The sequence below is a fragment of the Crassostrea angulata genome, chromosome 8 (genome assembly GCF_025612915.1).
Source record: "Crassostrea angulata isolate pt1a10 chromosome 8, ASM2561291v2, whole genome shotgun sequence".
In the NCBI taxonomy this organism is placed as follows: Eukaryota; Metazoa; Mollusca; class Bivalvia; order Ostreida; family Ostreidae; genus Magallana; species Magallana angulata.
The window spans coordinates 5,504,590-5,626,485 of record NC_069118.1 but is presented as its reverse complement, the minus strand read 5'-3'; the positions used below and the strand labels follow the sequence as shown (position 1 = coordinate 5,626,485).

The 121,896-nt window shown below is 33.6% G+C and overlaps 10 protein-coding genes and 2 pseudogenes across 12 annotated transcripts; 11 read left to right on the top strand and 1 right to left on the bottom strand.

Moving 5' to 3' along the window:
• The first annotated feature begins 8,211 nt into the window (after positions 1–8,211).
• Positions 8,212–11,282, top strand: LOC128159204 (protein rolling stone-like). Its single transcript, XM_052822263.1, has 4 exons — positions 8,212–8,310; positions 8,755–8,974; positions 9,953–10,063; positions 10,412–11,282. Exons 1-4 carry the CDS (start codon positions 8,212–8,214, stop codon positions 10,828–10,830), a joined length of 849 nt encoding a protein of 282 aa, XP_052678223.1. The 3' UTR covers positions 10,831–11,282.
• A 4,657-nt stretch (positions 11,283–15,939) lies between these two features.
• LOC128160399 (uncharacterized) lies at positions 15,940–20,392 on the top strand. Its single transcript, XM_052823713.1, has 7 exons — positions 15,940–16,106; positions 17,439–17,569; positions 18,303–18,497; positions 18,764–18,886; positions 19,431–19,490; positions 19,737–19,853; positions 20,113–20,392. Exons 1-7 carry the CDS (start codon positions 16,096–16,098, stop codon positions 20,220–20,222), a joined length of 747 nt encoding a protein of 248 aa, XP_052679673.1. The 5' UTR covers positions 15,940–16,095; the 3' UTR covers positions 20,223–20,392.
• Positions 20,393–22,892: 2,500 nt separating this feature from the next.
• Positions 22,893–26,915, top strand: LOC128161704 (uncharacterized). Its single transcript, XM_052825069.1, has 5 exons — positions 22,893–23,172; positions 23,329–23,530; positions 23,829–23,980; positions 24,170–24,420; positions 25,206–26,915. The coding sequence occupies exons 1-5, from the start codon at positions 23,133–23,135 to the stop codon at positions 25,770–25,772; spliced, it is 1,212 nt and encodes a 403-aa protein (XP_052681029.1). The 5' UTR covers positions 22,893–23,132; the 3' UTR covers positions 25,773–26,915.
• Positions 26,916–33,704: 6,789 nt separating this feature from the next.
• LOC128161705 (uncharacterized) lies at positions 33,705–46,395 on the top strand (annotated as a pseudogene).
• Positions 46,396–47,142: 747 nt separating this feature from the next.
• Positions 47,143–54,703, top strand: LOC128160465 (uncharacterized). 3 transcript variants are annotated; one of them, XM_052823792.1, is made up of 6 exons: positions 47,857–48,138; positions 48,467–48,719; positions 48,795–48,922; positions 49,056–49,308; positions 49,567–49,712; positions 53,806–54,703. In XM_052823792.1, exons 3-6 carry the CDS (start codon positions 48,901–48,903, stop codon positions 53,991–53,993), a joined length of 609 nt encoding a protein of 202 aa, XP_052679752.1. In that variant the 5' UTR covers positions 47,857–48,138; positions 48,467–48,719; positions 48,795–48,900; the 3' UTR covers positions 53,994–54,703. The 3 variants fall into 3 exon arrangements, with proteins under 3 accessions (XP_052679751.1, XP_052679752.1, XP_052679749.1); XM_052823791.1 differs by lacking the exons at positions 47,857–48,138; positions 48,795–48,922 and adding an exon at positions 47,143–47,212; XM_052823789.1 differs by lacking the exon at positions 48,795–48,922.
• A 5,044-nt stretch (positions 54,704–59,747) lies between these two features.
• Positions 59,748–65,032, top strand: LOC128161771 (uncharacterized). The gene is made up of 4 exons (XM_052825163.1): positions 59,748–60,458; positions 60,820–61,057; positions 62,271–62,422; positions 63,287–65,032. Exons 1-4 carry the CDS (start codon positions 60,419–60,421, stop codon positions 63,565–63,567), a joined length of 711 nt encoding a protein of 236 aa, XP_052681123.1. The 5' UTR covers positions 59,748–60,418; the 3' UTR covers positions 63,568–65,032.
• A 1,070-nt stretch (positions 65,033–66,102) lies between these two features.
• On the top strand, positions 66,103–68,886 carry LOC128159203 (uncharacterized; annotated as a pseudogene).
• A 12,534-nt stretch (positions 68,887–81,420) lies between these two features.
• Positions 81,421–84,765, top strand: LOC128160591 (uncharacterized). The gene is made up of 3 exons (XM_052823921.1): positions 81,421–81,602; positions 84,114–84,292; positions 84,443–84,765. Coding segments are annotated over exons 1-3 (345 nt in total). The 5' UTR covers positions 81,421–81,600; the 3' UTR covers positions 84,607–84,765.
• Positions 84,766–85,549: 784 nt separating this feature from the next.
• LOC128161221 (uncharacterized) lies at positions 85,550–90,339 on the top strand. The gene is made up of 4 exons (XM_052824448.1): positions 85,550–85,691; positions 85,931–86,138; positions 89,384–89,544; positions 89,918–90,339. The coding sequence occupies exons 1-4, from the start codon at positions 85,574–85,576 to the stop codon at positions 90,160–90,162; spliced, it is 732 nt and encodes a 243-aa protein (XP_052680408.1). The 5' UTR covers positions 85,550–85,573; the 3' UTR covers positions 90,163–90,339.
• Positions 90,340–91,521: 1,182 nt separating this feature from the next.
• LOC128159591 (plasminogen-like) lies at positions 91,522–95,130 on the top strand. Its single transcript, XM_052822721.1, has 5 exons — positions 91,522–91,660; positions 91,782–92,027; positions 93,440–93,673; positions 94,017–94,139; positions 94,225–95,130. Exons 1-5 carry the CDS (start codon positions 91,591–91,593, stop codon positions 94,467–94,469), a joined length of 918 nt encoding a protein of 305 aa, XP_052678681.1. The 5' UTR covers positions 91,522–91,590; the 3' UTR covers positions 94,470–95,130.
• Positions 95,131–97,241: 2,111 nt separating this feature from the next.
• LOC128159202 (uncharacterized) lies at positions 97,242–104,594 on the top strand. Its single transcript, XM_052822262.1, has 3 exons — positions 97,242–97,370; positions 97,724–104,183; positions 104,537–104,594. Exon 2 carries the CDS (start codon positions 97,828–97,830, stop codon positions 103,981–103,983), a length of 6,156 nt encoding a protein of 2,051 aa, XP_052678222.1. The 5' UTR covers positions 97,242–97,370; positions 97,724–97,827; the 3' UTR covers positions 103,984–104,183; positions 104,537–104,594.
• An 11,470-nt stretch (positions 104,595–116,064) lies between these two features.
• Positions 116,065–120,679, bottom strand: LOC128160671 (fibropellin-1-like). The gene is made up of 10 exons (XM_052824037.1): positions 120,524–120,679; positions 120,281–120,411; positions 119,760–119,874; positions 119,220–119,339; positions 119,005–119,118; positions 118,621–118,731; positions 118,362–118,472; positions 116,956–117,066; positions 116,685–116,775; positions 116,065–116,546 (listed from the first exon to the last, which is right to left on the bottom strand). Exons 1-10 carry the CDS (start codon positions 120,573–120,575, stop codon positions 116,375–116,377), a joined length of 1,128 nt encoding a protein of 375 aa, XP_052679997.1. The 5' UTR covers positions 120,576–120,679; the 3' UTR covers positions 116,065–116,374.
• Between the last annotated feature and the right edge of the window lie 1,217 nt (positions 120,680–121,896).

The following is a 121,896-nucleotide window of genomic DNA, read 5'->3' as shown; positions in this document are numbered from 1 at the left end:
CACGCATTTAGAAGATTTATTGTTATTAATTATTTAAATTCAGTTTATGATTACAGAGTATTAATCACTTGATGATATTTACACAGAATGAATATCTTAATATTCACCAATATCATTTTTTTTTATTTGATTGATATAACAAGATATCTGTGAGCCAATGCTCACTAGTGATACCCCCGCTCTGATGTGAATATGCAAAATAAGCAAAGTCGACATTTAACAGAAAGCTGGCATCCGATTGGTACAGAAATAAATCCCACAATATGGCATGCCTGAACAAATAGTGTGTTAAAATTTCAAGCATCTGCGATAAATAGCTGCTGAGAAATCTTTGAGGAAAATTTGTTTGAAAATTTTGGCTAAAATAAACAAAGAACTCATTTAACAGGAAGTTGACGTCCGATTGGTACAAAAATAAATCCCACGATATGGCATGCCTTAAAAACACTGTGTAAAAATTTCAAGCATCTGCGATAAACAGTTGCTGAGAATTCTTTGACAAAAATTTGTTTGAAAATTTTTGCTAAAAATAAACAAAGTCGTCATTTAACAGGAAGTTGACGTCTGATTGGTACAAAAATATATCCCACGATATGGCATGCCTATACAAATATTGTGTAAAAATTTCAAGCATCTGCAATAAATGGTTGCTGAGAAATCTTTGACGAAAATTTGTTTAAAAAATTTTGGTTAAAAAATAAGCAAAGTCGTCATTTAACAGGAAGTTGACGTCCGATTGGTACAAAAATATATCCCACGATATGGCATGCCTTAAAAACACTGTGTAAAAATTTCAAGCATCTTCGATAAATAGTTGCTGAGATAAATGCGACAGAAATTTTTGTTACGGACGGACAGACAGACGGACAGACAGACAGACAGACACACAAGGGTAAAACAGTATACCCCCTCTCCTTCGGAGCGGGGGTATAAATATCAATAGTGGTCGTAATAATTTGTCACATTTTCCATATACCGGTAGTATGCAAGTGGACTGCTGAATAGGTTGTTAACACGTAATGGTCGGTTTACAAGAAGTAACTGCATATATAAACTCGCGAAACTTGAGAAACTAAAAGAAGGATGTTCAACGACAGAAAACCCCTTAGCGATTTTAAAGACGACGACTGCCTCATTACAATATATCGACTTAATGAAGGAATTATACCCAGATTATGTAAATTGCTTTATTGGTGAGGTAAGAGATAGAACAAAAGATAAAAAGAAATCCATTATATAATTACATCAAGTTCTACGCCACAGGCAGTCTTCGAGAACGACTAAAATAGTGAATATTCGTCAAAGCAAACAAGCAACAACAATAGACTGAAAATATTGTCCGAGATCCAATCGCTTTGAGCTTTTAAATTTTTTTTAGGCACATTTGTATATATACTCATGCCATCTTGAATGTTGTGTCTGTACCTTTACATCTACCCCATTTAATATCAAAGATGTCATGCACGTGTATCTATAAAAACCAATACATTCGAATTCGACAAAAGAAATGTAAAATACGTTTTTACTTTTTAACATAAACATGACTTAGCTAAGACATTGCTAAGTTTGCTTTATGTTACGGTATAAGACATACTTAAGTAGGACTTATGTAGCTCCTAAGATTCCGCCTAAGTCCTACTTATGACCCTACTTAAGTCAAAATCTAAGCATGCTTTATGTTACGAGCCCCTGTATTGATAAATAGCACCGAGCCCGACGTAAATACCACATTACCATTACAAATGTATTATTCGAAATTTTCGTGTTAATGGTCACGTAAATCCAATTCCTTTTGAGGATCGACTAGATTTTCCTAAGGCCCCATCTTCACCAGTTGTTGAGGACCAAAATATTGAATAAAGGGTGTTAGCCAGCCCAATTGAGAGATAATCCCATAATATCAGTATTATACAAAATTTCCTATTTTCACCAGGCTAGGTCAGCATTTTAATGGTCGTGAAACCCCAATTCATTTTAAGGAAGGAGTCTTCTCGCTATCAAACATACTTCTTATAATAAGAGATTCATGAAATTTTGACACAGTAAAACAGTTCATATAACCAAATGATTCTATCAATTTAATTAATTTGACCTCCTTCTTTTAGCATAAAGGTCAGGTCAAGGTCATTACCTTTTTTTCTCAAGTTAAAGGATGATAAAAATAAATGTAGTTCTTTGCAGTTATGTAGATATCTGTTAAAGATATGAAGATTCTATTCTTCAATGAAATGATAGAATATCAGAATGTCTATCAGCTTATACTACTAAATCGGAATTGGTAACTAAAATTAATATAGCTTAGCCCGCATTTCCTCAATTTTTTTGTTGAATTTTGAAGATTTTTTTGATTATTTTTTTATGCTTCCAATCTTTAAATATTTCAGATTTTTACGTATCATGAAGACTTTATATAAAGATATAATTTAACAGAGATGTTAATATAATTGACCATCTAAGAAGAGAGAAAAACCCAATTATTGGATACAGGGTGTTAGCCAGCCCTTGAAAATTTTGCCCATCACACCTGTAATGTATAAAATTACGTTTATTTTGACAGGCTAGCTGAGCATATTAATAATCCTGTACACTAAATTCCTTTTGAGGGTCGACTGGACTCAATTTGGCCTCATCCCCACAAAATATAAAGGTCGATATAGGAAATACGGGGTGTTAGCCAGCCCCTGAAAAGATAACGCCATCACAACTTTGTATTATTTTCATTATTTTTTGACAGGCTAACATAACTTGTTAATGGTTGTTTAAACCCAATTCCTTTTGAAGATCAACTGCATTTTCCTGGGGCCCTGCCCCCACCAAATATGAAGGTCCAAATATAGACTACAGGCTTAAAGCCAATTCAACCCCTTGATAAATTTCCCCATAACAACTGCATTATACGAATTTTTTTCTATTTTAACCAGACTCGCCAAGTCTCTTAATGGTCGTGTAAACCAAATCCTTCTGAGGGTCAACTGGAATTTTTGTAAGCCCAATCCCGATCAAATATGACCGCCAAAATATGGCATTTAGTGTGTTAGTTAAAGATATTCCTCTAACAATTGCATAACACGAAATTTTCTTTTTGTGTCAGGCTATCTAAGCCTGTTACTGGACGTATAAACCCAATTTCCTTTGACGGTCGACTAGACGGTCCTGAGGCCACATATCCACCAAATACGTAAGCCAAAATATGGGATACAGAGTGTTAGCCAGTCCCTTGAAAGATATTCTTATTAGTCCCCTACCGGTTTCACCGGAGGGGACTATAGCTTTCCTCTGCGTCCGTCCGTCCGTCCGTCTGTCCGTCCGTCCGTCTGTCTGTCCCACTTCAGTTTTCCACTGTTTTTTTCTTTATGCGTTGGACGAATGATATGAAACTTGCGAGCAGCTTCAAAATATCAAACTACAGATCAAGTTTACACTTTTGTAGCGTCTGGTTGACATATTTTCAAGAAAACTAATTTTTTATATTCCAATTTTTTAATGTTCGGGTTCGTTATCGGGCTCGGTGTGTATCAAATAAACGAGGAAAGTATGTTGTCAGTAATAATATCGTGCATTACTTGGACCATTCCTTTTATTGTTTCTAACAAACAAATAAGTTCTGTAAAATAGTATCAAGCATTGTGTTGTAAATTTAATCGACAGGGTTTTTTGTATTATTAGTCCCCTACCGGTTTCACCGGAGGGGACTATAGCTTTCCTCTGCGTCCGTCAGTCCGTCAGTCCGTCTGTCCCACTTCAGTTTTCCACACTTTTTTTCTTTATGCATTTGATGAATAATATGAAACTTCTTGAACAGCTTCAAAATGTCAAACTACAGATCAAGTTTACACTTTTGTAGCGTCTGATTGACATATTTTCGAGAAAAGTAATTTTTCATATTCCAATTTTTTAATGTTCGGGTTCGTTATCGGGTTCGGTGTGTATTGAATAAACGAGGCTAGTATGTAGTCAGTAATGATATCGTGCGTTACTTGTACCATTCCTTTTATCATTTCTAACAAAAAATAAATTCTGTAAAATAGTGACAAGCATTGTGTTGTAAATTTAATCGGCAGGGTTTTTTTGTATTATTACAATCGGGTTCGTTTTCGGGTTGGGCTGTTTAACTGTTTGGTTTGATTCGGGGTACAGAAGACGGTAAGAAATGATATTGTGCATTACAGTGCATTGTTTTCACAAATTTTTACCAGCGAATACAGAATAGACTTGTCGAAATTACAGGAGATGAAATGAAGAGTATTATTTTACCTATTTTGTATTTAATTTCTATATCAACTATATAGTTTTAATTTCCTCTGTTCTTTTATCTCGGATTAAGGACGTTGTTTACTCAGGGGTTGAGTTCTTAAATCCGGATTGTTAAAAAGTTCAATTTAATGAGTAAAATTTGTTTTAAATATAAAAAGTATTTATGAAAAGAACTATTATTGACATGACAATCGATATTTTTACTAAATTATGGAATTAGGCTCTGACAAAGTTTGACTTTTAGCAAAGCAGAGGAAATTCGGATTAAATTTTTCAGATTTTGTTTTCCACTGAAATATTTTTGATAGTACTATAGTATTTAAAGTTAAGATTTTATTTGTTAGTCAACATAATTTTGCATGTTTTCTGTTGGTTTTATCTTGCTTTTTCGTTTAGATAATCGTATGGCACACACTACAAAAATATTGAAAAATGCTTAAAAATGATAAAAGACACCATATCTCAAAATTTCGATCATTGACCTCATATAAATTTTATGCTAGGAGAGAAAGGTCATTAAACTTAGTTAAATACTATAAATCTTTTAGCATTATCATCATTCAGTTTTTTGTTATATTGAATCAAAATGGGTAGTAATTTGAAAACTGATAGAGGAAATTCGGACTAGAATACCCTAAAAAATTGTGAATGAAAACTTAATTCTTTGTATCTATTTAATGTCACTGCCATTCATAAACTGTATTTCATTTGTCAAAGAATTAAGCAATTTGTATTATTTTCAGAATTAAAAAAATCTCAATCATAGAGTAATTTTTTATGGATTTTTCTTAAATTTTCAAAAAATATTCAATGGCCATTAACTCAAAAAGTAGGTCATTGACCTACTTATTTGAAAGTGAAGAATAACACTACCATGTAAGGTCTACAACACACAGTAGTTGGTTTTTCATTATCATCAGTGGAATTTTTTTTCATTCTGAGTAAACGTCATCCTTAAAGCATGACATCTCGTTTACAATAGCTCTGAAATAGTTGTGTGCTTGGAAGCTTTCATAGAATAATACAAACCGGTAGGGGACGTGTATTGCTTATGCAATACTCTCAGAATGCTTGTTACAACTGTATTATACGAAATTTTCTATTTTCGCTAGGCTATCTAAGCGTGTCAATGGTCAAACCCAATTCCTTTTGAGGGTCGATTAGATTTTCCTACAGTAGGCTAATTCAGCCTTAAGTGGTCGTGTAAACCCACCTCCTTTAGCGGTTGACTTAACATTTCCAGGGCCCACCTATGCAAAATCTAAAGGCCAATATATCGGATACAGGGTACATGTGTATAAGCCAGTCCCTTGAAAGATCTTACCATCACAATAGTATTATAAAAAATGTCCTATTTTTGCCACGCATTCTAAGCCTGAATGGTCGTGTAACCCCAATTCCGTTTGAGATTATATAAAATTTCAAAGTTTCGTCGGGCAAGATAAAACTATTAATCATCGTGTAAACCCAATTCCTTTTGAGGATCATATGGATTTTCCCCCACACCCACCAAATATGAAAGCCCAAGTATTGGATATAGTGTGTTAGCCATCCTTTTGAAAAATATTCCTTTTATCACTGCCTGACATGAACTTTTCTATATTGGCTATCTAAGCCTGTCACTGGACATGTAAACCAGCGATTCCCTTGAAAGATCTTCCCATCAGAACTTATTTAACGATTAAAAAAAATTCCAGTCAAGCTAATGTTAGTGGTCGTGTAAACCTAATTTCTTTCAGCCGCCTAGACGGTCCTGAACCCTATACCCACAAAATACGAATCCGAAATATGGGATACAGGGTGTTAGCCAATCCCTTGAAAGATCTTCGCATCACAATTGTATTATACGAATTTCCCTATTTTCGCCAGGCTAGTTTAACCTATAACGTGTAAGTCTAATTCCTTTTGAGAGTCGACTGGATTTTTCTGGGGCCCTACCCGTAACAGATATGAAGGCCCAAATATGGGAAACAAGGTTTTAGTCAGCCCCATTGGAAGGTATTCCCATTATAACTATGATATACAACATTTCTAATTTTCACCAGAGTAGTTGAGCATGTTAATAGTCATGTAAACCCGATTCTTTTCTAAGGTATATCGGACTATGCTAGAGCCCTATCCTTATTAAATATTAAAGCCTCAAATTTAGGATATAGGTTGTAAGCCGGCCCCTTGAAAGATATTCTCATTATAACTATAATACAAAATTTCCTAATTTCGACAAGCTAGCTAAACCTAGGCCTGTTAATGGTTGTGTAAACCCAATTCCTTTTAAGGGTCGACTGGATTTTTGATGGGATTATTTCCAACCAAACATGAAGGACAAAATATGGGATACAGGGTGTTAGTCAGCCCCTTGAGAGATATTCCTGTTTTAATTGTATTATAAGAAATTCCTATTTTCGCCAGGATAAATAAGCCTTTAAAAGGTCGTGTAAACCCAATTCCTATTTAGGGTCAACTGGACTTTTCAGAAGCCCCATATCCACCAAATTGGAAGGCTTAGATATACGATACTGGGTTTTAGACAGCTCCTTTAAAGTTCCTATTACAACTTGTAACCAGATAGCCATATATATACGAAATATAATTTTATGATTGTATTCTGCTAAACGTTAATTAGTCATTAGCTTGTTGTGCACTCGATACGAGATAAGTGTATAGTGAACAATGTTAAATGTCATTGACCGAAAAGGACAACTGACGTAGTTTGAATATGTGATGTAAGCGGAATGACCAGGAAGAATAAAACTCTCGATGATGATTGGACTTTGGAAAGCGGTCAACGGATGCAAGATTCTTAATTGTAATTAACCTTTAACAATGGACTTCGAAGAGAAGTCAATTAGAACTGTGACCCAAAAGGATGTATTAGCATTGATTTTAGACCACTATACGATTACTGTGCTTAATTAATATATAAATATCATAAAACATGTACTGAATTATGATTTCAAAAGTCTAAAGAATAACAACAGAAGGATCGTTAACTGCATTACACGAAATATCCTATTTTTGCAGTCATGTAAACCCAAATTCCTTTTGAGAGTCGATTGAACGGTCCCCATATATCAAGGCCCATATATGGGATTCAATGTGTTTGCCACACCTTTTAAAAGATATTCCCATTTTGACTGTATTATTTGAAACTTCCAATTTTCGCCAGGCCAGGCTAGCTTTCTTTTGATGGTCAACTGAGCTTTATGGAAGCCCCAATCCGACCAAATATGAAGGCCCAACTATGGGATACAGGGTATTAGCAAGTCCATTTATTTTTACCATTGCAATAGAAAATTAAGATTGTCTTACGAACACCTTCTTGCCAGGCTAGCTGACCATGTCAGGTCACGTCAGCCGGTGATAGTTTTTACCATAGAACTGTTTTTGATTTAAAAAAAAAACAAAGTTTATGTTGATTTTGAATTCACGTTTATTAGCATGTTTAAGATAATTTGAATAGTGAATTGTCCAAAGAATTCTTTTCGCTATTCGAATAGTGAATAGTGAAGAGCGAATAGAACTCCAACCTCTGAATTCCGTTGCGACCGTAAACTAAGACAATAACTGTAAAACTTTTTTCAATCACTGTACATTATGAAAACTAGGTCCTAAGAGTTTACTGAGCATGGAATAAAAAAAAAATGGAACGAAAATCGATATGCTTTTTGTAAAGACAGAAAAATGACAGAAAAACAAAAAGATCTGAACCTATCAAATATCATCTCAATTTTGTTTATGGCATTTAAAGCTGTCAATTGAATTTTTATGTCGTTGTAAACTTAAAGAAATTCTTAACGATTAAAAATTTAATAGAATATTTAACGACTGCTGGTTGGATGAAAAAGTTGGTTATGTTCTAAATGACAATAAAATTTGCAGGGGCGATAAATGTGTTAAAGGCGTGCGATTGCTGCGTTCACGAGTGGGATATTCCGGGGTTGAGAAATTCCAGCAAACATGAACCATGAGAGAGAATGTGAGAATGTCCTAGAGGAATTCCGAGTCCAGAAGTTCGGATTCAGTGACGTCCAGCCTAGGTATTTTGTGACAGCGCAGGTAAGTTTGGTTGTTTGCTTGCAGTGTATTTTGTTGTTGCTTACGTACTTATTACCGGTATACGTCTGCAGCTGACAACATAAGCTACTGGGCAATCACTGCAACAGATAGGATGAGGATGCCATGGCATTTTATTATCGAAAAAATATGGCATAGTGAACTAGTACAATTTATGCTGTACGTTTAAGCGTTAACATATGCACATGTATACTAATAGTGCGAAAAAAGGCAAACTTAACGATAAAATAAAAGGTATTATGTATGTCTCCATTGTTCAAGCTTAAGAAATATTGATACATATACTTATTAAGGTTTTGAATAAACATTTTCCGAAACTTTAAAATCCTTAAAACAGAGCGAACTTTTAATGTATTATATTCTTTAAAATTTGTAAATTAATTGCGAGTCAAAATGACAAAATAATGTTTGTAAGTGCTGATTTAGTGTTTCAGTTCAGCCTTCTACTGTGTGTGGACCGGATTCTGGGCGCTGTTCCACATGACCGTAATTTGCCTGCAGTTTTATTTTATTGATGACCACCCATTTCCAGAATGGCTGTCCTATCTGACAAACTGGGGCTACACCCTTCTGGCTCTGTCGGCCGTGTGGGACTGTGTCTGTACGCTGTACGTAAATACCACCAGGAAAGACTTACTGGCAGACGGTAACATTTACATCATTATACATGTAGCATGCGATTAACGCTCATTGAACTTCTCCGACCTTCCCGACAAAGCACGTTCCGAGCTCTGTCAGAAAGGTCCGAAAAGTTGCGCAAGCATTTAGGGAATATCATTTTCTTGTTGAATTATTTAGTATTGTCAACTCATTAGGTTAAATCGAAGTTTGAAATCTTGACCACGAATATGTCCATGTACAAGCCACGCTGTCTTCGCTTAACTTTTCCTATTAAATATATTTTCTGATAGTTTCTTCAATTTTTTTGTATGGGCCAATCTTCGAAATTATTGGCACATAGTTGTGAGGGGATCGCTCTCATTTAAGATTTCTATTGAATTTTCAGCGAGCCGGGTATCAAATTCTTCCTGCTTTGCCTTTATTTACATAGAGCACAGACCTGCACTTTAACTGCATTAAAATTTTGTCAATGCTCATGATTGCTGCATTATTATCTTCTGTCAAACTGACATACTTATTTGAAGCTTTCATCGTTTGAAAAAAAAACTTACCAAGACTTTGTCTGAATGCATTTGATCGTTCGATTACGTGATATGTTTCATATAAGTCTTGAAGGTATCAGCGACTAGAACATCACGTGACACACCTTTTTGCTTTTAAACAAGGTAAACTATTCTAAATTTAAAAACAACTCAATGAGTTATTTGTAGCTGTCCATTCTTAAAAATAATGGATAGAAAACTATTTTTTTTCTTAAAAATAATGAACAGACAGGTAAATTGTTGACTTATTGGACGGTTAAAGGTAATTTGTAAACAAGAATAAAAACCTCACATTTGCAAATAAAGAAATAAATCGAAATGATTACCGATAATTACAACGATGTTGACTATGACAACACCATGGAGGCTGTCGATCGCAGTTAGAGTGCCGTCAATACCACGAACAAACCACTCGATGAAAAAAAGAAAAATACTGAATTCAGTTTTGTTTCTTGTTTCAGATGCGTCATCGGACCTTCCATGGTATTTGAAAATACAGTGGATTTTGTTTAACGTTTCCACGCTAACCGCTGTCGCCATCACGCTGTTGTATTACTCACTTTTATCTCTAGGTCAGTATGAAACCAACATGCTAGTTCAATGGACAAGTCCTTTAAACATTACTAAGATAAATCCCTAAAATTACTTAAATCAAATCAAAATGACTAAAAATTGCACAGATATAGAACGTAAAACTCATTACACACCGCACGTAATGTTAACATTTAACACACATCGCACGTTATAATGCAAAACTCACCGTACAGACCTACAACTTTAAAGTTACTAAATAGAACTACATTAAAATGAATTCGAAATTAATTTTTTTCGACGATTGAATAACATTCATGCATATTAAATCTTTAAAAAATCTTTAAGTTTAGATTTGAAGAAACTTTTCTTTTTATTACCCTTATCAGATTCTACACCCAACAGGATCCTGAAACACGCTATTACTTCTGTGTACGCAGTACTGAGCCTGGCTGTGAGCGCCAAACCAGTGCGCCTTCTACACGTGTACCAGGCCTTGCTGTTCTCAGTGGTTTACTGCGTCTTCTCATTGGTCTATCAGAAGGCGGGGGGCGGGGCTATCTACACAGTGCTGGACTGGGACAAAATTCCCAACACAGTACTGCTGTCCCTGGGAAGTGTTCTTGTCATGGTACCCATGGTTCATGTAGTCATGTTTACTATTTATAGATCACGGGTGATGGCTTGGAGCTCTTGCTGTCCGAAAAGACAAGTTTGTAATGAGGTCGTGGGTAGAAATGGCGATTTTGACGGTTCAAGGCCAGAGAATAATGACACGGATGAAATTCATCATGACAGTGTTATGTAAAGTCAGACTCCGTGACCGCGGATAGAAAAGAGTTCTCTGCAAAATTTTATCGTTGATTGTACGTTTGTTTCATACCAATGTTGTAGAGCATGCGCAGTTTTCTCCATAGTGGCTTTTCCCCTGGAAAACCAGCTGTATAGTAGCCTAGGCTACTATGGTACTGATTTTATAAGAATTTTATAAAAATATTATTTGAAACCCAGAAAGGATTATAATCAATGTTTTACACCCCCAGGTTGCATATACATGTATTCATATGTACAGGTTGATTATCGTTTTGTCGATTTATTTTTATTTTAGACACTAATTAAAATTAAACATACGTAAAATGAAATATATACATTTTAATTTAGGTAATTATTTGATAAATTACCTAGTTAGACAAGATATACACTCATATGCATAACCATCTGTTAAATTTGTAATTTTTTATTAATAAATCTATCAGTCCGTTTGTCTGTTTGTGAATTTTGTTCCAAGCTTAACCTCTTTGAAAGAACTGAAGGATCTTGCTGCAACATCCAAGTAGAGAGAAAATACATTCATGAAATGGTTTAATCAGATTGGGCAAGACGTTGTTCATATTTAATTTCGTTGTTCTTTGTTGATATTTTATAAGACTTGATAGGAATTACTCGTATTCATTTAATATTTTGAACTTTGTAATTATGCGCATCTGTGCGAAATTCGAAATCAAATGAATCTTCAATTTTGTTTATTCTTCTTTCGTATGAATTCACATTAAATTGAACAAAGTTGTGAAAAGTTGTGAACAATAATCAAAATATTTTTGATTTATATTCAATGCTTCAGTTTTTTTTTCTCTGATCTTTACGGATGGATTTAATACAGCAATTGAAATTTTAATCGTAATTACATCCTGTCGTCACCGGAAACGATTAATTTGTTTCAAGATTTAATATTTTGTAAGGTTTATATTGATTGATATTGAATGCATAGTATGTATTTTGTTTTAACATTGACTGATGCATTTGCTAGATTTTTGTTCTTAAGATTTCCCAGCGGTGGTCCTGGTGACTCGAGTAAAGATTTCTCATTAGTTGACCCGCGTTCAATCTTCTTAATAACTGAACTTTTTTCTACATTAATTTATCTTGAAATTGACGAATTGCAATTGTGTCACGTTTTAATATGATTGAATAATTTTTTTTTATAAAACTTTCTTTAAAATATTATGAAAAAAAGTGATTTAACCCCCCTTTTGTATTTTCCTTCCAATGCATCAGACCTTTTGATCTTTTGTTTATTTTTACATTTTTTAAAACAATTTCACGTATATGGAATAATTTGTAGTAGATGTCTCGTAAGGATTTCAGATATTCCTCCGTCTGAATTTGACTTTTATTTTAAACTTTGGTTTAAATGATAAAAAATTATTTCAGCAGTAGAACGGCCACTCAAAAACTTAAAGCTGCTTGGTTCGATTTTTCCGTAATTACAGTATCAAAATTTTGTTCATACAAATCATTTATCTTAGAAAATTATGGACTTTCTACTATTTACACCAGCAGAATCAATCTCCTTTCAAAGTTAGAAATATTCAAAGTAAATAAAAATAATTTCTCTTTGGGCAAACGAAAAAACAAACCAAAATGCATCACGGGAATGTTTAGAAAAGGAAACCGCATGGTTTTGTCGCCCGAATGATTGGGGTTATTCAACCCGCATGCGATGTATTGTAAAGAAAACAGACTTTAGAAATATTGGTGAACAAAACGAACACATGTTTATTTGAATTTGTCTGATCATTTGTCTGACCATTCGACCTTTATTTAAAGCGATGTCAAATTCGTAATACAACCATACCCGCCTCGTCGTCAGGGGTGAAATTTATCATGAGGCGAAATAACGCGGTACCTTTTAATGTCGTTTGTTTTGTTAGCAAATTTTGTACGTATTTTTCATCATTGAAATATGGCATAATTGACGGGTAAAACTACTGCAATGTCTATTATTATACATACACTAAGCATAGCCATCGTTTAAAAGCGTGCATAAAATTTAATATAAAATCGGACCAAGCAGCTTTAAAATTATACCAGTAATATGTGTTTAAATTCTGTTCCTCAATTTTTTTTTTCATATTATCATATTTAAGATCTTTAATTCTAACGGTATTAATATTTTAAAAATCTGTAGATTTTGGGAACAAAGGGGGAAATACATTTCTACTCCTTAATCCTTCCTCTGCAAAATAAAGTTAAGATTGGTTAATTGCATGCATTTTTTCTGGGAAAATTTTAATACATAGAGAATAATACATGGCAAAATCTGTATCACATCCCAAATCAACCCGATACCCTAATATCAGCCCGAGGGCCGAATGCCATAGTGTTGATAATGGTTGATATGGCATATGATATAGATTTTGACATGTATTGTTGATTTATTATATACATGTATTTGAATTTAGAAAGCTAGTTTTCATTTTCAAGTTAAAACACTTACAAGCTTTAGGCATTATATCACAGTGATTGTCTTCAAACCGCGAAATTTTGACGTTCAAATATATTGTGACGTCATCTTTATTGAAATGTTCAGATCATGACGCCATAGTTTCGACTTAAGGTATCCCACTCCTCAATGTTCTTGTATCAAGAATTTCTTGAGAAGTATTCTATTGAAATCTGTAGACAAAACACACTTAAATAATACAAAGATAATGGGAGGTCAGTGTTCATCCCTCTGAGTTATGGTCAATTAAATTTGACCTTTTTGCACCTAAAATGCGATTTCAGCCTGATTAGGATTTGTTGTCAGAATTTTTGATTAAGCAAACTTTTTTCTTAAAATGTTGTTTTTAATTATGTACAATGATCACACTGAATAGAGGGATTACGAAAAAAAATTTGCATGAAGCTGCATAAATGTTTGTATGACCTTTTTGCACTTAACATAGACAATTTTTAAAATAGTTACAATTTGATTTGAAATAAAAACATTTTGAATATCAAGAATTTTAGAAGATTGATCCAGTCTGCCTACATATGTATTCAGTATCATTTTGACATAATAAAACATGGGGGTCAGTGATTTCAAATTTTAGATACATGGCTTCAAAGGTAAAATTATTGCAAAATTTGGCTTCAAAAAATTCAGACATTTTCTATATATTTGCATGATTTTATGCTAAACATCTATCATTCTCTCAAAATTTAGTTTAGTACAAGTCATAGAGAACCTATAGAACATGTCACAAACCTATCAAATGTTAAAAATGAGAATAATGAATAGAGTAAAATAAAAAGAAAAGTATATTGAAAATTCATAAAATTGCTTGTTTCTGTCATTTTCGACTAAAAAACCTTCCGCACGAGAAAATAGTTCCCCCCAAAACTTGTTCGTTTCTTGAATTCAAATGGATTTTCTTTTCGAATGTTGTGTAATTATGAAATGATGATCTTTTTGTGAGGTTTAAATTGATAAAATCATATTCATTTAAAATATAATGAACATCTGCGCAATGAAATCAAAACATTAGGAGTGATATACCTTAACATATGCACAAAAAGAAAATAAGATCCGATGTACTCTGAATAAAAAGTACAAAGGTGTTCCGGAAAGATGTAATAAAGGATGATGATACGGGGGGGGGGGGGGGGGGGTAATAAAGGCGCGTGCCACTGCTCATATCAGGGGTGCAAAAATCTGTATCTTATACCAGGTATATTATAATTTGTAACATGTTAATATCTGAAATAATAATTAAGGGTAATAAATGCATTTACATGTATTAATATTTTATACATAACATAAAATACATGTTTTATTACCCCTGATACGATAAAGGTAACGTTACGCGCCATCATTACACTTTAGTTCACCTTTTGTTGCACCTTTTTCGCACACCTGTGCACCTAATTATTCGTTTTTCGGAATATTTTGGATTTTTTTTTCTTTTCATCGATGCATATTTGCAGTTTGAACTTTGACGTTTTGACATGGAGATTTTTTTTATATATAAAAAACGCCTCAATACATTTAAGCGTAAAAAATACGCGATTTGGAAATTGGAAAACTAGAATAGAGCTGTATAAGGATTTTCACATGAAAATATAGTCGAGTTATCTATCAAAAATATGATCAACAATACATAGCAAAATCTGTATCACTCAAAATTTGCTCTCAACCGATATCAGCCTTATGGCCTTTTGGATGATATTAGAGTCTCGTGTTGATTGTGGTCTGTGTGCTCGATACAGATTTTGCCATGTATTATTTTCTATTTAGTGCCACGAACGGTCCGCCATAAACATGACCGTAATGTAAAACAGAGGGAAAATCAATTATACAGTTGGTTTTCCGTAGGAGTAATCTGGCTATAAAAGAGAAAAAACCCACTTAATAGTCAGCTTTCCGTGGGGGAAAACACTGCTATATAGCCATTTTCCGGGGGTGAAAATGGCGAGGGGGAAAAGGCACGATATAACATAGGTATATACACGGGGGCCAAAGATTGGGAACGATATGGTGCATGTTGTGATCGGACACACTGGCATGCAGTAAAACCTTTTGACTGAAGGGTGTTTGGCCCAAACACTGAAATCAATGAAGCTGTGATACGGGGATATAGTTGTTTCATATAATTGTTGACTTATTTTATATCATTACGACTTAATATAAACAGATAAAGATTTCCTGAAAAAAAAACCCTTGATAATTTTTGTTGTATAGACCCTTAATGTACGTATATCTGATAACATATTAATTCTTTCTCCTGATTTCTTTTCGCATGGCCAAGTCTTGGTATTGTTCAAGCGTTTTGGCGAAAACAAAATTTAACTACATATATACTGGTATTTCAAATTCCATTTACACTGTTAATAGATCACTGTACGACCGTCAATGACTAATTTAAAAAAAAAAACTAAATGTATATGCAAGGAGCTTGACCTCTGTCAATTAAGAAGACAGATATAACAAAGTCATGCTCTATTGATCACGATCTTAGGGGAGATAATTGCATTCAAGAAAAATCAAAGAATTGCTGCATTGACTGATTCTATTTACAAGTTATTTATTATGCAAATGTCCGACATGCGTCTAAAAGTAAAGCTAAATGACGCTGGTCGGCGAGTATAAGCAAGGTCACGGGATCTGTTGACACTAAATATAGTCACTGCTTTCTCTCTGAGAAAAACAACTACAGATGAAATGTCTAACCCTACATATTATTTCTGGGAACAGAAATTCAGTATGTAATATGGACGTCTTTTGGCACGTTGGAATTTGCAGGAAGCAGTCATGTTCAACTTGTGAGTATTAAAATATATGTTTTATGAAGCTTTAAGTGCATTTATGAATATTTATTCCATAAATTAATCAAAAATATGCGTTACGAATCAAACGCTTTCCGCCAGATGTATAATGAAACAAACATAAACTCTCTGTTTAGAAGGCTGGATGGCTGTGACCAATTTTATACCATATTAATCTCCTTATGTAGAAACGTTTTCTATAATATATAAAAACATCTCGTTTTCAATTAGAATTATTTTGGGGTTTCCCCATACTTTATAGTAGTTTATGGTGAAAAATAGCATATTTAAAGATCTAAGGAAAATCCGATGCGAGTTGTGTTGGTCATCCAGCCTCATTATATCCATGAACAACGTGTAGTGAGCACTTTAAGAACCGAATGCAAGCATTTAATTTCCTGATCCTTTGGTAAATATCGTAGTCTCATCAATTAAGATCGAAAGATTCAATAAATCTTGCTACTGTAATGAATGTTAAAATTCTCGAATCGATCCGAAAATCTTTTATACGGCCTGTATTTTCGCGCCGTGATGAACGTATGGATGTCACGTGATATTGCTTTTATATCAGCTCCACTAATAAGTTTGGTGGATATAATCTTCTTCATCCTGTTCTTCCTGTTACTTTGTGTGATCTTCGTTATATAACACATCTACTTTGAGTGTGGTGGTTATAATCTTCTTGATCTTCCTGTTTCTGTGTGTGATCTTCCCTTTATTTCAGCTCCACTCTGAGTGGGGTGGTTATAATCTTCTTCACCCTGATCGTCTTGTTATTTTGTGTGATCTTCCCTTTATTTCAGCTCCACTCTGAGTGTGGTGGTTAAAATCTTCTTAATCTTTCTGTTTCTGTGTCTGGTCTTTCTTTTATTACAGCTCTACTCTTAGTATGGTGATTAGAATTACAATTCTACTCTTAGTTTGGTAGTTATAATCTTGCTCATCCTGATCTTCCTGTTACTCTGTTTGATTTTTTTTATTACAGCTCCCTTCGGAGTGTGGTGGATATAATCTTCTTCATCCTGATCTTCCTGTTACTTTATGTGATCTTTCTTTTATAACAACTCCACTCCGAGTGTGGTGGCTATAATCTTCTTCATATTTCTGTTTCTTTGTGTGGCCTTCTTTTTATTACAGCTCCAGTCTGAGTGCGGTGGCTATAATCTTCTTGATCTTCCTGTAACTAGTACTTTGTGTGATCTTCCCTTTATTACAGCTCCACTCTAACTGTGATTGTTATAATCTTCTTCATCATGATCTTCCGGTTACTTTGTGTTATCTTTCTTTTATAACAACTCCACTCTAAGTGTGATCTTCCCTTTATTACAGCTCCACGCTGAGTGTAATTGTTATAATCTTCTTCATCCTGATCTTCTTATTCCTGTGTATATTGAGATGTCGGATGAGGAGGACAGAACACAAGGAGCACGATCTCTACAACCTGTTCTTTTCCAGATCAGGTATGTACACATATACAAACTGTACGAGGTATCAAATGATCTTCCTTAATATAGAGTAACGGATGCATCCGGCTGATATGAATTATATAGTCTTTTTTGTTAAACAAGAATAATCATTTTTGCGTTTTCTCCATGTATCCAGAAGATAATTTCGACAGCAATTTTTTTTTTTTTTACATGTTATTATATATCAATATGTTTTTCATTAGCCATTTGCTAGAGTAAACTTAGTAAGTGCAATGATGTGTTGAAATCGTACAAAATTCTTGCAAATCCAGCCTTGCTGAGATCGAGGACCATTTCCTCCTCTCTTAAAAATCAGGGGTTGGGAATCAAAGATATTTTTCTCTAACTGATTTCTAACATGTCTTTTGTCCAGCAGTGTATGGACAACTTAATACACAACTTAATTGATTTAACTGAAAAAAGGAACTTTGTATTCTACGACATTAATCAACGTCCTGAATGTGGTCTCTTTTCAACTCAATCTTAAAATGATGTAAAACTGAAGTTTGATAAAAACAGAGAGATGCAAAGTTAAGGTGCAAGAGGGATTAATTAGAGTACGACAAGGTTCAAATTTAGATAAGTAACGGGATATCGGAAGCCCAAGCTGAGTAGTTATAATTTTGATAAAGCACTGTATTACATGTATTACTGATGATTACATGTATTACTGATGATTACATGTATTACTGATGATTACTGTTTATATATTTTATTTCTGATAAAGCTCATAGAGGATCCATCCTCGTACCTAATCCACCGACTCTGGAGGTTTCTTCCGGGTCCAGGAAGACGAGTGCTAAATCACAGAAAAGACTCAGCTTAAGGAGGTGTTCACAGGGGGACAACAGAAGACACTCCCTGCAGTCTCTCTCCATAGAAACAGAGACTGGTCCCAAAATTCTTAACACTGCTAGAAGAGGTCAGTCCTAGGCACTGATAAGTACACTATATCATAGATTTACCTGTTAGACTGCCAATCAAAATATTTATTATGTTATTGATTTTCCGGTCTATAATCAAAATCTTTCTCGATAAAATAAGTGCTTGATATTCTCACTATCTTCCGGTCAAACAAGTACATGTATATTTTCCCCTAGATTTCCTTAGTATGGCTGTTGATTTTTACTGCGTTTTTTTTTTAAAAAGATACATGTATATTGTATTCGTTAATCGGTTCGCCCACAGGTCGGCGTGGATCCGCCCCCGTGGATCTGTTGGCTGACTCCATCAATATTTACAAAGGGAACGAGCTGACAGACCGGTACCGCCTGTTCCGTTGCACCTCCACACCCCCACACAGGGAGGAAAGTAAGTCGTGACATTTACTGCAAGCATATTTGTGAAGGGTTTAAGAAAGCTCATGACTGCATATTTCAGACCTACATGTGCATGTAGAATAGGACTGGACATGAAGCATTTTGCTTGGCGCCCAGGAACATAAGAAAATACAGATTTCTTTGAGGTTTCAAGACAGATAAGTTACATAGTGATACCGTAGTCTGCACTTTATACATTCATGTCGATCCGTGGATCTATGCCATCCCACCAAAAAGTGTACAAAATAGGATAGAATAGGACGGAATCGAATAGAATAAAACAGAATAGAATTAATTTCCAAATTAGGACCTCATACGGTATGTCATATAACAATTTTGATTCATATAAATACACAGGGAACAGTTTAGAAGATATAAATTATTGGCTTATTGTTTAGTTTGTTTATCAAATTAATTTGAATGTGTGTCAACAAAGTACTATTATAAAATGTACAATTTAAGTAATAATTTGCAGAACAACTATATAGTTAAAACATATTTTGATCCATTACCTAAATAATTATTTCTTTTCAAAGATGAAAACAGTTCAGTGCCGAGTTTTCAGGACAAGAATTTTGTGAGCACACGTAGAGTTGGTAGGTTCTTAAAAGCATCTACTTCATTCTGATTTAAATACCTGCTCGCTCGTGCTCTTGTAATAAGTTACAATAACAGGTAATATGTCTCTAAAATTGATTGAATCTGATTTTAAAGTTCCCTCGCCGAGCAGTGAAGAATTGGTCTTAACATGTTTTAATAATTTACAACCTTCCCTTCTGCTAATTTTCTGGATTTTGTGATAGGAATAAAGTTTAATCTTGGCTTAACTGGTTCGTGTTTAGGACGGCGGGGATCCGCGCCCGTAGGTTTGTTATCGGACTCCATAAATTTGTACAGAGGGAACGAGTTGACCAATCGATACCCTTACTTCCGGTGTAACGCCTTTCACAAAGATTATAGTAAGTCTTGGTATATGTTTATGTTAAACAGTTGATTATACTATAAAAATTACGCGACTCCATGGTTAATACAAATATTTAACTCAAATCTGCCATTTTTTAAAACTGAATTAGAAATTCTAGCCTTACAAAAAAGAATTGAATAAAAGAAACAACTTGCTGTGCTAGTATATGAAGATTTAATTACAATAAAAGATTATAACCAAAACTGTTTTCAAAAAAAGAGAGAAAAAAATTACGGTATATTTTTTATTGACAGGTAAAAGACTTAATACACGCACCTCTACGCTAAGCTTTGCGGCGCATATGAATATACCGGAAGTAAAGGAGTCTTCCGGAAATGCATGTGGTACAACGCCTGATCCATGACAGCTTATCATAGGAGCAAATTAAGATCGAAATGGTTTATCTTGATGCTTTAATGAGATCTGGATTGGAACGTTGAAATATCCAGTGGCAAAGAACTTAATGTGAACATCTAACAAACTCTGTCTGTTTTAACTGGACTTTTTCAATTTTGAGAATGAACATTTGTAAAAAAAAAAATTGTTAATTAAAAAATTAATGAATCGTTACTAGACTTTTTTATATGTCTTTTTTTATAATTAATTTATGAATAACGTTTTCAACGTTAAAAATCTTAAACAGGTTGTAAGCAAAAATAATTTTAAGGAATGTAAAACTATTAACAAAAAATCATAGTTAATAAAATCTTATCCAATTTTGTTACATGCTTTAGTAAAACTAATAAATTAATTCATTTAATATCCCCTTATTACGGCAATTCAAATTAATAAAAATAACTCCCCGCGCTGCCACGTATCGGACTTTAAGCGAAAAAACACGTGCTGCATAGAGAAGAGGTTACGTTAAGTGTATAATTTCTATTAAAAATTTGCTAAAGGGGCAATTTTAAATTATCAATTTGCCTTAGAGAGAGAGAGAGTTGATCTCTGAATTTGGAAACCATGTTGATATCTTCAAAAATCCTCGAATATAAAACAACGTTATATTAAGAAACAAATTGTACAGAAGCTTCCGTTTTTATACGATCAAATATGAACTAAAAGTAACGACAGTACATGAAACAATTTGAGAATGTCGAATTTCCTTGTGTACTTACATACATGTACGTGTACATAATTGCTATCAACGAATGATACGCTTCCTCGTATCATAATTATAAATGCTATCATCAATTCTGCAGAATTCCTCATTGTCTGTACAGACTTAATTTGTTCATTTTAAACATTGCTTGCATTTCAATACTCGTAGTTACTACGGAAAATGAACGAAATCTAAAAGAAAGGTTTGTTGAAAATTTGAATTTTGATAAATAATCTATGTTAATCTAATTTGAGATTGTATGCGATGTAATACTATAGTCTGTCCCAAGTTATTGCTTCCATCGCTTTTTGATGATTTTTAATAAAATTACACATACCTGTGGAAGAAATACAGTTGAAATCGTTAAAAGGGAATATGTCCAATATATTTTCATTGAACAATTATCCCTTTCCTCTCAGAAAAATTCACAGGAACGAAAACAGATTCCTTACGGAGATTTATAATGGGGAATGTTTACATCTTTTCTCCATTCGGAATACACTCGGAATACATCGCGCAATTTTTTAATGTTATCATCCGGGCTTATTAATGGCTGTTGCAATGCAAAATCTCCGGAGACTTTCAATTTCGGGATGTGTATTGAAACCTGAAGCGGTAGAAGGGGCGTTCCAAACAGATAATCTGGACATTTTTTATATTAGTGGATGAACGTAGTTTGAGCATAAAGGTATTTATTATTATTGAAATATCAAGCAAAAAGTGGTGGAAGCAAAAACTCGGGACAGAGTATAACAGGAATAAATATTATAGTTGCGAATACTGATGAAACGGAAGTACAGTATTAGCACAAAGCTCACCTTGTTTGAAACAGAAATATCGAAAAACTACATGTTCAGTCTAGGACGATTGATTTCCTTAGCTGGTCGCCATACATAGTGAATACATTATTTCTTTTTTGAATGGATCTATCTTTATAGTATTAGACCAAACGTGGTCCCTTTGCACGAACAGCGGGAGGGTGTGGCAGTTTATCACCGAGGAGTTAACGTGAAAGGGCATAGGACAATGAAACGCTGCCGTATGCGTTTCTTATTTTTTATTGCGCATTTTGCATAATGCATTAATTTAGTACAGTAAGGAAGCGCCTTTCGGCTTTAAATCAAATGGTAAAAGAACGTGGAGATCTATAGCACTGTGTGGAGTTCTTAGTACTTGAGTCGATATGTGCATCAAAATATTGCAATCAATATGAATATTGAAAACTTCTTGATATTAAAAAAAGCACAATGTATGTGAAACCATTGATGTTCCTAAATTTAAACATTCCTTAGTAACATTTTGGATAATACATGTAAATATTTAGAGCAAGATTTGTTTTAATCAGAAAACGAGAAAGTATAAGAATCTGTATTTAGCAAGTTAATGTTATAGATAGCAATCTATACTTTTACGGATAGGACAGGCGTCGGTTTAGAAAGGTTATTCAATCGCATTGTTTAATGTCGTTTAATATCACAAATAGTTGCATTTATATTGTCTATACCTGCTGATTCCCACCTGTATTTTAACATGAGTGAACCACTCAAAATGAATATCATTATAATTATTTCTATGAGTCTATTATAGAAAAGAAATATTTTTTCTCCAAACTACAAGGAATCGCCCCCATTTTTATTTGTAATTATGTGATCATTTAGTTAAAATAACTGCATAAGAATTACCAAACGACTAATCGAGATTTTCTCAAGCCATGTAATACTGTAATATTTGGGTAAAGTGGCCATAACTCTATGGGGGGGGGGGGAGCTACATGTAAGTTATTTCCTCAATTTATTATAGTTGTCCGAACGGATGAAGAATGTAGAAAAAAAAATACAAATATTTAAGATAAGATATCTAATTAAATACAGCGAAGTTCATGCAGCGAAACTAATTTCGCAATAAGGCCGCCATACAAAGTGCATACAGAAGTTGCATTTGCGCCTGTACAGTTGTAAGGAGCATCATTGGTCCTGAGAGATGAGTAGAATGTCTTTAGGGCAGCTCGACAATTCGAGGACGGTTTATCAACAACGGGTGGTTCGAGGTTAGACGATGCTCAAGGCGGAGGAGTCTTTCTGGTACACTCTAGCCTCTAATTATATTGGGACTTTTAATGGCAGCATAAAGGCTCCCTACATAGCTGTTTAAAACAAACATCCGGTGAAAATAATGGAGCTATTGCATATCATTGCTATTGTAACCTTACAAGGTACGTGTAAATGTATTATTCTCAAAATGAGTCAGATGTATTTGAAAATAATTTTGACTTTAAAAATGTAATTTTAGTAAAAGGTGCATATAATTTAGGACACTATTTACGAGACTGAATATTATCTAACGATTATTAACATTATCTATATTTTAGGTTTTATAGATGCGAAAAGATGCTATTTTCTTACAAAAACGTATAAAGACATTAAATATGACTGGTACAATAGCAAAATCATTTTCCAATACAAGAGCATGATATCTAGCGTGAACTGCGAGGATGGCAATATTTGTTGCAGAACAACTGGAAGAACCTGCTGTTCCGATCCGTCTGTCTCCAAAGATGAAGATATCTTTTTGTACGTAATACTTATATACACCAGTCATTCATATTTACAAATAATTGTCTGATTAAATCCAAATCCCACTTTATTCAGTGTAATATGTATGATTCTAAATCGATATTATTTTCTTTCAAAAATCTAAAACGTTCGGTGTTAAAATCGATTAATCTTCAATCTTGAAATGCTAGTTCTAGATCGACCAATAACTATTTAATTTTATTCTTACTTTAACTTTTTCTAAGTCAATCAAGAATTAGTTTCAAATGTCCATGCATCTTCACCAATAACATAAGGACGTTTTTTTATGCTGTAGTTCCACTGAGTTTACCTTGGGAACGGCTTTTGGTGTATGTATTTTGGTCTCTGTTTGCGTGACATGTTGCATAGTGTACTCTAGAAGAAGAAACAACCAAAGACGAGCCACGGCTGTCAGAGTCGTTCAACCTGCTGTGGCATGTTCCTCACGTAAGTTAATTCCAAGGAATGAATCCACTGTTAACGAATTGATCGTTAGGATTTAATATAAAAACCCCCAGAAAGTAACGTTTATAGAATAAAAGATGTACATTTTAATAAAGAAATCGAAAGTTTTATCAGATAGCTGACGGTTTCTGAAAATGGTTAAATTTATATGTGTTTGTATGTGTTTGACAGAAAATGGAACTGTTATTGTACGAACGCCATTTGAAGATAAATATAGCGACGAAAAGACCTTAAGCCATAAACCTCAATTAAGATCCCAGTTGCATGGTGCGTCAGGAACACAGGGGTCTTTCCAGCACGGTACACCGGAGGATGTTGTTTCGTCTGGTGAAGGTACACGCCTTTCACAAACCGCTGACCTCCCACCATCGTATGATGACGTCATGTCACAGACTTATCTAATTACTAGTGACGGCAAAAATGTATGAAAAAAAACAATTGATGAACCAAATGATTGACTCTGTAGTATGTTGATATGTCAGTTGGCTAGATAGTTTTATAGCATGTATGTTTAGTGTAGAACATTGTTCTCTTAGAATAAAAAAAAAATCAATAGTTTTCACTTCCGAATTTGCATATAGATATGATGACAATAAAAAATTCTACAGGATTTGAAATTTAAGATAAGAATTTCTTAAATGATGCAAAATAACAATAGCTTATAGAACAAAAAGAAATTTCATTTCTATATATATATATATATATATATATATATATATATATATATATATATATATAGAAATGAAGTATATCAACTAAACCACATCTAAACATTGCTTATCGACTAGTAGTGGTTTTCAATTTTACATACTCTGGTTAACCTAAGGAGTTAGAAATCACAGTTTATCGTTATTGTAAATTAACATCATAGAAACGATAATAATAGAAGTATTTTTTGTAAAAAAAAAAAAATCAGTTACCTCTAAAGGGTAATTGGGCAAATATTGAGGTAAAAAAAATCTACTCAGAATATAAGAAGTAAAAGTTTTAAAAATACAGCAAGCCAATTAAATTGCATGACCAACTGAGTTGCTGTGGCCCATGGGTTAAACAATCTTGGCAATATTTATCATAAATCATAATTAATGCATTATATAATTATTACAGTGTAGTACACCTGCTTACATATTTGTCAACAAATGTTGGTAAACTTGCTTATTATAGTGGTGCACAAATTGATTAATGTACTGCTTATTATATTTAATAGCATATGAGGAAAAGAGAATATTCTTGTGTTTGCTGTAAGAAACGAACAAACCAGAGAGATCGACGTACTGTGACAGCTGCACAACGACTAGTTCTCCAGAAGTGGACTGTAGGCGATGTGTCTGAGGATGAGGTGTTGTGTAGCTTGTGTCGGGTGAAGATACATTCTCATCTTAAGCAGAAGAAAAGTGAAAAACAAAACTTGGAGCATGAGTTAAGAGACACTCCCTTCACTCCTCCAGAGAGGAAACAAATTAATGCTAGGAATGCTGCAATTCACAGTCCTCCATCAGTAACACTGACAGTGCCCTCCACAACTTCCAGTCATTCCAGCTGCTTCACCTGCAGAAAACCAGGGCCAAAGTTGGTTGTGGTGTCATCAAATGAACGTCACTCAGTTTATTTACGACTAGGAGTATTGATTCCGTCAGGTTCAAGATGCTGCACACGTCATCTCCCCAATGGAAGATTCACTGAAGAGGCACTTGCAAAAATTTCTGCATTTTCAGAAACATCTACACTTAAGGAGTCTCGGGGGAGAATGTTTCAAACATACGATTTCCTTTAAATTTTTTACAGTGAAATGTCAACTTATGAGTAAACTATGTGCAAAATATAAAGTAAATTGACCGGACAGTTTATCTGTTTGTCGCGCTCAAATTTTGGTCGTATGTCCGATTCATCACCGACATTTTATATAAGATTATACAAGAAAATGAGGGTTTTCATTTTCAATTTCATATTTAAAAAATTACAAACATACGATTTTCTTTAAATTTTCAGCGATGGAAGGTTAACGTATAAGTAAACTTTTTGCCAAATTAAAACGAAATTGACTGGATGGATTTTAGGCTATTCGTCGTCATAGTTTGATCTTACAAACGTGCCGTGCCAGCCATTTTACATTATAGAATTGTATAAAACAAAGGATGTTTACGAATCAAATTTAATTTTATTTGTGTTAAATGAAAAAAATACATTTTCACTCACACAGAACGTAGAAAGGTCGCGTATATGTTTTTATTTTGTAAATTATAGTTTTGATTTTAATTATTGAAGCTGTAATAGAAAATGCACGACGTTAATTTTTGTCAATTATTACGTCAGGACTCAACTGACTTCATCCTAAGACGTTGACTCCGACGACAATAACGTCGATTTTGAAGAAGCGGCGAAAAAATTAAAATACTTCTGACATTATTCTAACGATTCATTTCACTTAAAATAATTTTCTGATAAGTAATTTTTCTGAAATAAAAAGGTTACATGATAACCTGTAGCATTTAACATTTTACTATAAATTTGTGTTTTACAACAGTTATGCGCAATACCCTGCGCAGAGGGCGCAACATTTTAAACCCGCTACCGACCTTAATAGGACACCCATTGTTGATATGCTCATGTATCTAAGGGAGATTGCTCTGCTAAATGGAGGGAAAAGAATAGACTTTGATGATCCAAATGCATTGAGTGACCAAGAGTATGTCAACCTCACTGGAATAAATAAAGTCTCCTTTGATGATCTGCTATCAGCTGTAGATGGAAAGGTAAAGAACACATCCACTCGCAGTGTAAGAACCGGCCTTAGAATAATAATAAATTGGTCAATGCATTATTTACGAACAGAAAATGAACATAAGATAAGAAAAAATGCATAAAATCTAAAGACCACGAAAGGAATACTACATGTCGGCCACGAGGTTCAGGTGTGCAATCGTGTGTAACGATACCGAAGGGTTTATATACCAGGTATCTGTGTGACGGTGCCTATTTACGAGCGGTGTTATAAAAATGATGACAATCTACATGAAGAAAAGTGATCCCTGTAGAATAATAACCCCCTTATAGCTTAAAGTTTTATTGAATAATTTTTAATTATTTGTGAGATAGTCTTTACAATATTGTAACTTTTACTGCAGTTTACAGAAAGTAACAAAAATTATAATTCATATTCAAATAAACTTAAAGTGAAATAAAGGGTATATCTTAGAAAATAAATTTCCTTTTGTTATAACAAGATTTTGACGTATTGTATCGGGGTAGGAGTTTTTTTTTGTTATCAAACATACTTCTTATAATAAGAAATTCCTGAAATTTTGACACAGTCAAACGGATCATATTACCAAATGATTTTATCAGTTTAATCAAATTTGACGTTTTTGTTTTCGCATAAAGGTCAGGTCAAGGACACAATCTTTTTCCTCAACGTAAAGGATGATAAAAATAAGTGTACCTCTTGGTAGTTTTGTAGACATTTGTTTAAGATTTGAAGATTCTATTCTTAAGGAGGCCGATTTGGGTTTTTTTGCGGAAAAACTACAATAGCATAACCCTTTATTTTTTAACCATATGTAATTTAAACCAACTCTAGTTTATTTGCGAAGGTTCATGAAAATCGACCGTCTGGTTCTTTTAAGGGACCATCTCAAAATAGAGGTACATTTACTATAGGAATATATAGGAAACTGCATTTTCCGCACATCAAAGCAGTTTTTAAAAAATACTAAAATAGCTTTTTTTCTCAAATTGTTATATATGATTAGTAATAGCTTTTCCTACCTTATATGTAAAAAACACAAAATTCTACCGTCTGATTTTTAGTTGGGGCCATCTCAAAATATTAAAATGCACCAAATTTTGCTATTTATTTGGATCATAACGAATGATGATTGGTATAATGGATTCATTCCAAAAATGAGGAAAATATCCTCGAGGATAGCATCATTCTGTATAAAAAAATTTCAACAGCATACAATTATTACTTTTTCTTTTATGTTATTTCTTATAACGTACTCCTACAAAGCTTCATTTTACCATAACGTCATAAAAGCGCAATGGCAATGCTCCCCTACCACACAACGTAAAAATCGTGTTAAAAATAAAAATTTCCTTTAACAATCTAAATATTTTTATCTGTATTTTGTTTATTGTGTTCAATTTTATAAATGATATCGAAAAAAATTCATAAGAAGTATAAATCAACTGTATTATATTAGAATGCGCAAAAACATGCGCAATGCAAACTAAAGTCGGCCTCCTTAAATGAAATGATAGAGTATCAGAATGTCAATCAGCTTACACTTAATTGGAATAAATATTTATACTAAAATTGATATTGCTTAGCCCGCATTTCCTTTTTCTTAAAGAAGACGGTACAGTTTCTTTCAACATTTGCCCAAAAATTCAAACGTTGTTTAATTAAATCTCATAAAAATACACATGTACCATCTTGAACATGTGTCCATATAAAGTATTAAGTTATACACTTTTATCTTGTTTCAACAAATAGTTATGATTAAAACATTTTGGCATATTTCTAAGATTTGGTAAAAAATAATGAAAAATGGCACATTTTCTCACAGTTTTTTGAAATAGAAAATGTGTCCGCAACGCCCACAACGAAATTAATTTATTTTATGTGATATCACATGATAAAGTTATGATGTGAGTTTCATCGTGGGCGACAGCTGCGGACATTTTTTTCTATTCAAAAAACCACTAAGGAATTGGTGTCTTCTGCTCAGTTTTATGAAAATTACGGGAAAATGCACTCTTTGTGACGTCACAATTAAACTTGTGGAAGTCTCATCGGGATATATAGATTCTTAATCTATGGATATTCTTGTGTAAATAAACGTTGCATTTCAATTTCTTGTGATATCTTTAAAAATCACTCTAAAACAGGACAAAATATGATCGATACTGTACCAAGTTCTTTTGAAGAAATTTTGGTTATTTTTTTTATGCTTCCAATAATAAAATATTTCTGATTTTTATGTATAATGAAGACTTTATATAAAGAAATAAAATGACAGAAAAGCTAATATATTGACAGTTTAATAAGAGAGATAAACTGATTTTAGTGATTTTTTCACAAAAATCAATGTATAGAATGGGCGCTTTAAAAAGCTTGACAAGTAAAAACGTAATTTGATAGGCAAATCATATTCTAAAACAATATTCTGACACCCAAATATCATATCATTAGTTCACTTTAGTAAAAAAATCCAACATTAATTTTTTTTTTCATTAATCTGCAGCAATTCTGAATTGCGAAACGTGATATTTTCGTACGCCAATAGTATGCCAAAAATATAGTCCTTGTTAAATTCTAAACATTGATTACCTTTTCTATGCCAAGTTGTATGATTTTAAAAAAGAAAGAAAAATATATAATTTTAATTTTCTTTTATCTTGATTTATGAACAATTAATCAAATTTACGTTTGACTAGTCGAAAACCAGAAAAGACTTCTTCCTTAACGGGTTACATTTACATGTCTCATTTTTTAAAAAGTGATGACACATTAAAAATATTTCGACATACAAGACACTATAAAACTTTCTGATTATTGGCGATGAAAGACTAGACTTGATATTGTTCATGAATTATACTTGCATTGACGATTTTCCACTACAACAATTTACTGGATATACAAGTGCATCACCAAGAACTAATGATGAAACCAAAATTAAAATAGTTTACTCCATTGCTAGGCATTATAACCATGCTGAAGTTAGCAGCCACTAACAGCAGCCAGCTAACGAAAAGTAAGGAAAAACGTCAAAGTACTGAGAGTACTCGAACAGAAAATATATATGGACATGATAGCCCTATAGGTCTCCTTCACTGCCCTGAAGTTCGTTTGATATACACTTTAAAGAAAAGGGAAGAGTTATAAAAATGACAGTGTTCTAGTGAGCCAAATGGACACATTTAGATATGATAGAAGCCCTCGTACCCTTGTATTAATATTTAGAAACTTTACCTAACGCGTGTGTTTCTAAGATCGTGTGATGAAAATCAAGGGGGTGTAAACCCCTAAAATTAGCTTGAATCCCTTATCAACACTTTTAGAAATAATTTCTTATTATTATATTTAATTAATATTGATTATCTCTATAAGATTTACTATAGTCAGGTTCTCTTCACACATTTGCTCTAAACAAAATATATTCATGATCACTAATGCAACATTACAAAAAATTGAATGTTCAGAATGTCTATGATCTATAGGGTTTCATATATCCGGACGTCAGAGACCCCCGGACGCTTCTGTTTACAAACGATTTTATTTGGAAACAGATTTTTTATTTTTTATTGGAAACAGGTTTTTACCATAAAACACGGTTTAACTATAATTTTTGCTTCATTTAATCGGACGGTAAACTTTGATGGTACTCCGATTAATACAATAGAAAAATTACGCCTGTCAATTGAGATTCACACTTTTCGACCTCTTAGCCCCCATGGGTAGCTGGTACAAACACTCTCACTTCCCACATCACTTTCTAATATTACCAACATTGCTGGTTAGGCAGGATTAGTCACGTCTCACTGCACGTTGCTTGGGTATCTTTACGCTTTGCACCTGTCAAGTGACACCACTTTGTAAAACATTCCTCTACATCACAGGAAAAATGTGCTTAATAAATCTGGAACGGTTTTCATAGTTTTGTGCTATTTATTTTCAAAAATATTATTTCAAGCAAAGTGTCTCATGAATGACCTGTCAGATTAAGCCAAAACAAGGGGTATAGGAAGAAAACAATAAGGAAGGCATTCAAATTGATCGGAAGTGCATTAGTGGAAAATTGACGTGTCTAGATAAACCTAAAGTAAATAGGCCCATTTCACACGAACACACAATATATTTAGCTACATTTTGCTATTATTATAGTTTCAACTTCGCTGATTATTTCTTGACTAAAAACAATGTAAAGCAGGGTTTCCTTGTATTAAAACTTGTGAATATCCAATGAAAAATTTATTTAAGTTTTTGCTATTTAGTATGAAAGGCAAAGAAAACAGTATTAAAACTCATTAAAATATATAGGTTATCATTTATGACAATAAAGACCCACCTATCCGGATGATTGGACTTGGGAACGAAATAGTACGGATAAATGTGGCTTCACCGTATATGTATTACGTAGAAGAAAACAAATCTAACGTTTAATATTTTTTAAAATTATTTTGCCCCAGAAATGTAAATAACAAGTATTACCTGCCCCCTTAATCTTTTTTACGAAATTATATATCATTCTTCGATTGACAATTCATTTAACCAATGAATATTGCTCATACTATTACAACAATTACTTTTTCATGCTTGTTGTTCGTTAATTATCACAAAATTTCCCTTATTGTGTAAGAATTTGTTTTTCTTTTGTTTTCCGTTTTTAATTACAGGATGGCTTTGCAACAGTAGCAACATCTGCACAGATTTCTGAACACACACGTATAGACCTGGCAATTCGTTGCCGATGCAATTGTAAAACCTCGATAAAATAAAGTTTAGCAAACTGTGCATAAATTTTGTAAATCAAATATCATTTTGAAAGAATAGCGAGCGCAGCGAGCTCTATAGACAACGTGTACGAACGGAGGAAATTCGACTTCATTTTTATTTCATTTCATTTAATTTCATTTTTATGAGGCCACGTGAAAAAGTTCTACTTACCCCAATAATCCTTTGCGGTGCATAGAATCATGGTGAAATAGGAAGCGTTTCTAAGGAAAATTCTTACCTGTAAATCGCATATATATTTTTCTCTTTCAGCAAGAAGATATGTTTCAAAAACACTAAAGTAAACAACGCATATGCTTACGTAAAAAAAAACTGTACCTATCTAAACTTTTGCTGAGATATTACGTCATTTCCTCCCCAAAAGTTATCCGACAAGAACTTGGTACAGTTTCAGTCATTTTTTGTCCTGTTTTGGAGTAATTTTTAAAAATATCACAAAAAATGGAAATGTTACATTTATCTACACAAGAATATTCACTATTTTACTACAGTTATTGCCGAGATCAAAGAGAAGCCGCGGACATTACTCTCCAATATACCACGAACGTCATCAGTAAATTATCAGATCAGAATACCTATTTGTCTTGCACTGACTTCAAACCGTAAAAAGTTTTTAAACTATATCAATTTCACGTGTTAGTTCCAGTCAAAACGGTGTGTATTGCCTCAAATGTTTATTTTTAAGAGATCAATGCGGCTGTTCCTTGCACCTCCCTAGCACATTTTCACTGCGTGTTTTTACATAAAATATATAACGTGTAGTAGTAATAATCGTAAAAATTGCCCTTAAAATATTAGGAACATGATTCAAAGATATTTTATAAATAAGTAAAGAGTATTAAAAATCCAAAGAAAATTATGTCGTCTGCATGTGATTCCTTCGATCGATACATATGTACACATTACTAACAAAACCATTGGGGTTACACGGAACAGCCGTCAAAATGACCTAGATCGTCTCTCTATAAGAGAAACGATCTGTAGAAATACTGGGCTGTTAGTAGAATAGAAATAAAGTTCTTGTTATCGTGAATGTTGCAGGATAACCTCCTCGGTCTCGAATATTTGTTGTTTGAAACATAAAAGCCTCGGCTAACGCCTTGGCTTTTATATTTCAAAACAACATTTCTCGACCTCGGAGGTTATTCTTCAACATTCACGAGAACTCGTACTTTATTTCTCAAATTTACGAGAGCTGTCGGGTGCAAAGAAAAGTTAAGTATGACGTCACAGTGATATCGCGATATAATTTCCCGCGATATACAGAGGTGGATCAAACATCTGTACTGGGTGTAACTTGTAGTAAGTAATCTGTGTTAATGGCGAGTCTTCAACTGATTAGTTTTGTTTTAATTTTGTTTTGTTTAGTAAATACTTATGCAAGTTCCATGCTTATTTTACTGTCATATTGATTCAATCATATAATTATGCATACGTCAGGTAGGTGGCAAGAAATAATTAAGCTTAAAAAAAGATAATTATTATTAGAACTGCGTACAGCCACTTCATTTTGTAATGAATAAATAAAACAAAAAAGTGAAAAAATTAAACTGATAAAATATCTACATGTATTTTTTAGTTGCATATGTGGCCAAACCTTTAACTATTATTTACACACTAAAAAGGGGGGGGGGACATGTCTACAACGCTGATATAGCATACAAAAATTAACAAAATTAAAAACGAAATTGATGTTACAGAGGAAAATGATGTAGATAACAACAAGGAACAAAATGAAAAATAACTCCGACACTAAATGTATTGTTTACTGATTTTGATATGATCATTCTTAAAAAGTAAAGGAATGAAAAAAGATGATTGTATTTACATAGAAAAAAATTCAAACGGCTTTGTTTTTTTTCGAAATATTTTAATAAGTTTGTTTAACATTTAATCATTGTTCAGTGTTAGTTTGTTTAAGTGTAATAGCTTATGATGGGGCAGTTGGAATAATTGTTTGATTACTTCGGGTTCTTTGTGGTAGTAAAAGTTTCCGAGACAAAGCCAAAGGTTTTAGGTAAGTCCATCGTGGCACGGGTTGAATTAGATGTGTGGTTCCTTCTGCGCTTGCCCAAACGGTAACAGCGAAAAACGTATAAGAGCTATATAAAACGTTGTTAAGAATTACTCATCATAAGTTGTCAAGTATTAATAGTTCTTCAGGAGTGCAGCATCATTTCCCGCCATAAGTCGACGAGAGAAGAGACGTAGTTGTTAACAATCAGTTTGTGGCAATGTAAGTTTTTTATTTGTGTTTGCGGTGGATATCAATACTATATTCAGCGATTTCTTTACAAGTTCGGTGTTTATAACTTCGAAATCAGCTGAACAGATTGAAGATATCTTAGATACCGGGTAACCAAATACTATTTTTGTTTACAACAGGGGCAATTTTTCTACGGGGGTCATTTCTCTTCATTTTTAACATGAAGAAAAATAACCCTGGCTCTTTTTTCTTCAGAAATATTCTACAGCAAGAGGGGTCATTATTCTACATCGAAAAATGACCCCCGGTCACTATTTTTTTTTTTACACCGCCATACTTATGGGCTTGCATTATTTGGATCTTTATCGCTTTGCAGCACTGTGCAGGCAACTTGATGCCCATGTGTAGTTGTTAGTAAAACACGATACGAAAGTGAAACTACCAAGGACGTGGATGCAGACGGAACCAATTTGAGGAAAGTCTCGTTCTTAAATTGTATTGGGAATTCCTTTAACCATAAATTTTTTGAATTTCTCAAACGTAAGGAGACCTAATGACGCCGTAAATATACAGATCTATGGAAAACGGAATCGAGTTCTTGCCTATCGCCGTCATTGTGAATTCACTGGGTACGTATTGTACGTGATTCTTTGTAAGGCAATAATTAATCTTCACTTAAACAGATACTTTAAAAACATTTACAGGTGAGGTAGATTACGAGCTATATGAAGAACTGTAGAAACTTACCCACTAGGCCATGATATATTTTGGGAAAAAAAAACCCAATTATAAAGGATTAACATTTGTCCGCAATGTTTATATCTTACAATGCAGGTGAAAGCAAAATTCACATTGAATCTATGCATAGACAGCAATGAAAACTGTTTTTTTAATTTTAGGTATTCTGGATGCAAAATCTTGCTACTTCCTTAAAAAAACATTCACTAGTGACTGGGACTTTAATAGACTTCAGGATGGGTTGAACCAAATCAGTTCCTCCACACCCTACAGAACCACATTAAGCAGTGTATACTGCAGTTATGACGAGGTTTGTTGTGGCCGATCATGTTGTCCCGATCCGTCTGTTACCCCCCAGTATTATTATGACACATACAACTACCAGTATTACTCCAGTGATGATGATTCCGACATGTACGTACATCTTAATTCTTCCTTGTTGTAAAGTTTTAAATTGACAAAATTAAGGTTAAAAATGTTAAATCATTCTTATTGTGTTTGTTTTCCATATCTGTAACTAGCGCAACGATATCGATAAAAATAGGTTTTTTTTTTGTCAATTTGTTTTATCAATCATGAGTTTAGAAATATTAATTTACCCTCAAGATACTCGAAACAGTACTTCTTGTTCAATTTATATACAGTCTTGCGTTAATATTAGTTGCAATATTTAAAGTTTTATTCATCAAATTGAATAAGTGTTTGTGGATTTCAGGTCATTTTCTTGGTTTATTGGATTGGTATTTGTTATCGGTTTAATCGGTACTGGTTTATGCTTTGCTCGTGACAAATGTATTGAAACAAGGAAACCAACAACAAAATATGACCGTCAGAAACGAGCATCCTGTTGTTGCTGACTCATCAGGTGAGTGAAATGCACTGTAGCCATCGTAACAATATGCATTTACATGATCGAAATGATGGCATATAATAATATTATGCTTTAAAATGATAATAATGATTCAAATATAAAAAACAAATAGCCCAATGTTTGGCACATTATGGAACACAATGTTAAGCAGGACATACATAATTTGTAGGAATATTGATCCTGTTTTAAAAAGAGATTTTAATATTGTCTTCAGATATTCTTATATAAAACATTGAACCCCGATAGTAACATGAAGGTCTTATAGCAATATCATATATAAAATTTAGCAGTTTAAAAAAGATCTTAAACAAAATACTTGCATAGAAGTACATAAAATACTTTATATAATCAGATTTGATCTTTTAAGAATAAATTTAAAAAAATGTTTGTTAGGTAAATTTTACTCTCCAACCTGCTCTCGAAGATCATGACTTTTACCAACTTGAACCTACACTTTTTGGGGATGCTTTCACATAAGTTACAGCTTTTTTGACCATTCGTGTTTGAAAAGAAGATTTATAAAGATTTTTTCTATTAATTCTGTTAAATTACCCCCCCTCCGCCCTTTTTTTACTCATCCTACACTCATCCTACACTCATCCTACACCCACACGGATCACACAAGTTACAACTTTTCTGGCAATATGGTGTTTGAGAGGACTTTAGAAAGATTTTTCTCTGTATATTCCAATATAAAAAATATGAACCCCAATTGTGACCCTACACTATCACTTGGGACCATGGTTTGAATAATTTCGAATCCACAATACCCGAATGCTACATATAATATGTAAGTATGATTCCACATAAAGTTTAGCTTTTCTGGCAAACTGGATTTCAAATATTATTAACCGGGTTTTCCAACGGAAAAATCCGGTTATTAAAATGGTGAAAATGGCGGGCGGGCGGGCGGGCGGATGGCGGGCGGGCGGGCGGCTGCCAAAAGGGTACCCTCATTGTACGGATAACTCCTCCTACAGTTTTCAAGATAGGAAGTTGTTCTTTTGCAGATCAATTGTATATATATCAGAGGTGTGCATATTGCTAGGATTTTGATTTCTGATAATTTATCGAAAAAATACCAGCTTTTGAACTTAGTCATTTTTTGGCAAAATATTGCATATAGGGTACCCTCATTGTACGGATAACTCCTCCTACAGTTCTCAAGATAGGAAGTTGTTCTTTTGCAGATCAATTGTACATATATCAGAGGTGTGCATATTGCTAGGATTTTGATTTCTGATAATTTATCGAAAAAATACCAGCTTTTGAACTTAGTCATTTTTTGGCAAAATATTGCATATAGGGTACCCTCATTGTACGGATAACTCCTCCTACAGTTCTCAAGATAGGAAGTTGTTCTTTTGCAGATCAATTGTACATATATCAGAGGTGTGCATATTGCTAGGATTTTGATTTCCGATAATTTATGAAAAAAATACTAGCTTTAAACTTAGTCATTTTTTGGCAAAATGTTGCATATACATGTAGGGTACTCCATTTCACTGGATAAGGGTTGACATGGATTATGGATACAGTTTACATAAAAGAAAACCCGGTTTGCTGTCACATTGACAGCTTTTCACTTGTTCTCTATAAATCACAATGTAAAAATCTGACTCCTCCTTGTGGCCTCACCAGACCCTTAAGAATCATGATTTGAATAAACTTGCTTCTACACTACCTGATGATTCCTCCGTACAGTCCCTGAAACGTTCTACTTTCCTTTTTTTTCGTGCGTTAACCGTGCGCTGATGGTGCGCTTACCGTGCGCTCAACGTATGTTCACTTGCGCTCACCTTTCACAAAGCGTTCTCTGTGCGTTCACAAAGCGCTCACCGTGCGTTCATCGTGTATTCTCAAAGCGCTCACCGTGCCATCATTTGCGCTCTCCGCTCCGCTCCGTATGCGCTCACCTCACTGTTCGTTCAGCGTTCACTTGTTCAATCTGTTTTCCTTCATTTTCATTCGGAATCCAAAGTGAAAGGATTGACATTTGCTATTCACAAGAAAATGAGGATTGATCGCGCGCAAAAAAGTAGAAAGAAACTTATATTGCACTTCTGAAACATCATTTTTTAAATTAGAATTTAATCCATAGAATTTAAAACAATCAACAAACGATTCAACAAATATGTAAATAGACAAAATCATAAAGAAGAAACGGGCGTTTCACGATTAACACAATTCCTTCGATCACAAATGTACATGTACAAGTATCCATGCCTGACAATAAACTGAACAGATCAAATTAAGAAATGAAAGCAAATTATAAATTTAAGCATTGAATCATTATTTTTTGAAAGATATAGTCTCATAACTGCAGCGGTGTGTGCATACAAATTGAGTAACGCGCGCTAGCGCGATATGAAAATTTGTATGCACACACTGCTGCAGTTATGATACTATATCTTTCAAAAAATAATGATTCAATGCTTATATTTACATTTTTTTAACTTCTTGCCTTGTCTGCAAATGTGATTTATACGTCAACATTTCTGTTTTATCCTAAGGGTAAGTTCAAATTAATGGAAGAGCCACTGTATCAGCCACAAGCGTGAACTTTGATTCTCGCTTGTGACGTTGCATTTAACAGCGTTCAACGTTTGTGACGTCATAATAAAAACTAGTCATTCTAACCTTTGAGTACCCTGTGTGTGTTACGGTCTTATAACGGCAGTGTCTTTTCACACACTTTACATGCAAAAAATATTTTGAATGTAAATATATGCATGTGAATTTATAGAATATCATTAAATAAAAAACCAAACGATTTATCAATAAATGCGATGTATTACTAAGTAATTCTAATTTGCCAAATCATGTTTACATTTCTAGCCGAACGAATCAGCCGATTGCCGATAAACTCACTTGATAATTATATGATATGGAGAAAAAGTTTGTTAATGTTTGTTTAAACAATAAATAACAGTTCTTTATCTGGTGTATTCGTTATAATACTTATAAATATGAAAACAAAAATGAATTCGCTTACCCATTTATTGACGTAATTATTTACACTTTGCGTACGATTTAATATGTCCGATGCACAGGTAATTAAGTTACCTCGTTCAAAAGATTTTTCGGTTTTATGCATAAATTAGTCAAACATTTTCAATATTACAATCTTCGACATTACACAGGGCGAAAAACCATCTTTAAGCAAGTCCTTAAAGGTGGCTTAAAGGTGACTTAAAGGAGCTTAAAGGCTATACAACCTTTAAGCCGCCTTTAAGTCACCTTTAAGCAAGTGCTTATAGGTCCTTAATGTCCAAACTTCTTTAAGCTACCTTTAAGCCACCTTTAAGCCACCTTTAAGCATCTTTAAGTGGCATTTACGCTCTCTTTACACTGCCTTTACACTGTCTTTAAGTGGCCTTTAAGTCAATATTGATCAAGCTGAACAATAAAAACATATATTAAATGCCAAAGCTCTTTTATAGAGATGGAAGGGGGTCATCCGAGTGATAATATAATTTCCAAGGAAGGGGGGGGGGTGTTCCAGGCGGTTTTAATCGTCGCTCCATTAAACACAGATCGCTATCATCAGCACCGCTCTGATGGAAACAGATTGCCGTTATAAAATTCTTTATAATTTTTGGGGGTTTCAAAATTATTGTAGGTATGAGCGCAGTCTCTGTATCTTAATATGTGCATAAAACTAATTAATGTATGTTTGTTTCCTATTATAAATTAATCGGTGAAAATAATCTCTCTCTCTCTCTCTCTCTCTCTCTCTCTCTCTCTCTCTCTCAGTTCATCCGGTTATTAAACAAAATAAAGATAACTAGAGCAAAGCTCGTTGCAAAGCAACGAGTGGGTCTTCCGTTAATATCGGAAGTAAAGCTGGAAGTTCCTGTATGAAGCAAAGCCCTTAAACCAATAACAAGAGTAACTAAAATAAAAAGATGAAAAAAATCGAATTATTCCTGGTACGACTTAGCAAAATGCGTATGATTTTACGTACGACTTAACAAAAACCTTTCTGATTTCAAGAACGACTTAACAAAAAAATCCGAATGTGTTCAAGTACGACTTAGCGATTATTTTTGGTACGAGTTAATTTTACTTTGAACATTACGCTATTTTTTAAACCTAGGACGCGGAATCAAAATTTCCGGAAAAATCAATTTTTAACCCCCGATATCTCTGTAATGCATCGTCCATTTTCAAACGGATTTCAGATTCGTGTTCAGCATAACAAACTCTACAAACCTCGTAAACATTTTAAATTAAAACGAAAAATTCGAAAATTTGAAAATTTTAAAACACTTCCGGTTTAGACCGGAAGTGACGGAAACTAATTTCCAGTCTTATGTCCAAATAAAAACGATCATTGCTTCAACACAGAAAATTCCGAGTCTTTATCTTGAACCGTTTTTGAAAACCGCCCTGGACAAAATTACTTTTTTAAAATTTAAAAATTGACGTAACGTAAAAACGGAAGTGACGTTGTAGTTGAAAATTTTAAAACTTTGAGGCACAATAATGCTTCATAATCCCTGAAAGTTTCATGTAAATCTGTTGAAAACTTTTTGAGATATTAAGCTTTGAAAAAGTCAGAAAAATAAAGAAAAAGAAAAATAATAATAATGAAAAAGAAACAATAGAATAACAAGAGGGTCTTCCGTTGAAAACGGAAGACCCTAATGAACCAAAAATGCATGATTTAATTTGTTAATCGGTTTAAGGTTTGTATTTTTTTTTCAATTTTCATTATTTCTAACTCTAGATCTGCTAGATACATGTTAAAGATGAAAAGACTCTCAACTGCCTTTGTTATATCGGGCAGGATATTACTGCTTTGTTTGTCTAGACAAAGTTTTGTTCGTTTGTGTATATCTAATTAGAGTCTATTGTTTGTCCAACTTAAGAAAACCCCTGGAACTAACACAGAATATACAAGATATACACAGCAGTTGTGTCGTGTGCCCAGGTGCATGTTTGTGTATATCTAATTAAAGTCTATTGTTTTTCCAACTTAAGAAAACCCCTGGAACTAACACAGAATATACAAGATATACACAACAGGTGTGTCGTGTGCCCAGGTGCACGTCAGGGTTTCTAAAGGCGTTGAATCTTAGTATGTACGAGTATACGATAAGTCTATAGTGAATAAAAGTTAATTTACATTTGTAATTCATTTTCAAAGTATTATTTCCTAGCTCTGGGTTTCAAAGATGTTACGTCTACAAATTAACGATACATGTATGTAAGAGTAAAATCTTGAGGCTAATTAATTAATGTACCGGTGATCATAAATAGGGGTTGATTATTTAAATATGTGTATAAGGGTAAATATGTCAAATATACCCGGCCTGGCACATCATTCAATTGTATGTACAAGTCATTTGCAATTGTCACATGCAGTAAATACGTCACCGGTAATTGGTAATTTTGTTTGTTATAGAATTGATAGTTTAAAAAATCATGTACATGTACATACAATTACATGTAAATATTTAAACATATTGGAACGGCGCCGCGATCATGAAAACCGGGAAATTGCGGGAAATTGAACAAATACCCTAATAGTATCAATGCATTTAATAAAAGAAATGATTTCATTTTCTTTCTTACATTTTTATAGTTATAAATTTGATGAACGTATATCTACTCGGTTTAAATTTATTAACTAAGAAAGCCTACTATAGTGAACCTAACGGTTTCCATTTAGGTATAATATATTTTTGTTCACTGAAGACCAAGTTCCGTATTTCATTCTAAATACATGCATGCATGTAATTTATAAATTAGATATAATTGATTGTTACAAACTGAATGGTTTGTCAAAATCTTTTTAAAGTAAACACATTCAATACAGTGATTCATTATCCACTGATATATAGGATATAAAAACGCTCATTTACATGTAAGTTGCCGTGGCGCAGAGGATGTGTGGAGATGCTAGTAAACTGAAGGTCCCGGGTTCAATTCTCACCGTGGACGGTTTTTTTGTGGTTTTTTTTTCATTTTTCTTACTAGAACAAAAACCGTTTTAATACCTTTTCTTTCATAAAGTTAATACATTTTGTTGGAAATTAAGCACAATATTGAATTAAAATTTTTTTAATGGCTTAAAGGTGGCTTAAAGATGGCTTAAAGGTAGCTTAAAGGTGGCTTAAAGGTGGCTTAAAGAAGTTTGGACATTAAGGACCTATAAGTTGTCCTTAAAGGTGGCTTAAAGGTGGCTTAAAGATAGTCTTTAAGCTGCCTTTAAGCCATCTTTACGCTTTCTTTAAGCCACCTTTAAGCAATACTTATAGCTTAAAGGTAGCTTAAAGGTGGCTTAAAGATCGTCTTTAAGCTACCTTTAAACACCTTTAAGCTATCTTTAAGGAGGACTTAAAGATGGTCATTCATCCTGTGTTAGTTGATAAAATTACTAATATCTTAATTTTCTTTTTAATTAACTCTTATTCCTATATAATGTAAATATTAATGGTATGGTATAGGACAGGGTAGAGATTTTTTGCAGGATAGGATGTACAGTACAGCTCACGAGTATCCCGACAAAAACACCGACCACCGTGTTTGAAAGTCCACGCTGAGCGTGGAAGTGTCGGTACCTTTGATCTATTGTTCTCTGTTACGGCCAAAGAACGAGAAAAAACACGGTGCGACACGGCGCAACGCGATGCAACACGGACAATAACACGGTGTAACACGCGGTATTTACCTGTGAAAAAAGGAGGATTTAGGAATAAAACTTATAAAGAATAAAATATTTATTGATGTACGTAAGAGAATCAAAGAAAAAGACAAAGAAATAGAAATAAATAAAATTCTTATGCACGCAATTTTCAGACGCATGCGATTGACACGGTTGATTTTTGTTAATATTAAAAATCGATATCGCCCACATAAAGGTTTGATCAATTAAAACACCAACACTTTCTTTTCCGTTTTAAAATTCAAATAAAAATTTCCATAATTTGTTGTTTCAGTCCGTTTTTAAACGTAGTAGTAATCGTAGTTACTGTAGTTTGGCAGTTTCAATAGTGCATAGAACCATAACTGTGATCTTTTCTCGCGTATACTCTATTCAACGATAACAAATCTAACGGGTTGTTGATAACAAATGAACTTTCTCTAAATAATATAATTATACAGCTTTATATCTTATATATTTTCAAATTATCTTTCTTTTATACATATGTGTGATGTACTTGTCCATGTAGTACCGCACGGTACATATTCATAGCGCTAAGAATCCGTGGATCGGTACTTGATAATTTTTTATTTCATCATTATAGCAACTTGAGTTTAGAAATTATTTGTGTTCCAAGAAACTACTCAGTATTGCAATAATTGCTGTTTGATTGCATTGTTTAATGATCGTCATATAAGAGAGAGAGAGAGAGAGAGAGAGAGAGAGAGAGAGAGAGAGAGAGAGAATACCAGTATTATTTAATATAATTACATTTTACTTTTAATTCAGTGTAATAAGTTAGATTTATAGTTTCCATTATTTTGAACCCTTTCCCCTTAAATTGCGATAGAATATATGCAGTCAGGGTCCACGTGCTATCCCTGTCAATCAAATCAGCCCGCGAGATAGACCACGTGCTCCTTCCATGATATGGAAAAAATGTCGTTCTATTGTTTTTTTAAGTCCGCAAAATAGAAAAAATGTTTAACAATGAAGTATTCAGTGTTTGAAATGTTAAGTTTCTGCATTTTTATACTGCATGCATGAGGGTTGGAATATTAATCTCTCTCTCTCTCGCTCTCTCTCTCTCTCTCTCTCTCTATGTGTACTTTTGTGCAATCATTTTAGAATTATAAGAGTTCTATTTGTATGAATTTAATTCATTTATTTTAGATCCATGGTTTTAATAACGATTTCAACACAAAGTTTGTAAAGTTCACGATGTAATAAGATTTTTCGTTAAAATTTCGACGCTATTTCACATCAGTAAAGTTGTGTTTATTCTAAATGCTTGCAAAAAGTTACCGGTATTATCTCATTCATCTTTTTAATCAATCAGGTTTTTTTTGGACATACATGTATGTGTACCCGGTAAATAATTTCTTATCGCAAGTTAATACTTTGTGAAATTCCCGCATTTATAGAGTTGCTGAATTGTTCCCCGGATCCACGCGCCGATAGTCTTACGTGTAGTTGTTTGTGTACATATCTACAGACAATTTTTTTGTTTGTTAGAGATTAGGAAAAATCATTGAACTAAAAAAGTAGAAGTAAGATATATTCAGACCATACACACGACGGGTTGTGATGAGTTACCAAACAGGTGTTCGCGGAAAGGTGTGAATAACGGCATCTCGAGTACACCTGTTCAGACGTCCAAATATACACGCAGTTAGTTGTAAATTCCAATGACACCTAACGAGACAGACAATAACACCTGTTGTGTATAGAACCCAAGATGAAAGACAATGCTGTGTATCTGATCAGCTTCCGTACATCGCACGAGTGAGATTTTTTCATGTGAAATCACGAGGCCATTACGAACTATACGGAAATAAAGTTGAAAATTATTTTATGAAATGCGGGTATATTTTTAATACATGTACAATGCTTGAATATAATTTAACAAGAGTTTGTACATGCATTTATCAATAATCTATAATATAAAAGTGATTTTTTGTTTATTTATTGCTACATAAATAGCTGAAGTCCAAATTATTCGAGTCACCGGTAATATGGGGTTGTTATTTACTATAGCACATCAACAGCACATGTTTTTAGAAAAACATGGTCTGAAATGTTTTCATTTCTCATTTTTAATTAGTTTAAAGTAAGGCAGTAAATTAATTAATAAATCAGAAAGTGTTTACAGATAACAGAAATAAGACGTTTAAAGCTCCCGACATTTTAATAGGATCGTCAGTTACAACATCACGTGTGTAAAGAAAAAAAACAAGATGAATTAAATTGATTTGAATTTAAATATTTTTGGTGAATTTATTTCAATTTATTTAAGAACAAATGAATTAAAAGGTACCCATTTACGTCGAGTTTTCAGATCACAAAAAATTAACTTCACGTTGACAGCCTCGACAACTTTCTGGGTCCGTGCAACTTAAGTCGACATTTTTTTTTTTAAATATGAAAAGGATGTATATGTTTCAACCCTTGTTTAGCCATATTTTCTTTATTTCTAAACATACGCTATATCTATCAACGTCTCAGGTAACGATATCCACGGAGTAACACAGTGGCCACGGAGTTACACAGGCGGCCACGGTGCGACACGGTGCTTTTATTTGAATTTTCCAATACACATACACGGTGTCACACCGTGTGCACGGTGCGACACAGACCGTTTTCCACCGTGTTTTTTACACGGTGGGTGTCGGGATACTCGTGAGCTGTACTGTAGTATACAATATATTGGTCTGGATAAGTTTGTCAACATTCACTATAGTTTATTTGTTATTTTATCCTAATTACCGACGAAACACAATGTAAGGATAACTCCCAAGTCACTCCGAATAAATCGTTCATCTTGCGTTCATAAACCGTTTACATATCGTTCACCGTGCGTTCACCGTTCACTTTGCGCTCCATTTGCGCTCTGCGTTCGCTCATTGTTCACCGTTCATTAGCGTTCACCAAATTCCGTTCAGGGTGTGTTTACCGTTCGCTCGGAGTGCGCTCACCGTACGCTCAGAGTGCGCTCACTGTTCAAGTGGAAAATAAGAACGTTTCAGGGACCGTATAAGTGCCAGCTCTGAAGGTCAATTGGTTTTGTGAAGATTTTTGAAAGACACCAAAATATTTTTTATCACCCCTCTGAAATAGAGCGTAGCCCTTCTTTTTTTATGAATTCAACATGTTGATTCATGGTTAGTGAGCCAAAGGTTTTTGCTGATGTGTCACAAACTTTATTAATTTTACAGACAATGGAGCTGTTATTATTCGACAAGCGCCACGTGAAAATCCCTCCTCGTCATCAACACGAGGGAATACACCACCTTCTTATGAAAGTGTAAATATCTCACAAAATTCAGAACCCCCACCATCGTATGAATACGTCATGTCTCATAATTATGTGCCTTATACTGGCAATAAAAGTGATTCTGCTTAAACCAGAGAAATGAATATGCTTTCATAGAAATTAACTCATTGCGAATGTGTTTTGTGTGATAGCGTATAGAAGTGTCTTGCAACCTATTGTAACGTGCAAGGACGTTACTGTGTGTTCCCAAGCGATCCCTTACCCGAGATAAAATCGGAAAGCCCTAGTTGATCAGTATGTATAAATGCAGGCGTAGTCATTGCGTCTGCACTTTTTTAGGGACTCTACGTTACGCAGGCAGTAGTAATTGCTTATTTGTGCAACAGTTCAGGTACCAACGTTAACGCAATCAGAGATGTCCGCAAACTTGCGACAATTACGCAAGCAGGGAGTGCCAGAAAGGAAAAAAATCATCTGGGTGACCACACAATAGCGTTCCGCTGCACCCTCCACAAATACAAGCAGAGATGGTAGTACACTCGTTATGATGCAACACTGAGCAAGGATGACTGCACATCGAGTATCGTAGATTAAAACATGGAGATAAGAAAGTGCAGGAATGAGCTCACACTCTATCAGACAGTAAACCCAACTTTTGCAAACCTTTTTTTGTTTAAGCTTAATTCCGTGATATGGTAGAAATATGAAAAATACTATCTCAATAATGATTAATTATATAAATACCTTTTAGTTGCGAGCTAATGTAAAAAAATCTCAAAATAATTAATTCAGTAATATCTAAAGTTCAGAGAGATGCCATTAAATGTCACAATCGTTGTTAGGGCAGTAAGATATGTTATTGGCCACGTATAAATCACACAACAGCAGAATAAAGACGAATTGTGTGATTAAGAATTATCATCAATGTATTATTGCTATCATCATTCATTCTGTTCTGTTTATTTATTTTTTTTATTAAATTGAATAAAACAAATGTGTAATTTAAAAAATAATAGATAAATTAAGACTGGGGTAATTTACAAAAATGTAACTGGAAACCAATTGCTTGGCTTTTATTTAGCTACAATGCCATATCATAGTATTTCATTTCCTAAATGAATATATTTGTAATACTTTGTATAGTACACAATTAAGAGAATCTCTATCACAGTGTAACATTTTGAAGAATAAAAATATTTTAAATGATATTCAAATTATCAGATCAAAATACCTATTTGTCTTGCACTGACTTCAAACCGTAAAAAGTTTTTAAACTATATCAATTTCACGTGTTAGTTCCAGTCAAAACGGTGTGTGTTGCCTCAAATGTTTATTTTTAAGAGATCAATGCGGCTGTTCCTAGCACCTCCCTAGCACATTTTCACTGCGTGTTTTTACATAAAATATATAACGTGTAGTAGTAATAATCGTTGAAATTGCACTTAAAATATTAGAAACATGATATTTGAGATATTTTATAAATAAGTAAAGAGTATTAAAAATCCACAGAAAATTATGTCCACTGCATGTGATTCCTTCGATCGATATATATGTACACATTACTAACAAAACATTGGGGTTACACGGAACAGCCGTCAAAATGACCTAGATCGTCTTTCTATAGGAGAAACGATCTGTAGAAATACTGGGCTGTTAGAATAATAGAAATAAAGTTCTTGTTATCGTGAATGTTGCAGGATAACCTCCTCGGTCTCGAATATTTGTTGTTTGAAATATAAAAGCCTCGGCTAACGCTTTGGCTTTCATATTTCAAAACAACATTTCTCGACCTCGGAGGTTATTCTGCAACATTCACGAAAACTCGTACTTTATTTCTCAAATTTACGAGAGCTGGCGGGTGCAAAGGAAAGTTAAGTATGACGTCACAGTGATATGCGATATAATTTCCCGCGATATACAGAGGTGGATCAAGCATTTGTAATGGGTGTAACTTGTAGTAAGTAATCTGTGTTAATGGCAAGTCTTCAACTGATTAGTTTTGTTTTATTTTTTTTTTGTTTAGTAAATATTCATGCAAGTTCCATGCTTATCTTACTGTCATATTGATTCAATCATATTATTATGCATACGTCAGGTAAGTGGCAAGAAATAATTATGCTTAAAAAAAGATGAGTATTATTAGAACTGCGTACAGCCACTTCTTTTTGTAATGAATAAATAAAACAAAAAAGAGAAAAAATAAACTAGTATGACTACATGTATTTGTTAGTTGCATATGTGGCCAAACCTTTAAATATTATTTACACACTAAAAGGGGGGGGGGCACATGTCTACAACGCTGATATAGCATACAAAAATTAACAAAATTTTAAAACAAAATTGATGTTACAGAGGAAAATGATTTAGATAACAACAAGGTACAAAATGAGAAATAACCCCGACACTAAATGTATTGTTTACTGATTTTAATATGATCATTGTTAAAAAGTAAAGGAATGAAAAAAGATGATTGTATTTACATACAAAGAAATTCAAACGGCTTTGTTTTTTCGAAATATTTTAATAAGTTTGTTTAACATTTAATCAATGTTCAGTGTTAGTTTGTTAAGTGTAATAGCCTATGAATGGGCAGTTGGAATAATTGTTTGATCACTTCGGGTTCTTTGCGGTAGTAAAAGTTTCCGAGACAAAGCCAAAGGTTTTAGGTAAGTCCATCGTGGCACGGGTTTAATTAGATGTGTGGTTCCTTTTGCGCTTGCCCAAACGGTCACACCGAAAAACGTAAGAGCTATATAAAACGTTGTTAAGAATTACTCATCATAAGTTGTCAAGTATTAATAGTTCTTCAGAAGTGCAGCATCATTTCCCGCCATATGTCGACGAGAGAAGAGACGTAGTTGTTAACAATCAATTTGTGGCAATGTAAGTTTGTTATTTGTGTTTGCGGTGGATATCAAAACTAAATTCAGCGATTTCTTTACAAGTTCGGTGTTTATAACTTCAAAATCAGCTGAACAGATTGAAGATATCTTAGATACCGGTAACCAAATACTATTTTTGTTTACAGCAGGGGCAATTTTTCTACGGGGGTCATTTCTCTTCATTTTTAACATGCATGAAGAAAAATAACCCTGGCTCTTTTTTCTTCAGAAATATTCTACAGCAAGAGGGGTCATTATTCTACGTCTATTTTTTTTTTACACCGCCATACTTATGAGCATGCATTATTTGGATCTTTATCGCTTTGCAGCACTGTGCAGGCAACTTGATGCCCATGTGTATTTGTTAGTAAAACACGATACGAAAGTGAAACTACCAAGGACGTGGATGCAGACGGAACCAATTTGAGGAAAGTCTCGTTCTTAAATTGTATTGGGAATTCCTTTAACCATAAATTTTTTGAATTTCTCAAACGTAAGGAGACCTAATGACGCCGTAAATATACAGATCTATGGAAAACGGAATCAAGTTCTTGCATATCGCTGTCATTGTGAATTCACTGGGTACGTATTGTACGTGATTCTTTGTAAGGCAATAATTAATCTTCACTTAAACAGATACTTTAAAAACATCTACAGGTGAGATAGAATACGAGCTATATGAAGAACTGTAGAAACTTACTCACTAGGCCATGATATATTTTGGAAAAAAAAAACAATTATAAAGGATTAACATGTGTCCGTAATGTTGATATCTTACAATGCAGGTGAAGAGCCAATCTATATAATTCTCAATCGAACATAAATAAATACCTGCATTTACAGTAAAAAATAGTTTAAAGCAAAATTCACATTGAATCTATGCATAGACAGCAATGAAAACGGTTTTTTTAATTTTAGGTATTCTGGCTGCAAAATCTTGCTACTTCCTTAAAAAAACATTCACTAGTGACTGGGACTTTAATAGACTTCAGGATGGGTTGAACCAAATCAGTTCCTCCACACCCTACAGAACCACATTAAGCAGCGTATACTGCAGTTATGACGAGGTTTGTTGTGGCCAATCATGCTGTCCCGATCCGTCTGTCACCCCCCAGTATTATTATGACACATACAACTACCAGTATTACTCCAGTGATGATGATTCCGACATGTACGTACATCTTAATTCTTCCTTAGTGTAAAGTTTTAAATTGACAAAATTATGGTTAAAAATGTTAAATCATTCTTATTGAGTTTGTTTTCCATATCTGTAACTAGCGCAACGATATCGATAAAAATAGATATTAATTTACCCTCAAGATACTCGAAACAGTACTTCTCGTTCAATTTATATACAGTCTTGCGTTAATATTAGTTGCAATATTTAAAGTTTTATTCATCAAATTGAATAAGTGTTTGTGGATTTCAGGTCATTTTTTTGGTTGGTGGGATTGGTATTTGTTATCGGTTTAATCGGTACTGGTTTATGCTTGCTCGTGTCATATGTAATGAAACAAGGAAACCAACAAAATATGACTGTCAGAAACGTGCATCCTGTTGTTGCTGACTCATCAGGTGAGTGAAATGCACTGTAGCCATCGTAACAATATGCATTTTCATGATCGAAATGATGGCATATAATTAATATTATGTTTTAAAATGATAATAATGATTCAAATATAAAAAACAAATAGCCCAATGTTTGGCACATTATGGAACATAATGTTAAGCAGGACATACATAATTTGTAGGAATACTGATCCTGTTTTAAAAAGAGATTTTAATATTGTCTTCAGATATTCTTATATAAAACATTGAACCCCGATAGTAACATGAAGGTCTTATAGCAATATCATATATAAAATTTAGCAGTTTAAAAAAGATCTTAAACAAAATACTTGCATAGAAGTACATAAAATACTTTATATAATCAGATTTGATCTTTTAAGAATAAATTTAAAAAATGTTTGTTAGGTAAATTTTACCCTCCAACCTGCTCTCGAAGATCAAGACTTTTACCAACTTGAACCTACACTTTTTGGGGATGCTTTCACATAAGTTACAGCTTTTTTGACCATTCGTGTTTGAAAAGAAGATTTATAAAGATTTTTTCTATTAATTCTGTTAAATTACCCCCCCCTCCCTCCCTTGTTTTACTCATCCTACACCCATCCTACACTCATCCTACACCCATCCTACACCCATCCTACACTCATCCTACACCCACACGGATCACACAAGTTACAACTTTTCTGGCAATATGGTGTTTGAGAGGACTTTAGAAAGATTTTTCTCTGTATATTCCAATATAAAAAATATGAACCCCAATTGTGACCCTACACTATCACTTGGGACCATGGTTTGAATAATTTCGAATCCACAATACCCGAATGCTGGTATGATTCCACATAAAGTTTAGCTTTTCTGGCAAGTTGGATTTCAAAATTAATATTATTCTCTATAAATCACAATGTAAAAATCTGACTCCTCATTGTGGCCTCACCAGACCCTTAAGAATCACGATTTGAAGAAACTTGCTTCTACACTACCTGATGATTCCTCCGTACAGTCCCTGAAACGTTCTACTTTCCTTTTTTTTCGTGCGTTAACCGTGCGCTCAAGGCGCGCTTACCGTGTGCTCAACGTATGTTCACTTGCGCTTACCTTTCACAAAGCGTTCTCTGTGCGTTCACAAAGCGCTCACCGTGCGTTCATCGTGTATTCTCGAGGCGCCTCAAAGCGCTCACCGTGCCATCATTTGCACTCTCCGCTCCGCTCCGTTTGCGCTCACCATTCACAAAGCGTTCACCGTTCGCTCACCTCACTGTTCGTTCAGCGTTCACTTGTTCAATCTGTTTTCCTTCTTTTTCATTCGGAATCCAAAGTGAAAGGATTGACATTTGCTAGTCACAAGAAAATGAGGATTGATCGCGTGCAAAAAAGTAGAAAGAAACTTATATTGCAATTCTGAAACATCATTTTTTAAATCAGAATTTAATCCATAGAATTTAAAGCATCGACAAACGATTCAACAAATATGTAAATAGACAAAATCATAAAGAAGAAACGGGTGTTTCACGATTCACATAATTCCTTCGATCACAAATGTACATGTACAAGTATCCATGCCTGACAATAAAATGAACAGATCAAATTAAAAAATGAAAACAAACTATAAATTTAAGCATTGAATCATTATTTTTTGAAAGATATAGTCTCATAACTGCAGCGGTGTGTGCATACAAATTAAGTAACGAGCGCTAGCGCGCTATGAAAATTTGTATGCACACCCCGCTGCAGTTATGAGACTATATTTTTCAAAAAATAATGATTCAATGCTTATATTTACATTTTTTAACTTCTTGCCTTGTCTGCAATGTGATTTATATCGCATAGCCCCCTAACTCCGTCACTGCCCTAACTCCGTCACTTTCGGGAAACTCCTCGCCGTTTGAAATCAAGTACGATTATGACGTCTTTTTTTACATGTCAAAAATCTTTAATCAAATGTCAACAATTTGCAACGGTTAAATTTAAGAATGTGTCAAAAAATAACAGAATTAAACCTTGTTCATTTTATGCACCATTAATTGTGTGAAATCAGCTAAAACTTTTTCACGGGTGCACTAAAATATCGATATTTCTGACATGCGGGCCCATTCGATCATTTACGGTGGTCAGCCATTTTTAGAGATGTCAAGATTAAACATATCACATGTAATACATTTTTGATTAAGGTAATTAACACATTTTTTTCAATCCGCAATAGCCCTTATGCACTATTCTTGATGATAACGTCAAATCGCTCATGCCGTAACTTTTGCCTTATACAGGGTATAGATATATCCGGTATATCGCTATTTAGAATATAATACATTTCTAAAAATGTAATAGATAAATAATATAATAAGTAATATATTAATCAATGATATAAAATATTTGAAATAAGTAAGGACATAAATCAAACGGCACCCATACATTCTGAAAAGGCCATTGTGATTGTTGTTACATGGACCCATATTTTATTCTGGCGATCATTTCATTTCGATGAAATTAAATACAATTAAATTGTATGCACCATTTTTACTTATTATAACTTGGACTAGATACAAATGGAGTTTTAACTAAATTGTTAATGTGTCTTCATTCCCTGCCATATCATAGAGCATATGGGTGACGGAGTTAGGTTCATAAGATATAATAAGCAAGCGTGATAAACGTCGTATTCAGCAGGCTTATTTGAATAAAAATAAAAATATTTTTGTTAATAATTTTTTAAATTATATTGTTTCAGATTATATTTAGTGACTGCAAATGATAAAAACCACAAAAAATAATTTACAGAGAAACGCGGGAGGTTTTCTGCTTATCGTGACGGGGTTTGGGTACTCGGGGATACGTCAAAACTTCTGTTTTATCCTAAGGGTAAAGTCAAATTAATGGAAGAGCCACTGTATCAGCCACAAGCGTGAACTTTGATTCTCGCTTGTGACGTTGTATTTTACAGCGTTCAACGTTTGTGACGTCATAATAAAAACTAGTCATTCTAACCTTTGAGTACCCTGTGTGTGTTATGGTCTTATAACTGCAGTGTCTTTTCACACACTTTACATGCAAAAAATATTTGGAATGTAAATATATGAATGTGAATTTATAGAATATCATTAAATCGAAATCCAAATGATTTATCAATAAATGCGATGTATTACTAAGTAATTTTAATTTGCCAAATCATGTTTACATTTCTAGCCGAACGAATCAGCCGATTGCCGATAAACTCACTTGATTATTATATGATATTGAAAAAAAGTTTGTTAATGTTTGTTTAACCAATAAATAACAGTTCTTTGGTGTATTCGTTATAATACTTATAAATATGAAAACAAAAATGAATTCGCTTACCTATTTATTGACGTAATTGTTTACACTTTGCGTACGATATAATATGTCCGATGCACAGGTAATTAAGTTACCTCGTTCTAAGATTTTTCGGTTTTATGCATAAATTAGTCAAACATTTTCAATTTTACAATCTTCGACATTCGTTGATAAAATTATATATTTTAAATTAACTCTTATTCCTATACAATGTTAACATTAATGGTATGGTATAGGACAGGATAGAGATTTTTTGCAGGATAGGATGTAGTATACAATATATTGGTCTTGATAAGTTTGTCAACATTCGCTATAGTTTATTTGTTATTTTATCCTGATTACCGACGAAACACAATAAAAGGATAACTCCCAAGTCACTCCGAATAAATCGTTCATGTTGCGTTCATAAACCGTTTACATATCGTTCACCATGCGTTCACCGTTCACTTTGCGCTCCATTTGCGCTCTGTGTTTGCTCATTGTTCACCGTTCATTAGCGTTCACCAAATTCCGTTCAGCGTGCGTTTACCGTTCGCTCGGAGTGCGCTCACCGTACGCTCAGAGTGCGCTCACTGTTCAAGTGAAAAATAAGAACGTTTCAGGGACCGTTTAAGTGCCAGCTCTTAAGGTCAATTGGTTTAGTGAAGATTTTAGAAAGACAACAAAATATTTTTTATCACCCCTCTGAAATAGAGCGTAGTCCTTCCTTTTCATAAATTCAACATGTTGATTTATGGTTAGTGAGCCAAAGGTTTTTGCTGATGAGTCACAAACTTTATTAATTTTACAGATAATGGAGCTGTTATTATACGACAAGCGCCAGGTGAAAATCCATCCCCGTCATCAACACGAGGGAATACACCACCTTCTTATGAAAGTGAAAATATCTCACAAAATTCAGAACCCCCACCATCGTATGAATACGTCATGTCCCATAATTATCTGCCTTATACTGGCAATAAAAGTGATTCTGCTTAAACCAGAGAAATGAATATGCTTCCATAGAAATTAACTCATTGCAAATGTGTTTTGTGTGATAGCGTATAGAAGTGTCTTGCAACCTATTGTAACGTGCAAGGACGTTACTGTGTGTACCCTAGCGAGCCCTTACCCGAGATAAAATCGGAAAGCCCTAGTTGATCAGTATGTATAAATGCAGGCGTAGTCATTGCGTCTGCACTTTTTTAGGGACTCTACGTTTCGCAGGCAGTAGTAATTGCTTATTTGTGCAACAGTTCAGGTACCAACGTTAACGCAATCAGAGATGTCCGCAAACTTGCGACAATTACGCAAGCAGGGAGTGCCAGAAAGGAAAAAAAATCATCTGGGTGACCACACAAAAGCGTTCCGCTGCAACCACCACAAATACAAGCAGAGATGGTAGCACACTCGTTATAATGCAACACTGAGCAAGGATGACTGCACACCGAGTATCGTAGGTTAAAACATGGGGATAAGAAAGATCAGGGATGAGCTCACGCTATATCAGACAGTAAACCCAACTTTTGCAAACCTTCTTTTAATTAAGCTTAATTGATATGGTAGAAATATGAAAAATAATATGTCAGTAATGATGAATTATATAAAAACTTTTTAGTTAATGTAAAAAAAATCTCTAAATAATTAATTCAGTAATATCTAAAGTTCAGAGATATGCCATTAAATGTCACAATCGATGTTGGGGCAGTAAGATATGTTATTGGCCACGTATAAATCACACGACATCAGAATAAAGACGAATCGTATGATTAAGAATTATCATTAATGTATTATTGTTATCATCATTCATTCTGTTCTGTTTTATCTTTTTTATTAAATTGAATAAAACAAATGTGTAATTTAAAAAATAATAGATAAATTAAGACTGGGGTAATTTACAAAAATGTTACTGGAAACCAAATGCTTGGCTTTTATTTAGCTACACTGCCATATCATAGTATTTCATTTCTTAAATGAATATATTTGTAATACTTTGTAAAGTACACAATTAAGAGAATCTCAATCACAGTGTAACATTTTAAAGAATGAAAATATTTTAAATGATATTCAAATATCTTACATAAAACTAAGATATTGACGTACTTGAAATAATTCTATAACATACGATAGATGGTTTTTTCATTAACCTCGAAGGATTTGTTTTTTTCATTCTGAGTAAATCCCATCCATAATTACATAGAATAGAATATTTTATTATTGCATATGATAAATTATTATCATACTTATTGGCCAGTATACGGAAAATCAATTAAACAATAAAAAAAATTAACAAATTAAGGGCCTTAACTCAATACATTTACAATAAAAAAAAAAAAGAAACAATAATAGCTGCCTGATTCAGTTATCATATAAGACTAAATTTGTGGAAATTTATTAAATTTAATATAACACTTAGGATACTGCCTAAATACAAACAAATTATTATCCATCGTGTAATTTATTTTTAACAACAAGAATTAATGATTTTGTTGTTTACATGTCTTTTTCTATAAACTATTTGTAATAATAGGTATATAAATTAATTTTAAAAAAAATATCAACATAGTTGTAGTACTACTAACCCGTGGGATAGTATTTTATTTTAAAGGTATTTTAAGTACAAGTGTTAGAAAGCCTGACAGCTGCGTATGTAAACAGATAGCCATGCTATGACCATGAATTGCTAGTATTACATATTGGTCACTATGATACTTATGTACACCTAGGTACTGCGCAATGAATTGTCGTAATGATAACTAACAGAATGAACACTGTGTGATTCTTGTAGCACTGCGTATTATTACTTAATGATGTTATGAAACCAGGTGCATAATATGGGCATAATAATATCCAAATTGAGAGTTTATAAATAAGTGTCATATTTGGCGATTCTGTGTCTGCATTTATTGCATATTCTATATAACCTTTGTAAGCTTTCAAACCATTAACTCATGTATACTTTTATATCTGATATTTCAATATTACACGCAAGCGATGCGTCATAATAAGGCGGGACACTCAAAGCCTGCATCCAAATACTCCAAGTCCTAAATGAGGTTAATTAATTCTTGCACAGTAAAATCCAAACTGAAAATATATAAAACAAGTTATCATCAAATTGTCATATTTGGCATCCTGTGTCCGTAATAAAGGCCCTGATATTGCAAGTTAGTCCTGTAATGCTATAATTTAACCTTTGTAACCTTTGAGCCATGTATGAATGAATGTATTATGCGTACGTGATGCATCATACCCAGGTGGGGTACTCAGAGACTCGAAGTCGGAGACTGAAACCCTGCATCACAATATTATTTCTGACAGTGTTAACGGTTTTGTTACTTTATTTAGAAATAAAATATAACTCTGAAATTTGAACACTAAATGTTCACTCAGGATCATCGTTGATGGGCCGAACTGGTCAGAACTGTCAGTTATAAGTAAAATGTTTTATATACCCCTGTAAAATGATGTTAGACAGATTTTGAGAATTAGAGGATTTTGGGAATCGTTATTTAGAATTGTATTTTTGGTTTTGATTCCGCTTATAAGATTCTTTGATTTGGGCTGTTTTTAGTTGATGTAATTTTAACTGTACAATCACGCTTATTATTAAACTATTGGTCCAGGGGATAACTAAAGTTTGAAGGCTTACACAGCATTTTTACAACGCACTTTAAAAAATTACGCACTTTGAAAAATATTTTTATAGGGCGTTAATCTTATGACCAAGTTAACGCACTTTGAAAAAAAAAATTCAAAGTGCGTTGATATCATCGATATTAACGCACTTTGAAAAAAATGTTCAGGGTTTAACGAAAATAGTTTATAGGTTTTATATATAATAAATGATTGTTTTAACCTTGTTAAGCTTAATGTAAAATATTTAAAAAAGAACTTTTTGCATTCTCAGCTAACTTGATAAACAGTTTCTAGATGAAAATTGCTTTCTTTTCTTATAAGAGAATATTGACAATTTACACAGAAAGAGAAATTCGGGAGGTTTGAATAATCCAAATATGACATAAACTTCACCGCTTAGCAACTGCATTTTCCTTTTTTGAGAATGCAGCAAATTTACTTTTTATCTAGTATATTGGGCTATGTCCGAACAATTCTGATTTATAGATATGAATAATGGAGATCAATGCATAGTATATTTCAACTGGCTTATTGCAAATATGATGTGAAACAGGATACCTTAGTTCTGTTTATCCAATATGATCTTTAGATAAGAATACAAAAAGGGTTACTGTTGAAACAAATAGATTCTTTATCATACATATGGAGAAATTATTGTTCGGCCAGCTCATTTTTTCAATAACACTGCATATACTTATACAGATCATATTTCTTCTTCCGATCTTAAAAGTTTACCCAAAGTTGCTGAAAATCATATGTTTTGGAAGAAAATATGAGTGACAAGGGACTTTCATCCTGTAATCAATTAAATGATGCACTGGAGGGACTGCGAACGATAGCATTGTCTAGCCGCCTAACTAAGAGTCATTTTTTGAAAGTTGTCTAATTAAAGTTAATTTTTTTTATAATAATGTAAACATTTATGTATATCTTCATTAAATTTAAATGATTTGGTCAAACAAAGAGGGATAACTTTGTATTTTGGGTTAAAATAGCTCATTTCATAATAGAAAATAACGGAAAACGGAAATGTTTTTTAAAACATCTTTCCCCCCCGTGAAACAAAAATTCCTTTTGAGGGGTTTTAATGATTGTTATTTAGCATATTTTTACCAAAAGGCTTGTTGTTTCACGGGGGGGGGGGGGGGGGGGGGGAACATATGTCTACAGACCGAAATACGTTTCAAAAAAGAATTTTGCTTTGTAATTTTTTGAAAACTAATTAACAGATATGAATTAAAATGAAATTTTACCTTAATACATATCGTAAATATGTTATAATAAAGTTTTTATGCACATATTGGCCGCTAAATAATATTTTCCTCACTCATAGAGACCGATTTCAATGAATTTTTTTTTAGACCCCGCGTTAGCAAAACCTTTGTTTAAAAAGAAATCATTTGATTACAAATTTTATTTTGATATAAATTGATTAGGATTTGATTAAACGTTTTAGTAGAAAACTTATGTTTTGAATATCTGAGAGAAATTCCGAAATATTTGGATGTAAAATGTAGGCAGGAAACGGGCGTTAGCGTTCGCAGTTCTTTGACCTGTATCTTTGGTTAACCCCCAACACCATCCCCATACTAAATTCGGTAAATTAAATTTACGATTGCTTACGAATCATCATACTATCAACAAATTAGAAATTCAGTTCCAGAATATGAGATATAAAAATATTTTTTCAAAGTGTGTAAAGAGTGTCGATACAAAAAAATGATGATGTACCTTCATAACGCACTTTGGAAAAAAAAAATTCAAAGTGTGTAAAGAGTGTCAATACAAAAAAAAATGATGATGTACCTTCAAATTCAAAGTGGGTTAACTTGGTCCAAAATTTTCAAAGTGCGTAATTTTTTCAAAGTGCGTTGCCACACAGCGTATTAACTTGTTTATGATACAAGTACAGTGCAAATGTTCTTTATTTTCAAAAATAACTAAAGAGAAGTTTCCGAAGAATTCTGTCTTTCATTGTTTCAAGAGGACATCATTCGTTATCTACAAACATGAATGCTTAAACTGACTTTTAAGTCAGTTAACCCAACAACTAAACAGCACATTGGTATTGCTCATCAACGACAATCTGTCCCAAGATATTTCTTTCGTCACTTTTACCATTTTGTACGTGCATTAAGTACAGTTGAAATCAATGAAATGTAAAGATTTCTACATGTACTACGTTATTTCAAAATTACTTTTTCATGTTAAATGCTATATCTCCATTTGGATCATAGTTTTAGTCGAAAATATATACTTTTAATTTATTATTAAGCATACAATTGCATTTTGTATGCAATTAATATTAAAAATCAAAAAAGTATAATCCCAACAATAGCTCAGTAATGCAACAAGAGTTTTCGGGGATTAACAGGTTTCAATGCAAATAAAGAAGAAAAAATATATCTAGGAAAGTCATCTTCAACTGAGGAACGCCGTGTGTTTCCTTCAGGTGATATGGGACACCGATCGATATTAATGTGAATAGAAGTAAAGTATAATAAAAATACATTCACTGTTTTAGAATTTTCAAATTTTATATTTACTCCCCCCCCCCCTCAATAAAAAAATGTAAACAAAAAAATGTAAACGTGAAAATTATAAAAAGTACCTGTGGGATTTTAACTCATGACATACAGATTTATAATTAACGCCTTCACTAATTGCTCTACGCTGTTAGGTAACAATTATTGAAAATAAAATAAAATATATCGATATGAAATACGTCATATGGATTTTTTCGATACTAACTTTGCAGATCACGTTTTACTTTGAAAAATTGAAAGGAATTGAAACGATTATATTTCACAGGATGATAACGAGAATATTAATACCTTTTTGTGCGGAAGTACTTGGGAAAAGTTTGACCAATTTTCATGTTATTATCAAGAAATACTTTCATGTCGTTCTCCTTAGACATAGTTACATTTATACGGGAAAAAGTGTTATTTATTATCTCTAATCGATTTTGAAACAATTTGAATATTCTACATTCATAACAGCGTTTCTATCAACAATTATATAAAATCAGAGAATAACAATAAAATAGCAAGAGAGATAAAAAATAAGTTTTTCATTACAATACGGCGAAGACAAGAAGTAACGGCGGACGAAGGGTGTAACTGTAGAATGTAGACTCTCTATGATAGCTGAAAATTTGAAAGTTTTATCCTTGATACTTTTTTGAAAAATTGGGAACAAGCTTATATATCTCAGGATTAGGTCACTTAAAAAAATCGATCGATAATTTTCTGATAAATTTTGTCTAAAATAAGATATCGACAGAAGCGTTTCTGATCAAAAGGGTCAGAAAAAACCAACAAAGCAAAAACAAGAAATGGAAGACTTTTATTTCTATGCATTACTATAGACTGGACATTTTAGCGTTAGTTTTGCTACGTGACAATGACAGATGTATACAAATTAACACACGCTAATTTGAATAAAGTTCATTTATTTCATTAACACAAAAGCTACACAAGAAAGATTTCGCGAACTGGCCGCCATACTTAGGTGCATACATTATTTGGATCTTTACCGCTTTGCAGGAGCATTAAGTGAATATGATCCCACTGGATGGGTTGAACGACGTCAAGAATAAACCATAAAGTGGCGTTACTCGCAAGGGCGTGGTGAGACGGGTCTGTGTCCCAGGGACGTCTCGTCTTTAAAATTGTATGGAAAATACATTCAACCTGTTAACCTCTTTCACAATTAATGGCTTTCGTTAAAGTAAGGAGGCCGAGCGAAACCATAAATAATTATACAGAATTGTGGAGGACGATATGGAGCTCTTGCAAGTCGTCGTTATTGTCACTTTATTGGGTATGTGGTTCTTGAAAAGACAATAAATAACTTTGAATTTACCAGATATGTTAAAGATTATACATTGTGTCTTTAAAGTTGCATAAATTGCAAACCATAATGTATGTGTGTAATATTAATTCTAGTCTCCACTCCCCTGTGATATCGCGTTTAATTTCATAGATGAATAAATATTGGCCCGCATATTGTAAATATTTGAGAATGCAAGTTACTAGCGAATATTAATTATATGATTATCTCAGGCCTACTTAAAGTCATTTAACAGTGAACAAGCAAACATTTGAAAACAAAACTTAACATTTGATAATATTGATAAAAACTTCAAATCTTTTAACACCAATTCATAGAAACTTTTTTGTAGGTTTTCTGGATGCAAAATCTTGCTATTTCATCAAAACAATAATTAACTGGGGCAGGGACTGGAATGATTTTAAGACAAACACGTCACTCTACAAGACCAAAATAAGCAGCGTGTACTGCAGTTATGACGAGGTTTGTTGTGGCAAATCATGTTGTCCCGATCCGTCTGTCACCCCAAAGTATTACTACTATGACACAAACAACTACCAGTATGACTCCAGTGATGATGATTCCAAAATGTACGTACATCTTTAATTCTTTCATTTTAATTACGGATGCCAACTAACATTGGAGTACTCGACTTTCGCTCGGTCACGATGATCTTCGTGATTTTCCGTAAAGTCGATTTCTCATTCTAAAGTGAATGAAAGTTCGATTTTTTTTTTTTTTTAGCTTAACGAAGCAGTATACATATTTGATATAATTTTTATTATATAGCTAATGTATTGAGATTCAGGATTTTTAGTTTTGTAGATCAATTGATACATGTAGTTATGTATTAGATAACTTTTGCACACCATCATGCCATTGCGAGATTAATCTCATCACTGTTTCTTTTATATTTTATACTCTTTAAGTTTTGAGAAGAAAACAATACATTAGCATGAAAGAAGGCACGTTTGAGTTGCATTAGATGATATATATGTAGCTCAAATTTGCATGTGTAAACGCCATAAGAGAAGATAAATTAAGGACATTTGCTTATGTATACTTATTTTAAATTCATTTTCATTTTTAACATATATTTCATTGATTTATAAGTTTTTAAACTTTTTGACATTTAAATGACAAAAAAGTATTATTTTATTTAGAAAAGAAGTTCAAAATAAATCAAGGGGTAAAGGACTATCGCTCGATTAAAGTCTAATATTAATTTACAAGGCTGTTCAAATAAATTTGACATCCCATATTTTAATGAATTAGTGTAAACAGATTACAAGATGTTAAAAAAATTTTATTACACAGAAGTGAAATTTGCTATGAACATTATTATTTCATTTTTTTCCTACCCATTTTTATATACAACCTCAGGATCATATAATTTTGATTTTTGAATAAGTGTGTGAATGAAAGTGGAATGGAAAGAGAGTAATTAAAATACTTTAAAAAATTGACATCAGTTTAATAGATTCTCAAATTTTGTATGTTTGAATTTGAAAAATGTAAATAAAAAAAAATTACAAGCCTGTTCAAATTTTGACATTCCATATTTTAATGAATTTGTGGTAAAAGATTTGAAATGAATCTTTGTATTTTTTTTTCATAACTGGAATGAGCACAAAGATAGTAAAATTTAAATATCCAAGTCGAACTCATTTTTTTCACTTTCATCAGTTTTGCCTCAGAGACACTCAATACTATACTTCATGAATACGCAAAGTTAAGAAATAACGTTTTATTCATCATATTATATAGCACGTATTAAATTCAATTTGTGTTTGCTGGATTTAGGTCTACTGGTTCTACACTGGGAACGGCTTTTGCAGTCGTCATTGGATTTTCCTTTTGTATGTCCTGTTGCATAGCATGCTGCAAACAACAAAAAAATGAAAGACAAAATGTGAATGTCTGTAATGCTCCACCCATTGTTGCTTACTCATCAGGTGAGTGGAATTAACTATAACATTGGTAACGGTATGCATTTATATTATCAAATTGAAGACAAATTAAAGGAATTCTCTAGTAGCTAAATGGTGAAACTTTTTCATCAGTTGGCATTTTATCCATATAAATATGCAATGTATAATGTAGGAATATTGAAGAAAATTGTATTTAATATGTGTTGCTAGAAAACAGTAAAAGTGAAGTATACCAAATTCACAAGACTTACAACATATCAGAGCCGGCTATTCAAAACTTTTTTAAAGAAATATCTTCCCTTAATATGGGACAATTTTAATTTTTTTTTTAAATATTTGCTGTAAATGATTATATTTATTTCATAGTGTAATAAAGAGAAAGCTTATACAAATGTTTACCAGGAGATTTGTATGATTGTCATTAAAAAAAAATATCTTCATAAAACGTGTTCAGCATATATACTTCGATGTCAAATTCAAGATGCTAAGACACTTATCAAAATGTTGAAAATTTCTTTGGTGGAGTAGATATTACGATTTAGAGTATCGGACCATTTATTCATTAGAAACAAGGCATGGCCGATATACATTAAATACCCCGAGGAATCATTAATGTCATATAACAATTAAGAAAGAAACTGATGTTATCAGCGGAAACCGACCATTGTTTGCTTTGCTTAATTACTGATCATCGGCCAACATAAATGTGTCAGTGAAAACTAGTAAAATAGGAAAATCATTCACTTGTAGTTACAATATGCCAACCGTTTGGAATGTATTATCTATTTTATTCCAAAAGTTTTTATCTGGTTATATAATTTATGATATATGGCCAGAGAACGATGCATGGGTTTTATTGATGAACCACAAAGTCTCTGGATTTTACAGACATTGGAGCTGTTATTGTACGACAAGTGCCACGTGATAATACCTCCTCCTCCTCATCATCGGCCTCGTCTTCGCCTGGTGGGGAAGATAACTCTAACCATGACACAAGTCAACCGTATGCTGCCTCAGAAACTTACGGATTTAGTTCACTGGACACACGGGAGAATGAAGCCCCTCCTTATGAAAGTGCAAATTTATTACAAGTAACAGAACCTCCGCCATCGTATGAATACGTTATGTCACACAATTATCCCACAAATAGTGACAATGAAAAGAGTTAAGCTAAAACCAGTAATGAACCATCAAATTAATTATGCTTATATAGAGAACAGTTTTAATTAGTTTTGCGAAATAATGTAAAATATTGTAGTGCAATATTTTACTATTAAAATATTAAGGAAATGTAATTTTAATTAAATGATTTTTTTGGACATAGGCATAAATAGACATCCTCCGAAGAAGGAACAAGCGTAATCTGTTGTTGAAAAGTTTTATTAAATTTTGCTGTTAAATATCCGTATTAACACATGTAAGAATTTTATCCGACCACTCTCTAATTGGTAAGGTGACATACAATCGTAGGACCAATAGTTGTGGTTACAGTGCAAACTATACCAAGCAAGTGATGGTGTAAATTATTCCTGTAAACTACCTAACAAAACTGACTTCATTGGTTTGGCTCCTTATGTTACTTAGAATTGAAATAAAAATATATGTAAAAATATGTCTGAACTACTGACTGTACTTACCAGAATCTCTAGGTCTGCGTTCAAGATCGTAGCAGCTAGCCTAGTCGCTAGGTCGTAAATATAGCAGCTAGCCTAGCCGCTAGGTCGTATATCTAGCAGCTAGCCTAGCCGCTAGGTCGTATATCTAGCAGCTAGCCTAGCCGCTAGGTCGTATATATAGCAGCTAGCCTAGCCGCTAGGTCGTATATATAGCAGCTAGCCTGAGCAGACTGCTAGCTTAGCTGCTAGGTCTCAGATTTGAAGTTGGAAATATTCAACTTAAGACTACAGTAATTACATGGACAAAATTTGTTAATTTCAAGCGGAAATATACATGTTAATATTCATTAAAACTTTAGGGATGAACAAAATATCACTAAATAAGCAGATTTCATGTTTGTGGCAAAGTGGTAACTAATGTGGCAATCTTGAATTGCATGCTTAGGATAAGATGTATAGGCTACAAATATCTACGTAGCGGTTAGGCTAGCTTACCGGTCAACTACGTTGCGCTGCCTAGCTGTTACGATCTTGAACGCAGCCCTAAATACACCCGCCCCCTTTTTAAACACTTTTCTAGTCAATTTCTATTTACGTTTAATAAATATATTATATATTATATATTTAAATATATGTTTTAAATATTTATTGTTAAATCGACTGTTTTGTGGGAAACACAATAAAATGTAATGTAATTAATCATCTTCAGATAATGTGACAAAATAACAATGAAAGAATGCAATTCAGCGTTTATGCAATTAAATACATGATGAGTGAACTTTTTTGTAGTTTATTTCTGTATGTGTATTAGTTCTAGAATGCATATTATAGTTTAGAGGGAGATATTACTGTCATTGTTCTTCCTATAACCCCTGCATTTAAAAAAAAATGCTGTACTCAATTGTTATTTTTAAAACAATAATGAATTATTCATATTTATATTAACCTTTGCTGTTTTATTGATTTGCATTTTATAAATAAAAAATGTTCATTTGTTTGTCTTTATATCTTTAAGTTGTTGATTATAATATATCAGCGATAGTTGTCATACTTGGCAATCACACAAAAAAATTCTTTTGAAGAAGCGTGGAAAATAACCAAACAAAGGTGTAAACATGCAATTGCAAATATGTCAAATTAAGCATGTTGTATTACTTGTATAACTTTTGCACACCATCATGCCATTGCGAGATTAATCTCATCACTGTTTCTTTTATATTTTATACTCTTTAAGTTTTGAGAAGAAAACAATACATTAGCATGAAAGAAGGCACGTTTGAGTTGCATTAGATGATATATATGTAGCTCAAATTTGCATGTGTAAACGCCATAAGAGAAGATAAATTAAGGACATTTGCTTATGTATACTTATTTTAAATTCATTTTCATTTTTAACATATATTTCATTGATTTATAAGTTTTTAAACTTTTTGACATTTAAATGACAAAAAAGTATTATTTTATTTAGAAAAGAAGTTCAAAATAAATCAAGGGGTAAAGGACTATCGCTCGATTAAAGTCTAATATTAATTTACAAGGCTGTTCAAATAAATTTGACATCCCATATTTTAATGAATTAGTGTAAACAGATTACAAGATGTTAAAAAAATTTTATTACACAGAAGTGAAATTTGCTATGAACATTATTATTTCATTTTTTTCCTACCCATTTTTATATACAACCTCAGGATCATATAATTTTGATTTTTGAATAAGTGTGTGAATGAAAGTGGAATGGAAAGAGAGTAATTAAAATACTTTAAAAAATTGACATCAGTTTAATAGATTCTCAAATTTTGTATGTTTGAATTTGAAAAATGTAAATAAAAAAAAATTACAAGCCTGTTCAAATTTTGACATTCCATATTTTAATGAATTTGTGGTAAAAGATTTGAAATGAATCTTTGTATTTTTTTTTCATAACTGGAATGAGCACAAAGATAGTAAAATTTAAATATCCAAGTCGAACTCATTTTTTTCACTTTCATCAGTTTTGCCTCAGAGACACTCAATACTATACTTCATGAATACGCAAAGTTAAGAAATAACGTTTTATTCATCATATTATATAGCACGTATTAAATTCAATTTGTGTTTGCTGGTTTTAGGTCTACTGGTTCTACACTGGGAACGGCTTTTGCAGTCGTCATTGGATTTTCCTTTTGTATGTCCTGTTGCATAGCATGCTGCAAACAACAAAAAAATGAAAGACAAAATGTGAATGTCTGTAATGCTCCACCCATTGTTGCTTACTCATCAGGTGAGTGGAATTAACTATAACATTGGTAACGGTATGCATTTATATTATCAAATTGAAGACAAATTAAAGGAATTCTCTAGTAGCTAAATGGTGAAACTTTTTCATCAGTTGGCATTTTATCCATATAAATATGCAATGTATAATGTAGGAATATTGAAGAAAATTGTATTTAATATGTGTTGCTAGAAAACAGTAAAAGTGAAGTATACCAAATTCACAAGACTTACAACATATCAGAGCCGGCTATTCAAAACTTTTTTAAAGAAATATCTTCCCTTAATATGGGACAATTTTAATTTTTTTTTTAAATATTTGCTGTAAATGATTATATTTATTTCATAGTGTAATAAAGAGAAAGCTTATACAAATGTTTACCAGGAGATTTGTATGATTGTCATTAAAAAAAAATATCTTCATAAAACGTGTTCAGCATATATACTTCGATGTCAAATTCAAGATGCTAAGACACTTATCAAAATGTTGAAAATTTCTTTGGTGGAGTAGATATTACGATTTAGAGTATCGGACCATTTATTCAATAGAAACAAGACATGGCCGATATACATTAAATACCCCGAGGAATCATTAATGTCATATAACAATTAAGAAAGAAACTGATGTTATCAGCGGAAACCGACCATTGTTTGCTTTGCTTAATTACTGATCATCGGCCAACATAAATGTGTCAGTGAAAACTAGTAAAATAGGAAAATCATTCACTTGTAGTTACAATATGCCAACCGTTTGGAATGTATTATCTATTTTATTCCAAAAGTTTTTATCTGGTTATATAATTTATGATATATGGCCAGAGAACGATGCATGGGTTTTATTGATGAACCACAAAGTCTCTGGATTTTACAGACATTGGAGCTGTTATTGTACGACAAGTGCCACGTGATAATACCTCCTCCTCCTCATCATCGGCCTCGTCTTCGCCTGGTGGGGAAGATAACTCTAACCATGACACAAGTCAACCGTATGCTGCCTCAGAAACTTACGGATTTAGTTCACTGGACACACGGGAGAATGAAGCCCCTCCTTATGAAAGTGCAAATTTATTACAAGTAACAGAACCTCCGCCATCGTATGAATACGTTATGTCACACAATTATCCCACAAATAGTGACAATGAAAAGAGTTAAGCTAAAACCAGTAATGAACCATCAAATTAATTATGCTTATATAGAGAACAGTTTTAATTAGTTTTGCGAAATAATGTAAAATATTGTAGTGCAATATTTTACTATTAAAATATTAAGGAAATGTAATTTTAATTAAATGATTTTTTTGGACATAGGCATAAATAGACATCCTCCGAAGAAGGAACAAGCGTAATCTGTTGTTGAAAAGTTTTATTAAATTTTGCTGTTAAATATCCGTATTAACACATGTAAGAATTTTATCCGACCACTCTCTAATTGGTAAGGTGACATACAATCGTAGGACCAATAGTTGTGGTTACAGTGCAAACTATACCAAGCAAGTGATGGTGTAAATTATTCCTGTAAACTACCTAACAAAACTGACTTCATTGGTTTGGCTCCTTATGTTACTTAGAATTGAAATAAAAATATATGTAAAAATATGTCTGAACTACTGACTGTACTTACCAGAATCTCTAGGTCTGCGTTCAAGATCGTAGCAGCTAGCCTAGTCGCTAGGTCGTAAATATAGCAGCTAGCCTAGCCGCTAGGTCGTATATCTAGCAGCTAGCCTAGCCGCTAGGTCGTATATCTAGCAGCTAGCCTAGCCGCTAGGTCGTATATATAGCAGCTAGCCTAGCCGCTAGGTCGTATATATAGCAGCTAGCCTGAGCAGACTGCTAGCTTAGCTGCTAGGTCTCAGATTTGAAGTTGGAAATATTCAACTTAAGACTACAGTAATTACATGGACAAAATTTGTTAATTTCAAGCGGAAATATACATGTTAATATTCATTAAAACTTTAGGGATGAACAAAATATCACTAAATAAGCAGATTTCATGTTTGTGGCAAAGTGGTAACTAATGTGGCAATCTTGAATTGCATGCTTAGGATAAGATGTATAGGCTACAAATATCTACGTAGCGGTTAGGCTAGCTTACCGGTCAACTACGTTGCGCTGCCTAGCTGTTACGATCTTGAACGCAGCCCTAAATACACCCGCCCCCTTTTTAAACACTTTTCTAGTCAATTTCTATTTACGTTTAATAAATATATTATATATTATATATTTAAATATATGTTTTAAATATTTATTGTTAAATCGACTGTTTTGTGGGAAACACAATAAAATGTAATGTAATTAATCATCTTCAGATAATGTGACAAAATAACAATGAAAGAATGCAATTCAGCGTTTATGCAATTAAATACATGATGAGTGAACTTTTTTGTAGTTTATTTCTGTATGTGTATTAGTTCTAGAATGCATATTATAGTTTAGAGGGAGATATTACTGTCATTGTTCTTCCTATAACCCCTGCATTTAAAAAAAAATGCTGTACTCAATTGTTATTTTTAAAACAATAATGAATTATTCATATTTATATTAACCTTTGCTGTTTTATTGATTTGCATTTTATAAATAAAAAATGTTCATTTGTTTGTCTTTATATCTTTAAGTTGTTGATTATAATATATCAGCGATAGTTGTCATACTTGGCAATCACACAAAAAAATTCTTTTGAAGAAGCGTGGAAAATAACCAAACAAAGGTGTAAACATGCAATTGCAAATATGTCAAATTAAGCATGTTGTATTAATGATAATGTTAAATTCCCTACTAATTTATTTTTTTGTTCGATCTTTGTAACGCATTTATATTTTTAGCAGGGCATTCATTGTTTCCATAAACTGAAAAGATATTTTTACGAAAATTTGAAGTATTAAAAAATATTTTAAGATTCATTTTAAAATTTGATTTGATTATCTTTGGCGGGCATGTTAACCATCTAACTAAATGATATATGTTAACTAGACTACACTTTTAAAGTAGTGTTATTTGTTATTAATAAACTTTCATGTTTAATATTAAAATCTGATTGGTTTAAACGCAGTTGGTAATCCGTTCTATTACCCTCTGCATTAGCAACACACTTGGCAACGGGTAACACAACGAATTGTTACATGCACGTAAATTATGCGCGAACGGTTCTCCGTATAAAAAAGCAGTAAACATTTCTTTAAAAATAAGACATTCAGTTTAATAAAATTAATAGTGCCTGCTAGGGAGGGTAACTGTTACCCTCCCAAACAGGCACTATTTATATAAGAGCACCTTTAACACTTCTTACAAATATATATATATATATATATATATATATATATATATATATATATATATATATATATATATATATATATATAAAGCGCAAAGAAATTCACTTTATTGGAGCTCCACCTCCGCCCCGGCCGGGGCTTGAACTCACGACCTCTGGAACCCATTCTCCTAGCAGTGAGCGGCCACCGCGCTAACCACTGGGCCATCTAGGCAAGACTAGACTGTCTTGCCTAGATGGCCCAGTGGTTAGCGCGGTGGCCGCTCACTGCTAGGAGAATGGGTTCCAGAGGTCGTGAGTTCAAGCCCCGGCCGGGGCGGAGGTGGAGCTCCAATAAAGTGAATTTCTTTGTGCTTTATGTATATCTTTATCATTCACTATGGGCAGGTATATGTCAATTTGAGAGTTATTGCAATGTTTGTGCTTATTATATATATATATATATATATATATATATATATATATATATATATATATATATATATATGTCTTGCCTAGATGGCCGCTCACTGCTAGGATGGGTTCCAGAGGTCGTGAGTTCAAGCCCCGGCCGGGGCGGAGGTGGAGCTCCAATAAGGTGAATTTCTCTGTGCTTTATATATATATATATATATATATATATATATATATATATATATATATATATATATATATATATATATAGATGAATAAAGCCTTGGTAGAGCAAAAAATACTTAAATAAATAAAACAGAATGCGACAGTCCATATTAAATAAATTGTTTACAGTTAACAATTTATTGAATTTGTTAAATTTTTTATTGAATTTATTTATCAAAGTATATATATATATATATATATATATATATATATATATATATATATATATATATATATATATATATATATATAGTTTCACAATATTTATTTGCCCATATATGGTACAATGGCAACAAACAAGAGTTATATAAACTTACAAGTATAAAGCATATAAAACAGTTTTCTAGCTAGATCTTTTCTTTTATGGTTATGGAGAACAGACATCTCATAAATTTTAGTTTAGAGATATACAAAATTAAAAAATAAGAAAAACAGAATTTCACAATAAATGAATAGAATCAAAACAAAAACTTATAGGAAATAATGTTTTAACTTTCAATTTGTATTATTGTCGGATACAGAATGAAAATGAAACAGTATATAAAATGCAGAGCTCATATTTGACAATAAGAATCGAGAGAGTCTAAACGAAACCTTAAATGAAATAGGATTTAGTGCATTCACTATCGATTTGTACTTTTTGTCGGATACAAAATGAAAATGAAACAATGCATGAAATGGCATAATTATCCAACGCAGTGTTATATATTGGATTTATGGCAAAATTTATATTTAAACAAACATACGGTACCTAGGTATTTGTTCATATTGGATTTGTGGTGCATGAGTCGTACTTAAAACGCAACAGTTTTACTAACTGGTTTGTTGATTTCAATAAGGCAGTTTGCTTCCGTAAGATAAGAGTACGGCAGCAGTATGATCTTTTATTTTAAAGTTGGCCCGATGTTCAGACTTTTTTTGTAAAACTTTATATTCATTTAAGTTTTTGCAAGTTTTTTTTTTAATATTTTATGTGAATATGATTATATGAAAATAATTTGAACTATTGTTAAGTTCAAGATAATTTTGCAGATTATTTCATTCTAAATATCTAAAACAGTTGACAATAAAGAAATGCGAACGCTAACGCCCGTTTCCCGCCTAGATTTTACATCCAAATATTTTGGAATTTCTGTCAGATATTCAAAAACTAAGATTTCTACTAAAAAGTATAATCAAATTCTAATCAATTTATATTAAAATAAAATTTGTAATCAAATTAATTATCTTTAAACAAAAGTTTTGCTAACGCAGGGTCTTAAAAGATTTCATTGAAATCGGTCTCTATGAGTGAGCAAAATAAAAACTTAAAAATAACATTTTTACGATACATATTCAAGTAAAATTTCATTTTAATTCATATCTGTTAATTATTTTTCGAAAATTTACAAAGCAAAATTCTTTTTTTGGAGTGTATTTCGGTCTGTAGACACATGCCCCCCCCCCCCCCCCCCCCGTGAAACAACAAACCCTTTGGTAAAAATATGCTAAATAACAATAATTAAATCCCCTCAAAAGGAATTCTTGTTTTACTGGGGGGGGGGGGGGAGATGTTTTGATAAACATATCCGTTTTCCGTTATTTTCTATTATGAAATGAGCTATTTTAAACCAAAATACAAAGTGATCTCTCTTTGTTTGACCAAATCATTTATTTTTAATGAAAATATATATAAATGTTTACATTATAATAAAAAAAAAATAACTTTGATTAGACAACTTTCAAAAAATGACTTTTAGTTAGGCGGCTAGACAATACTATCGTTCGCAGTCCTTTTAGACAAGATAAGCATTTTATTCCCACAAAGATTTAACTCTAAACAAACATAGGTAATCACAGATTACAAAGCTCACCGAGACGAGAAATCACCCTTGAGACATCACCTTTATGAGATCTCCATATCATATTATATGAAAATCATACTTTATGATCTTGGATATTCATGAATTCTGTTTTAACGCTATCATATATCATCTGTTAAAAAATTGTATGATAATCATATCTTCATATGTTAATCAATACAATAATATAAAATCAAATATTGCATCCTATCATATTTACAATATATATCATATAATTCAATAAAATACCGTAATAATCAATGATGAGATATGCTATTGTAACGTATGATATGACATTGTATTGTGTTATACGTTATTGTATTTGATCAGATAATAGAATTTCATAATATATAATACAATATAGTATTATATTCCAATATCATATTACATATGATACATAATACATCATAACATTGAAACATATAATATTATATTTTGTTATACTTTCATGTTAAATACTGAAATCTGATTGGTTAAGACGCAGTTAATAATATTTACTATTACCCTCAGCGTTAGCAATGCACTTGGCAACGGGTAACATTAAAAAATGTTACATGCGCGAAAATTATGCGCGTACGGTTCGCTGTAGAATTCACGTTTTTCCTATATAAAAGCAGTAAAATTTTCTTAAAATTTTTAAAAAAGACATTCAGTATAACAAAATAAATAGTGCCTGTTTGGGAGGATAACAGTTGAAATTGACACCCCTCGAAAACCATTGTCAACCTCCGCTTCGCGTCGGTTGACAATGGTTTTCTCGGGGTGTCAATTTCAACTGTTACCCTCCAAAACAGGCACTATTTATATAGTGTAATATAGTATAATATTGTATGATACTGCATCATTTTTGATACATAATACGATATTGTATCATATGACACAATATAATTTGATACAAGATTGTATCATATCAAATGATAAAATAATATGTGATAAATTAAAATAGTATTTAAAACAATATACATGTTGTATCATGTGATACAATAATATATATAACAATATCATAAAATACAATTTAATGTGATATGATAATAAATCCTATTTATAAACCGATATCATATTATACAATATCGTATGATACGATATTTAATAATATTACAATATCATACAATACAATTTCATGTGATATAATGCTATATTACAAAAACCAATATCATATTACACAATATCATATGATACAATATTATAGAATATACAATATTGTATCATTGATACAATATTTTATTTTGCAATATCTTATGTAATAGTATCATGTGAGAAAGTAACAAATTAATAATACAATATAATATTATACAATATTGTATAATAATATACAATACTATACATAACAATATAATTATACAATATCATATAATCAAATATAAAAAGATTATACAATATCACATCGTATCATAAAACTTTTTGTTATATAACATATCATATTATATTGTATCATATTAAACAATATCGTTTCATATCATACAATGCTATATCATAGGAAACATGTTATATCATTTATCAACAAACACATCTATCTATCGAGCAGGTTTGAGTGAGGTAAGAGATTTCTTTAGCATCTTTGATAATGGAGATCAGGCTCTGCATCTGAAGCAACCTCTGCGTTTCATTTATTATAAAGTTGTATCAAATATGCAAGCTATCATCTATAAAACATGTGACCTGTTCCAAAAACTAAACCTCATCCAGTATCCGAAACCTATGGCTCAGATTCAGCATTCAAGCCTGTCAAGAGCATCAGTATCATAAGACGCATCATCCATGCAAGTTTGGTGAAGTTAGGACCAGTAATAACTATGATATCATCATCAGAGAGCACTAGCAATTAAAACCTTAACCTCCTCCAGCATCTGAAACCTATGGCTCAGATTCAGCATCCATGCCTGTCAGGTGCATCTGTATCATAAGACACACCATCCATTCAAGTTTGGTGAAGTTGGGACCTGTAATAACTAAGATATATTTTTTAGCATCCTTGATAATTGAGATCAAGCTCTACATCTGAAGCTACCTTGCAATTAACTCATATTACAGTTTAATCAACGGGTTTGAACATATTTTATTGTATATATAATATACAAAGGGTTCGAACACAAGTTCTTGCAAATTACTAGGTTCTCACCCAATTACAAGTAATTTGCAATTGTCATAAAACATGGTACATGTTTATACACATAAATTGAAAAAAATGGTAAAGAACAAAATAGTATACTTATGTAAATCTGCGAGAATTGATTATAAAGTTCTTCACAGCTGTAAAAATTCTAACATTAGTTTTATAATCTAGGTTGTCATTACCCCATAGTAAAGTATGCGAATCTATAATACCTAAATTTTGTATTTTGAATAGTTCCTTAAATAAGGTATTCCTTGCATTAGAAAATAGTTTGCAAACAAATAAAAAATGATATACATCTTCTTTCTTTCCACATATGCAATTTGGAGACTCAACAATATTTGTTCTGTTTAAATCATAATTTAGTAAACAATTGTGTCTTAATTTTGTATGAATGATGTTAGCTACTCTTTTACCATGAAGAAAATATTTTGGAACTTTTGAATCACTGCTATTAGAGATGCTTCTTTGAAACTGGCGGATGGATGTTGATTTTTTAATATCCGAATTTAGTGAGTTCCATTTACCTATGGCATCTGGAATAAATGATTTTTAGCTCACCTGAGCCAAAGGCTCAAGTGAGCTTTTCTGATCACAATTTGTTCGTTGTCTGTCGTCGTTGTCGTTGTCGTTGTCGGCGTTGGCGTTGGGGTTGTAAACTTTTCACATTTTCATCTTCTTCTCAAGAACCACTGGGCAGATTTCAACCAAATTTGGCACAAAGCACCACTAGGTGAAGGGGATTCAAGTTTGTTCAAATGAAGGGCCACGCCCTCTTTAAAGGGGAGATAATTGAGAATTATTGAAAATTTGTTGGTATTTTTCAAAAATCTTCTTCTCAAAAACTATTCGGCCTGAAAAGCTCAAACTTGTGTGGCGGCATCCTCAGGTAGTGTAGATTCAAGTTTGTTCAAATTATGGTCCCCATGGGTAGGGGGGGCCACAATGGGGGGATCAAGTTTTACATAGAAATATATAGACAAAATCCTTAAAAATCTTCTTCTAAAAAACTATCAGGCCAGAAAAGCTCAAATTAAAATGGGAGCCTCCTCAGATAGTGTAGATTCAAGTTTGTTTAAATCATGGTCCGCGGGGGTAGGGTGGGGCCTCAATGGGGGGATCAAGTTTTTCATAGGAATATATAGAGAAAATCTTTAAAAATCTTCTTCTAAAACATTATTAGGCCAGAGAAGCTCAAATCAAAGTGGAAGCTTCCTCAGGTAGTGTAGATTCAAGTTTGTTCAAATCATGGTCCCCAGGGGTAGGGTGGGGCCACAATGGGGGGATCAAGTTTTACATAGGAATATATAGAGAAAATCTTTAAAAATCTTCTTCTAAAAAATTATTAGGCCAGAAAAGCTCAAATAAAAGTGGAAGCTTCCTCAGGTAGTGTAGATTCAAGTTTGTTCAAATCATGGTCTCCGGGGCTAGGGTGGGGCCACAATTAGGGGATCAAGTTTTACATAGAAATATATAGACAAAATCTTTAAAAATCTTCTTCTAAAAAACTATCAGGCCAGAAAAGCTCAAATTGAAATGGAAGCATTCTCAGGTAGTGTAGATTCAAGTTTGTTCAAATTATGGACCCCGGGGGTAGGGTGGGGCCACAAGAGGGGGGTCATGTTTTACATAGGAATATACAGAATTTTTTTTTTAAAAATCTTCTTCTCAAAAACTATAAGGTCAGAAAAGCTTAAATTTGAGTGGAAGCATCCTCAGATAGTGTAGATTCAAGTTTGTTCAAATCATGGTCCCCAGGGGTAGGGTGGGGCCACAATTAGGGGATCAAGTTTTACATAGAAATATATAGACAAAATCTTTAAAAATCTTCTTCTAAAAAACTATCAGGCCAGAAAAGCTCAAATTAAAATGGAAGCATCCTCAGGTAGTGTAGATTCAAGTTTGTTCAAATTATGGCCCCCGGGGGTAGGGTGGGGCCACAAGAGGGGGGTCATGTTTTACATAGGAATATATCGAAATTTTTTTTAAAAATCTTCTTCTCAAAAACTATCAGGCCAGAAAAGCTTAAATTTGAGTGGAAGCATCCTCAGATAGTGTAGATTCAAGTTTGTTCAAATCATGGTCCCCAGGGGTAGGGTGGGGCCACAATTAGGGGATAAATTTTTATATAGGAATATATAGAGAAAATCTTTAAAAAAATTTCCTTTCAAAACTTTATGGCAAAGAAAGCTCAAATTGTAACCATCCTCAGATAATGTAGATTCAAGTTTGTTCAAATCATGGTCCCTGGGGGTAGGGCGGGGCCACAATGGGGGATAAATTTTTATATATAGAGAAAATCTTTAAAAATCTTCTTCTCAAAACTATAAGGCCAGGAAAGCCCAAATTTAAGTGGAAGCATCCCAAGATCGTAAAGATTCCAGTTTGTTTAAATAATAGTCATGGGGTATGGTGAGGCCACAATGGGGGATGAATTTTTACATAGGAATATATAGAGAAAATCTTTAATATCTTCTTTTTAAAGACTATTTGGCCAGAAAAGCCTAAACTTGTGTAGAGGCATCCTCGGATAGTGTAAATTCAAGTTTGCAAAATCACAGTCCCTAGTGATAGGGCTGGGCCGTGACGGCAGTTTGAATTTTTACATAGGAATATATAGAGAAAATCTTTAAAAATATTCTGGGAAAGTTTTCGGTCCAAAACTCAGTACTTAGTGTGAAAGCACAGGTTATGCAGATTTAAGTTTGATGAAACCATGATTCCCTAGAGAAAAGGGGGGCCACGAAATGGAGGGGGGGGGGGGGTAAATTGGAATAGAGAAAAATCTTCTTACATATACAACAACAAAAGGGGCTTGGTATTTACCCAAAAAAAGAGGTGGATAAAAATTGACAGATTTTCTATTTTTTTTAGCAAGATCTACTGTACTTAGTTGTCAAGATATTTTGATACTGTAATGCTAATTTGATCAGAATTAAGGCAATTGTTGCTCAGGTGAGCGATGTGGCCCCTGGGCCTCTTGTTTTAATGTATCATACTTAACTCTAGGAGGTATATAATTGTCTTCATAACGAGTATTGTAGCGAGAATTATCTTTCCTATAAATGTTAGCGATATCACTAAGATATTGGGGTACAAGATTTTAATGAATCGTCAGTTTAGCTATTTCCCTTCTTTTAGATAGAGAGTCCCAACCCGTTTCGAAATACAATGATTCCCTTGAGGCCAAAATTGGAAGTCCCGTGACAGTTCTTGCAGCATGTAGCTGTACTTTCTCTAACTTTTCAATTTCTGCGGAAGAACAACCATCCCATACAACAGAAGCATATTCTAATATAGGCCTAACAAAAGTTATATATAATTTTGATAGTTTTTCTCTGCCTAAAGTAAATTTAGGTTTCTTAAGTAGTCCTAATTTTTTTACAAGCGATGTTCACTATATCATTGATGTACACAGACCACTTCAAATCATCAGAGAGCGTTAGGCCTAGATGTTTATGACAAGAAACAATATCTAACTGACAATCTTGAAAAAACAGTTCTGGGGTTACATTACGTTTTGATTTGCTAAAAATTACAACTTTGGTTTTATTAGGATTAAGTTTAAGTAACCAATCATTGGATCATTTTTCTAATATTCTGAGGTCATGATTTAACACATTTTCGACATTTCTTAAGTTTTTATCCGCATACTGGATTGAATTATCATCTGCGTATAATCTACAAAAGGATAACATATTTTGTGCAACATCATTAACATAAATGAAAAACAAAAGGGGCCCAAGTACAGATCCTTGTGGCACTCCAGCATTAACACTTACATGTAAGCTGGATGATAATACATCTTTATACATCACTTTTTGAGATCTGTTACACAAATAGCTGCTAAAACATTGAAAAAGATTGCCACAAATACCGTATGTTTGTAATTTAAAAAGAAGCCCTTCATGCCAAACTCTGTCAAAGGCTTTTGATGGATCACAAAAAACAATGCAACATGATTTACCCTCATCAATATTCTTAACAATGCTATGATATGTCTCAATTAAGTGGTACACTGTTGAGTTACCGGGTAAAAAACCGGCTTGGCATTTATGAAATAATTTGTTACTATGGAAATAATTATAAACATGTTTGAAAACAATTCTCTCCATTATTTTACTTACACAGCTTAGTAAAGAAGCAGGTCTATAATTACATGAGAGTGATGGGTCCTCCTTTTAAAAAAGAGGTAGAACATGGGCCATTTTCCAACAATTAGGAAATGATCGTTCTAAAAGAGACTTATTAAAAAGTGAACATAAAGGCTTGCATATTGTAAACATAGTTGATTTTAACATTTGTGACTAATACTATCAGGTCCAATAGCTTTGTTGACTGGCAAAACTCTTCAAACTCTTCCATATAATGTTGTCTAAAGTTTCATCACATTGTAAGTACAATTCTGGTAAAACTTTACCGGTAATCAGAATATTCGATATAGATGAAAATTATTTGTTAAGCACTTCTGTCTTATCAACATCAGAAAACGCTGTTTTAACATTATTTTTATCATCTGTGTATTGTAAAGGTGGAATTTCACTGGTTGTTTTTGTTTGGAAAACGTCTTTAAGAAGTTTCCAGTATAATTTGCTATTGCTTTTACTGGAGTCATCAATAAAAGTTTCAATGTTGTCGTAAAAGTTAAAAAATGCTTGCTTTTTCATGTTGTTGACTTGATTTCGAACTTTTTTTATACTTTGACCAGTCACAGAATTTATTAGTTTTCATTCCAATGTTACGTAGACGATCTCTAATCCTAATTGTTTTACGTAGAGTAGAATCGAACCATGAATTATCCTTAGGTCGAACAGTAATAGGTTTCTCTGGAATGCACCCACGTACGCATTTGAGGAAATGAATGGTTAAATTTTCAGCAGCGACAGAGACGTTACTGGCTTAAGATATAAGAGTTGACCAGTTACTATCCTTAATCAAAAGATTTAACCTATCAAAGTCAGCACTTTTATAATCCCAAATTTTAAGTTTGTACGCCCGCTTTAAATTATACTTCAGAACAAGCGAGATATGTGTAGCTTTATGGTTGCTAAGAGTAGAGTCAATTTCAATAGTGCTTGCTTCGCCTACTTGATTATCTATTGTTGTGAGAATAGGGTCTATAAGTGTGCGTGTAGTGCTGGAAATTCGTGTAGGTTCGTGGATGTTGTTAATTAAACTATAATTGGACATAACATTAATCAACTATGCAAGTTTGAAATAGTACTATTATCTATTAAACATGTGACCTATTCCAAAAAACTTAACCTTATCCAGCATGCGAAACCTATGGCTCAGACTCAGCATTCAAGCCTGCCAGGTGCATCAGTATCATAAGATGCACCATGCATGGAAGTCTGGTGAAGTTAGGACAAGTAATAATTAAGATATAATCATCAGAGGGCACCTGTTTCAAAAACTATAACCAGCTCTTAAAACTTTAACCTCCTGCAGCATCCAAAACCTATGGCTCAGATTAAGCATTCAAGCCTGTCAGGTGCATCAGTATCATAAGATGCACCATCCATGGAAGTCAGGTGAAGTTAGGACCTGGAGTAGCTAAGATATAATAATTAGAAGACACCTGCTCAAAAAACTTTAACCAGCTCTAAAAACCTCCTCCAGCATCCGAAACCTATGGCTCAGATTCAGCATTCAAGCTTGTCAGGTGCATCAGTATCATAAGGGGCACCATCCTTACAAGTATGATGAAGTTAGGACCAGGAGTAGCTAAGATTTAATAATTAGAGGGCACCTGCAACAAATCTTTAACCAGCTCTAAAAACCTTCACCTCCTCCAGCATCCGAAACCTATAGCTCAGATTCAGCACTCAAGCCTGTCTTGTGCATCAGTACTATAAGGCACACCATCCATGCAAGTTTGGTTAAGTACGGACCAGCAGTAACTTAGATATTGCTATCAAAGGGCACCTGCAACAAAAACTTTAACCTGGTCCAACAACCTTAACCTCCTCCAGCATCTAAAATTTAGGACTAAGATTCAACATCCAAGTCTTTCAAGTCCATAAGTAGGTCCAGATGCATCATCCATGCAAGTTTGGTGAAGAAAGGACAAGTAATAGCTTAGATACAGGACCTGCAACCAAATCTTTAACCAGGTCCGGACGTCGAGTTCGACACCGACGCCGACGCCGCAGGTATAGCATAAGCTCCCCTTGACTTCGTCTCGTGAGCTCAAAACGTACGGGTTTTTGATGCTAAAATATGGTTTAGTTTGTGTTTATCTGACATCTCAAAAAGTTTGATGACATGTATATATATTATCTAATAATTGATAAAATTAAGGTCTAATAAATTGAAATAAATTTTGTTTTTCAACTTTCATTAGAGAACTCAAGAACATAATTTGATAATAGGGACCATTTCTTGAGAATAGTTAAACTGAACATCCATTGCAAATAGGCCATTATTCAAAACTACAAAGGCTACAATTTCTATTTCACATGAAATTCTATCAACAAATGATTACCTTCACGTAAATAAAAGGAAAGATTCGAAAGGTTTTCCTCTCTTATTATCTAATATCACCAGGTTAGTGGCGAGACTTGCATTTGAATACGTGATGTGACGTTTTAACAAATGAATATCAAAGCTAGAATATAAGTAATTTCCAGCAAGTTCTATTTTACTTATATGTATTGAAAGATTGGTGCGAAATAGTAATGCATCATACTTGATAGAAAATGCTTACAGAAATATAAAATGGATAAAAAAAGTATAGTCTTTTTATTAGAATTTAAATGCTGAAGGCAGAACAGAATAAATCAAAATTCAAAACTTAGACAGAAATATGCATTATTCTAGTTTTGATAAATAAATATTTTAGTTATTATCATTTAACTGTAATTCTAACGTTAAATTAGATCATGGAAGCAAACATTTACATGCATTCCTAGGAAGCATCAGTATCTTTCTTTACTTTTCCAAAATGTATCGGGCTAAAAAACCACTTTTTAATTTTGCTAAAAAATCTGTACTTGTAATTATGTTTTTTTTATATACAGTGAAAACAATTACCTGTGTGATATGTTCAATCATAGTGAAACCAACAAAGTCAGCAACCAACCAATCAAAATTAACAATTGTTGTTGTTTTATTGTAACTTGTAACATGTTTAACACATGTAATTTACATTCATATGCTTCACAGAAACATTTGTCCGTTACAAATATGACATTATTTACCTGTGAAATTTTCTTTAGGATGAGCAGGGGTGTATATACTGAGGTGCTAATTTCTTTTTATTCTTTTGCCGTTTATGAAGTACGTGCTGAGTATGTTTCACTGCTACTTATCGTACGAAGTGTCTAGAAATCAATACCAACGTAAAGCGCGGATAAAGACGAGAACAGTTTCACAACATCTACTACAAAAGTATCGTAATCCCGGGCGAACTGTTCATGGAATGAATCTTAGCAGGATATGATAAAAAATGGAATTATGTTTTGAAAGACATGTGGTTATTGTCTGAAAATGTAAGTATCAGGTCTCTCTCTCTCTCTCTCTCTCTCTCTCTCTCTCTCTCTGTCTGTCTGTCTCTCTGTCTCTCCACTTCAGTGGGCATTAGGGTTTGTTTTATTGGCACCCAAAGAACTATATTTTTCTCATATTCAAAAAATACTTTCTATGTAAATAATACACTTGTCGTTAAATATCATTATTAAAAGGAAAATATATTCTTTCTTTTAAATACTAGGTTTTTTATTGTGAGAGAAAATAGAAAAGTCAGGTACATATGTTGACAACCTTAAACTTGAAATAAAAATGTGTCCAACTTTTTTGCTGTTTAAGAACTTGGAAAATAAACTGTTGACGGCTTGTACCTCACGTGCACGCATGTTTGCTTATCAGGCGGCTGTAGTAAAATTGGAGTTGAAAATGCAACAGGTGGTTAAAAGCTTTATAGCGGAGGAAGTAATAGGCTACTATATTACGATGTTGTTGAGGCTACTTTTATTTGATGAAAACTCCTACAATATTGCCTTGATTGAATATAAACCGTGTTTCCTAGCATTAAATCCTCGTGATATCGATTGGTTCCAATATTTCTGAGACAAGCCTTACCTGACAGCTGACACTCAATAAAGTCCACCACGCGACAGCGCCATAGACATGTGGTCAGGTTCCATGTACCAGCTATATTTATAGTAACAACTTCATTTACTATATTACTAGTTGCCTTAGTATCGATTTTCTGTTCATGTAGGTAAAACGTTTTCAATAGCGAAACCAACACAATGAACAGTATTATATGAACTTTCTGGAATCTCGGGACGCCATGGGACCTCGTTAGGTAGATTGATGGATTAAAAATACCTGCTGCAAGCAATGTCCCCTTTTCACAAATATGCAAACTATTAGATTGATATAAATATAATTGATAAGTTTGTCATGGAATGTGAGAAGAATCGGCAAATTATTAATTATATTGAAAATAAAACCAAATCGTACATTTATCATAATTATTTAAAAAAAATTATATCCAACTTGTCTTATTTAATGATAGTGATAAAAATTAGAATTTCACAAGAATATTTCTTAATACATATATAACAATATTTGATTGTTTGGCAAACATACCAAATAATAGACCGATAATTTTTTATAAATGTTTCATTTAATTTTTGGAGCTGACACGTTTTATAAAACGTAATCTTCCAAAATAAAATGAATAAGATAATATTTTGTATAATTTGATGTTTACATTTTTTTGCATGCAGACCATTCATTTCTGTTGATCACCAGTAATATTGAGGAGTCTGGATGTTCAACAATTATACATGCACCAATCAGTTATACCTTTTTATAAATAATATTGAATAATTTATTCGATAAAAGAATTTTTGTAACAAAACGTCAGCATATTTTTGGTTTGAAATTTGAATATTTTTTTTAATCTGTTTTTCTCAGAGAATGAAAGAGGCTTGGATGTTCGTGCCTTTTAAAGACTGTATATATGTCCTTAAGAAGAAGAACTCTGTAAACAAGACGAAGGCAAATATTCACATTTTAAATCAAAATTATATAGACATTTTCTTTAAAGGGGCATGGTCACGATTTTGGTCAAATTCTATTTTATGTTTTTATTATTGAAAATGCTTTGGGAATGCATTTCTAATGATCAAATAAAATTTAAGAGTCATTTGTAGAGTAATAAGCAAGATACAGGGCTCATATTTCCTTGTATGTAAACAAGGCTCCTGTCCTGTTTTTGATTACAAAGGTTCAATATACCAGTAAAAAAACTTGTTCCAGCCTATTTGTCTATCTTTTTTTTTATTTATTTTAAGCATAGATAAACAGTTTCTAACGTTTGGCACATTCGTTTTAGGTTTAAAACTGAAATTAATTACTTCATCGTTCAAAATGTAAACAAACGCTTTGTTTACAGAGCGAAGAAATTCAAGCTCTGTAGCTCGCTTATAATTCAGCAAATGATACTCAAATTTCGGTTGCCTATTAAAAATGCCTCTTTGAAGAATTGTAAATATTAAAATTGGAAAAATAATTGACCAAAATCGTGACCATGCCTTTTTAACCTATAATATATAAGTACACAAATAATTGTAAGAATTATATGGAGATCTGAAGGTTAATTTGTTGACAATCCAGCATCCTTAACAAAGTCTAAAACTGACCTATACCATTCAGCCTTTCATTGTTTGGACGGTCTTGATTACAGCAAATATATTTGATTCAATCTATAAATCAATGCACTCTTTAGGCACACTAGTACACTGTTCTCAGTATAAAAATATTGGAAGTAAAATTGAATTTAAAATTACAGATGCCAGTAGCTGAATTTATATTTTTAATTGCATGTTTATTCAGTCTATAGATTCTTTGTAGCCGCTTTCTAGCTTCGATCTAGCCTAGAATTAAATAAACGGACCTGAAAAACCTCGTTTACATACAATTTGTGGTCACTTGTTTTCTTAAATCTCACTGATTTCACTACTGCATAGAAATCTAATGTTCTTTTTCAGGGCTTGGGTGGCCTTAGTCTTTGGATTATCGGTCGCTCTGGGAGTCTGTATCATTTGTCTGGTGGTCTTTATATGTATGCGCTGTTCAAACTCCACAGGATCAAGAAAGATGTCTCGGGATATCAATGACATATCTAAGAACACTTCGCAAACAACAATAGCATTCCTTGCCACATCAAGTACGTAAACATAATCAATCCCGAGGTCTTTTTAATCTTTTCTAATCACATTTTGATTACATAGTCTTTGATCAGGATAACTTTGGTTTGATGGTATCGTTTATAGCTTTTAATTACCGTTTGTATCCCTGTTCTGTCTTTGTTGTTTAGCCCAGAAGACTCTTCTGTTTGACGATTCGTTTCTTGTTCTTTCCTCTCCGTTGAATTCTCGCAGCGATAAGTATGAAAACGACGACCTATCGGTCGGAGAGACTAACGACACTAGTGACGAAATCGAAGTCAGAAAATCATCATCGGAAGACGACGCCGACTGAACGACACAGTGAAATCAACAGATGATCCTGATCCATCACTATTATCCTGAGTTCTACAATTATCGTCATTCTTCTTCCATGTGTGAATTTTGTGTGCGTGTGCTTTATATTTTCTAACATCTTCTAGTTGATTTGATAAATTAAAGATATTGTTTCGTGTTAATTTGTTCTTTTTTAAAAACATTTTCCTGTCCCTAAAGGAAAAAAAAAAGATTTCGTTGAAATTTTACTTTATTTATGACGTTGTTTTAGTTTTAATAATCTACCAAAATGCAAGTCAGCGTTTCTGATGGAAAATATTAAGGATTGTTGGTGTAATTATACAATGAGGTTGATCAGACTATATATCAAATAAGGCGAATAATCAAACATGAAACAAGTAATAGCAAACTTATACAATTCTCAGTATTTTATAATACGTTATAAAATAGATATTAAAGTTTACAAATCGAATATAAACAGGTTTTACATTCTATTACAAACGATTGAAATTGTTAGATAACAAATGAAAATCAACAAATTCAGAACTTTATTTCACAGATATTAGCCTTACGGGTACATAACTTCATGAATGGCGGCTCAGGGTTTTTTTTTACAAGTGACCTGTTGACGAGTTCATGTGGATATCACATACATGCATACACAGATTGAAAATAGAGTTCTGGACGATTGTCTTTCCTTTTCCCCAAGATAAAGATTATTATAATGCAATTTGTATTAGTCATTTTCATCGTATACGGCAATAAGTAGCACATAGGAGGTCTACTAGTTGTAAACCAAATCAATTATATGAATCTTTTTTTTTTACAACAGTGTGCGTTGCTGGGAGCTCCACTGCATATGTGTTATAGTGGAGACATAGAACCTGTTTATAACAAAATCGGCTATCAATACTTTTATGTCAATGATGAATAACACAAATTGGCCTATATTCCCACTAGATGCCTACTTTAAGCCCATTTAACAGATGCATGTAACAACGTGTAAAGGAAACTGTAATAAGATATTTGGGTTTGGGAGAGCAAACACGAGTTTATCACAAATGAAGATACTTATTGCATTTTCATTACTTATGTTAACTATAGGTAAGTTTTATCTATAATTAGATGTGTCTTTGTAACATTGTGAAAATCAAACATAGAAATAGCTGTGATGTATTAACATATTTTGACCAAGCAAATGGATGACTGGAAGAAACATTTTTGAAAACATGTTTATAATCTATAGAATTATCAGAATAGGCCTTTTAAGGGCATTAAATTGAAACTATTCATTTCACAAAATTATAAAAGAAACTTATTTTAGTTATGTTTTACATCTAAAGAGCAAACGTCTAGCAAACACTGTGTATGGTACGAGAGAATCGGGTACTACGACAGATTTCATGGACGAGTTATCTACGATGTCTATAAGACTACGAAAGAGTGTATCAAGGGATACACGTGCTGCTCCCCCGGGGCCAAGTACTGCTGTCAAGAGTATGAGGTGGACGACTCCATTGTAACCACGGCCGACGCAGAGGATGACGGGAAGTGAGCATAACTAGATAACAAATGAGAATAAATGTCCAAAAAAATAAATGATGAAATGTCAATTTCAAGTTGTAATAGAATAGGTAAAAAAGTTTAGTGTGCATAAAGTGTTAGATATTGTGTTCTCTTTATCAGTTTTTGACAATTTAAAAAAGAAAACCCATATGCCTAGGGTTTTTTAGTCGATGAAAATCGTTATGTTTTTACAAGACATTCATCAAGTGTTTGGTACTAACTACTAAGTCAAGATTTGAAAAGAAGCAATGCCAGTGCTATTACTCATCCTTCCGGAAGGAATTGATCTCTCTAAAGGCAATTAAAAGAAGATTAACATTAAGATAAGAGGGTTTCTTCCTTTTAGAATACTGTTAAACAACTTCTATTTGCGATGACTTTATTTCAGACCCGTGTTGTTATAACAACATTAATATAACCTCGCGAACATTTCTCACACACGAATAAAAGTTGATTTTGGGTTTTTAATTTTTAGCTGGACTCTGCTAAAAGCAGAGTCCTGGCTGTAGGCAGGCAAATCGCCAATGTTACTATAAATAGCACAACTTCAAAAGTAAAAAAAAACCAAAAAACAGCGTCAAAGTAAAAGCTTCCGCTATACCAAATAGTTACACAAAGAGCCACGTTTTGTCAAAAGTGTTGACATTTTGTTTGTTTCTTTTTTTTAATTTCGAGAGAATTGTCTATCTTTTTTAGTTTTCTTATAAATAACGTGTTTTAAACTCAAGACTATGCATTTTGAACATTTAGTTACAATGCGCATGAATTTCCATGAACTACTTTACTGCGCGTTGAAGAAATGGGGATTAAAAATATAACGCTTGTCGTAACATAGGCGTCGGAACCGTGGGGGCTACGAATTAGGAATTTCATGATTTGGGGAAAAAATTTTGGTAGGTTGGAACTATAGGTTTACCTCCCCCCCCCCCCCCCCCCCAACGGATTAGGATTTTCATGATTTTGGGAATTAGGGTTTTTTAGTGGTTTTTTTTGCTTGTCAAGATTTCTAAGGATTCAATTTGCTTCGACGCCACTGTGCATAATCCAAGGCAGCAACTTTTTTCTACAAGACAGACATAAATTTGTTTATAGCCGTGTACAAAATTTGGTCGCTCTCTGACGCTCTGCCGACATTAAAAGTGTAGCGCCGCACCGTGCGGTCTTACAACAACTTTCATGATGTCAGTTTTCATGATATTTGTTCTTCACATTTTGAAAATAGACGCCAAATTTCTAGTCTTCAGTTTATTACACATCACAAATATAAACATTCCGAACAAATAATCCACAATATAAAATCCAAGTAAACACAATCACATATACACGTAAATCCAAAACGTAGGCGAAATTAATAATCCAAGTGCTAAGTATAAGTCCTATCTAAGTAAGTTCTTACGTAAGTTCTTCTAAGTAAGTTCTGCGTCTAAGTACATGTAAGTTCTGACTGTACTGGCTATTGTCGCGCTATAAATACCAAAGATCCGCTCCTGACAATCAGGAGCAAATTTTAGGATCCTGACTATCAGGAGTCAATACACTGTATAATTATATAATTAATGGTCTGGGTGGAGTCAGCAGGGGGAGATTAAAGGGGCGACTAAGATACGGATAAGATTTATAGCCTAAGTGTACATAATGTGTAAACAATTAATTAATGAAGAATGCGATTAATAAATATAAGATATTAAACCGTTACAAAAGCATGAGAGAGAGAGAGAGAGAGAGAGAGAGAGAGAGAGAGAGAGAGAGAGAGAGAGAGAGAGAGAGATTTTCAGTTTTCATATTTGACATACACCATCTAAGGTATTTTGCTGAGTTGTAAAAGAACTTAAAATTTGTCTTAGTTCATGCAGTGCATACTTTCACCTTCTTAATGATAAAGATATGGCAATATGAAAACTGGTTTTGTAAATTAAACAAGAAATCAGCTTGACGCAAGCGTCAAATGGGCCGCAAAAATATAATTGTTGTATGAATCATTGGTTGTTTACATAAAAACACACCACAAAGAAGAAAATAAAAGTTGGTTGTACTAATTTTTATGGTAAATTTAAATATTAATTTCAGCAACTTGTTTTGAAGTTTAACATTTTACTATTATCATAAAGAATCGAGTTCGTTATTGTAAGCATTTCTAACGGTAATTTTTTGATCATTGTCATAGTATGAAGTAATGGAAAACACATTGATTTGTATAATACAAAGTTCAACTCATCATTTTTCTCTACGAGATTATGTATTTCAAACCATTTTTTTTGTTGCATTGTATTGAATGAAAACTTAATGCATTAGTTTGTATGATTTCAAGGAACCACATGATAAAATAGAAATTAATTAGTTCAAATTTTCCAGTCAATTCAAATTTTCATTTCTGTCATATTTTTGCGTAAATAATTGATATGGATGTCATTTCATGATATTTTCTACCACAGTTTACATGGAAATATAAAAAATACACACACAAAGTCATTTTATTTGACACGGAACATAGAAATTCAAATATATCATTTATATAAGATTTAATGACATTCAGGTCTTCAGTATTTCAGGTCTTTAGTATGTCCCGCATACCGTAATTTTCCGAATAGATTATAGTCTCGATAAAAACGCGCCAAACACGACAATCTACTAAGTATGACCTATTTTTCATTTACGAGTAAAACAAAAAATATGTGATGTTTTTTAAAAGGCATAAAACATATTTCAACATGCAAATTTACTTTTAATTCATAAAAATATCCATAATATTAATTCTATTAAAAAAAAACTATCCCGCAGAAACGCAGTAACAATATTTAAATGTGTATCAAATAACGGACCGCCTTCCGGCGGCCCGTAATATATTGCTTTCGTAATTATCGAAATGGTCATGGGAAAGACATAACATGTACTGATTCAATAAACTAATATTTCCACAAAAGCTGAGTCAGAAAAGTTTATACTTTTACAAGTAATTTGATCTTAACTCATGATTTTAAAAGATAATGTCACTAATCCTATTTCTATTAATTGACAGGGGTAATTTTTTGTACTGAGTAGGGTATCATCAAATTTTACCGTCCGGTTAAATGAAGCAAGACTAGAAGTAAATCAGTGTTTTGTAGTAAAAACAGATGGGAGTTATAAGTTATAGTAGATTCACGCCGCTAATAATAAAAAAGAAATGTAGCTAAACTGTGTTTAAAAAGATTATTACTCTACTTTTTAAGCCATTTGAATTTCTGCTTTAGACAAACGATGGGATTTATAATTGGAGCCACGCTTGGTGTTGCTGCATTGCTCTTCATGTGTAGCATGTTCGGAAGAAAACTATTCAAAAGAGGCCAAGCCTCTAGCCAAAGCAATGAGAATTCAGAAAGTGACCAAGGCCTCATCGCCAGCAGTGATAAAGGTAATATAGAAATAATCCAAGTGTGCTTTTAGATGAAAATGGGCAATTAATAGATTTAAAGAATAGATAATTATGAATGTTTTCACATCAAATGACTTAGTCCTTGTAAATAAATTCATCCTTTTTATGTAATATGTGATCCATGTTTATAAGATAATATTTTAACATTACTGAATTAAATGGAACGCTAATAATTTAGACCCTCATTTCGTTCCAACACGTACCTTGAATTATGTTATTTAAGCATTTAAGAGCAGAATATAGTTATGTATGTTTTCTATAGCTATCAAAAAGCTTTTTAAAAACTTTTTTTAAACTTTCGAATGTGGTATTTAATTGGCATAAACATCTTATTAAACTCATCTTGCCACAGAACAAGGCAGCATTGTTGTGCAGTCGTCGACATCACTATCTCCAGCATCGTCACCCTCAGAAGACGAAGACGACGATTCGGACATCAGCAGCCAGAAGTCCTTGCTTCATTTACATGACGACACGAAGACATTTCTGAGCCTGCTTCACGCCAGGCGCCATTATCCTTCAGAGCCTCCACCTTCCTACAACTATGTGATGAACAACAAAGAGAAGTATCCACTTCGACACAACATGCTCGAGTAACTCTCTGATCAGGAGATTATCAACAAACTAACATTCTGATTTCCAAATAAATCTAAGTTAACGTGATTCATATTTAAATGGAATTTGTTAAATTTTGTTAAAAATAAAACAGAGTTTTAGTAAAATCAATTGATGTTGTCAGTTTAAAAAAGATATTCAATTTCTATATAAATGTACCACTTTTTGTTTTGCAGAATTATTATGATTTGAATCAATTTAGAATATATCTATTTATCTGAGAAAAAAACTTCTTTCGAATATTTCCAGATCATGATATGTTGTTTTATTTTACCTTCACCTATTAATAATCATTGAAGCAATCAGAGTTAAATTTAAAAGAGATTGAAAATATTATATATTTCTAGTAACTAAACATGACTTTCTATATACCATGCATTTGTTTACGTCTATCTTGTGTCATTTACAACTCAGGAGAGCATGCTGTACACACTCTGAATATATTGATGGTGTGTTCATTGTGTCTTGACAACAAACAGATCCTGCAGAATCAATCACATCGCTAAAAATTATGCTTTATGTAGGCCTGCAGGAACATTTAAAGTTGATTATGTAAAACTAGGTCTGCTAAAATTAGATTTAACTTTTTAAAAAAACAACGTTTACAAACAAAACGTACACTTTCAATACGTTTACTTGCATTAGATATTTTAATGTAAAATTTTATTTGTATTTTTAAAAACATGATTTGTTTTTTTCTTTTTATGTATAACATGCACACGCTAGGTATATATATATATATATATATATATATATATATATATATATATATATATATATATATATATATATATATATATATTAAGGTCAATGACCTCTTTTCATTTAAGAGGGTTGGATGTTCAAGGACATTTTAAGTTAAGACCACAACGATGTCCTTAAAAAAGGAAAGGAAATATAGTAAAAAGGAATATTTAAATATTAAAGCCAAAATTTTTCTTAAGTTAAAATAAATTATGGCTTAAAAATTCTTTTCAAAATTATAAGGTAGATATGATCATGCTGTCTTTTTGTTGACCGAACAGCCTCCTTAACATGAGCAAAATAAGAATCGATTTATACAAACGTAACTTTTATTTCAATCAATACACATCTGAACAAAAAGAAACACACACACAGACTTTGAATGCTTTTAAGTTGTTAGCATTCATCCTAAAAAAAAGTGCTTGAGCTAAGGCAGATCGTACAAAATTGTGATCACATTCTTAAGAACACTTACATACTAAGAGGAAAGGACACTTGACTGGTCTAAATATGGTTAATAGTTCTACATATTACTGTTGTCAGCATTATATTTCATATTGTTCAAAGTCTAAGCTTTTGAAACCCCAAACCATCGAATATTTAATACATCGATGTATTATCACTCAAAGTCTATGCACGTGAAAGATTTGACGTAAACATCACATAATGCAGGCCATGTCTTTTCTGAAAGGAATTCTAATTTTTGTTCTGCTGGGATTTACTCGCCTAACACAAGGTATGTTAAGATATTTCCTAGAATTGAAAAATTCATTATAATCATATATTACCAAAAATCATGAAAGCAATGTTTAACAATTTTGTACAATGGCTAAAGGCATACATTCTCTCATTATTAGGTCAGCTTGAATGTAAGGTAACTGTTCACGGAATTAATTACCTTGGACTGAAAAACGTGACTATCTCTGGACGCACCTGTCAGGATTGGAGTTCACAGTATCCCCACAAACACGAACAAACGGACAAAATAATGCTGAGGAATAGTCGCAACTACTGCAGAAACCCTGACGGGGAGCCAGGAGGGCCCTGGTGCTACACCACAGACAGGAACAAGCGGTGGGAGTACTGCAATATTCCCTCTTGTCGTAAGACACTTCCTTAAGTTTGTGAATGTTTGGTTATTGATTTTTCAATAATAATTGGCATAAATATTCATGAAACACAAAACCATGCAAAACAAATTTTTTTTTTACTATCAAATCCTTTCCTTACCTCTCAATGTGTGATGATGAGGTCTGAAAATAATTTCTTTTGTGGCTCAAGTATATGTGTGATATGTTTTCAAGTATACAATGTCGTTTGTGCCATCTTTTTACGATCTTATATTACATTATGTTATAATTGGATCAAACATGGAGCATCATAAATGTGCTTTAAAGAGACAGCACGGCGCATCTTATAAAAAAAACCGGCTTGAAAAAATTTTCCGATCGGGTTCGGTATTTTTGTACTACTCATGAATGTATAAACTTTCAGAAAATTACAAAGTTCTCCATGAAATAAATCTAATTGTTTCATGAAAATTAATAACTACGTATAACTTATCACATATTTACATCGCAACGTGTTACGGGGATCAGCCTTCTATAATATTACGCATGCGTATGTACTGTAAAGAAAACACATGCAGGGCTCGCGAAGATTCTCCTGGACATGTTTGTTGATAAAAATATGTTTTTTCTACTTCTCCAGGTAATATTTGTTCAAAGTTCTTTTTAAAAAAACCCACAATTATCATTTTGTAGGCATGTATTTTTCGTGTTTATCATAGGAGTTGCTATGACTTAAATTCATCTGTGTCAATGAAGCCCCTTGAGGGGGCATTTGACATATTTATGTCGGTTCATTTTAAAACGAACCGAAATTGGTAAACCATTTATAAATTATCGAGTAAGTGACGATGTGTTTCGTTTAGAGAGTCCCTTTAACCTCGTATACCATGATGACCGTAGTCGGCCGAAAATCTTGTATTTTTCAGCACGTGTCAATTACTGTTAATCAAAGTCCACGTGGTACAAATAAACGATATTTATAAAATTATTCCGGTTCGTACGACCATTGAATTTCCAGAAGCTCATAATTACGTAAATTAGGTATGTGAAAGGGATGTTTGTGTATTTCAACTCTTATAATCAGCGTTATTTCTTATTTCCTAACGATACAATGGGTAAATCTGAAGTTATTCACGCATGTGTTTTCAGCTGTTCTGTCTCTTTAAACAATTAAAATCTATAGTTAATCCGATTTTAATTTATTTGTTTATCTGACCCATGACTACAATAAATCAAAAATAAGAATTCATTTTTTTCAGAATGATGAGGTGTTCGAATATGGTTGCGGTTAATCAAGTCCGTTATAGTCAATATAACATTATGATGGGTTTGATCATACCCATCCTATTTGATCACCTAATCATATTCAAAGAATGATTTCTTAATACCTCTTTTAATTAATTTGCATTATTACATTTAACACTTTGCATTTTTCGAATTCAAAGCTATATCAGACGAACAGTGTTACGAAGAAGGGAAAGGTACCGCCTATCTGGGTAAGATAAACGTGACGGAGACAGGGTATGCCTGCCGTCGGTGGGACAGTGAAGCGGTGTTCGTGTATCAGGTGTTCGAGCATCTAGAAAATTACTGCAGGTCACCAGACGGCGCTCCATTCCCCTGGTGTTTGTCCACAGCCCCTGGCAAGAGATGGGAAAAATGTCAGATACCGATTTGTGGTACATTCTTTATCTTTTATTAATGAAGTCATCGTTGATGAAAGAAACTTTTCATAAAAACAATTTTTTTCATACACAGCTAAGCTATTTCTCCTCAACTTGATTTAATTCAGATCCTCGGTGATCCCGTTTGTATATGTCGCTACGAACTTTGAAGCAACATATCATGAACTAGTAAACAGCTGATTTTAGATAGGTTGTTTTATCTTTTTTTTTTTGATGTTGTAAAGCATTTGCCTAGAACAATCAATGGCAAGTCATATTGAAAATGATAAACTCATGCATGAATGATATGAGTATTATCCAGAGTGAGAATAACTGTTTGTATTATGATTTTACTAAGGGAGACATGGAACAACAAAAACACAAACTGCAACAACTTCAGCAACGATGTCAGCAACAAACACTGCAGCAACAACAACCTTTGAACAATCCACCGCATTAAAATCAAAGAGCAATTATAAAAGTAAGTATTGAAGTTCTTGGTGTATATAAAGTTTACGTGAGCATACACGTACATTAAAGTGTTGCTTGCAATTGATTTATTTCAGACAAAGAACGGATTATTGCTGCAAATGATGGAAGTTGCGAACAAAATTCTGTCAAAGTTGAAGTTGTCACGGTAGTAACGCTAGTGTGTGTTCTATTGACAACTGTAGGCAGCATTTACATTATCGTTCTGCTGAGACATAACCGCCTCCAGTGCTTCCCAGGCCAGAATACACCGTATGCTCTCAATAATGTTTACGATTCTGGGGTATCGGATATCCAGCCTATTGTCTATTCTAGTCGTTGATGCAACAAAATTGTGAATGAATGAATTTTGTCTTTTAAAAGTGTGCCTTATCCTTTGCTCTGCATGCACATTTCCGCGCACTTAACATTTTAAGGTAACACTAATGTATTCAACAAATTTATCAGAGATGTAGTGATAAAAGTATGTATACTATAACGTTAAAGTGGTCATGTAGATAATTAGATAGTTTTATATAACCACAATAAGGTATTATTTCTACCTCTTTGAAAATCTACTTAGAACGTCTCGGGATCCCACAAGATATATAATTGTATGCTGTTTTAACTTTAATTATATAATTTATAAATATAGAGGAATTTAGAAATTATTTGTAGAACTCATTTTTTGAAATAATGATTTTATCAATGATTTTAATGATATGTATGCCTTCTTTTTGATTGTTTAGAGCAAGAATTATGTAGAATGGTAAGTAAGCAATATACCTTTTTATGTAGGATTTTCTCATTGAAAAATCTTTTAAACATTTTAAAAATATTTTGTCTCTGAATTGATCATCAACTTTTTAAATTTGTTACGCTTGAGTGTAATAGTAAAACCTGTGCTATTTACACGACTGTACGCTTGTGAATTAGTTAGTGTATAGACCGGTGACTTGTATATTGTATGTTTCAAAGAAACCATAAAATACAAAGATAAGCTTTATGTTTTTTGTTTTCTGTTAATTAAAGTGCATGTAACAATAACAATTCTCACTATATATAATACTATTAAGGCACAAAACACTTTAAACTCAGTAGATAATAAAAGGAGGATCACAAAACATAGAGCTGAAAAAAACTGTCCTGATGCAATTCATCTTTTTTTAATGAAAGCTGACCAATTAAAAGATGAAAAGGTAGGACTTTTAGCCATTTTAAGTCCTGGTTAGAGGAAGTGCACAAGAGGAAAGGCTCTGGGCCAGGGTTACAATGTTACTGCAAGAGCGACATACTAGATTCGAACCAAGGGCTATGTTGTTCAAATCAGCAAACACCTCTATTCAATTTTTGGCAAAGAGGAATGCCTCTTCATTTTGATATAAATGATAACACATGATTATTTGTAAATAAGCAGGAAAATACATTGATAAATAGATAATGTATCTTTATGGGTAAATTTTAAAGGATCCCACTAAAGCTATACCATAAAATATAGGTTTACATTGAATTCAGTTGAACCAAAAATAATAATAACTTGTATGTGATAGATTATGAAACGAAAGTAATCTTGAAAGTTATTTTTATACTTTGTCTAATAAAGAATTGTTGTCTAAGATGGATGACAGATCTGATTAAAAAGATAACTTCAAGATCTATGTCCTGCCTAATCGAGCATTGGTATCCATGAGGTCACCGAACTACTACAAGACTAAAGTAAGACTTTCATTAAATATTGATACAATTATCTAAGTAAGTTAAAGTTATCGTACGATAATTAATATTTAACAAGGTTTACGGCACTTTACCGTCACGTATTGTAACTCCTTTTGGATGACTGGAAATTATCTTTTAGTTTCGTTTTTAAGACTAACGTTTGATAACGTTTACGTGGATGTAAGCATTAATATATTTGGGTAGAATTAAATAAACTCAATATTTGTGTAGGCGTTTAATGTATATGTACATGTGGATTTGTTCAGTTTTAAGAATTAGAATGAAGGCATCCTTTTATTAAAAACTTCAATATTATGATGTTTCAATTATAAAGTGTCAATTTACACATGTATCTGTTATTTAAGAGGCAGACATTGAATACTTTCATTTTGTCAAACTTCGTAGATCTTTACTTTATATATTATGCATAGACTTCGAATTTGAATGACATTCATAAATAACATTCATCTTTTATGAGAAGCTTATACTTAAGTTTACATGTACTTAACCGTTGTATTTTGAAATGCTACAGTTTCATTAAATCATATATGACGACGCTCTTAGGACTGCCTTCTTAACATCTTACACCATCATTCATTTCACTTCCACACACACACATATATAGATAGAGGCGTCCAAGTGTAAAGACGCTCAAGGCTGTTCAGAGTTCATAATGCACGCCATGTCACTTCTTAGAGGGATTTTTACTATCATTTTGGCGATTTTCGTTTGCTACACCCACGGTATGTGGAATCTTTGTTTAAGATCGGAATTTCTGACAAAATATTATCTTTCATTTTTGTTTTGATTACGAATTAGATAAAGCATTTATGTGTTTTACTTACAGAGTTTATATTAGGTAAGTAATTTCACATGTTAACAAGTGTCTTAGTAAGTACAGATTTAAGCGTTTAGAAAGTCCTTGGCTTCTTACTCTCGTTACAAAGGTCAGCTAGAGTGTAAGATAACTCAACTCGGCAAAGAGTACGTGGGACTAAAAAATGTCACCATCTCTGGGAAAACCTGTCAAGCTTGGAGTTCGCAGTATCCACATAAACACACGTTGTCTGACAATAAAGTCCTAAGGAAAAGCCGTAACTACTGCAGAAACCCGGATGGGGAGCCGGGGGGGCCATGGTGTTATACTACGAACAGGAACACACGGTGGGAGTACTGCGGGATCACTTCTTGTCGTAAGCTATTACTGTATCAGTTTATTGGATATAAGATAAGGAGATCAACGTTTGCAGTTTTAAATAAATCTTTACGATAGATTAGCGATGAAGTAGAGGTATACTTTTGTTAAAAAATATGAAGTCATTGTCAATACAGAGTTTTATATCTTAAATCTACAAGTAATATTAAGAATTCAGAAACCGGTGCTGTCCCGAATGTCATGTTTCGTGTACATTTTATTTTTTGTTACGAAAGATTTGTCGTACGACTTAATTTTTTATGTTGGAAAACCGCGCCATACTCGATGTATGCACAACTCTGATTCTCTGTATCGAGGCTTGTAATCCACAGTGTAAGTCTTTTGACATTTGTAAACTAGGTTATTTCAACATATTTTTATGTGAATTATCTGTATGTTTCATGTCAGTAATGCTAAGCGATGCATATTCTTGAAATCTTGTATTTTATGTTTACCATGTGCTCGGTGTATGGGGCGCCATTTTGTCCATCATATTTCTGGTCATTTAATTTCGAGTTGCAGTTGATTAATTTACTTTAACTTGCTGTTTATCATATGAATAGACTGAATTCAACTGTTTAAATCATATGTGTAAGGTTTCATAATCTAATTGCAAACTCTGTCCTAATATTTTTTGTATGGAAACCTGTACCAGTCATTGATTGTTACATTTTTTTTTGTTACAGCTTTTTACCGTCGTCTGAGACGGTTATCTGTCTCCCAAATAAACTGATTTCACCGACACTTGTGAGTCCGACTTTTATTGGGGCAGAACAGTAAAAAGACTAGGATGTCTACCTCAGCAGAGCAGATCACTCCCGACTCAACAGAGGGCACCCAGGTCACTCCTGACCCTACAGAGGATGCCCGGGAATCACAGACGACTGATGGCAAGAGGCAGTACGTCACACAAGATGAAGAGGAGTATCAGGAAGAGTACTATCAGGATGAGGACTCCTTTGCCGACATCTTAGCGAAGAAGAGGGCTGATGTAAGCCGAGCAAAGGCTAGGATGGCATACACCGCCAGAGAATTGGAGCTCAGGAAACAACGAGTGGAACTCGATGCTGCAATGGAAATGCTACATCTCGAGAGAGAGGCTGCAGAAGCTGAAGCTGATTGTCAAGCCTTTGAATCGACCATGATACAGATGTCACCTATGAAGAGACGAACGAGTTCCTTAGGCGAAGTCAGCAACTTTAAACCAGGACAGGATCAATCCACTCCACGTCAACCTTCTGCATCGCCAGGACTACTGACCGGTACTTCCGATCCGACTCAACTTGACCCGGATGCACAACCCTATGTACCTGCAGCACAGCCTTTGGTTCCTGACACACAGCCGTCCGTGCCTGTCGCACAACCGTACGTGCCTACTGCACAGCCTTATGTGCGTGCCGCACAGCCGTACATGCCTACTGCACAGCCTTATGTGCCTGCCCCACAGCCCAACGTGCCTGCCGCACAGCCTTATGTGCCTGCCGCACAACCTCACGTGCCTGCCGCACAACCTTACGTGCCTGCCGCACAACCTCACGTGCCTGCCGCACAGCCTCATGTGCCTGCCGCACAGCCTTACGTGCCTGCTGCACAACCTCACATGCCTGCCGCACAACCTCACGTGCCTGCCGCACAACCTTACGTGCCTGCCGCACAACCTCACGTGCCTGCCGCACAACCTCACGTGCCTGCCGCACAACCTCACGTGCCTGCCGCACAGCCATCCATGCCTGCCGCGCAGCCTCATGTGCCTGCCGCACACCCTCACGTGCCTACCGCACACCCTCACGTGCCTGTCGCACAACCGTATGTGGCTGCCTCACACCCCTTATCACCACTTGTGACTGATCAGGGACCACAAGTAACTGATGTTACCCGATTCCTCCTGAGGAAGGACTTGCTATTCTCCAGACTTACTCACTTTGACGATAGACCAGAATCATACAGTGCCTGGAAACACAGCTTTATGTGTGTAGTGAATGAGCTTCAAGTCTTGGACTCCGAGCAGATGGACCTTCTTATCAAGTACTTAGGTCCGGAATCTAAGAAGCACGCAACAAGCATGAGGACATCCAACATCTTCGACATCTCAAGAGGACTAAGAAGACTTTGGGAAAGGTTGGATGAGCGCTATGGTGCACCAGAACATGTGGAAGCATCCGTAAGAGCCAAACTGTTGAGTTTCCCAAAGCTTGGCAACAGAGATCATCAAAAACTTTACGATCTGTCAGACATTCTTATGGAGATGAAGTTTTTGAAGGAGGATCCGAAGTACAGTGCAATGTTGGCCTATCTAGACTCATCCTCAGGGATTAGACCCATCATTTCAAAACTTCCGTATGGCCTGCAGGAGAAATGGACCAACAGAGCCATGAAGTACAAGCTTGAACATCAGACTGTGTTTCCACCCTTTGGTGTGTTTGTTGACTTCATGAAGGAGATGAGCAGAGTGAAAAACGACCCAAGTTTTGCGTATCACACTGACGCTAACCACAACGAAAAGCAGCCTATGAACGTTCCAAGGGGAAGAGTGAACACGAAGAAAACCACAGTGTATCAACCAACAGGATCCGGAAATCTGAGCGAGCCGAAGCTTGATGTGTGTATAATTCACACCGGTCCGGGTGTTAAACACAGTGTCAATAACTGTCGAGTGTTTAAGGCCAAGCCTATTGAAGAACGTATGAAGTTGCTCCGTGAACACAGACTCTGTTTTCGGTGTTGTTCCGCAAGTCATAGGAAACAAGACTGTAAAGAGGCCATCATGTGCAAGGAATGCGGAAGTGAGTTCCACACTACGTCTCTCCATGTTGATTCGTCACCAGCTCCTACCACTGGAAGGGCCCCATCAGTTCATGGCGGGGAGGAGGCTCCTAGGCGTCAGCAAGTAACAAAAGAACAGCACGTCACAACCATAAACAGCAACTGCACAGAAGTAGGGAAGGAATTTAAGGGAAAATCTTGTGCAAGAATTGTTCCCGCGACTGTCACCTATGATGGAAGAGCTGTCTCTCTGTATGCTATGCTTGACGACCAGAGTAACAAGACCTTGGCTAAGAAGGAATTGTTTGACTTGCTGAACATCAATACAGAGACAATACCTTACCTGATGACGTCATGTTCTGGACAAGTGACAACCTTCGGGAGAACTGCCTCAGGACTCTATATTGAATCAGCCAGGGGTGAGACCAGACTACCCTTGCCGTGCACGTTAGAGTGTGATGAAATACCGAACAACTACCAAGAGATCCCTACACCTGACGTTGCTCTTCAGCACAAGCACATGCGGGATATAGCCGGCGACATCCTACCCATTGACGCTTCAAGAAAAATTCTGTTGCTGATAGGAAGAGACCTTCCTCAAGTCCACCATGTTCTTGAGCAGCGCATAGGACGTGACCACGAACCATTTGCACAGAGGTCACCCCTTGGTTGGACGATCATCGGCGACACATGCTTGTCTGGACAACACAGACCAAGAGCTGCGAATGTGTACAAGACCTTCATCACGGACAGCGGACGTGGAACTATTCTTGAACCATGTGCCCAGTACTTATCCGTGAGAGAGAAGCTTCCAACCAGAGATGTGACAAACAGATTACGGGTATCTGACACTTCATCTGATGAACACTTATTCAGACGCACACCAGATGATAACAAAGTGGGATCATCAGTGGAAGATAGGATGTTTATGGACATCATGAACAAAGAACTATTGATAGGTGAGGATGGAAAGTGGGTAGCTCCCCTACCCTTCCGCCAACCAAGATTACGACTACCAAACAACTATGAGGTTGCATTGAGACGTGCACGAGCCTTGGACGCAAGTCTCAAGAGAGATCCAGTAAAGAAGGAACACTTTGCGACCTTTATGACAAAGCTGTTCGACAACGATCATGCTGAGAAAGCACCCACTTCCAAGTCAACGCAGGAGCAGTGGTTTCTTCCTCTCTTCGGGGTCTACCACCCTCAGAAACCTCACCAGATCCGGGGCGTATTTGATTCCTCTGCGAAGTTCAAGGGAACCTCTTTGAACGACCAACTGCTGTCTGGCCCGAACCTCACCAACAGCCTGCTTGGAGTGTTGCTTCGTTTCAGGAAGGAGATGATTGCTGTCGTAGCAGACGTGCAGCACATGTTTCACTGCTTCACCGTCAGAGAAGAGCACAGAGACTTTCTCAGCTTCCTTTGGTACAAGGACAACGAGATCGGAACGGAACTAACAGAATTCCGAATGAAGGTCCACGTTTTTGGTAATAGTCCTTCTCCGGCCATAGCGACACTGGGCCTCAGGAAGATCTCAGAACTATCTGAGGAAAGCCATGGACCTGATGTCAAGGAGTTCATCAAGAGGAACTTCTACGTTGATGATGGTCTGACATCATGCTCAACAAGCCAAGAAGCAGTAGACCTGATGTGCAGAACCCAGGACGCATTGAAGCAATACGGGAACCTAAGGCTCCACAAGTTCGCATCAAACAGCGCGGATGTCATGAAGGCGTTTGAGCCACGAGACTTAGCACAGGACATCTACGACCTGAACCTTGATGAGGACCAGCTCGTGCAACGGAGTCTTGGTATGCGATGGAACTTGTCGAGTGATATGTTCGAGTTCCGCATCTCTACTGATGACAAGCCCACAACACGCAGAGGTGTACTGTCGACAGTGAACAGCCTCTTCGATCCATTAGGCTTTCTCTCACCTGTTATCATCAGCGGGAAACTCATTCTTAGAGACGTAGTGACCTGTACCTCAGACTGGGATGAGCCGCTGCCGGACCATATTCTGGCAAGCTGGGAAGAGTGGAGTTCATCTCTGAAGGAGTTGGAGAAGATCCACATACCCAGAACAACCGTGGTACATCTTAGCAAGGCAGTAAGAAAGGAACTGTGGACATATGCGGACGCGTCAGAGAAAGCCATAGCTGCCGTTTCTTACATGAAGGTGTACTACGAAGATGGCTCTGCGATGACTGGATTTCTACTAGGGAAGTCTAAAGTGGCACCAGTATCAGGCCATACCATACCCCGTTTAGAGCTTTGTGCAGCTGTTCTAGCCATTGAGATATCGCAGATAGTCATGGATCACATGGACATAATGTTCGACTCGGTGAAGTATTTTTCCGACAGTCGTGTGGTATTGGGGTATATCCACAATGATAAGAGACGATTTTTTATTTACGTCTCCAACAGGGTCGAGAAAATCAGAAGCCTTAGTGAGCCGTCGCAGTGGAACTTTGTGCCGACACACCTCAACCCTGCTGACGAGGGCACTAGAGGCGTAGTTCCTAAGGACATTGGAGAGTGTGCTTGGCTTAGAGGAACTACTCACCTGCAGCGCATTGACGACGAAACCAAGGCAGAAGGGTTTCCCCTACAGGAACCTCTGTCAGACAGAGAAGTCAGACCTGTATGTTTGAAGACTGAGTGTGAACCTATGCTTGGAACTCAGAGATATGAGAGATTTTCCAGCTGGGACAGATTGGTCGAGGGTATCGCCCTGCTCCAGCGATTCATCATAAGCAGAAAGGGAGGTAAATCACAGATTTTACCGAAGTCCATAGACTACTCTCAAAGAGCAGAAAACTACATTATCAAGACAGTGCAAAGAGAAGTCTATTGTGAGGAGATTTACTGTCTGAGGTCCAAACAACCATTGCCGAAGAATAGCAGCATTCTTGCATTGAGTCCGTTCCTCGACGACGATGGTATTGTTAGAGTTGGTGGACGCTTAAGACATCTCAACGATGCGACTGTCTGCAAGAACCCTATACTGATACCGGGGAAGCATCACATTGCGACCTTACTTGTACGCAAGTACCATCAACTGGTGCAACACCAAGGGCGCCACTTTACGGAGGGAAAGGTCAGGTCCTGTGGGTTCTGGGTCACCGGCTGCAAGCGCCTTGTTTCGTCCCTCATTCACAAGTGTGTTACTTGTCGGCGACAACGTGGGAGCTTCGCAACCCAGAAGATGTCTGACTTGCCTACAGACCGCATACTGCCAGGAGAGCCACCGTTCACTTCGGTGGGAGTAGATATCTTTGGGCCCTGGGACGTCGTGACTCGTCGCACTCGGGGAGTTCCAGCCAACGGCAAACGATGGGCAGCACTGTTCACATGTCTGGTGACACGCGCAGTCCATGTCGAGGTAGTAGAGGAGATGTCCGCATCATCCTTCATCAACGCCCTGAAGCGCTTTACAGCCATACGAGGACAGGCAAAGGAGTACCGTTCCGACAGAGGAACCAACTTTGTTGGCGCTACCGACCCTCTACAGATCGACGCAATCAACGTGGAAGATCGTCAGGTCAAGGATTTCCTGCACTCTCGGGGAACAACCTGGATTTTCAACCCGCCCCATGCATCCCATATGGGTGGAGCTTGGGAGCGCATGATAGGGTTGACACGGCGCATATTGGACAACATGTTGAAGGATCATTCAGCACAGGGTCTTACGCACGAGGTACTTACCACCTTTCTGGCCGAGGCAAGTGCGATCATAAATTCTCGCCCACTTACCGCCGTTTCGTCAGATCCAGACTCGCCTTTTGTCCTTACCCCAAGCATTTTGCTTACTCAGAAGACGGATGTACCGACCGAAGCTGTATGCGACACAACTGCTAAGGACCTCTTCAAGGTACAGTGGAAGAGAGTACAGCACCTCGCCAAGATGTTCTGGGACAAATGGAAGAAGGAATACCTGCATACCTTGCAAGCGCGTAAGAAGTGGCATCATGGTCAACGTAACATTAGTGTTGGTGACATAGTGTTGTTAAAGGATGTCGAAACCCATCGCAACAACTGGCCGCTTGGACGCATTACTGCAACGTTTCCTGGCAAGGACAACTTGGTTCGCAAGGTTGAAGTACGTGTCAGCAAGGACGGCAAGACCACCTCTTACGTCAGACCAGTGACGGAACTCATTTTATTATTGGAGAACTGAATGTTTTCTGTACTAAATTGTATTCAAATCTTGTGTGATATAATTTTATATATCAGACGGGGAGTGTCATGTTTCGTGTACATTTTATTTTTTGTTACGAAAGATTTGTCGTACGACTTAATTTTTTATGTTGGAAAACCGCGCCATACTCGATGTATGCACAACTCTGATTCTCTGTATCGAGGCTTGTAATCCACAGTGTAAGTCTTTTGACATTTGTAAACTAGGTTATTTCAACATATTTTTATGTGAATTATCTGTATGTTTCATGTCAGTAATGCTAAGCGATGCATATTCTTGAAATCTTGTATTTTATGTTTACCATGTGCTCGGTGTATGGGGCGCCATTTTGTCCATCATATTTCTGGTCATTTAATTTCGAGTTGCAGTTGATTAATTTACTTTAACTTGCTGTTTATCATATGAATAGACTGAATTCAACTGTTTAAATCATATGTGTAAGGTTTCATAATCTAATTGCAAACTCTGTCCTAATATTTTTTGTATGGAAACCTGTACCAGTCATTGATTGTTACATTTTTTTTTGTTACAGCTTTTTACCGTCGTCTGAGACGGTTATCTGTCTCCCAAATAAACTGATTTCACCGACACTTGTGAGTCCGACTTTTATTGGGGCAGAACACCGAATTCATACATCACAAATTGTTTTGAATGATGGACATGTTTTGAATACCTGGTCGAGCTGTAATCAAAACAAAAATACAGTTGATGTGCTATTTCTTCAAATAATGAAAATTTAGTAAAAGTTTACTTTGAACTTATACATGTACTTAAGATTCTATTTTTTTGTTTAAATTCCAACACAGTGGTTTTCTTTTTTTTTTCAATAAAGAAAACATTATGTGTTCTAGAATTGACAACTCACATTTGTAAGACTATAAATTTCAAAATACAGTCAACACAATTTTACAGTAACCATTTAACTGCTCATAGGACTATTATAAGAGATTTAAGTCTGTTTTTATTTTGATTTTAAAAGCTCTAACAGATGATGAATGCTACGAAGAAGGTACCACCTATCTGGGTAAGATAAACGTGACAGAGACAGGGTATACCTGCCGTCGGTGGGACAGTGAAGATTCAGACGTGTATCAGGTGTTTGGTCAACTAGAAAATTACTGCAGGTCACCAGACGGTGCTCCGTTCCCCTGGTGTTTGTCAACAGCGCCTGGAAAGAGATGGGAGAAATGTAGGATACCGATTTGTGGTGAACATATTTCATTGTTTTAAACAGAATCTCTTTTTTATGATACCAAACATTTATAAATATATTATTCTAAAATGAGAGATTGAGAATTAGAGTGTAAACAGTAGCGATAAATTAATGGAAAATATATACTGTTATTTATAAAAATTAAATAAATGTACACGATTGTAGTGATAGTCAATGACATTCAAACGAACATTTATTGTTAATCAAAGGAAGCAAGACAACAACAACAATACCAACAACAATCAGTGTCAAATCAAACCAGCTATTTTCTAATGGTAAGATCAATTGCATCTATTTGGATAAATTTTATATTTTGTAAGAGACCGTGTAGGTAGTGCATATATTAATTATATTGTTTTTATAATTACAGACTCAGAAAGTCCCATTAGTGCAGAAAATTACCGTAAAAGTATCAAGAAAAACACCCTCACTGTTGAAATAGTCACTGTGGTAACTCTAGGATGTGTCCTTGTGCTCCTGATAGGCATCGTTTACATAATCATGATGCTTAGACAAAATCATCTTCAGTACCTTGTACAAACTGTTCCAAGTCAGAAAGCTCATCATTCCGTCAACAATGCCTACGATACTGGGTTCTCGGACGAACAACCGATTGTGAACTCCCATTTCTGATGAGAACTTTTAGCTGCATGTACATGTATACGAATGCCTTAATAAACAAGTCATCTGATTTTCATTGAAATGTATGCATTCTTAAAAACGTATGGGTAGTGTTCTTTGGAGATCTCGTTTGAGAGGTATTTTAGGTTCGAACATTTTTTTTTTCGATAATGCAAGTTATGAAGGGCGTATCTCTAATGGAAAAAAACAAAACAAATTTAATGCATATTAAAAAAATAAACAAGTTCAAGTATAACGATAATTTAATATACACAACAAATTATTAAAATATGCATATTTCGTCATATTTTCATGCGTAACTTTTTGTTATTTAGATTTTGTAGATTAATGTTTTTTAGAATGTTCCGATTATCTAGCTCGTTTGATATTAAGGCGTATGCTTTGTGTCTGTTTATGTTATTGTAGTTGTAAAGTTATTATAGATCTAAAATTCTATTATGTTCAGTGTATAAGAAAACTAAAACACTCTCATTGGTACTCAAATGTGCTTTGCTTTTAATGATCTATGCTATTTAAAACTATATTAAACCAATCTACTTTATACTGAAAGTTCGTAAATTTTATCTACTAATGTCATATTTTTGTATGGCATGATTTATTTTAAACAATCTCCAGAATAAATGATATTTTCAACAAAAAACGTTGGTGTGATCATTTCATAAATGTGTTTTTTTTAAAATGTTATGCTTGCAAGTGTTCAGAATATCATATTTAAATAAATTTTAATATATCTAAATGGAAATTGATATGCATTGTAAAATAGCTGCAATAATGTAGACCTGTCCCGACATTTTTTTTTTGCAGGGGGGGGGGGGGGGGATCGTACGATCTCTATAATAAGTGCGGGGATGATTCACACCCGCAACAATGTCGGCTCAAATCGTATATGCATGACAATAACATGGAAAACCTCAGAGACAGGTTCAGGTGCCTAGGAAGAGTGAGCATCCTCTGCTGACCGGTCGCACCCGCCTCGTGCTCTTTGTCGTAATTGGGAAAAACACCAGTCCGTAGACAATTAGGTGATTAATTAGGGTCTAACAATTAGTATGAAAAACGTCAGCCAGCATGTGACCAAGTGGAAGATTGTATTTGCTGACAAGGTCGTTGTATCGACCATAGAACTTGTGCAGCTAATTGTTAGAGAGTTTCTTTGATTTTTATGGATCATTGTTTATGTATTCTGAAAAACGTTGTGTTTATAATTAAATGCAAATGAAATATTTCTTTACATACATGTATTTATGCATGCTGCATTTTGAAATGTCAATGTTGCGTCAGAGTTTTTTAAAGCGGGATTGAGTGACAAATTAGGTAATTTAAAAACAAAACAAAACTGTATCCTCTCTTGTTTTTCAAATAAGCTTTTTTTCATAGATGAATATGTAGTTAAATATGATTAGTTATAGGCATACTAAGTTTTAAAATTTTCTGTGAAATTCTTCTTTTGAAGTGCTAACATTGTCAAAAAAGGTATTACCGGATTAGAACGATTGTTTGAATAAAAACCAATAATAAGGATGGTGTAATATATTAAATTATAAAATCTATTTATAGGGTATTAAATACACTTATACACATGTGATCAATAAGATTTGTTTATACTCATTGTAGAATAAAATACATGCATAAAAAATATTAATCTGAAATTTTCACGATTTTGGTCAAAATTATTTTTTCGATTTTAATGTGTACGATGCTTCAGTAAGGCATTTTCAATAGGCAACCAAAATTTGAGTGTCCTTTGTTGAGTTATAAGTGAGTTACAGAGCTTACAATTCTTCACTATGTAAACAAAGCTTTTGTTTACATTTTGAATGTTGAAGTGAAAATTTCCGTTTTAGACCTACAGTGAATGTGTTAATCGTTAAGGACTGTTTATTTATGCTTAAAATGAATACGAAAATAGAAAAATAAGCTTGAAAAAGAATTTTTTTCTGGTATATTAAACCTATGTAAACAAAAACAGGGCACGAGCCTTGTTTACATGACGAAGAATTGTAAGCCCTGTATCTTGCTTAAAACTCATGGACTGTTACCTAAATTTCATTTGATCATTAGGAATGCATTTCTACAGCATTGTATAAAATAAAGACAGAAAAATAAAATTTGACCAAAATCGTGACCATTTAAGTTGACAATGAAAATATTGTGGGATTTTTATGTGTTGTTATAACTGTAAAATCAGCTATGTAAGTAGGTGAATATCATCATAGTGCAAGTTCATGGTTTGAAAACCCCACATATATTTTTTCCTTGTAGAGATACCCTTGTTTATGGACAAGGTTGGTCGCGGAAAGGGGCGAATATGTTAATTGTGTCATGATTGAAGACAATTTTCTTATAATTCTGCATGTTTAATTAAGGTCTCCAAATTTAATTTTCTTATCGTTTACAAAGTATGACTTTCCAACATTATATATCTTCGAGTTAGAATTAATGTAATGATTGATTGTAAGGTAATTTATTATTGTATCAATATTTAAATCAAAAAGATGATATTTTAGATTCTTGAAAAGCAATAGTAACAAATATCACAATAACCTGACAATAATTCTGAATGCTATTACTGAATATTGCATTTTCATTTAGAACGCTCTTAATAATTCTTAAAGAAAGTACGAACCAATTGCAAAAAATCAGCATCAATTGCGTTTGAAAAAGTAACAGATAAGAAAAAACCTTAATAGCTTGCTATAAATTTAACAAAAGTGAATTGAATGCGTTAGCTAGATAAACAGAGGTCATTATGTGTAACCCAAACGCATTTCTTACGTTTTCAGTGAACAGTATGTAACCTCTTTTTTGTTTGAATTAGATGATAATTTTTAAAAATTCAAGCTCTTATATATAGAAATATAAAGATAATAGCTAAATTATATTTCTTCATTATGTAACTTGTTCCTAATTAAGCAAGAGATGTTTGTAAAACACTTATGCCCCCCCTTGCAAACTTTTGCGCTTGAACCTGCAAATAATAAAAAAATTTCCAAGTCCAAAACGCATATAATTATTTGATCGTACATGTCCCTAAAATTAATTTTGACCTAGATACTATTCAGATAATCTATATACCGAATTTCATTTCAGTAAGTACAACATCTGCAAATAAAATAAACGGAAACTGCAAATAATTGGAATTTTTTAAGTCCAAGGCGTTGTCAACTCTGTCAAAAATATCCAATTATACCTAAAAACTAGATCTCGTTACGAGTAACGAGTAGGTCTTCCGTCCGATTTTGTTTTATGTGATACAATGAAATATCGATACTCTCTGCCAAATCTGAGATCCTGGTGAAACTAGGTTTTTTGTCTCGAGACCGGAAACGGACGAACGGAAGTGATTAATTAAAAAAGCTAGTTTTTATTTATACATTTGCCTAGTGTAAAATAAGGAAAAATATTTTTAAGTGCTTCCGGTGACGACCAGAAGTGACGACGATTCAAACAAAATAATGTAAACATGGATACATACTTAGGGCTATCATCCCATAAAGTTTGGTTGTTCAAGTGATCACTGTTTTTGAGATCTCGTGGAGTCATTGTTTTTTTTGTCTCTTGACAGAAAACGGACAAACGGAAATACTCAGTGAAAATAAAAACTTAGTATTTTTTTAACATTAGACACTTGTACTTTATTGTTTATTAATTGAACTAAAATTGTCCAAGCAAAACAGTTAAACTTTCAAACAGCTTGATTTGTTTTAACCCTTCCGGTGAGGACCGGAAGTGACGGTTGACAAAATGAAAGCAATTAAACGCATTTTCTATCGAATGTCTATTACATGTATCAATATAATTTTCGTGTATTGATCACTTGACTTTCTGAGATTTCGTGGCTGAAACATTTATTGAAAAAACGCTTTGAGATATTTGAGATATCTCACCGGAAGTCGAGTTTTTTTTGTTTTTATTTAATATCGGATACATCACATCTGTAAGGATTATTACTTATATTTCAATTCTATATGAAACAAATTAAATGCAAAATTAAAAAAAAAAATTGAAGTGCTTCTGGTGACAACCGGAAGTTATGACGAACAAAACAAAATAGTTTAAAGACATCTACAACTATAGTTCTATAAACCTAAAAAGTCTGAATGCTCAAGTCCTTATCATTTTTGAGATCTCAATGTCACAAGCTTTTTGTCGCGGGACAGGAAACGGACGACAGGAAATGAACTTTGAAAAAATTAAAATTTGGATACTTGAGATATAATTTATTTCTATCACTCCTAAAAATTCAAGAAAATCTATCGAGCCATCTTTGAGAAATCGTGTGTACAAAGAAGGGGAACAAAATTCGTACCCAATTTTCGAGCCATAGTGAGCTCTTAAGAAAGGTGTCAATGGTTAAAAAAAAACCTCAAAACAATAGGCACAACTTCAGACTATGGTCTGCCTATCCTGAAAATTTCCTATTCATATCTCTGATAGTTTTCGAGATGAAGCGTGCGCAAAATGGGTCGAAAAAGTGACAATATCAGCAATGAATCGGTACCGGAAGTGACGATTGCAAAAATATTAAAAACAAAATAAATTCAGATCACTTCCTATCATCTGTGAAAAATTTTGTCAATCAGTTTGATAGTTTCCGAGAAATCGCGTGCACAAAATTTGTGGAAAAAAAACAACTAGATGCGATCTCGTTACGAGTAACGAGTAGGTCTTCCGTTGAATTTTTTAAACGATACGATTAAAATGTCAATGATATTTCAGACTTCCCCCTCAAACACTCCCTTTCAGATGATGTTTACGATTGTCAATATCCTTTAAAATGCTTAACAAAGAGTTTTGCTTTTTCACATACAGCACAATAAAGATTTAAGATTAAAGTCCTCTAAGATCCCTAATTACGTCATCAATGGGTGTGGCAATGAGTTTTACTAACTGATATTGTTACGATCAACAACTTTCTTTCTATAATATATTATAAAATCTTGATCGTTTTTGAGGTATGTATAAAAAAAACTTACGAGTATCTTGGCCCCTGATTGAAGGAGACAGCCCCTTTTTCTTGAATTCATTCGAAAGTTCTCAAAAATACCGATATTTTTTGTTCTTAGGCCTATCTAAAATTGTTGTTCATTTTTTAGATAAACATGATTGAATATTTTACGATCGTATCTATTGAGTGTTTCTTTTTCTTCAAGACTTTTATATGAGGAGCCTATTGTCCAAAAGATAAGAACACATGAACCTATGCGACGGCAATAAATTATAAATGCAATGAATTAAAAGGTTTTGAAAATTCTGCAGATGTCCTACCTGCTATGAACCGACTACAAAGAACGACACATTTGACTAGAAGTTCCATGTTTTCTTGTTACAGTTCCCCCTAGTCTCTCAGATCAACAATTAATCCGCGCGGCTCCTTGGCTGTGTTTATAACCCCCCCCCCCCCACCTTCCCACCTTTAAAAAATAATAAAATGAATCAATGGTGTGCGATAGTTATCGTTTGTATTTAACTTAACGCCGGTTTAAAAATTAAATATTTTTCAATTTTAATAAAAAAAAAAAAAGATAATGTCGGTATCATTTTCAAAATTAAAGTAATATTAATTTAGATTTAACCACCGTTTTGCTAACCTATGCCTTCAACATGTATATTATTAACTACAGTCCCATAGTTGTGTTTTTTGGAATTTTTGTTTTTGTTTTTTGGAGTTTTTTTTTTGCTGATTTCATGATAGACTTACCTTTATTTGTTTAGTTATATCCTGTTATTTTCCGAATCCATTTCCGTTCCCACTGTCACACGGAGACTATTAACTTTGATTTTTAAATTAGACATGAAACATGGCTGTAATTAGTACTTATCCGGTTTATCTGCATAACACGTAATTTTGTTGCTATTTGTGATTATTACACCTGACAAACGTTTTAGAATTTTGCATTGGGCTAGATCCTGTTTGTTAAAAAAATTAATTAGTGAGGTTGTTGTCTCATAACTGCTTACAAAACTCCCTGTCTGTCTGTCTCTCATAAATATATATATATATATATATATATATATATATATATATATATATATATATATATATATATATATATATATATATATATATATATATAAGAAGCACTATATATATATATATATATATATATATATATATATATATATATATATATATATATATATATATATATACATATTTATATACGAGTTACGAGTAGCGACTAGGTCTTCCATTCAATTTTTAAACGATACGATTAAAATATCAATGAAATTTCACAATGCCCCCCTTTCAGATAATGTATACGTTTGCCAATATCCTTTAAAATGCTTACCAAAGAGTTTTGCTTTTTCACAGATTCAAGATTTTAGTCCCCTAAAATCCCTAATAACGTCATCACAGGGTTTGGAAATGAGTTTTACAAACTGATATTGTTACGATCAACAACTTTGTTTCTATAATGCATTAAAAATCTTGATCGTTTTTAAGGTATGTGTAATAGACTTTAGAGTCACTTGGCCTTTGATTTAAGGGGCCAGCATTTTTTTCTTGAGTTCATTCGAAAGTTCTCACGAATAATAACATTTTTTGTTCTTACACTTATCTAGAATTGTTGTTAATTTTTTTTAGATACAAATGATGTAATATTTAAGGGGCCAGCCCTCTAGATCCTTAATGGGCACAGAAATTGGTGTTGTGATTAATGGAATCGATTAGAATCATCAATACAGATATCTTCTTTTCTACAATGCTTAACAAAATATGTCTCCTTCTCTAGATATATTTAAAGTTTTAGTACTTTGGCCCCTAAAATCCCTAATTACGTAATTAATGGGCGTGGCAATGTTTTTTTCTGGTATATATTGTTACGATCAACAACTTTGCTTCTATAATGCATTACAAAATCTTAATCGTTTTTAAGTTATCTGTAATAGAGTTTACGAGAGTCTTGGCCCCTAATTTGAAGGGGCTATCCCCTTTTTCTTGAGTTCATTTGAAAGGTCTCACAAATACTAACATTTTTTGTTCTTACATCTATGTAAAATTGTTGATAAATTTTGAGATACAAATGATTGAATATTTTAGGGGCCAGCCCTCTAGATCTTAAATGGGCACAGACATTGGTGTTCTGATTAATGGAATCGATTAGAATCATCAATGCAAACATTTTCTCTTCTACAATGCTTAACAAAAAATGTCTCCTTCTTTAGATATATTGCGTCCAAGTTTAAGTACTTTGGCCCCTAAAATCCCTAATTACGTAATAAATAAATGGGCGTGGCAATGATTTCACCTGATAAAAAATATTGTAACGATCAACAACTTTGCTTCTTTAATGCATTACATAATCTTTATCGTTTTAAAGCTATTTGTAATAGAGTTTACGAGTGTATTGGCCCCTAATTGGCCAGGCCTATTTCTTGATTTTGTTGGAAAGAACTTTTGATTCTCTACCACTTTTATTATATATGTTTTTACAAAATATCAACTCATAAAAAGATATATATCGAAACGTATGAAAATTTTGATTCGAAATTCGTACCCAATTTTCGAGCCTTGGCGAGCTCAAAGAAATGGCGCCACTGGCACCAAAAAACTACAATCTGCACACCTTCGAACTATGGTCTACTTATCCTGAAAATTTCATATTCATATCTCTAATAGTCTCTGAGTTAATTTCTGCACAAAATTGGTCGTCAAAACTTACAAAATCGGCCGTAAATCGGAACCGGAAGTAATGATTTCAAAATTTAAAAAAACCTTCTAGAATTATGACCTCTGGCAATCATCTGTGGAAAAAATGGTCGAAATGGGCCGAAAATTTACTTGATACCATGAAATATCGATACAATTTCCCTAATTACGTCAAACATGGGCCTGACGATGCCTTCTTCAAACAGATATTGTAGCGATCAACAACTTTGATTCTATAATGCATAACAAAATATTTATCGTTTTAAAGTTATTCGTAATAAACTGTACGAGTTTCTTGGTCCCTAAATAAAGGGACCAGCCCCTTTTTCTTGATTTTGTTGGATAGAACTTTTAATTTTCTACTACTTTTCTTCTATTTTAATCAAAACGTATGAAAATTTTGATTCAAAATTTGTACCCCATTTTCGTGCGTAAGCGAGCTCCAAGGAATAGCGCCACAGGTACAAAACAACTATATAGTGCATAACTTCAAGCCATGGCCTACCTATCTTGAAAATTTGAAAGTCATATCTCTAATAGTTTCTGAGATCAGCTCTGCACAAAATTGGTCGTAAAAATTACAAAATCTACCGTATATCCGGACCGGAAGTGACGACGACAAAAAAAATCAAAAACATATAAAATTTCGATAATGTCCCATCATCTGTGGAAAAATTGCCGAGATCAGTTGAGTATTTTTGAGAAATCACGTGCACCAAATTTGGAAAAAAAATAACTATATACGACCTTGTTACGAGTAACGAGTAGTTCTTCCGTTCGATTTTTTTGAAATTTTAAATGATACCATGAAATATCGATACAATTTCAAAATAAGCACCCCCCGGCCCCCCAAATTTTAATTAATGAATAAAAATCCCTTATTACGTCAAACAAGGGCCTGACGATGATTTTTTTCAAACCGATAATGTAGTGTTCAACAACTTTGATTCTATAATACATAACAAATTTTTTATAGTTTTCAAGTTATTCGTAATATATTTTACGAGTCTCTTGGTCCCTAATTAAAGGGGCCAGACCCTTTTTCTTGATTTTATTGGAAAGAACTTTTGATTTTCCACCACTTTTGTTATATATTATTTAACAAAATATCAACTGATAAAAAGATACAGATCAAAACGTATGAAAATTTTGAATGAAAATTCGGACCCAATTTTCGTGCCTAGGCGAGCTCCAAGAAATGGCGCCACTGGTGTAAAACAATATAGTAGTGCACAACTTCAAACTATAGACTACCTATCCTGAAAATTTCGTATTCATGTCTCAAATAGTTTCCGAGATCAGCTCTGCACAAAATAGGTCGTAAAATTTTTTTAGAAAAAACGCCGTAACTCGGTACCGGAGGTGATAATTTCAAAATGTCAAAAAATGTCTAAAATTATTACCTCTGGCAATCATCTGTGAAAAAATGGTCAAAATCGGCCGAATAGTTTCTGAGAAATCGCGTGCACAAAATTTGTGGAAAAAAATAATAAGAAGAAACAGTACTAAAACAATAAGGTCTTCCGTTGGAAACGGAAGACATTAATAATAAACAGTACGAAAACAATAAGGTCTTCCGTTGGAAACGGAAGACCTTAATAAGAAACTGTACGAAAACTATAAGGTCTTCCGTTTGAAACGAAGACCTTAATTAACTTGACTTATATACTATAATGATAAGCCTGTTTACCAAGTTTTGTCTAGTTTGTACAACTTCTGCAAAGAAAATGAACGAAAAAAGCTAATAATTGAAATTTTTCTAAGTCCACAAGGCATAACTTTCGAAAATAGCTCGATCGTACCCAAAATTGAATTTGACCTAGATATTATCATATATACCTGTATATCAAATTTTAATATGAGCATCCTCTGCAAAGAAAATGAATGTGGAAACTACAAAAAGTTGGAATTTTCCAAGAGGCATTACCCTGCCGTAAATTGCTTAATCGTACCGAAAATCAAACTTGACATAGATATTATCATAATAAACCTGTATACTTAATTTTATTACAATTTGTGAATCGTTTACAAAGAAAAAGATCAAAATAATGTTTGATCTTACCCAACAATGAACTTGACCTAGATATTATTAGGACAATCCTTTATACCAAATTTCATCCCAATATGTCAGTTCTCTGCAAAGAAAATGAACGAAAACTGTTGGTGGACCGACCGACCGACAGCAGCAGAGCAATATGCCTTATAATAATGCTTCAGGTGGTTTAGGACACCTGTCGATATTAACGAGAATAAAAGTATATTTTAATCAAAATATTCTCACCAGTTTATAATCCTTATAAATTACAATATTTTACCAAAAAATATGTGGGTTTTTTTGGAAGGGTAAAAATTATAATGCCTCAGCGTGATTCGAATTAATGACTTACAGGTTCGTAGCTAACGCTCTAACCCATTGTTCTATACTGTTAGGTAACAATTTCGGGAAAAAAGACCATTTATAAAAATTATACTTGATTTTATTTTTTCTTTCGATCGAAAGTACTTCACAATATGGAGGTGTACCATGCCACCTATAAAAGTAGACGAAAAAATTAAGGTTGAACTGATGGGTAGTTTTCTGACAATACAATCTCTTTATTTTTAAATTATGTGTTAAAGATTGCAAAACAATTTCAAACTCAAAAAACATTGAATATGAGCTATGTTTGAATAACAGTTAAACAAAACGTTTAAGTCATGCATTACAATACTTTCGCCTTAATTGGTCGTGCTCATGCATTTATGCTATCATAATCGTGATTTATTTCAGAGAAGATACATTTGATTGTACTTAAAGAATGTTACTAATAAAATTCACTTTATAATTTAAGTCATCTTTAATAATGATTTGGGAACCACTATTAACTTTGATTTTTAAACTTCATGTTTCCTTGACCCAACTTCCCGTCAATAAACCAAAGGGAATTGTGATCATTATTATGGACCGTTTCAACATTTCGCTGAAATCGAGATCTTGTTTGTCCAAGTTTTGTTTCCTCAAACGGAAAAGGGACAGTGGAATTTTTTTCACTTCTGAAACAAGAAAAATCATCTCATACGTCATATGATAATTAATATAAAAAACTAATGAGTTTAACTGTAATGTGAACATATCTCATACATATTTTGTTCGTATGTGCACTGCAGAAAGAGCCAGAACAATGAACTTACTGTTTTTTCCTCCATATGACGAATAAGCCTACAGCAGTTGCGATGATTCCTAAAGCTCCCACGGCAATTGTTACAATGTATGAAGCAATTACTAAAAATGTAAACAAAAATGAAAATAAATTGCAATGAACAATTTTAGCAGTTTTAGCAATTTGAAGCAATTACTAAAAATGTAAACAAAAATGAAAATAAAGTGCAATGAACAATTTTACATTTTTTTTTTTAGAATGATTCTAGAAAAATATTTATACATTAAAAATCAAAGATTTACCCTTCTCACAATTATCACCAATGAACAAGATGTCACAGCTACATGAGTATCTTGCTATTTCATCGATGCATGTTCCATGGATACAAGGAGAACTGATACACTCATTTATTTCTGAAAAGGGATATGTTGAATTTATACACGGTAAAGAAAAACCCATCAAGAATTGTCAAGATATATGTCTTCCATGAGGACAAGGTATAAACGATTATTTTTTCAGAACTCTTGGGAAAAAAATGTGTTACTACAATACACAATATGACAAAAACATTCCTAAATAATAGTAAAATGATATACGTCTGCATGATCTTAAGGTAGTACAAAACAGATAAGCTAAATTTTTCCTATAATTCATTTACCTGAAGTTTTTATATTTTTTTCTTTGGAATGAACTCTTTCAATACGTAAAATTTGAAAAAATCCAACCTCACAATTTTTGCCCACATCGCCCCAAACCTACCATTGGAATCTCCTTTCAGTGGAGTGTAAAATGAAATAGTCATTGTTATAATTTTCTATGCCATTGAGTTATTTTTCAAGGTATTACAAATATATTTGCTGCTATGTAAACAGGAGACCTTCTTGTTACTTAAAGATACTGAAAATAATTCTAACTGGTTACTTAAAATAATTTCTCATGCGATATAATGTAAAACTAGCGCTCATGAAAAATCTTTTAAGACGAAAATTTGCAGCACTTAACGGTATTTAAAAAGAAAATGTATAATTCAAATTTGAATAAAATTTAACAGTATGATTGCCATGACCCTGTAATTAGAATATATCAAAGTAAAGAAAATTTAACCATTGGTTTTAGATAAATAAATGTTTAAGTATGTTTGACAGATGTATAAATTGATAAAAATCCTAGATGACGTCATCATATTTGACCTTTGACCTGTTGATATGACCTTGAAATTTGTTTGACATAAAGCCTAAACACTGGTGGTGGTTGTTTTCAAATTTGAAGTCTTTACTTTGAAAAGAACACATGTTACGCATTTTAAATGATATAAGGCTAAATTGCACAAAAATCATATGAACACCATCCAAATGTATTTTCCAAAATTATCGAAATACGTTGTATCTCAAATTTTTTTGGCCTTGAGTAATTGATGGGTATGATTTATATTTTTTTCTTAAGATAATGGACTGAAATTAATTTTTACATAAGATTGAGTCATCATTTTGTGTATTTGAGAAAATATTTCAAATAAATAAACACAGGGGTGTTTCGTACTACCTTAAATAAGGTCCATAAATTTAAAGCTTTCTGTTTCAGGTACGACGATTGAAATTATTGGTCGCGATGTATGTAGATAAATTGAGTAACTTGATTTAAAATTTGATTTTTTCAATAGCTACTTTTCCATATGAATAATTAATCCTGAATGTGTTTTATCATTTACCTGTTTCGCAATTTATTCCAGTATATCCGAGAAAACATTCACAGGTGTACATGTTGACATGATCAGTACAGTTGCCATAGATACAAGGGGAACTCTGACATTCGTTGATGTCTAAAATAATTATTCTGTCTACATCACTTTGGGAATCATTTAGCTGACATACTACTTTCTTTTCACACACACATTTTATGTATTATTATCATTATTAGTTATTGCTTAGTTATATACAATATAAATTAAAGTATTTTAGTACGCGTACCAATTTGACAATTAACACCAGTATATCCAGGCTCACAACTACACGTGTAACCATTGATATGATCAGCGCAGGTTCCATGGACACAAGGTGAACTGGCACATTCATCAATATCTGTTTTAAACAGTAGAATCAATTGAAAAAGGTGATGGCGCCTATCATTGCTAATATTAAGGAAAAGTATTTACAAAGTAATCATTTATCTGGACAAGAACATGAAATTTCTTCAACTACGAGAAGACATTTTGTTCACTGTAATCCGAACAGAAAATATATAAAACGTCAATTGAATTCAGAAATTGACTTTGTTTGATAGAGGATTTATTTAAAGACTGGAGTGTTCTCTGATAATTATCAATCAAACAACTTATGTAACATGTCACTTACTGTTTTGACAGTGAACGCCCTTAAATCCCGGCTGACAAGTGCAAGTGTACCCATTCAGTCGACGGTTACACGTAGCACTATTCTGACAGGGATTGCTGTTACAGTAATTTATCTCTACAATATAAGGCAAACAAAACATTCTACAGTATATTTCAGCTTAATCCTTTTACCTATACAAAGATCTATAAAGAGGTTTACTGGGAATGGAAACTCACGGGTTCGGCAGTCGGTAGCTTGATCATAACCTGCATTACAATTGCAAGTGTAGCCTTTAGCATTCGATGCCAAAGAACAAGTGCCTCCATTTTGGCAGGGTTGCCCAAAACATGCATTTGCTTTAAAATAACAATGAAAATGATATGAGAATTATTGATTCTCTAAAGATAATGGTAAATCAGTTACCATAAACTGTACAATATATATCAACACTGTAGCTGTTGTTAATCTGAAGATACAAAATATATTATCTAAAAATCTTTATTACTGGTGTATCAATGAGAGCATACTTTAAACATTATTTGTGAGACTTTAGATTTTGTTTTAAGTTATGTGAATCAAATAGTTAAATATTAAAACATCAGACAAATGTTATCAAGAAACACTGTGAAAGTATAATAATGTGTTTTAGTATTTTTTTTTTCAAAATGGATAAAATGAAAAAAGAATAATGAATAATTATTCTAGCAATCAACGTTTTAGTAAGGCTAGTAAGTAGTTTGACACTATATTTTAGGCTCACATATATAATGACATACTAGTACAGCCAGTCCTGTAATGGACAGGGCATGGGGTTGATAAGTAACATGTCTGTCCAGAGGAGCATGGGTTGTTCCGTCCACAGAAGTATTCTCTAGAATTCTCGTTGTGTTGCTATAATTGAAAGTAATAGTTTTGGTCTTAAAGAAAATTGATCAAATATACAATGTTAATGTTATAGTACTTACTTGAGAAACTCAACAAGTCATCATCTCCTGCATCATCATATTATGTATACATATCAAACGGAATGTAACATTATTATCCCTTTTGTTTAAAATAAAATATATAGTGTAATTAGAATATGGTATCAACAGATAAATACACAAATCCACATTTTCAACAAAAAAAAAGCCCAATTATGAAATAAAAACTCAACAGAAATCGTAAAACCTTTAGAATATCTTATTTTCAAAAATCATTATTTTCTTATTTGCAACAACCTGCCTTTTCATATTCAAATATAATTTGCAATGGTTAAAAGTCTAAAATGGTACAATATGCGAATTATTACACTAACCATGCAGCTCGCTAAATTAGATTCACAGTACCGTTCATCTGTATTGCATCTGGGATCACTGCGTTTGTACCGATGCAAAAACTGTGCAGCAATACTATGAGTTATCTCCCCCGGTAACGTCATTTCAGAATCTACATAAACATTATTTTAAACGCATTCATGTTTGAAGTGCCAATTGATTGAATTTGTTACTAAAAATCATTTTATATATTCAATTATACATAATAACTTCAGAAAACTTACCACTGATGAAAATTTTCAATGAGATTAAAACAGTAATTAAAAAAGAAGACATCCCATAAACTATTTAGGCGAAGCTGCTGGACAAAAGAAATGTTTATCACCCTATCCCTTCTTAATATGTTTGAGTTGAAAATAGCACCGTGTTTTATTTATACTGAGAACAGAGAAACAAAGTAAAATCAGGAAGTTAACGTAACACACCAATGAAAGAAGCCTTAGTAAGACATAACCATTAACAACAGCGCTAACAAATTTACTGATAAGCTTTAAATGGATTCCAATTTAACCTGTCAGTTTAGAATATTTTATTTCAAAAATCTCAGTCCAGCAGATAAATGAGGGATGTTTAATCTTATTATGTTGTTGTACATTCATTTAAGAACGGTTTTAAGAGTGCCATATATCAAATTTGGTAATATTTGTACCTTATGCTATAATAGCAGCACTTTGGTCTAGTAACCTTTTAATTTTTTCCATTTTCAAAAGATAATATAATAAATTAAATCACTTGATATAACAAAATTACTTCCAAAACAAAACTTAATTGTATCTCGTATTAAAAAGAAAATGAGTAGAAATTTGAGGTAAAGCTTGACGGATTATTAGTTACAAGTTTTCATTCAGTTCATAGGTACCTCAATATTGGTCGTCATGTTGTTAGACACAATTAACACGATTGGCAGCAGTCATTGAGGACCTTGCAAACTATCTTATGCACCATGACACATTAACTTTGTAATTAGGATATGCGACTTGTATCGTATTTTTGTTATAAAACAAATAAAACCTGCATAAACATCAGTCATTATTACAATATTAATTAAAAGCAGCAAAGTCAATTTATCATCAAACTTTAATCAAATGGGAAAAAACCCATCCAAATAGACAGACTCTCAGTTGCAACTTTAAATTAAACTCTGTATATTCGTTTTAACTCACGATAACATCATTTTCGTAACATGAACCATCATATTTATTGCGTGTATTTTTTTGTAGGAGTGCTTCTTTCCAAAAATTGATATTTACTTTAAACTTTAAACTGAATAAACTTACCATATTGTCTAATCTTGAACTGCTTACATTTTGAAGTTTATTTTTTCTCGTTTTTTCTCACTGATGAATTAAACATGATTTTGACTTACATAAAACTGTGTTTGATCACACGGTTTTCAACCACAATCATTAGGAAATTCTAGAATACTTCTACGACAAAAAATTAAAGTATTAAAGTTTAAGAAGTAGTTTCATTCTTTGCAAATCTATATATCATTGTCACTGCTGAAATTACTCATATATCACACATTAATACTTTACATCTCCAAAAGCATTGTATTTTTTCGCGAAGAATCTTTATACGAGTCAGTTTTGATGAC

Bases quoted from the DNA above. Each gene is read 5' to 3' on its own strand.
- LOC128159204 (XM_052822263.1), top strand. From the start codon at position 8,212: ATGAACCATGAGAGAGAATGTGAGAATGTCCTAGAGGAATTCCGAGTC. The intron at 8,975-9,952 runs GTAACATTTACA...TTCTTGTTTCAG, and splicing joins GAAAGACTTACTGGCAGACG to ATGCGTCATCGGACCTTCCA. The intron at 10,064-10,411 runs GTCAGTATGAAA...TACCCTTATCAG, and splicing joins TTACTCACTTTTATCTCTAG to ATTCTACACCCAACAGGATC.
- LOC128160399 (XM_052823713.1), top strand. The intron at 18,498-18,763 runs GTCAGTCCTAGG...GTTCGCCCACAG, and splicing joins TCTTAACACTGCTAGAAGAG to GTCGGCGTGGATCCGCCCCC. The intron at 18,887-19,430 runs GTAAGTCGTGAC...TTCTTTTCAAAG, and splicing joins ACCCCCACACAGGGAGGAAA to ATGAAAACAGTTCAGTGCCG.
- LOC128161704 (XM_052825069.1), top strand. From the start codon at position 23,133: ATGGAGCTATTGCATATCATTGCTATTGTAACCTTACAAG. The intron at 23,981-24,169 runs GTAAGTTAATTC...TGTGTTTGACAG, and splicing joins TGCTGTGGCATGTTCCTCAC to AAAATGGAACTGTTATTGTA. The intron at 24,421-25,205 runs GTATGAAAAAAA...TATATTTAATAG, and splicing joins TTACTAGTGACGGCAAAAAT to CATATGAGGAAAAGAGAATA.
- LOC128160465 (XM_052823791.1), top strand. From the start codon at position 48,668: ATGGAAAACGGAATCAAGTTCTTGCATATCGCTGTCATTGTGAATTCA. The intron at 48,720-49,055 runs GTACGTATTGTA...TTTTAATTTTAG, and splicing joins TGTCATTGTGAATTCACTGG to GTATTCTGGCTGCAAAATCT. The intron at 49,713-53,805 runs GTGAGTGAAATG...TTAATTTTACAG, and splicing joins TGTTGTTGCTGACTCATCAG to ATAATGGAGCTGTTATTATA.
- LOC128161771 (XM_052825163.1), top strand. From the start codon at position 60,419: ATGGAGCTCTTGCAAGTCGTCGTTATTGTCACTTTATTGG. The intron at 60,459-60,819 runs GTATGTGGTTCT...ACTTTTTTGTAG, and splicing joins CGTTATTGTCACTTTATTGG to GTTTTCTGGATGCAAAATCT. The intron at 61,058-62,270 runs GTACGTACATCT...TGCTGGATTTAG, and splicing joins AGTGATGATGATTCCAAAAT to GTCTACTGGTTCTACACTGG.
- LOC128160591 (XM_052823921.1), top strand. The intron at 84,293-84,442 runs GTACGTAAACAT...TTTGTTGTTTAG, and splicing joins AGCATTCCTTGCCACATCAA to CCCAGAAGACTCTTCTGTTT.
- LOC128161221 (XM_052824448.1), top strand. From the start codon at position 85,574: ATGCATGTAACAACGTGTAAAGGAAACTGTAATAAGATATTTGGGTTT. The intron at 85,692-85,930 runs GTAAGTTTTATC...TTACATCTAAAG, and splicing joins ATTACTTATGTTAACTATAG to AGCAAACGTCTAGCAAACAC. The intron at 86,139-89,383 runs GTGAGCATAACT...TTTCTGCTTTAG, and splicing joins GACGCAGAGGATGACGGGAA to ACAAACGATGGGATTTATAA.
- LOC128159591 (XM_052822721.1), top strand. From the start codon at position 91,591: ATGCAGGCCATGTCTTTTCTGAAAGGAATTCTAATTTTTGTTCTGCTG. The intron at 91,661-91,781 runs GTATGTTAAGAT...TCTCATTATTAG, and splicing joins ATTTACTCGCCTAACACAAG to GTCAGCTTGAATGTAAGGTA. The intron at 94,140-94,224 runs GTAAGTATTGAA...GATTTATTTCAG, and splicing joins ATCAAAGAGCAATTATAAAA to ACAAAGAACGGATTATTGCT.
- LOC128159202 (XM_052822262.1), top strand. From the start codon at position 97,828: ATGTCTACCTCAGCAGAGCAGATCACTCCCGACTCAACAGAGGGCACC.
- LOC128160671 (XM_052824037.1), bottom strand. From the start codon at position 120,575: ATGTCTTCTTTTTTAATTACTGTTTTAATCTCATTGAAAATTTTCATC. The intron at 118,732-119,004 runs GTAAGTGACATG...TGTTTAAAACAG, and splicing joins GGGCGTTCACTGTCAAAACA to ATATTGATGAATGTGCCAGT. The intron at 116,776-116,955 runs GTAAATCTTTGA...TTACATTTTTAG, and splicing joins TGGTGATAATTGTGAGAAGG to TAATTGCTTCATACATTGTA.